This window comes from Scomber scombrus, chromosome 11, assembly GCF_963691925.1.
Source record: "Scomber scombrus chromosome 11, fScoSco1.1, whole genome shotgun sequence".
Classification (NCBI taxonomy): Eukaryota; Metazoa; Chordata; class Actinopteri; order Scombriformes; family Scombridae; genus Scomber; species Scomber scombrus.
In genome coordinates, this window is record NC_084980.1 from 22,427,986 (window position 1) to 22,572,164 (window position 144,179).

Sequence of the window (144,179 nt, forward strand, 5' to 3'; positions counted from 1 at the left end):
CATCATTACATTACATTACAAAAAAAGCAAAATAGAAATATCTTAAGTAGTGGTCTCAGACGTGTGTGTGTGTATCAACTGAAATGTATCAATGAAGTGCATGGCGCTTTGGGATTGGTACCTTATATTTTCAGGACCACAGTTATCAAATTCTTAAATGTTAATAGATTTTAATGAACTGTTCCGTCAGGTTGGGTACCAAATTTAACAAATGCTCTGCTTTAACACGCCCACACGATGAATGGATGAAATTAAGTGTTTGTTTAGATCATTTGTTATATAAGAAGAATGAGGTGCGATAGTGGACGGGCTCTGCTCTCTCCCACATGCTGTAGGTGGGCTGGTAATTAGCCGGACAAACTCTGCTATGTAATTACTCATCTGATTGGATCCAAACTCCAGTCACAAACATCTCCACAGCGCTCAGATTATAAACTGTAGGTGGGCTAGATAATTACCAGCAGCCTGCTATGAGAGAGGGGATCTTTTCCCTCCAGCAGAACATCACAACTAAACGTTGAGAGCTTCAACTTGAAGCAGAGAGATGTTTCACTGTTCGCCTGAGTGCTGTTTGACACAAGATCTTCGGTCACCCCACCAGAGTCCCCATCTCCCCTGACAAACAAAACAGGAAGTTAAATCCCATCTCAATGCAATGCAAGTGTGAGTTCCAGACCAATGAAGAAGGAGTTGCAATAATCAATACGAGACATGATGAAGACATGAACCAGAGTATCAGAGGTGGATAGGAATGGGTGGAGGCGTGCAATGTTACGGAGGTGAAAGAAAGATGTCTTTGAGAGGGACTTAATATGTGGATCAAAGGTGAGAGCTGGGTCAAAGAATATGCCAAGATTCCTATCTACAGTTGCAGGAGTGAATGATACACTGCCAATGGTTAGAGTGGAGATTGTTAATGTCAGCAAACCAACAATGAACGTATCCTACTTACTAGAGTTTTATTACAAAGTCAAGAGGTGGCGCTATGGAGAACAACAAGCTAATGGAGCTGTAAAAGGAAATGAATTCCAGCATATGTTCAGTCTGCCATACAAGAAACCTCTCTCTGGAGACTGAAAATGTGATCAATTATTAGTCTTTGGAGCCACTTCTGAACAAACTAACATGCTTAAACTCTTAGTGGCCTTAAGTCATTAAGCTAAGTCACGTATTCTACTCCGCCCTTCTGTGTGCTGATAATTAAGATTTTGAGGGTTTGTGTATTTATTTAGCTTAACTGTCTGGACTGAGCAGCAGATTACATTTAATTATTATTCTACAGTTTTAAAAATGCGCACTTTGTCCCCACATGTGCATCAGAAATAATCACAACCTATTATGACACTGTGGAACAGTGTAATCACAGCAATTTTGATGAAATGGTAATAGCTAGTTCTGGTGATAGCTGTAGAGAAAATAGACTGTAAATGAGGCAAATTATGACAATTTGAGTCTCGGCAGGACTCACAAATCAAAACGTGATTCCAATAAAGTCTGGGGTCTTTGAAATTAGTCACTGTACTGTCACTTACAAACCTGTCCTGTTCGTGTAATGCCAAGTGGAGTTGCTGTGAACAAAAAGAATGAAAATAGAAAGTTGCGGAAAGATGAGATAATATCAAATAATAATTTGTTCTGTTCACATGTTAACACTGGTGGCTCATTGTAGGTTTCCTTTAGTGCCACTTGGAAAATTGCTCTAAGACTGTTTAATAAAATTATGTTATTAGCACTTTAATTTAAAGTAAATGAAACCTATTCTACATGATCATAAGCCATATTCCACCACTGGCTCTATACAAATGTTGAAAATAATCATTTGTTCTGTTCATTTCCCTTCAAACACATTAAAAAAGCAGATCTTAATCTTTAAATTACTTTTTAAGGGAAATATGTGATACAGCACATTATTCATTTGAATTATTACAGAGCAATAACTGTTGGCTCTTTAAAATCACTCCTGTGTCACTGCGATCAGTTATTCAGTTTAATTCAAAATTATTCACTGTTTCCTTTCTCCAACTCAATGAATAAAATAACAGACGATTTTTAATCTCTAAATTACCTTCATTTTTAAAAATCATTTTTAAGCCCCATAAAGCAGGTTTGCAGAGCAGCTGCCCGTCAGCAGGAGACCTCTGGTATCCTCCTGTTTCCTCCATGAAGAGCTGCTGATAAGAGGCTTGACTTCCTCCTGCTGGATAAACAACATCTGCATCATCTGATGGTGCACAGAAGAGCCGCTGATCCAGATCAGATGGAGATAAAGGAACAGAGACAGAGGGAGGAGAGAGTCGTTCCAGCAGCTCTGCGGTGTTCAGATTTCTGTTACTCTGCTTCATTACCATTTAGCATCAACACAGCTGTTGCATTACATAATTGGATTGGAGTTGGAGCCGCTCTCGACGAAGAAGAAGAAATGAGAAATAGAGTAAATCTATCCATGTGTTTAAAACTGAAGGTTAAAATGTGACAGTTAGAAAATTTGAACTACCACTCAAAGGTGGCACATTTTCATAGAAAGAATGTCCATAGAAACTCCCTAAATACCTCATCATTCTCCTGTTCATTAATTCTGCTTAATGAAAATGAAAATGTTCCACAAGTAGCTCACTTGATGACAACAATGTTGTGGCTAAAATCCCTTGAAGAAGTCTAGTAAGTGGAACTTCCAATTAAAACTATTTGGTTAAAAAACAAACAAACTACAACAACAAAAGTGTCCTCAACGCTCCAGGGTCAGTATAGAGTTGCAGCGTGTGGATGGTGCCATTGAAATTTTGCGACATTAGTCCACCTCGGTGTAGGTCGCAGAGATGAGGATGTCAATCAAACTGTCAAAAAGCCTTCACAATGGAGCAATCATTTGTAAGAGTTGGTGAAAAAAAAAGATTTAGTATTTCTAGAGAGAAGTTGAGGCTTTTTGAATAGGATTTTTAAAAAATCAAACTGTTACAGTATGCAGTTCAAACATAAATGTCACCATTTGATGCTCAGTGCCAGATCACAGCTGCAGGCTAATTTGCATCTGTAGTCCGTTGGCAGGTCAAAGCAAGGAAAACTGCACGGTAACAAGCAATACAAAGTCAAAACAACATACGAAGTTATACACAAAATACTAAACTCCACTGATATGTGGCTGTTTTTACAGAGGAAGCTGATTGTCCAATGTGGTGAAATGTATGGTACAATGTTATAAAGGGGAGTGTCATTTCTGGATGACCTAATAGAATTTAGGAAAGAATCATAGCATGCATGAATACCTTGGCTTGGTCCATAGGGGACAGTTTCTCATATGTCTGAAATTCACTAAGTGGTACTTTATGGTTTTAACCATCTTTTTAAACATGTTTCTTAAATTTGTATCAGATACTACATGAATATACTCCAAATCAGTGACTATGTAAATCCTTTTCACCTAGATTTGAATATCAGCGATAGGTTTTGTTGTGACTTTAGAAAAAAACGTACCTTTTGTCTTGTTTACATTTATACTTAGAAGTGATGGATCAAGCTACTGTTGGATCCTTTCCAGTGCAGTTTCTAGCTAAGCAGCTGCTAGCTCAGCTATTTTTGCAGTTCTAAATCACGACACTGTTGAGGTATATCATTAATATGTATGCTGAATAACAGGGGACCTAACACTGACCCTTGTGGAGCACCCATTGTACACTTGATATTACTGGACAGTGCATCATGAATGTTTTTAGATAAATGTAAATGTAAAGACTTCCAATGACACTGTTCTAGATGTGAACTTAAATTTAGAGAGTCTCAATATTAGAACATCATTATTGATTGTACTTCAACTTTGACTTAAGCCCCAAGCTATAGTAGTTGCTGCTTAGTTAAGAGTTGTATATATTCACCAATATTTTTGATGGACATACAGTAAAAGATGTGGATTACGTGGGTGGGTTAGTTTGAGAAGTTTCTACTTTTACACTTTATACTTTATATGTCACAACTGGAGTCCATTGTAACCGATTTGAATTAATGCCAGCCTGTAGCTTTTTATGATGAATGATGAAATTACAAACTTTTCAAAGACACCTTAAGAGTACAAATGGTGAAACCAACTAAAATAACAGCATGATTCCTGCTTCCACACCTCAGTGCTTTACAACAGTCCTCAAACTAATCAGCTGACAGCAGAGTGAAAGGGTATTTATCATCCTAATCAAAGACTTTAATTGTATACTGCATTGCCAAAGATGAGGGTGCATTTATCACATTTATCATAGTTGGCAGGAGAGATTAGAAGATCCTCACATGTTTGAGGTTTCTTCACTGAGTCTTTGATATCACTAATGATGCAGAGGATGTCAGTCATCAAGCTTCACATCTCATCTACGATCACAACCAATAAAAGGAGATTTAAATGAATTGAGTAGGGTTCATTGATCAGAGGCAGTTGAATCAGCTTGCAACCTCCGGCGTGTGAATGTTTAAACAGGCAGAGAGGCTAAGTGGCTCTTCAGAGCAAATCACTTTGGCATCCTCTGCTCCTGGATGCTTCACCGCTTTACACATTTTCTTCATCTGTGGACTGCAGGATGTTAACAGGCATCAGAAATGCCATGTGCTCATGCTTAGCTGAGAGGGAGCAACAATGAAGTCAATTATGCTCGCTGTTGAGGGGTAAACGCTTGCTGTATGTCACTTTCATTCATCTGAGGAACCACAGAGCTTAATAATTTTGCAGATGCAAGACTTTTATTAAGAAAAAATAAATAAACCAAGAAAACTTGCAAGTTGGATATTTGTCAGATTGTTCTTATAACACACATACTACTGATCTCAACATTTTAATGAAGAGCAAATTATTGTACCAAAGAAAATTATTTGAAAATAGTGTATTAGTGTAACTATAATTTTGATGGTTTTAACTCTGTAATGCCAGGTGAATCATATTTGAAACATGAGTTTTAGAGGCCTCTAAATCATCAGTGTTATGTATACAATCAGATACATGTAGTAGACAAGAAAATAAATGCAATGTTGAATTAATACATATTTTGTATGGTAAATTATTATTTTATGGTAAATTCCTGTATTGAATGTGTGTATCAAATTAGATACAGCAGGGGTAGGGGGTAATTTATCTGTCAATTTTCATTTTATTGCATTTCATGCATTATGTATTATTATCATGCATAAAATGCAGGACCTTAAAAAATTTTGTATTCATATGTTTTTGTGTTTAAAAAACCATGCTATGAAAAATAAATTGCAAAAATTCAGTGCATCAAATATGATACAAAACTCATAGATGCAAAGTCTTATTCAATTTATTTTTAATTACTTGTCAGAAGGTCAAATAAATTCCAGTTTCAAAGAATTAGAATTTTCTGGCAATTATTTGACGGTTCATTAGAGAAATCTGTGTGACCGTGTGGATTTGGTAAGACTTTTCCAGTTGTTGTAGGATATATTTTCTTAAATATTTATTCACATACTGTGGGAGTAAGGGGGGGGGGGAAATCATACTCAATATCTGTAAAAACAATTGTTTTATTATCATCAAACAATATTTTGTCTGTAACCAAACAACCAGAATATGCTTCAAATCTTCTGGATGTTTTTTATGTCATGTCACTCAAACTCACTGACATCACTGTTATTCACCAATCACCAATACTACTGTAAGTACCATTACATTATAGTTACACTGAGAACCATTCAGCTTAACTACAAATCTTGTCACAAAAGAAACCAAACCACTGTCAGTGAAAATTGTATTCCTCAATTTTAGGTTGAATGTGGTTTAAAGTGCACAGATTGTATTCAAGCACACCCAAATATATAGCTGTAATGATGTTGTTTTCCTGTATAATGATAATGGTTTGAGAGGGATCGGTACTCTGTCATTATGGCTTAAGCCTGAAGATTTTACAATTTACAGTCATATTTTTTTGTTTTGTTTGTTTTATAATTTAATTTAATTTGAATGGTAATATAATTGAGTCAATTGACACATACTTTTACACTCTGCCTCACCAAGGTAAACAGCTGTCACATACTGTACAGTATATATTTCATGTATTTCAGAAGTGAAACACGCTTTTAATCAATGTTTTCTTGGTATCAAGCAGGCTTTTGTCAGGAGATGAGGAGGGTAAAGATAATGTGTCATCTCAGATTTGCTGAGTTAGTTACAAACCACCCACCTCCTTTTGTTAGGGCAGAAATTTGCTGACCCATACACACCTGCATCTGTTACCTGATCAGCTTTAGACTTCAGTGTCTCGGGAGTGAGCAGCTGCAGGATTGATGCACAGCGGTGGATGAGTACCTGTTAACACCAACAGAGACACAGCGGAGAACAATGCCCTCTGTCAGCTTTTCACTTGGTGTGATTGAGGTGGAAAAAAAATAAGAAAACACAAAGAGATAAAGTTTAAGGATGCACTTTGAAGTTTTGGCAACTTTTCTCATTAAAATCCCATCTGTGCTATGGGGTCCCGCTGAGAGACAGTGGTGTGTGTGTTTGATAAACAGCTGCTGTTGATCCTCTCTCTGCTTCTCATCTTCCCTCTATCAGCAGCACCCTTTACACATGAGCTGAATTAACACATGGAGGGATTTGCTTCATTTTCAAGCGTTAATATCAGATTTGTTTCCATTACAGCCATGTCTGCATGAAAACTGTCTCTCAAATTATCTTCCTCATTCTGATCATCTCCCTGCTTTCAAATGAGTCACAATCCACCTGTCAGACCAGAGCAAGATTAGCATTTCAAAAACACATTAACTGTCTCTGCATGCAGTGAACGAGATGACAGACAGCTTCAGTGTTATAGAGTCTGTCAGCGTTAAAAGCTTTACTGTTCATAGACATTGTAGAGAGCTGGTAGAGGAATCTCCCAGCAGGCGTCATATAGCGGGGAAGAAAAACCTTTTAAGTTTGAATGTAAAGGCTTTTGATGAAAACACACACCATAGAGGTTTAGAAAAGATCACAATTTGTGGATGGGTTCCAGTTTCTGTGCCTCCATGTGAAGAAAAGGATGAAAGAAATAAACAAACTGCCCACTGTCAGTCCACCACTGGCCTGATTATGGCTCAGAAAACAAGGAATCCTTCACCCAATTATTCACGTACAAAAGTTCTTACGAATGAAGCAAACTACAAACTAAGAAGCTAGTTTTACCAGAACAAAGTTGGGAAGAAGTCGCACCCTGGTGGCAGAGTTGAATTTAACAAGGAATTTTATCAAAAAAGGATTCCTATGCTTCATTGAACTTTTTGTGATGATTAGCATGACTATAGGAGTTCTCTCATAATACTCTCCTTCATAGCTTCATGCTGAACTTTCAAATATTTATAAACCTTGCTTGGTTTGGACATTACTTAATCGTACATGTAGATTGGCTGTTGGATGGGTATATACAGTTAATTGCTGCACACAACCCCTAAAAGTTGTATATCCATGTCGAAGCTCATATGAATTTGGGTAAAGTTTTGCAATATGGTGAAAGAAAATTCTATAAATCCACAGACAGAAGATGAAAAAACTGCAACTTAGCAGAGACCTGGAAGTTGACATTTAAATGTAAGACACTGACCTTGTAAAAATTGAGTGAAACCATGTGACAAAACCACTGACTGACCTTTCAGGGGGGGAAAAAAGTCAGTCTCTAGATACCCATCTCACTCAAGAAGAAACCCAACCACAAAAGGAGCGTAGCTTCACATTTTCCACTCTCATATTATTATGAAAAATACTGATACCTCCACTATTTTCAACATTTCAATATGACAAAGTAACGTTAGCCAGAAATTCTTACAAAGACATTAATTCAACATGTACATTTTTGAATATTTACAATTGAAACAAGAATATCAACACCTTTTTTTTTAAACTGCATGTCCAACACTGTTGCCTGTGTGTTTTTATCAGTATATTCACAATTTACAGTAATGCAACAGAAAGACAACACTATGTGAATTGTTCTTTTTTTTGCCTTCCACATGCTGCGGAGCCATTTCTGACAGGAAAGTCAGTGGCTCAGAGTGCAGTGTAAAGCCCTGAGGCACAGCAGGACGCTCCTTCTTGCCCCCTCAGATCCAAAAACAATCAGTTCATTAGATTGTCACGCCTCCAGTTAAATGAAATACTCCTTTGGATTTTCACTGGAGGCATTCTGGGAGTCAGTTTGGTTGTTAAAAGGGAAATCTTGGCTGTCCTCCTGTTTGACTTCCTTCACTTCCTGGTTTCGATACGTCTCTTTTCTCTGGTAGAGGAATCTGGCGGTTATTGCCAGGCTGGTCACAATCACAAAGATAACTACCGCTATTACACCTGCAAGGGAGACGAATTTCAAGATTTTAAAAGGCGAAGATCAAATAATCAAATGTTCAAATTTCAATATCCATGAATGCTTTAAAGGCTTAACAAAACTGCTCCAAAATCAGTTGTTTTCCTATTATAGTGCCATTTTATTTCATGATGTTTTGGTTATGTGACTAATGTAACTTTCAAGTACATTAAACAACAATCTTTTGAATCTATTGGGCTCCTCTGCTCTGTTGAGCACATTTGGGAATATGAGAGCAGGGTGAATTGAAATTAGACTCTAATAAAATGCTGAAATCTATTTAACACTACATTATAAAGTGAGCATGGATTTTAAGATAACAGCGAAAAAAGTTTTCCCATCAGAAAGCCATTTCTGCATAGGTTTAATTGGGTGAACTGCCCTCCATGCACTGAACAGAGTCAGGCCAGTTTAATGGACAGTTTCAAATGACTTTTATCCGAGTCTCACCTTTTTCGATCTACACGATTATAGATTGAACCTTTTCAGTCTTCACTTTAAATCAATCTGTGCTGGCGGCGCAACAAAGTTTTAAATGAGTTTTAAATGGACTCTTTACTGGCACATCACTTTACTCTTGAAACTCAACTGCCCACAACTTTGTTCCCCTAAACTCAGTTGCTGTGTAACCTTTTAAACTTTGTCTTTGGCACATTGTTTTTCTAAAAAAGCTTACAGTAATTATTAATAATTATATTAAGATTATAAATGATTGACTTGAAAAACCCAAAGATCATGTTTTTCTGTCGGTGAAACAAGGTGAAATGTTCCAGTGAAGTGAAATAAGTTGAAGAAGTTCAGTACCTCCAATCAGAGCAGAGTCAGTCCTGATGGCATTGACTAAAGGTTGACCTGAACCCGACTGGTCTACAGCAGAGAAAGAAGGGTGATGGAGGTAATGTGGAAGGTAGAAGGGGGGGATGATGCAATAAAAAGCCCAAATGAAAAACCCCAAAAGGCACCAAAAAGTAAAGACATGTTGACGACAAGTTAAAAAAAAAGCGGAGATCATGTACAGGAAATGTGGGGAGTACAGTAGTAGAGGGTGATTGGGAGGAAAATGAGAAAAGAGGAGAAATTATATAAAAAAACAAATCAGACAGGAGAGAAATCCAGAGACAAGATCAAAATAGCATTCAGAGCAGGCAGGATATACAACAGCACAAGGAAATACAGCAGCAGCTCTCTTAAAGACTCTAATAAAGCAGCAGTTACTGGATAAGAACGAGCCCAGAGGAAGAAATCCCAGAGGAAACTCCCTTTTGTGTTCCAAATTAATTAAAGCACTGATCACACTGTCATTAGTCTAAAAACAAGGAGCATCATGTATGTGAATAATGAGCCTCTTAAGAGCAGCAAGAACAGAGCTTCATCCACACAGAAATGGAGAAACAACAAGAGATGCATGCAACCCTACACATATAGTACTGATAGGAGCAGATAACATTTGGAATATCTTGTGGTAGCTTTGTGTGGCTTTGTGTGGATGTTAACCAACTTAAAATATATAGTTTTCTCACTGATAATTAGGCAGTGTAATCAAAAACGCTCTTGCTGCGTGGGCTTCAATGTGTGACTGTATGTTTCATTAACCACAGCGAGTTTTAACATCTGTCCTAAGAAACAAACATTCTTCTTCTATCATTATTAGGTGCTGGTGGAGGCAACAATATCAGCCTATTATATTGCAAAATGTTTTTGTCATTGCTCACTTTGTTTAGTTAGTAAAGTATTGGCAGGTGGAAAAAAAAAGCACTGCTCGGTTGTCATCTCTGTTTGTCTCGAGTTTTTTCAGTTCTGAGCATTCATTAATTCTTTAAAGATGCTTCTTAAAAGGATATGGCAAGAACATATTCTATATTTTTTTCTTATTGTCAACAAATTTCATGAACAGAGCCAGGCCAACAATGAATTGATCTGCTAACAAGTATTGTGTGTGTGTGTGTGTGTGTGTGTGTGTGTGTGTGTGTGTGTGTGTGTGTGTGTGTGTGTGTGTGGTGTGTGTGTGTGCTTGTGTGTGTGTATCCAAAGCCTGATATGTATTATTCTTCTGTGCTGTCGATCTCTGTTGTTGTTCAAAAACTATAAAAAACATGTCAGTGAACCACACTATTGCACTGGGTGACATGTTTCTTCAACATACAGAGTTTGGGTGCAGTAGTTTGTTTAGGAATGGCTTCAAAAACTAATACCAGCGTTTTCAGTGGAAAGCAGCATCAGGCAGACACCACTGAGCTTCCATTTAAAGAGCTTTGCTTGCTTGTTGTATTACAGTATACATTGCAAATAACTTCAGTACAAACTGAAGAGGCTGTGACGTTAAATACACAAGACTTTGAAAATCGGCAACCTCATCCTTGAACTGTGTTTTGCTTGATGTCCAGAAGTGTCTGCATATAGTGTTGTACCTCTGATTTTTTAAGGTGCTTTTTAAAATTTAATGTGTGATTATGTGATGTGTGTTAGAGTGTGTATTTGGTTTGCTTGGTGATTTATATGTTTCTATGCATGTACAGCTATTCAGAAGAGTCTCTATGCTACAAATAAACTGGGCCTCACTTTTAAAATATCATATGACATTTACTCCTTGTTCGTGTCTGGCTAAACTGCACACTTAACTCTGGTTAGTGTACACTCACACAACTGAACTTGGGGTTTGGTGTCTTACTCAAGTACACTTGTGGGCATAAAGAGCTAAGGATAAAACCCCTAACGCTGTTTAAAACTTGTAGCATAACATTACAAGTTTATAGAATTTCTTTGACAAAATGGACTTCTCCCTTCTTACCTGACAGGTGGTGTGTGTTCTCAGCTGCGTAGGGATTGGCTGAGGCTGAGGAGCCACAGTTGGATTGGACCAGTGGTCCGGTGATGACGACAGGGCTGGTGTCTGGGTGGAGCAGAGCAGCTTTCAAAGGGCTGATGGAGTTAAAGTGGACCACCGACAGACAGCCGATAAAACCCAGAGATGCCAACCTGGCCAGGTCTGGATCCAACTCATCAGAATCTGGAGAGAAAGAGAGAGAGACTTTATAACAACATTTTACACCACAGACAGAGATACAATAGTATAGTATATTCAAATACTACCATGCATTTTTTCCTGCTCTCTAATTTCATTATTTCATCACATTCTTCTCAGCATGATACAAACTTGTAGCTTGTTGGTGATAACTTTATTTTAACCTCTTAATATTTATAACTTTTAATAATTCGGAATTTATGTTCTGATTATGTATTGTTAATTTTAATCTGCAAAGTAACTAGTAACTAAAGCTTTTAAATAAATGTAATGGAGTAAAAGTGCAATATTTCCCTTTTCTCAAAGTTCAATGACCTTTAAATTATACTACAAATATACCTAGTTGCTGTCCACCAATGCAAACCAATAAAGATTAAATGAAACTGAACTATACTGAGAAACACTGAAATTAAAAAGACATTGGAACATTGTTTTAATTATAGGTTTAATCCTCATGGTACATTTATTAGGGTAAATGGTTTTATTACAGTGTATTTGTTCCTGAATAGAGCCTTGCTACCTTCCTAGTAGAGATTATTATGATGCGAAATAGCATCACAACAGCACAGAGAAACTGAATGCATTTAATAATACATTATATTTAAATATTACTGCCATTTAATTTGTCAGACTTAATAAATAGATAAATACAATAAAGTATACAAAAAATAAATCCATTACAGATGTTTGCAGGCTTGCCGTGACAGTGTTTAGGCAGTTGTAACTGTTTCTACGGCAACTGTCACACACTGGATGGAAGCATACGCTTGCAGATGCAGCGCTATCTGATTATCATCTACACACGAGGATTGACGAGAACTGACAAAATCATCCAATTATTCATGTACTGGCAAGACTTACAGTTATCTAGAAGGAAGTACGCTCACTTTCTGCCTCTTGCTCACGGAAACTGGCAGCAAACTGTAAATCTTTGTGATATGTGTGATCTTTCTACTGTAACCGAAACATCCACCTGCCACCTTAGCTTAACTCAAAACATATTCATGACATACACAACCAGGTCCACTGATACGGTTGCAGATTCCCCTGTTTTCATTCATTGTTGGCCATTTGTAAGACTCTCACATGTGTGTTGATTATATTGAGTAAGGACACAAATTGGCATCAATTCAGCATCCATCAGAGGTGGAACTAAGTGTTGTGTATTTTTGGTTAATATGAGATCCTTTAACCTCAGGGTGTTGCTATAAGCTATGAAGTAGTGTTGCTGCGCTAATTAACAGTTAACATTACGTCGTAGTCCGGGTTATCCTTGTTATATTAAGTAACATGAAACAGTGAAAGATATAACATTAAGTCATTGTTTTGCAAGTCACAAGTAAGTCCTATGTCCTAAACTTTGAGTTTCAAGTCCTATTTAAGTCATAATGCACTCTTCACCAAATGTAATGCTATTTTAACTACAGAGCCATAATATATTGAATTTACACACATTATGAATGCTTTTTTTGATAAAACAAGTTTATTAAAACAAATAGTGAGCTGATAATGATCTTGTCCTCCTACTTCTCACTCAAGAAAAGAAGAGGATACAGAGTTATATCCATTCAATCCACAGCAACTCTGATGATGCGTCTATCAGCAGCACCTCCTGGGGAGCGGAGAGGAGAGCTGCCAGACAAACTGCCTTCACCAGGCTGACTGACAGCAGAAGGAGCTTTGGGCAAAGTCTTGTTTCTGTTGCAAATTCGAATCACTGCCAGTGTGAATAGTTTAGAATAAAGGACATATTCACATTGACGTTCTTACTGGTTTTAATCATGCATATCATTTACCAAATAACTATGTAAGATTTATAAATTTCAATTTCTAAATATGTATTTTACTTTTTAAGTGTAATTTATTAACACAAAATATAGTTTTTTTCCCTCTTTGCTTTTATTTAATTAGATGCACTTGATGAGCACTGGCAAGAATACAAGAGTTGGAGGAACTGGTATCGTGCCTTACTCTCTCTCTGGACCCCTACTGGATAGATGGTGTGTTTTTGATAAAGTCTTGAAGTATTTCACATGGTTCTCATCCAAATATGTCTTTTTTGGTTTTCTGGAGATCAGGTTGAGCTCTCTGCATCCAGGATTGTGAACTGGTCCAAAGCAAAGAGGATTAGAATTGCCACAGTAGAGAAGTTTTTAGTCTTCTGACCACTCAAAGCGCTGTTACACCACAAGCCACATTCACACATGCATATGCTGATAGGACAGCCTTTGGGAGCAATTTGGGATTCAGTATCTTGCCCAAGGACTCTTCAATATTTGGACCGGAGGAGCCTGGAATCAAAGCCAATCTTCCGATAAGTGTCCGCCCCACAATGGGTCAGGTTTTAATCACATGCTCAAATTGTGTGTGCCTTGTATTGGGATCCGTTCAAATCTGAATGACGTGGGAGCAGGTGAAACAAACATCTGTGAAATTCTAGCACTACAGATGTGAGAACCCAGAGGCAATTACCCTCCACTCTGTAATGTTCTCCTCCTATAGAGCTACAACACCTTAAAGGCTTTAATTGGAGCCACACGCTGTGGTGCAATCACTTTTGCTTCCACATTATTCACTGGCTCTGACAAGGAGTTGATAAGGCAGACAGGAATCTTGGAGTTACCAGACCCAGGGAATAAGATCATGGCAGACAAGGGCTTCCTCATTGCAAACCTATTGGAGCATGTTGGGGCCAAATTGATCATTCCACCTTTCAAGCACCAAAGCCAGTTCAGCAGAGGGGAAACGGAGAGGACCCAGGTCGTATCCAGACTCAGTGTTCTTGTTGAACAAGCAATTAGGCGGATAAAGGAGTACCACATTCGGGATTCACCAGTTCCCCTCATTTTGGAAGGCACTGTAAGTCAGATGTGGTACTGGATCTCTAGATCTTTAAGATGAGGGGAAATATTGGGTAGAGTACCAGACACCCAGCCTGCTTTTCTCACTTCAGGTGCTGTGGTTTAGAAGTCAGAGCACATTCTTGGACAATGAAAGTTCAAAAATGAACCTTTTGGGACCTTAAAATAAGATGTTTATGTCTCAATATATATGTTGTCACCTTCTGCGAAGATGTGATTTTATTAGTATTTGGTGATTAAAATGACCTCAGTATGCTTTATAAATGGTAAATGGACTGTACTTATAAACAGTTTTCTAGTCATTATAACCACTCAAAGCGCTTTTACACTACATGTCATTCACCCATTCACACACATTCATACACTGATGGCAGGAGCTACCACGCGGAGTGCCAACCTGCTCATCAGAGGGAAACTAGCCAGTCATACACATTCATACAGTGAACCCTCACGATGTCCTCATGATCGATAGCATCTGGTTCTAATTATCACTTTCCCTGCAATAATATTTGAGACTGGAAAACACACAAACACAAGTTGTTGTTTTTATTAAATTATTGCATACTTTGAAGATCTACTCTTGGGTCATACCACAGCTCAATCAAGATTATCCTTGTCATGTGCTTCATCTTCTTGCACACCATGAATGCTTTCTGCATGTTGGTGGCATTGTCACTAATAATATAATCCAATTTATCTTTAATGTTGTACTCATCACACATGACCTCAAACTGCTCACAGATTCCTTTTGGCTGTGTGTGAGCCTTTTGAAGCAGATATCCTATCCGTGTCTTACTCTGTAAAGTGCACCGTGACACCAAGGAAGATTTGATCTAATTGAGAGATGAGGGGCATCTCTCAATTAGATCAAATGTCAGTAGTGACTGAAACATGGTCTGTGTTGCTCAACTGAGTTTTCAATTTTGAACGTTTCTCTGCAGCAAGTTGCTCTGCTTTTGATGTCACACACTGGGCTTGTACTTACTGTCAACTACTGTCAGAAAGTGCCAAAAATTCTTGTTTTCCACAATAGACGGGGGGCAAGTTGCAATCAATAACCGAGTCGGACAGTATTTCATTGTTGATAGTTTTCTACTGTGGATGACTCGTGCTGTACTGCCCTACACAGGTGTCCATGAACTGTGAGATTGAAGGCTGTTATGGTTCATTTGTGATGCTTTTGTCGATCTGGTTTTCTTCAAATCTGTAAGATGTAAGGATATTGACTGGATGTCGGAAAACGTCTTATAGCCCTACTTTAAGACGAGGCTACTCTTCAGTGCTTATATTATTGATTTAATTTCCAACTTTTAATTATCAACTCTCTCTCTCTGGTTACAGTAACATTAACATATATATTTTCTTTAACAGGAGCAGCAGTAATGTTAGGCTACTGCTGGCCATTCATCAATGACAGTGAGCTAAAATTAGACATTTGTGGTTGTGATTTTGATATTTATTATCTAAGACAGGATTATGACTACCAACTGCTTAGCCAGCCATGTATCAATCTTAATTGCACTGAATGTGTCTAGGGCTCAGGCTCAAAACACACCATTGATGTAATATGGCCTAACCTGAGGCTCTGGTATAGAAAAACAAGTTGGGGGAGGTTGCTCTGTGGTGTATGCAATGTAACAGTGAGTTTTCAGACTAACTGATTTAACTAGCTAATTAGAAAAGTTACGTTAGCTAAGCATTAGCTAAGCATGAGCTTGCTATGTTAATATTAGCCTCGACTTACCGTTCTTTGTGCAACTTTAAATGCTGAATGAAATTGGAAGTTGTTGCGCCTCTGTCTCTAATTGTCAAACTGCATGTCTTGCATTATTAAATTAGTTTTTTTTCTGACCACTGCATACTTTTTGTATGCTAATTAAATTATCTTTGGTCATTTCATTAATTTTTTACCAACTGCCGCTGAGTAACTTCAACTTGATTGGATTTGTCAGATTGGATGAAACAAAGTAGATCTGAGAAATTAAGCGTTCACTTGCTGGGAATTAATTAATTAATGAAAGTCAACTGACTCAGGAAATGAAGGGAATTTAATTGAGTCACTTTTTAAATACTTTAAAATCTTTGGGCTTACAGGAAGGTATCAGGTATTTTCAAGTCAAAAGGTTCAAGTTCAAGTGAAGTCCTTGGTGTTAAAGTCCAAGTCAACTTGCAAGTCTTTTGATTTTTTTGAGTCTAAAATCATCAAATTTGTGACTTGAGTCTGACCTGAGTCCACACCTCTGGTATCCTTGATGCTCATTTATTTTCGAATTTGAAAGAATGCCAAACATACAGATGCGCACACCCTCATTACAGCAGGCAGACTGTCAGTGATTCAGCTCCCAGTCTGCATCCATCACTCCACAAGACAGATGTGCACCCTCATCCCTTATCTGCTCATTTTAATGACTTAAATCCCTTCATCATTCACCTCCACTCCTTCACAGCGGTGTAAACAGCAGCTGTGAAAGCCGACATTACCGCTGTAACCAGCTACATCAGTGTCTGCTCAGATGACTGAGAGGTGAGTGTGGTTTTAACCAGGATGCATCCGCAAGTTGATGAGAGCAGTCGAAACAGCGCACAGGTATCAGGAAACACCACAGCAGCCTGATAGCTCTGCTCAGCTAAAAACACGTCACTCCATCACCTTGCTCCCCTCCTCTCTGTCTCTCTGTATTCCTTCCGGGTCCATTAGTTAGGCTGATGAATGACAGGGGCGGCAGGGAATGACAGGAAATTCACTTTCCTGCTGTTTTTCTGATCCTGATCTGACTCTCTGCCTCTTTTAGTTTGACAGAGGTGAGGACTGGTCACATGCTGAAATGATGGGGTTAAAACACACTTCGCTACACTAAGCTCAGTTACAACATGCTGGAGCTTTACTTCCTAAAAAACAAAGGATCTTGGAGAAATTCTATTATTTACACTATAAGATATATAATGTTCATGTGACTTATAATTTAGATTTACTTTCATTATGAATATTTATTCCTTTAAGGAGTATGCCAAATTTGTTTTTTTTGACAGATATAAATGTTTTAAGGCCAAAACCAAAAAGTAATGGAGCAACTGACGACAATTTTGACCATTTTCATGCCTGAACATGCCAAGTAATTATAGTTTTCAAGTACTGATAGAGCAGGAAGGCATCCAAAGCTTCAATTACAACATCATTATCTCTTTTCAATTTAATCAAAAGAAAAACTAATATAAAAAAACAATCATGACACACATTCATGGTTGCTTGTGTGGAGTCCAATTAAAATTCTGTAAGGTTGGTTACTTTCCACAGACATAAACAAACTGCATCATATCCATGAAAATAGAATAATCAGTTTATCTTAAGTTCAAACTCAACACAACATACTGACTATTGCATTGACTATTGTAATGTTTCTATCTGAATATACAGAATTTTCAGAAGCACATGACAACAACACTTCTGCTTGTTGTCTTAAAATGCCACCTGATTAAAAACACTCCAGAGTGACAGGAACACTTTGCCTGGGTATATTAAATTACATGGTATTACATGAAATTGTGATGGATGCTACTGATGAAAGCTATTTAAAAAAGCTGATTCAAGTGTATGCCACTAATAAGGTGTTTTCATTTAAACTAGACCTTGCTGTTGCAGTGACACCTGCGGCCTGCAGCCCCTCATGTTATTAACAGCTTATATTTCAGTCTGTTTCTGAATAAGTCATGACTGAGCCAATTACTGTGTCACCCCAACTTTGTTACAGGTCCCTGTGCAAGACTGCACAGCTAACTGAATAAAGCATGGCAACACAACACTCAGAATTGGTGACAATTCGCAATAAAACATCCATTAAATCATCAGTCTGATTTCCTGAATCTAGACTAGACAGATGTTATGCTTGCAATTTAGTCCAGAAACTTTAATTGGTCATATTGTAATTAATAAGGATCGAGATAATACAAGTGAGAGTGCACTAAATTTACGTGTTGAGAAAGGTTGTGAATACATGCATATTATAAAGGGAAATTATCAACAATTTATTGTGATGCAGATATTGGGTCGTATATTGCAATCCTGTCCTGGATTTTAAATACGTCTGTTGTAGAATTACTATATTTTAAACTTTGTATGTTTACTCCTCTTTGTAGTCATCTCTCATTAGATTATGCAAAGTTTTAGTTTAAAGATCCCCTCCAGACATATTTTGAGACATATAAAAAATAATAAGCAATGAATAATAATGTGTCTTTTTTTAACAAGAAGTTTAATTACCTTATTAAAAAATATTTAATTGCATCTATTTATCACCCTCAAATTGCACATATGTATAGATTCTGGGAAAAAAATTTAAATGCAAAAAAAAAAAAGCTTTAATTTCTGGGCAAATAATATCTTCACTGTGAAGTTCACTCTCAGTGTAAGTGTAGTGGAGGCTTCAAGTTTCCAGATTGCATATTACATTGACCTTAGTTGACTTCCAATTCAAGATCGTAGGTACTTTCAGATTTAAGGTGAGCAGAGAGAATGATTATGACTACACATTTTTTTGGACTGCCTATGCCTTACTTGTTAAAGTGTTTCTGGCAGCTGGTGGATCAGTGTCTTAATAAGCCACTTCCTGTATTTATTGTCTTTAATCACCCATCTGTAATAACTGACAGCATGATTTCGGTGGTTAAAGAAAACCTTGACATATCCAATTTTGATGAACATGTACATGCGAGCCTGACTCATGAAACATGACACAAGTATGAACTGTGTGGATCCAACTTCACTTTGGGCTAAGTACTTTACTGTTTTCACCTCAGCTTACAGCAACTAAGCACTCTGTATGTTAAAATGAGACAATGTTTTCATTTCAAGACTAACAGCTTTGGCTACATTTATTTCTTCAGATTTTTTTCCAGAGGAAAGTGCAGTTTGAGTGTCAGATGAGGCCAAACATTTCAAAGCTGTTATTCAAATGAGTGTGTGTCTGAGTGCTCTTTAACTCAAGAGGCTTCGTCTCTGCTTTTAATGCCTCCTCACTTACCGTGCACTTTGCCCAACACCAGAGACTTGATGGCGTTGAATTCTCCATCAGATGTCAGGTTGAAGTCTTCTCTGGCATTTTGGTCGATCTGAAAGAACCAGTAAATTTCTCTTAATAATTGTGGGAAAAGTATTCTTGTTGCCTCACTAGAATAATGAACTAAAAACAGTTTTTAACTTTAAAATGACTCAGTTTTACTTGTGTGGCAGTCACTGTTTTATCAGGGCAGAAGTTAAAAACTGTGGATATCTGAATTTAGTACAGTATCCGTCTATAATTGAATTTCTGCCACACTTTTCAACTTTTCCCTTTATGTTTCATCTCACCAGCTCAGAGGGAGAAATGAGCGACAGGGTCCATACTTTCAGTGAAAAGCATTCAGTCATCTGGGGTGAAATTCTCCACTGGAGATTATTTTAATGAAGCCTGCTCTATAGAGAGTGCTTTACCATGTGGCTGTGGAGAGGAAAACTAGTCAAAGGCCCAAAAGTGAAGTTTTCAACTAAAATTCAGCATTTAAAGGCTATCTAACAATAATGCTTGAGGAGATACTTTATGTTGGGATAACAGCCATAAGTTTTAGTCCCATTTGACTTGAAAACCTTTTAAAATAACACTCAGGGGACCCAACTCTTAAAATTGACAAATTGCAAATATGATTTTGAGATTGTTTCCTGTTTTGATTATGTCAAAGTTACATTTTATGTCATGCAATTATGTGGCTTTGGAGTGATGAGTATTAAACAATAGATCCTGATTTTGTAGTCTCTCATCTTCTATAAAAAGTGCTGACCTGGTTATCAAGTTCATCATCTCACTTAAAGGGGCTTCAACATGTAGACAGGGAAAGCTGGGATTAATAGGTGATCCGCTTCTCCTCCTGAGCCGCAATCATCTCATACAACACCAGATGTGTCAAGAGTGAACTTAAAGTGGAACCAGTGGACTTGAATAAATGTGGGTTACTGTCAAGGTGGTCCAAACTGAGGCAAATACACGTCTGCACAATCATTATCAGATCCCTCTTCGTTCAAGTTGAAAATATTGCACTTAACCTGAAGGTATATGACTCCACTTCAAGAGCAAAGACAAGAGGGGAAACAAGAAGGTCTGGAGTATACAGTAGTAGAACTTGAGTTGGAAATTAGTCTGAGATACAAACATTAAAACAAAGTACAGCTGTTGCATGTTGGTAACTAACATATTGAAATAAATGAAATCTATGTGACTGAAGTGAGGTGATTTAAATTCTTTGAAGAGCAATTTAAAACCATCTGAAAATCTGTTGCAGCTGGTTATAGGTGCAACATGGCAAACTCCGGCCCACCTAGCACTTGATACTGGCATAGCGCCAAGATTTCTCTGTGTTAGTTAAGTTGTAGCAACTTGATAAAACCCAACTTTATCTTATTCACATGTACCACAAATGAATAAATCTGAAAAAATAATGGTTTTAAAACTGACTGGATTTTAAAACGGGGCCACATCATCTGGGATCAATGTAACATTAGATGCCACTGCTCTTTATTGATGCAAATTTGATAGCAATCAGCAATTAACCACATTCCCAAAATCAAAATAAATGGTTGAAAGCTAAAATAATGAGAAACTGTAGATGCTGCTGATAGTAAACTGCGTTGATAAATAAATGAGATAGAGCACAGTAGTGAATGATAAATGGTTGCAGGCGTATTCTGCTGATATTGAAGGATAAGCTCCAGGTCTGAAGATTTATTTGCCTCAAATTGATATGATTCATTTTATATCAGGAGTGTTGCTCCTCCAGAGTCTGAACAGAGTGGACTAACTGGAGCATGCTGTGAGATAAACAAGAAACCCTCAGAGGAAAACAGTGGACTCTGGCCTCTCTGATAACAGTACAGAGGACACAGTGTATTGGTAGCCTGGAGTGATTTTGGCCTCAGTGAGTCATTTTTCAATGGGACATCTGCTCAGGGGAGATGACATGATACTGTCCACTTCTGTGGCTAGTTTGTGGACTATAATATGTGGCTTTGAGACAGTGAGGCTGCTGGCCATCAGGAAACGGCACAGTGAAACTTTTGTTGAGGTTCACCTGATGTCCTCGGAGCATGTTGCTAACAATATAATGATTCAAGATGATGGAAACGGACAAGAGGAGATTCACCTCATATTTCACTGAAGCCTCACAACACAGTGAATCAGTAGGGTGCACCCATGCAAGACGAGGTCACCTTGTATTTCATCTCAAGGTGTTGATAATTATACAGACATTCAGGCTGCTGGGTCCTGGTTAGATGAATTTCACCTCATATATTATCTGAGGTTGTTGTTGTTGTTAACAAGATAAGAGATTCAGTAGATCCAGATAGGATTAAGATGCTTCATATTTCATCTAAAGCCCTCTTCTAATGTGTAGTTTGTCCCCACTGCCCTGCCGTAGCTCTTCTTTAATTACTGGGGTTTTATTATTGTTGAGAGAAACAACACAGTCCTGTCGAGGCAGGACTCTGTTTGCTCCTCTTTATTGATTAAAATTATTCACAAATGCACACAAGATCTACAATGAGTCTCAGAAGGTGAAAACAGGCGACTCATTATCTCAACAATGAGAAAACAATTCATTTTAAATGGCAGGTGCCCATAACTGTCAGTTTTTTTGTGTGAGATTGGTAGAATTGTGACAAAAATAGCTCACTGTTTTCATCTATTAAGAACTGTTTTTCACACAACGAGAGGGTAGCAACCGAAGGAAACCAGGTACAGCTATACAGCGGTTTGATTCCAGCCCTGGGGCAAGATACTGAACCCCAAATTGCTGCCAGCGGCTGCGCCAAGAATGTGTGAATGATTATCTCTCCCTGATGAGCAGGTTTGCACCAAGCCCCCAGGAATGAGCCAATTAAATATAGCGGTCAGACTTTGTAATTACATCATGTGATGCAATTTGGCCCAAAAAGATTTACCTCCAGACTTACATTGTAAAAGAGACGTCTGTCTAATAATCTAAAATGTTAATTCACAGACTATATTGTGCTCAGAATTAGTTTTGTGCTCTCTCACATATTTTTTTGTTTATATGCTGTCATACTTTTCAGGCAAATTTCCTGAAACATGGTACTGTGAATTCATCCAACTCTCTGTAGCTATAAGTTCATGGTGTAAAAAGTGACTAGTGACTACAGTGTACGTTGTATATGTGTTACCTGCAGAGACACAGAGTCCGTCAGTCTCCTGATGGTAACAGTGTGTAGCTGTCCGTTGGCCAGACTCCTCACTCTGCTCCTCAACACTTCAGCCTCTCTGCTGCTGTCCAGCTTGTATCGCACCTCCAGCTTATCTTCACCCACACAAAAAAACACACAAAGTTTTTCCAGTTGAAACTTTTTTTCTTGATTAAAAAAAAAACCCATACAGGTTCCTTCTTCTAATCCTCACTTCTCTTTTTTAAAAGATGTATTTTTCACTTCAGTGATGCATCTTAATGATGAGTATCTGAATTAATAAAGCTTTCCATATTAAGAGGATTAGAGCTAATTCCCAATCAATAACACAACCCAAAATCTAATTACTTTCCTAATATTAAGAGCTTTAAGTGCAGATTTAATGAAACCCAAGTGATGCCTTTGGGCATTAAAGATAAAAGAGAAGGATCAGAAATAGCACATCATCCTTCAAATGCACATCTAATAACATTTATTATAGTTCTTAATCCAATAAAGAACATTACATTATTATGATTCACTATTGTTTTTCAAACAAACATGTATATATACAAATAAGGAATTATTATTTGGCTTGACCTTTTTAGTAATAAATGTATGGAACTCAAGGCAAACATTTTTATGTAAAATATAAATGTAATATAAAATGTAAATATGAGCCGAACGAGAGGAATCTGAGACATTTAATTGGATGCTTTGGTGAAAATATAATTACCTGATGACTCCACAGTGAGCAAGAAACCTTAATGCCCTGCTGCCCAACATAATTAACATACTTATCAACAACATAATTAACCATAAAATTATGTGGTACAAAAGTTTATAAAAACAAATCAGCAAGTTTTTAGTAGCGCACTGACCTGTCACCCATAAACACCCGACCAAACTCTTATTCCCTCAGCATCACTCATCAGGTCTCAGTGATGAGACCGGTGAACTTTTTTTTTCCCCAGCTTGATATAAAACATAATAGCCGCCCCAGCTGGACAGATTAAAAAGCAGTCGAAGCTGACGGGGTGAATTCAGAGAAACGAATGATCTGACAGATCCTGATAGATCTGGTAAAGCTGAAGAGCAAAGGGTAAGAGAGGTGGGAGAGAGGGAGGGAACAGGAAAGAAGGAGAGGTCGATACTGGGAGAGGATGACAGGGGGGAGAATGAGAGGAAGAGGTAAGAGGTAAGATGAGAGGCTGGGATGAGACAAAAGGAGAGCCAAGTAATTGGAAAAAGTTGAGGGAGGAAGACAAAGAGCCAACAGGAAAATGTCTTGATAAGATCATCTCTGGTTTGAAGAGGTGGGAAAAAATACAACTTGGAAGGAAAAGAAGGAGAGGAAAAGACATGTAATTATCAGGTCAAGATGAGGGGCGTTAGAGTTGGAAAAAGATGTAAAGAAAATGAGTGAAGGCTTGAAGTGAATGGCAGGAAAGAAGGAAGAAAGGTTTATAAGAAGCTTTTCATGAATAATAGAGGACACTCAACCTATGAGTGGTCAGAATTACCTAAAGGAGAGCAGTAAAGAAAAGGATGACAAAATATTTTTTTAAATGAAAAGCAATACACAATATCAAGCATGTGTGATCTTATTAAACATGTATTTAAATAAATAAAAAAGCTGCAGGAAAGAAAAGTCAAGTTAGATAAGAGGATGTTAATGGAAATTAGACACATCACCTCAAGCTTGAACAACAGCCAAACAAACAAACTCCTTCAAATAAAGGAGAAAGTGTTGGCTCATCCTCCTCACCGTGCTTGTTGATGAGCAGAGCCAGGTATTCTCTGTAGTAGGAACTGACGTAAAGCAGCAGAGCGGGACTCTGGTTGGTCCTGAAGCTCAGGGAGATGTTCTCTCCTCTCAGAGTCATGTCAGAGTAGATGGAGGACGGCAGAGCGCTACTGTTCCTGCTTAACTCGTACGGCTCCTTGAAGGTGTAGCTGACAGATGTTTCCGACTTGAAGCTGGCAGACACCTCTGGAGGAAGGAAGACAGCCACAGAGATGCTTATTGCAGGATTTTACTTGCCAAATATCAGGAAAAGGAAAGCTGATTATGCAAGATGTATAAAAACAAGATGTTCTTTGATAACAGTGGGACCAATGATGGCCAAACCAACATTAAAGATATTAAGGCAACAATCACTACCAAAACATCCATCTTTGGCTATTGACTCATGCAAGACTACAAACATATCCAAACCTCTTGAACCTTTGATCCTCGAGAGATTAATGAAGGCTTTTTGATGTTGTCAGAGGAAGAGAACTGCCAGGGTTTTTTTAATAATCAAAAAACGTTGACCTGAGTATTTTTTCTTCCTTTTTTTTTTTTTTTTTTTTTTTTTACGTATCTTTACATCTACATTTTAGGGATTATACATTTCCTGTTGCTCTGCTGTACAACTATAAAATTATAGAGTACGATCTCAACCTGCTTTATGTGAAAAGTGCCTCCAGATAACTTTTGTTGTGATTTGGCGCTATATAAATAAAAACTGATAGACTGATTGATTGATACCAAATGATTACATATCATGATTATGGTTAACTGGACAGGATGATTAGCTGCTGACTAACACAGTGGCTGCTGGATGGACTGAATATGTAGACGACTGGTTAGAGAAAGATCTCTGTAACAGGCTAACCTGCCACTCATCAAATCTGAGCTCTGACTGGGAATCCAAATAAATGTACAAAAAGCCAAATCCAAAGAGTTACACACAAACATTACAACTGGAAAACAAAGAAGAACAGTTAAAGCCGCTTTTAAAATACTTTTGAAAGCTTAGTTTTGACATGGCAGCTTTACTTTGCTCTTTTCTTCAGGAAGGCCCTCAGACTCACATCTCTTAACCTCAGTGCGATCTCAGGAGAGAGATCGGTGACCTTTCTCCAAGTACACTTAACCTTCATTCGTGATGTATTCTGCTAGTCTGTGATTTAGGAGCAGAAGGTCAAGCCAGCAAACTTCCAGTCACAAGCTTCTCTAACATTTAGGCTATCACTGTCCCCTTTTCTCTTTGAGCCTTTATTTTCTATATATATATCTCTATATATATATATATATATATATATATATATATATATATATATATATATATATATATATCTCTATATATATATATATATATATATATATATATATATATATATATATATATATGTGTGTGTATATGTGTGTGTGTATGTGTGTGTGTGTGTGTGTGTGTGTGTGTGTGTGTGTGTGTAAATGGTATGAATGACACTAATTCACATGCTCGATGGGCCCAAAAAATTAACTTTTGGTTAATGTGCCCAGTGAGGAACTTTCTTAATACGTCCATATCTGATGTTTTCCTAGAAGATTCAGTTTTTATATCAGGTTATCAACCACAGAGCTTACTTAGTATTTATATGATGCTCTAATGTATTAATGGGCGTGGACACAATATTATGCATCTTTTATATCAATACAATCAAATAAAACAGACCTCTAACACTGGTTACATTTGTAGGGGAGGGGAGGGGGCAAAATGACATGAACACTGTTAATAATATTATTTTAATGCAATCCAAAACAACAGAATGAGACCCATCATCTTACCGTCCAGATGAATGAACACTGAAAGACTTAAGAGCTTCAAATCTGTACAAGGACGATAATTAGCACATCTACAGATTGAATATACTGTATGTATTGTATGTAATTGAATGTCTGTTTAGACCTTGTAATTTTAATGCTATCATGATTTACACCCCTAATAGCGACAAAGTCTTTTATTACCTCAAATGTGTTTTATTGATAGATTTCTTAGAAGTTGAATCCATTGAGTCTTCCACCTGTGCAAACACCATTTATTTCACTTTGCACCAGCTCTTTTGTTTTATCCTCCAATAGAATACTTGTTCCATATGAACAGGATGAGAATAATTGTTTCCCTGGTGGAGTTTAATTCATATATTCACAGCAACTTCCCACTCCGTGTCAATACCATAATAAATAGCTCAGGGTTATTTAAACTCAATAAAATATTTACATATGTCTCAACAACTTTGTGTTGCCTGACTACATTGCCAGAGAACACAGGGCTGTTAAAATATCAGCGTAGAAACAAGAAAAACATGAACCCTTTCTACTAATTATAGAAAGCAATGTTTAAAGTTGACAGAAAACAGAGCTGAACTTGTTAAACACAGATGGATTTTTTTACGCACTAGTTCACAAAAGCTTTACACTCTCTGCGCCTCAACCAGCTGACGTAGATGTGGATAACTACAGCAGGTACTGACAGTTGCTGGGAACAGGGCTTTTTAAATTTGCTGAGTTTGCTGAACCCAGACGTAAAGGTCAATCTGATGACGCATTTGTTACTGTAATGAATTTAACATCAAAGGAGGATGAATATAGACTCCAACACATCAAACAGACACTATTTGCATTAAACCTTTGATGTCACATGGTAGCTAAGTACTTCTTTATGAGTGTTAAGTGCAGTAAACGCAGCAAAAAGATCCCATATACCTTTAAACTGCACTAAATGTACTGCACATGGTCTTAACCCTCCTGTCGTTCTCCCGGGTCAAATTGACCCCATCTCTTTTCACTGTTCCTTCTTTCCTTCCTTCCTCCTCTTTCTTTAATTTTTCCTTCATTCTTTCCTTCCTTCCCTCTTTCTGTGCTCCCTCCTCCTTCCATACTTCTTTCCTCACTTCCTTCCATCCTTCCTTCCTCCCTCCTTACTCCTTTCCTTCCTTCCTTCCTTACTTCCTTCCTTCCTCCCCCCCTGCCTTCCTCCCTCCCTCCTTACTCCTTTCCTTCCTGCCTTCCTTCCTTCCTTCCTCCTTTCCTTCCTTCCTTCCATCCTCCTTTCATCCCTACCTTCCTCCTTAATCCTTTCCTTCCTTCATTCTTTCCTCCCTTCCTTGACCTGAGGACAACAGGAGGGTTAAATATTGTAAGAGCCTCTCTGCTTATCTCTACCTGTATGTTGATCTTCACTACTTTTTATTCACATCCTACATCCTACATCCAGGATTGATTTGCAGAGTGAAGGACACTCAGAATTTCCTGTGTTGACTCTTCTGTTCTCCTCTTAAAGGAACGGCAAAGCAGACATATAAAAAAAACAGCTCTAACCTTGGCTTGGTGAGATATACGAGTCAAGTACAATAAATGCAGAGCAGAGGGGAGGGGATGGAGACATAATGTGACACCGTGAGGCATGTTTTAAAGTGAGTAGACAGGTCTCCTAGCGAGAGGTCAAGGCAGATGGCACCATTCATTTTGAGTTAATGGGAAATATATGATAGAATAAATCCTTTAAATGGCCTCAGCTTTATTAACATAGAACTTAAAACCTCTCTGCAGCTGTGGTCTGTTTTACTGAGTGTGACATTCTGCACAAGCCTGACAGGAGAGGAAAGTCACAGATCATCCCTTCAAAATTCCAAATCTATTTAATATAAAACTACTTGCAAAATAACTTCCTAAGTGAGCAAAGACAACATTCATCAACATGCAAAAAATTCAATTGTATGACTTGCCTACCCTTATAGTACATACACTAAGGCTGGAACAAACAATTACTTTCATTATCAATTAATTATTCTGTCTATAAAATGTCAGAAAATAGTGATATATGCACATTATAGTTTTTTAGTCTGCATATATCTTGTCTTGAAAGATATTCAGTATTGTATAAGACACAAAAAGCATCAAATCGACAACTTTGAGAAGCTGAAACTACCAATTATGGGTGTTTTTGCTTAAAAAAATGACTAAAACAATTAGTCAATTATAAAAATATATAATTGATTTATCGACTAATCGTTGTGTTGTACCTGTGTGGCAGAAGACTCCAGTGAAGGCAGACAGTCCACAGTCACAGTGGAAGCCGCTGGCTCTCTCCACACAGCGACCCTGGTTCTGGCAGAGCGAGCCGTAGCTGCTGCAGTGACCTGGGCAGCCGGGTCGAACCCCTGGCGTGATCTTCGCTCTCTCCTCCAGGTCCAGGGTGACACCATTCAGCTGCAGAGAGCGAATACATCCCCGAAATCCCTTCTGCCTGGACGCTGTGCCTCCTGAAAACATAAAAACATTGCATGACGGCCTGTATGCTAACTCTAAGTGTTAAAACAAAATATTTATTTGGAAAACTGAGTGTAGCTGCTAGAAAAGCCATCACAAAGAAATGGCTTGAGTCAGACATCCAATCTGTAGACAACTGGTACGATATCAATGATGAAATATTTGTAATGGAAAGAATCACTTTCTCTATGAGGCTTCAACAATCCAAATTTGAGGATGTTTGGAAGGAATGGAAAATGTATATTTCCCTTAAACGCCCTTCTTTTGATTACGTTTTTTATTTCTTTCACCAATTATTGTCATATTAAGGTTTTTTTCTTTTATTACAATGGAAAATACCCCTTTTTCATATTCTACTTGCTCTATATGTGTTATTTTATAAATGCTTTGTCAAAAAAATAAATAAAAATGGATCACTGTGTAAGAATAAGTGAATACGTAATGTTGTTGACATGTGATTCCAAATAAAGGAAAATGTAAAACAAAACAAAACAAAAAACATTGCATGAAATGTATTAGTTTTCCATTTCTATATACAGATGTGAAAATGTTTTAATTTAAAGACCCCATCAATTCAAAAATGTGTTTTTCTTTCTTGTTCCTTTAATTAAATGTTTGAGCTTCACTATGCAGAACATTTTCATATTAATCTTCTGAAAGTGGAAAGTTTCTCTGTACACACTGAGCCAATGATAGCATTCTGGTCTAATATTCAACTTTATGGATTTTTTGTAATGAGGGAGAAGGAGCAGATGCCATTTTAAAGATTTTAACCAGACAATTCAACCTTTATGGTGGAAAAACTATCTTACACACAAAGTATTATTTCAAGTAGAACATTTTACATACATCTTAAAACATTTCTCGAGGGGATCTTTAAACTTCTTGTGTGTCATGAATCATCTTCACAGTTTAATATTACAAGCAATCAACATTAAAGCATGTAGGAATCAAGGTTAGCACAACTAGAACAAAGACTGAACAAATATTCCTGTGTATGGCAGTACACAGTCTGTTTTCTTTGTCTCAGCCTTTGTGTGTGTTGACAAGTCTTCTGTGTTTTCTTTATCTACAATTTTTCATTTCTTCTCTCGCTGTCATCCACGGCAGATCCGCATGTCTCCTTTGCTCCGCCAGAAGCTCGAAGCTGTCAACATTCTTCTTATGAAATGACACAGTGATGAAAGAGCACTGAGGCAACAAGCTGCAGGTGGAAAACTGATTCAGGTAAATAACTTTCGTCAGATGTCTATCTGTACAGCATCATTCTAGCTGTTGACTGGTTAACTAGACGGTGAGATGCTTTGCTGTATGTCTGAGTGGAGCAGGAAGGCAGATTTCCTTCCCCTTCCATCACTTATCCTTGCAACATCTCCAGCACCTCACTTGCAATTTGTCAGATTTCTATATATATATACACATTAACTATAAACCCGAGGACAGTGAAACATCAAAAATACATCTCAACCTTTAAACACACACACACACACACACACACACACACACACACACACACACACACACACACACACACACACACACACACACACACACACACACACACACACACACACACACACACACACACACACACACACACACACACCTACTGAGTTCAAGCCTGACAACCTGTCATTTCTGCAAAGATCACGGACTGAAATTGTTATTGTCCTTAGAGTTCAGACATGCCAGCACTTTGCTCTCAGCTTTGGAAGCTAACAACTTCCTGCTGTTCAGCAGCTGCAGTGTTTCACTCCTCTCTGAACTGTTGTGCCCGTCTCTTTGCTCTGAAGCAAGCTATATACAGTAAAATTACAAAAACAGGAAGACACTACAAAATGGAGTACAGAGGTGGAAATTCCCTCAAACCAAAAAAGACAAAATGGAGAAGAGTAGTTTAAAATAAGCTGACAAAAATGTGGATTTAAAGAGGTGAACATTACATTTAAAATGTCCTAACCCAGCTCTAAGGGAAAGGGGGAAAAAAATCCAATATTTCACCTGCAGACGATTTATGTCTATGTTGGTGTTTAGTACCAATGCTGGAAGAAGAGTGCCCTTCATATAGCATGGTGATTGATTTTTGGGGTAGCTAATGGTAATTCTGGACACTTTCATGCCCCAACCATCATCTTTTCTTAACCTTACTAATTACCTTAACTATACTGCAATCATACCTGTATATATTACAAATGCAGTATTTTTAAAAAGTTGAGATTGAACATTAAAACATTTTGTTAGGTATTGTAATCTGGGGTTTTGCAGAATTGTTTGTATTTTTGTCTGACAATGGCTGAACTAGTGAAAGGTTATTATTTACACGTCAATTTTTTAAACTTCAATTTCAGGTAAGTTTTCAATTCCAATCAAAATTGGAATACTTAAAGGGGGACGTATCCTGTCCTGTCTATATTTATAGAGCAATATTTGTAGCTGGTATATCTTTGCATGATTTAAAAAAAAAAAACCCACCTTATTTATGTTATACTGGTCCTTTATGCAGCCCCTCAGTTCAGCCTCTGTCTCAGCTGAGGGGTTAATTTCTGCCCCTCAGCAGACTTCTAGCAGTACCAGAAGCAATGTACATGTTCGAACCCAAATCCAGTCTTGAACATCTAAGTGTACAACATATACAACCCATGGAACAACCTTAGCTATGTAACGGACGGCCATTTGTGGGCATGTGTGAACAATCTGATGCAATAATGAGACAAGGTGTCACAGCAGGCTGAAGTCAGGTGCATTTCTAAATATGTTCACATCCACTTTTGGAATTTTGACCATGTTTCACACAAACATCTGAGATTATAACAGTATAAAAAGAAAAGAAAGTATAATATCTTTTTAAGAAATCTGTTCTCGTCATTCTGAAATGTGTAGACACTCGATTCTGTGAGCAGCCAATGAGAGTAAAGCCTTCACAATCTGGAAACTCTGAACAGGTAACACGGTGAGGCTACATCAGCTCATCTACAGCCTTACAACTTCAGCTCAAACAAAGATGACAGCTTCTCAACATCAAATGAAGACAGTGCTTACAAGAATCACTTCTGGGATGGTAAGACCATTTATATAAAGCATAATGAGGAATCTGTGGAGTAAAGATCAAAGCAAAGATCAAAGAAGCCAAATGCAGATAAACTTCACCTCGGACCAAAGGAGCAACGCTATCAGTGGGACCTTCGAGATCAGCGTGAATTTCAACCTCATACTGTATATAACCTTGGCCTTAACAAGATGATTACAGTCTCAATGATCTCAGCGATCAAAGCAATCATCAAAGGCAACGTACGTGGTTCAAAATACAAAGAACCTCAACCTGCAGGCTCAAAAAGCAAAGTGTAGAAAGAGTGACTAAACTCAAATCTGCAGCGGCAAGAGCTTCAACCACACTGCTCTGAGAGGAGAATTACAGTCACAACATGAAAGGTGATTATGCGATATACACACGCACAGAAAAGAGCCATCTGCCACATATTTGTGATGTACACACTGAATAAATTATCAAAAAGTGCAGATTGGCTGCAACTAATGATTATTTCTTTATCATCATGTAATTGTTTTTAGCCACACTAGCAAAGAACTCCAGGGATGACAATGTCACTCTGTCAGTCAGTTCAAAACTTTAAACAGTGACAAAACAAAGAGTGGAAATGCAAATTATTCATATCCAAACACAAATCAAGACTGTCAATTCAACCATAAAGATACAAAAACATCCATTGCCAATCATTCTGGTAAACGACACCAGCACATCCTTCATTATCATCATGTAATTGTTTTAGCCACACCAGCAAAGAGCTCTATGGATGAGAATGTCATTCATTTGGTTCAAAACGTTCAAAACTTGACTATGATATTCCCAAGAGGACTTTGGTGGTCCTCTGACTTTAGCTCTTGCACCACCATGAAGTTGTGATTTTGAAGAAAGTGTCTTTATTGGATGAATTACCATTACATTTGGTGCAGATATTCATGTCTCCCTCACACTTTACTGTAATAACTTGATCATCTGACTTTTCATTGAGTGCCATCAACAGGTTAAAATGTTTATTTGCACAATACTGATTACCAAATATCTGTGAATCTAAGCCTCAGTTGGACATTGAGCTATTTAGCATGCTAGATGATGAGCATGGTTAATATTATGCCTGGTAAACAACAGCACGTTCATATCATCAGTTTGAACATGTTAGCATGCCAGCATTAGATTTAGCTCAAAGCACTGCTGTGCCTAAGTAAAAAAAAGCCCCATAGAGATGGTTGTGTGGCTGCAGACTCTTGGTTTTGTTATAAATTAACTGACAAGTTTCTCCTAACCTTTAAAATACTGAAACGTCAAAGAGCATTTGGTTACATTTTTAAATATCCTGTTTTGTGCACAAAAAACTCAGTGACTCAATTTTAAATTATATAAAACTTGGAAAAGTAGGACATCTGCTTAAATTAGGAACTGGAACCAGATAATATTTTAATTTTTTGCTCATTAAATGATTGAAATGAAACTTAAACAAAATTGCTTCTGCTGATTTACTAATTGTTTCAGCAGTGTTGCAAAACCTTAAATAAATGTGCATAATAAGATGATTTGATTTTACCTGTGAGGTCACATTAAGGATTTGTGAAGCTGAAATCAACCTTGAAAGCAAGCTGATTACACCCTGTTTTCTTTTCAACAAAAAAAAAACACTCACAAGATGTAGCAAACAAATATCTGAATACAGCAGCCAACATGGACACAATGCAGCATCAATAAACCACGGCTTATCTATCCCAACCAGGCAATACAAGTGATGGGAGTTCTGTTTGCAATGAATGCAAATATATTTCACTTGAAACTGCTGCTGATGTGGATATTTTACACCTACAAATAGCAATATACAAACCAGAAAAAACAATCCTATGGTTTATAAATCCATGTAAGGCAATAACATGGGAATATAATTGACACAATGTAATCCACTGCCCTGTAAATCTGTACAAGGAATAATTAAGGCTCATAAATGTTTATAGAATTATTGCTTATGAATTCATAGCTGACACTATATCTTATTCATTCATACAACTAAGTAGACTTACTTATAAATCTGTGAAAGTCTCGTCAATGATAATATAGCTTAGTTATTCATAATGTAAACTAGGATTAGAAAACAAATATTTTTCCTTATGCATTTGTTGATGGCAGGATTATAGCTCATAAATATCCTGTACATAATCATACAGCTCGTAAAGTTACATTGTGGATTATGATTGCATAAAACCTGAACAAATAAATATGGCTTGTTTATACACATATACATACATTTACATTTCACCTCTGCACAGCTTCCTCAAAGACACTTTAGCAAAAAAAATTTGATAACGTTGTAACACTGACAGTTTTTTGACAAAAGAAAGAGTGGAAATGCAAATTTTTTCTATATCTGCACGTCAAATCAAGACGGTCGAAGTCAAACATTTTAATATAAACACATCCATTGCCAAACATTCTGGTGAATAACGCCAGCCCATTTCCATTTCAACACATAAATCCATTAGGCTTATTCCAGTGTAGTGTGCCAATAATTCAGAAGTAAACATATATGCGTTCAGACTGATGGTGGTGACTTGTCGGCTATTCAGAGTGGATTATCGGCTAAACACATTCAGCAAATCAATATTCACCTCGATTCCCTGCTGCTGCTGCTGCTGCTTTCAACCAATCTCACCAAAATCACTTTGTCGGCTTGTTTTTTCTTCCACAGTGTGTGTTTACTGATATGAAATGACGTACATAATATTTATAGAACGATAACACCTGATAACAAATGATGGATTTTCTTCTTTTTTTTTGTCACAGATGTACAGACGGGAGCGAGAGGTCAAATGGAGAATCTGAATTGTGGAATTGAACTGATGAGGTTGAGATAAACAGGGCTGCGGTATTGACGAAGATTGTATTGGAGATTCTCAGCTCGCCGATTGTTAATTACAAGACTGCTTAATAAATAATTTACTGCTTTCAGGTTCATTTAAAGTCTATTTAAAGACCCTCCCTGCAAGAAAATCATGACATCACAGGCTTTATATATCTATTTATATATATATTACTGCTGTGGGCTTTTTTAAAATGAAAGTGATGATTGTTTAGTGGTCAAAACCAACGATTCAGCACTTTAATATCCGATCGTGCTGAGCGGCTAAGGGCATTTAGCCGATAGCAGTTCCGCATTATTGAAGCAAAACATTTCTTGTAGAATAGATGTGCAACACTTTTCATATCTAACACTTTTGAGCAGACAACACGACTGAGCTAGCAGATTTAATGTTTTTTAGAAAAGTGAGTTTTTAAAAAGTCTTTTGAATGGATTGAGGATTCTGAGGATAATCTCACTCTGATGGCGTTACACAGCACTGTGTACTACCCGTTAGTAATCTCTAAACAATGATCTGATGTTGCACTTTTTTCTGCCAAGTTTAGCTGTGTTGGGATCTATGCAGTGCCAGACTTCCTATAAATAAATGTGTCAAATTGGTATCTTCCATATTCAGTGCCGCTTAATAGAAATGAGTCAAAAATCGACCAGTAATAAAACTGAGGAAAAACCAGGAAACTAGAGCCAGATTAGATCAGTTTGACAAACTATTACGCTTCTGAAGCCTAATTCATTGCAATGAATATTTATGATTGATGATTTGACTAAAGGTTTTGTAATCAACCTGCTGACAGAATGAACTATGGAGATCAAAAATGATAAAAGGACATTGGGAAAAGTGAATATGGAAGTTGTTGTTTGAGAGAGATGAAGAGAGAAAAACACTAATGTTGTTTTAGTCCCAAGCGATTTGTGAAAGGGCCTTGAACCCATCAACACTGAGACTAATGGTGTGAAAGCTCACTAAACCACAGAAAACTCCCACACACACACACACACACACACACACAGACACACACACAGACACACACACAGACACACACACACACAGACACACACACACACACACACACACACACACACACACACACACACACACACGCACGTACTATCATAAGAGGCTGTTTTATTATAATAAAGAATCCCATAAAGAAGCATAAATTTACAAAATATCCAGACTATGGAGAAAACTTTGGTCATTTGGTCCTCATGAATACACAATTAAAACAAACTTCTCACCTATGAACAGCTGGCTGTTGAGCTGTAGGTGAAAGTGTCCGTCAGCAGGAGCCTCCTGTGTGGCGGCAGGAAGCTCATCCAGTCGAAGAGACGCCTCCTTGACGTTCCGCTCGGCTCGAACTCGGTGCCACCGGTTGTCATTCAGCGGGATGTTGGACTCCACGTGAACCTCCAGCGGCCCGTTACCAACGTCGAAGGAGAAAACAACCTGAGTGGAGGCTGATAGGAGGGAGAAGAGGAGAGAATAAAGGCAACAAAAAAGAAAAGAGAATAGCAGAAGAGGCGTAGGGTGATGAATGAAGACAACAAAGAGGAGGAGGAAATGGGAAGCATCAAGAGAGGATAAAGAATATAGTTAGTGTACTGTGCGTGTATTTGACTGTAATAACATGTAATTTCGCCAGAGAAGCTACCATTTATTTGGCAAACCAATCTTAATAATAATGCATTGTATTTTTAAATTCTATATTTGAATTGTTTTGACAGAGCTTCACTTAAGCTGTCACAACAAATGTTTGTTTCTCCAGTAGAACACAAGTTTAATCAAGGAGATCATTTAAGGTTTGTGAATCAAAGTTCAAAACTTTATTTAGCAATACCTAATCCATTTTTTTTAAAACAATGGTTTTATCATTTAAACTGAAAACTTTACAAAAACAAAATACAGTGACTCCACAAGAAGGAAATAAAGAGCTGATATTGATGAGTCCAGCTTTTGTTTGTGCTGAGAGCTCATTTATTGCTGCTGCTGAGGAGACAAAGGTACCCACAAACACTGCTGTAACTCTAGGGAGCTGTTGTAATTTTTTTACTGAATGGGTTTAGTTTATCTCATGCATGTACATGATGACACACATGTAAAGATGTTCATGTTTGATACACAGTCCTGCTCCAAAAAAAGAAAAAGTCATTACTTACACACACTTATCATCTCTGCTTGGATTTATTAAAAATAATCAATGTTTTGGCCACAAGACAAGCAGGACAGTGATTGGTGTGTTAAGACTTAAGACTTGATGTCCTGAGAAAGGTCCTTGTGACCAAAATGTTGGCTCTTTTTAATAAATCAATGCAGAGGTGATAAATGTGAGGGAATTGACTTTTTTACTTTGGAATTAGATCTCTGGGGGCATTGATTGTCTGCAACACAGGAGAGACAAAGCAATTGGTGTGCATGTTGCCTTCTATCCTACACAGTCCTGTCAATAGTTAAACACTATTCCTGTGACTTACAGGTAGCTTTAATGCACCACAAAATGCAGCAACACACTGACAAAAATATAGGGAAGAAGACTGCAAGCTAGTAAACATAGATGTAAATAGAAAAAGCAGGATTTAAAATACTTTAAAGAAATCAGCTTTATCAAAGTTTTGGGAGGAGGGAAATGCGTTCAACACGTTCGTTAGACCTCAAAGATTCTGGTGAGTAACACTCAAAGTAAACATGACTTTTGTTTGTTTAATAGAAAACTCCAAAGGGCCCATTTATAAGATTTAGTTTTTACTAATCACTTCTGACAGGTGAAGAAAAGCATAAACACAAATCCAGCATTTAATTTCAAATGGGACACATCCGTATTATCTCAAATAATGGCTACGGGACACTAATCTCCCCTAAAGCCTCACTTTGTGATTTAGGCTGAGGGCACAGGTGCATCTTAACATAAAATCTTGCCAAATGCAGATGGAATGAATCTTTATAGCAGCATATTTATACATGGCTTCCACAGTCAACTATACCACCAAATGGCACAAATGGGAACTGAGACAGAGGCTTTATAACAAGCAGGTAGGTTGCACTCAAGTGTAGGGAGACCAAAGAGGCAGACTGGGGTAATATGGATCTCACTGGAGCAGAGTTTAATTACTCACACACAACAATACAACAAACATTAAAATGAATAGAGCTTCTAACTAAGCAGAGTGGGAACAGCTCTCACAGGATAACAAACAAAAGACAACTGGGTAAGAGGGTAAATACTGATTACATGGAAGAACTATGCAGTGAGTTGCTTCTCTCCAGATTGCTGAGTATAGTGTGATGACTTCAAATCAAACCTGAGAGGGACACACAATGTTCTGGACAGCATCTTGTATCCTCAACCAATAGTAGAAAGAAACTAAGTACAATTTGGTGTTAACATCTCCGGAAATAGGGTGGAGGTTAGTGGCACAACTTCACCTATTTCCAAGGTGCATGGAGAAGGGAAACAAACCTGAAGAAAGTCAAAATGTTATTTCAAGAAGGCATAAATGAGGACTTTTCAATCAGTTAATTTTTGTAGGTTTTTCTTTTTGAATTTTATTTTAATATCTCTTGTGTTTGTGATTACTTAATGGTTTTTATGATGTATTCTATTGTATTTTTTGCTTCTTTTTCTTTTTTATATTCAGCATATTTATATATGTATGTGTATGAGGGTAATTTTGTGTATGTATGTATGTGTATATATATATATATATACACATACATATATATGTGTGTGTGTTTATTTATGTAAGCCGTAAGCCGAAACGCGCTGGTCTATTAATAAAGTTCTCCTATACTACAAATGTTGCTAGAGCTTTGACTTTCTTCAGTGTTAACACCTCCAGACATCATTTTAAATTTGTTTTTACTATTATTTGTACTTATTTTGTAGTATTGTTGACAAGTTAAGGATTGGAATACTTTCCTCTGAGCCCCAGTATCTGATTCAGGACCACGGCCAGCGTCTCAGCCCTGTTGGTGCTGCCCTGGTTCAGCACCACGGACAGCACCTCAGCACAGCATGTCTGTATTTACTCCTCTCAAGCTGTCTGCTCGGCTCTCTCTGTTCTCTAAACAACCAGGAAAAGATTTAGGGGAGTGCAGGCGAAGCAAACCATTATCCTTCATGTTGTGCTGGTAGAATTTGAGGATGTATTACTATGGGAGTACACAACAAGATGAAACAATATCCCAGCATCCTACGGTAACTTCATTTAGAGATTGTTCTCAGCTGCAGCCACAGTGTTACAAAGTGATCTGAGGCAGCCGGAAACTGAGCAGCAGTATTCAGAGCTAGAACAACCACACTGACAATGATTTCCCTGAGGAGGGAGGCTGTTGCAGTGTCCCTGTATTAGGGGGCTGTTGCAGTGTCCCTGTATAGCAGTGTCCCTGTATTAGATTCTGTGTGTGTCCCTTCAAATCCCATTTCTAAAACGTCTTCCAAAATGCAGCACAACACAAAACTATGAAAACAAAAAAACTAAGGTAAAAAGGTAAAGTGAGGTGAAATAGCTTTAAAAAACAACAACATTAATTCAGTGCATGTACTATACAAAGCCCTGGAAATGACACACACCATCGCTGCCCATAAATGTGTACCTCATACTTTACTGCATATGCTGCACTCTCATAACCATACAATCACAAGGACACCTTGTTGGGTAATACAGCTATATTTTAAATGACACAGTCTATGGAAGGCTATAAACATACATCTCACCCAGGCACATTTCTATGGTAAACAAACTAAATAACACCCGGTTGGTTACTACTGTCATAATCTAAATGACACACTGTGGCACCCATAAATGTGTGCATTATAATAGAGACAGGAATTAATGGAGAATCAGGGTGGAAATACCTCTGAGGTCATAAAATGACAATGACGATAAAATGACACCAATGAAATGAAATTAAAAAGAAGGGTGCAAAAATCTGGGTGTAATTATGAGCTTCCTTTTTATGGATTTTATCTTACTGACATTTTATTTGTCGTGTTAAGCATGCAATTGCTGTGCCATATGAGTTTCATGGTCATTCGCCTCCACCAGCCCTGGACTAGTAACTTGGCATGCCAGGCATTTTCCAGGTGGGCTGATCCACCTTGAGGATGACGTAATTTAAATTTCAAATTTTTAAAATATTAAATATGTTTTATTGCTAACGACCAGCCAAATAGGCAGGGGCAGCGGCCCATTGATTCATACCCTATAATAACAGTAAGCTGGCCCAATCACATCTCTCACTGGGCCCCACTCCTCCCCCCTCTGTCCTCTCTGTTTATCGTGTCAGATGCCGTGGCTCAGAGCCAAACATCTGTGGACAAAGGAGCACGTCTTTTTCAATTGTCAAGATCAAGAAGAACAAAAATGAAAAAAGGGGGGTGTGGAGAAGTTGCAGGCTAAAATAAGAGAGGAGAAGAATTTAAATGCAGATGCTGCCAAATATGCAAAAATACAGGGGCATGCAGCAGTAGCTTCAACATCTATGGGTGACAGCAGTACCCGCCATTATTCAGCAACAGGTCGAAGGAGGAGAGGTGGGCTGAAGAGGAGCAGGCAGAGGAGCATGAAGATGAGCAGGCGTGTGACAGGAAGCCAAGAAACAGAGTGAGGAGGAGTGTAGTTGAAGTGGTAAGCAGGGAGTAGCATGCAGGGACACAGGGACTCTCAGGGAAGGTGCAGGGAGGTAGTGTGTGTGTGTTATGCCATGATGAAGATGATGCATGATGATTAATTCAATTAATGAGGATGATTTAATTAATGACAATGATAGTAAAATAATTGTGAGACTGTTAGCGACTGCTGATACAAACTCACTCATTTAAATAGCGTCTAGCACAAACTATTGTTGTCCTGTGATTATTTTCAGGCATTTTGGTAACTATTAGGATATATGTGTGGTGCGCATCACTGTTATTACCATCTGTGGGGTGAAGTAAACCTACTCCAAACCTTTCTCCACCTACAATATGTCAGGCTGTTTGGTGTTGTTGTCCAGTAAGTATGCTTGTTCACATGGTAGGCGTGGGAGCACCAGAGCACCTGCCAGAGAGGTCGACTGTAGTTCAAACTCCCCAAACAAACAAGCACACCTGGATTTAATAATGACTAATAACTTTTACTTTTTGCATTTTAATAGATAGACTTTGTACAGTGGATTTAATGTTGTATACTTGTATACTTTAAATTTTATGAAATAATTTGAAATGGTACTTCTTTGACAGTTCTTTACCAGTAACACAGTCACTTCTGATCACCAGGGTGTCAAGAGTACACTGCTTCACTTGCACTGGTACGCATATTTAAGGGGACCATAAGGATGGTGTCCTGGTGGGTGGGGTTCAACCTAGCATCCATGGATAAAGTACATTTTCTGTGGATATATGGTCAACTGTTGTCTGCGGGGGAAGAGGATGGACCACTTTGATCAGAAAATTGCAGTTTGGTACTGAATATATGTTGGAAACATGTAAGCAACACTAGAAAAAAACATAAACTCCACAGAAACAAGCAAGTCAATAAAAACATGTAACAACCAATATCTTTCAACTCCAATAATTTAAGTATAAACTGGTGGGAAAATGTTACCACCCTAGGCTGTAATGCCAGTGAGACATAATTTATTAATAGCACAGCAAAATCAATCAGATATACTGTAAAAATACAGGCGGAGAGGAGTGACATGTAAGTGGTCGAACATCCATAAAAATAGGCGTCAAAGACTAAAGAGTTACTTTAAAAATTCACATCAAGAAAGTGAACAATATCACCTAAAAGCAGTTTTGCTGTCTTATTAGGAAGGGATGCATGCGCCATAAAAGGCTGTAAGTACATATACCATCCACCAAGACACCGCTGTGCAGTAAAACATCTCTTGGTTACTGCAGTCATCCTTTAAAGATGCACACTGTGAGCACCTACTGAGTTCTTCCACACCCTGAGCATGTTTGATTTGATTTAAGTATTTATCCTCGAGGGGTTACTCACAGCTCAGCTCTATCCGGATGAAGTCTTTGATGCCGAGGTTTTCCAGGAAAACACCAGAGGAGGCCGTGGTTTTGAACAGGAAGGAAATCTCTGCGCTCAGCTCTCCGTGGAAGGTAGGAAAGTGGAGGTACGACGTTTCCTTGTCGAAAAACGCAGCGTTCCAAAAGTTTTCTGAGAAACAAAAAAAATGAGAGAACACCGTCAAGATCACAGCGTAGCAAATGTTATGTAGCAAACAAATCAGGCAATTTGCTGTAAAGTGTGAAGTAATTCTGTCTATGCTTTGAGATTTGAGTAATTTAAATAAGAAGAGCAAGAATGGTTACTTTGATCAGTTTTGATAGAATACAACAGAAGAAATAATGTTTAGCTAAGTTACCAAAAAACATAATAATGTAATGTTGCTCTGTGATAAACGTAACAAAACCTCAACTCCTGAGATTTTAAATGTATTTGATTTTTGAGAATCAAATTCAATCAGGCAACTAGGACACTGGGCTCCACTTACTATCTCCATGACAACGGAGCGGTCCCACCCTGTAGGTGGCTTCTGACCCCGGCCTCTGGATGTCTCCCAGCACCAGAGACCTGATGGGGAGGCTCTCCTTATGGGTCAGCAGGCCAGAGTCTTCAGTCCTGGAAGAGAAAGAAAAAGAAGATAAAGATGAAGATAAGAGAAAAAGCAAAAGGAATAAAACATCAGAAGGCCATGAAGAAGAATATCGTCAGAGAAGATGAAGATGAGCAAGACTACATGGATGAATAAAAAAAGCAGGATGAATAGAATAAACAAACACACGCACCAATATTGAATCCCAAACTACTTACTGAACATTTACTTGGATAGATTTATTGCTATGTATATGAGTAATGTTACATCACTCTTTTGAAAATGCTGCATTTTGAACCTAGCTGATGCAAGCATTGCAGTGTGTAGGTGCGATCTCTTGGGGACCTATTTATGCTAAAACCAAACCATCACCGTCCTGACACTCGGCGCTCTATCCATGGCAGGTTTTGGATCTACTTCCAATACGAGACACTTCCTGTCCATTTACGCCCACATTCAGCCTCATCCAGTTTAGATTATCTGCCTGTAGTCTTGTAACGGAGGACAGTTCTGTATAAAAATACATCCAGGACTGGAAGGACTGGAAGAGTAGTCGTGTATACAGCACTTTGTGAGCACTGATGAAATATTGAGGAGCAGAAGCGGCTGCGGTTTGTAAAAATAGAGTTGTCGTTGCACAAACAGTTTGGTCTGGGAAATGATAGAAGGAAGGAAGTGAGGCATGGCAGGATTGCTTACAACATGAAGAAAGGTTAAAACTGTTTTGTTCTTTCCTCTGCTCGATTTATCCCTGGTGCTTTGCTAACACGACAAAGTTGCCAAAGTCAAACAGGGACAACATACTTCCAGAAAGTTTTTTATTAGAATTAGTTAAATGAGTTTAATCAGGGAAACTACTCACTAATCTTTTTTTTCCTATACATGTACATTTAATAGTCAGATTGATTATGAGTGTTCATTTCTTCAGTTTTGCTAACCAACCACCACATTTTTGGAGCAGGTTTCAGATGTCAGAAGCCTGTTAGGTCACCAAACGTTTTCTCATATACAGTATTCATCAACACTGTCTAAACTCCATCAGGGAAAATTCCTTTTCTAGCATCAAGGGCTAACCACTTGATGAATATAACATCTTCACAATGAGAGCTAAATGCCAGAAATGTCTCATCTCTTCAGTAAGTTATTTGATGTATTCTAACAAATACAATAATTTCAATCATAATTTCTCTAGAAAAGCATCCTGGCTGTGTTTACACATTACTATAATTTTCATGTTAAATTACATCACAGCAAACTGAAATACTATTTTAACTTAATTGTCGTCATTACTACTAGTAACTCCCTAAAAGCTCATCAAACTGAACAAACCTGTTTATAAACTTTTACTTTTATGTCAAATTCCATTACTTTGAATTCTTTGGGAGCATTATATTTTTAAAAGCTGACCCTAATCATTACCATGATTTGCCTAACCCAAACTCTTATCCTTACCTTAACTCAACCCTAACCCCCTAATGTGACTGTGTGAACGCAGATTTAAAAAAAAAAAAAATCTATTAAGTGTCTTTTGTTTCTTCTACCAAATTCGTAAGTGGAAACATTGTGCAACCGAAGAATATAGAAGCTTTCCAGCTTTTATACCCTTTTACAACCAATTCTTCTTTTCCTATGCTACAACAAAAATAATAATGTGTGTTTGTATCTATAAAGTTTAGTACCACTCCAGGCGGTCGGCGTCACAGTTGCAGTAGTGTTGTGGATCCACGCAGTCGCCCTGCAGGCCGCAGGCGCACTGCTGGCTGCTTGGCTGAGCTCCACCCCAATAATTCTGGATACGACCGGGACCGGGACCACCGAGCCACCAGCTGAATGGAGAGCCCTCTGAAACACCCACATTACAACAAGTGACAAATGAGAAAACATTTTGTTCAATCAGGCGCAGCCCTTCTTACTATTACTTATTCTGCTAAAAAAGTATGAGCTTTGTGTTTTTAGGAGAAAGTAATATTTTTTTTATTTGGAAACAAAATAAGAAGAGAGAAAATAGTAGACTGTTCCCTGAGAGAATATTTTGCTGCATAAAACCAAGGAAATAAACCCATTTACTTCCGTCACTAGTGCTAGACATGGATTAATTATACACAAAACATCAATGTTATTCATGCAGCAACTAGCTGACCTCAAAGACCTGTGAAACCTGTTATTCATATGACCTCATACTTGAACAACAAATACAAATTAAACATTCAACGACACATACAAATTAAATTTCTAAAACTTATTTTGTGCTGTGTGTTTTCTTGACTTGCTTTAAAAAAGGCTGCCATGTATAATTGAAGCAGTAAAAACAAGATGTTTCAAGGCTCTTTCAACCAAACTGAAAACTAGCTTTTTTTTCAGGCAAAACAACGAGACCATAAAATAATGATTGTGAGTTGTTAGCATCATTAACGTGAGTCAGTGATAGAGAAGGATATCACTTCCTCTCTCCTTAAACCACTTTTGCTTTCTCTATCTATTTTCTCATCAAAATGTCTCTATTTTATGCTTTTCACTGGAAACCACTCTTCTGCACTTGACCATGAATATTGCCTGGTCACTACATCATTTACTATTAATTTCTTCTTATAATGATGTACAGAGTAAAGGCTTTACAACAATTACACTCTAGTATGAGCCACTCTTAGACTATAATCGAAATGTCAAGAAAGTAAATTATGTCATCCATACATCTCCTTTTCTTTTCTTTTCTTTTCTTTTCCCTAGCTACTCTCTGCCCTTTACTGTTTCAATCTTTTCCTGCTTCCTGTCTTAAGTGCAACCTGACAGAACATGGAGAGAAGATTATAATGCATTAAGAGATTAAATATCATCTAATACTCTGGTGGTCACTTACTACAGTTTTCTCTTGAGTTCTCTGCTTCTAATTAATGGACCTGGGGTCAATTAATGACTTTTCAACTTTTTAACATTTGAAGAAAAGAGACAAATAAATTGGACTCTATGCACAAAGAAGGAGACATTTAAACAAATCCTACACGATCAATTTGTCTGGCTCATTTTGAAATACAAAGATGCTTGGAGGTTGATTAAATTTGCAGCACTGAGCAAAACAATCATTTTGTTTTGTCTGGTGGAGTGAGAAAGATGTGTGAAGATGCACCGACTTTGACTGCCCCCCCCCCCTCCTTATACATGATATACACCTCATAACTCACTCAGTAACAGAACAAAATGTAAAACACATATCAATAAAGTTCAGTGATTAACAACAGAAGTAAATCCTTGAAAAAAACAACCAAATTTGTCATTTGTTTAGTCATTTAGTCTGATTTAATCTCTTTTTTTATCCAGTGGAGGTAAATGGAGCAGAGAGGAATGGAGAGCCAGTATATCTCAATAAGGCAGCAAATTAGACAAAATTTCTTCCTATGTTTTCTGGTTTGAATCAACAGGCAACTACCAAAGCTGGAGGCTACAACCAATGCAGAATTACTTCAAAGTGCAATTCTGCCCATAGCTGCTAGATGCTGGCTCCAACTGATTCCCATTCACTATGGGAGTCACTGTGGTCTCACTCTCTAAATTCAGGCCCTCTAATAAGTGTGCTGAAGTAGCTAATGTTAGCCTGGCTCAAAATGTAAAAGGTGGTGCCGACCATATGCAGCAAATCTGGGCTTTAAACCTAATGCAAACCAATGGGTGATGTCACACTTTGCTACATCCGTCTTTATATAGTGTCGATGATTTGAATCTGTACTGTTGAACTCTGAAAAGTAAATCAGTCACACTCTCCATTTCTTTTTTCTGTTGTGGATAAACAAACAAGGCCTCACCTGGGGTGTTGAGGAGGCGGGACTTCTTGCAATGGTAGGACAGCTCCTGTTCGCAGTGCTCTGATTGGCTAATGACGGCCAATAGCTGCTCCTCCTCAGTCGAATAGTCAAAGTGGACTGAGTGCTGGTTCACACCTGGAGACGGTCTGAGTCTGGTCAGCTCTGTGTTGTTGTGGTGGATCCCCATCCATGTGTTCTCTTCTGGTCAGTAGATAGATAGAGAGACAGACACAAGAAAACACAGCCATCATTATAATGAAAATTACATCATATGACTATAAAAAGACTGAAATTAAATAAATAAAAAAAGCTGCGAAGAACTGTAGGAGCTGTTGGCAATTTTCAGTGTAAGATCAGATCATTATGTGCATTAAAACGAGCAGGAAGTTCTCACCTGTCACCTCAAAACAAAAAAAACTCACCAATGTACCTCATGTGTGAATTCAGTCTACGTGGAAACTTTAATGGAAGCTAGCTGAAAGTGTGAACACAGGAAACTGAGCACCATAGTGGGGTGTTAACTGGCTCAATGTGAAGTAATTATTCCTTTTCCTTGACTTTTCTCTTTGGGTGAATCATGTTGAGAGGCTGTTGCTCTGTTCTTGTACTTTTAGTACTTTTGATATACGGCTGTTTTTAAGGTTTGGACTACACCCCTTATTTCCAATTATGGGAAATCTTATAAAGAACTGTGATATTTTACAGAATAGTGTAGGTCTAACTTTATGGTAAAACTGAGTGTGGCCCTTTTATTAATATATATATATATATTTGACACAAACAACCACTATACTTTTTTTGCCTGGTTTTGCTCCTCCTCAACATCATCCTTGTTAAATACAAATCAACATAACACATAACCAAAATCCACAATGTCAACGACTCAAACACAAAGCAGCTCCCTTAATAGAAGACAAGACAGGACAATCAATTAACAGACAAATCAAACAAAGTGAGTAAAAGAAGCTCTGTACAGTATTAAATAAGACATAAGTAATAATCAGCTTGGTAATAATCCAAGTAAACACAATTAGGGGATTTGCTTGAGTGCATTCCTAACATTTTATTTGATAAATACACAATCACTTGTTCAACATCACACAAAACCAGGTCCATAAAGGAATATCTTTGGAAGTTGGCTGGTTGGCTCAAAACCCTGGCATCAACCTCATCCAACACCTTCGGGGTGAATTGAAACGCCGACTGCCAGCCAGGCTTCATCATCCAGTGGGCAACCTAACTTCTGGTTTTGTGGCTGAGCAAAATTCCTGCAAAGGTTCCAAAATCTTGTACAGCTTTCCCAGGAGAGTGTTATAGCAGCAGATTAATACCCGTCATGGTTTTTATGGGATGAGATTTTCAACAACATAATGTTTTCAGGCGTCCACATAGTGTTGGCCATGTGTCGTATGTAATGAGCAAACACAGAAGGAGAGAGACAGAAAAACAGCAGAGAAAATCAAAACGATTATTCACATTCATCCAATTATGTAAATCAGGTACAACACTGACACAGTCTGGGAGAAATATATATACTGTATGTTGTATGGAGAAAGGACAAGGAAAATAAAAAAGAACAAACTTCTTTATCACCATGATACAAATTAAATGAAGCAGCAAGATGAATGGACGGAGCAGGTAGATAGATGAATGGGAGTAATTGAAGTAGATAAGGGAATGGAAAGAGAGAGCAACTTGTAGGAAAGGGTGGTGCAAAGATTAAGTAGATCAAAGCGTGATGAGAATCATTATTTACAATTATGTTAATGTTAATCATACAAAACACAGAGTTGTGATGGGATGATGTGTGGGAATTAAAGTGTGTGTGTGTGTGTGTGTGTGTGTGTGTGTGTGTGTGTGTGTGTGTGTGTGTGTGTGTGTCACCTGTCATGTTGCAGTAGACCAGCTGTGGTTTGATTGGTCCGCTGCCGTCCACGTCGATATAGAAATGTCCCGATGCATTGCCGTTGTGTTTGTACGCCTCGCAGGACTGTTCGTACACAGCTGGGAGGAGAATAATGAGATCAGCTCCGACAGTCGAATCGACATGAATCACACCAACATCAGCTCTGACTGTGGAGGATTATGGGTGCTGCTTCATACGTATGTATCACCACTGAATCACAGTCTCAAAAACCAGAGTGAAGAAATTCATCTGAGGTTTTTATTTCTGTAGCAGCTTCACATAAAGTAAAGATGAGTCCAACTGGAGAGGACAGTGATGACAGATGGGAAAACAAAGACTCAGTAAATAAAAGAAAGACCTTTATCATCCCTGACTCTTCCTCTCCCTCTCAATAGGTATTTCTCACCTCTGTCTCTCATCTCACACACATCAGTGCAGAGTCTAAAAATCAAGCACTTCAAGTCAAATCCATATCTAAAGGTTCCCACACTCTTCTTCTCGCCTGTTTATCTCTCTCTTTTGTTCACCATGTTCCCTTAGTGTGGTTAGAAAAAAAAGTTTTCACAGAAACATCAGCAATAAAAATGAGACCAGAGGTGAACTGTGTGGGAAACTCTCTCTTTTTGGTCTCAAGGATTTTACTTCAGGAAGAACTAGCAAATCCAGCCTGTCCTTACAAGAAAAATGTCAGTATAGGTTGAAAATTCAGCTAGAAAAATTGACCTACAATTACGTGTTAGTGACAGACATCATCTATCAACCATAGTAATTATGATGATGATGTCAATGTAAGGGGACAAAATTATAGGAGGAGATGGGCTGGTTGGATGGATGTCCAGATACATGCAGGAGACCACTTCAGTGTTCACTCTCAATTTCTAACCGCAATTTGAGACTGTTTTTACTGTTGCCATGACGATTAAGGTTGCATAACTTTAGAGAAAGAAGTAGTCATCTATCATTTAACCCTTACATAGTTTTTAGGTAGGTTTACATTTGAGAGCTGTAAAAACACCCAATACACATTCCTGCAATGTGGACTTTGACTAATGTGACCCTGAATATACAAAAATGGAAATAAAATGCATAATTTTGGGTTCATTTTTGATTTCCTCTGATGAGGAATTTATGAATGTGAATTGGTGTAGAGACTAATTATGAGTCAGAATATGAACAGTATGTGAGGGTAAAACCCAAACCCTGATCTTTCCCCAACCCTCACTGTGTTTTTTTTTAGCCCAAGCCTAACCTGACCTTCATCACAGTGTTGTCACACCATAAAACATCTTTTTTTTTTCACAATTACAGCCTACATACCGTCCTATGGGTCGTTTGGTGGCATATTAGAAAATGCTCCTGTGGGTCATTCTGGAGTACAGGTACAATCGATCTATGTGGTCATTTCATTATGAGGATCACCTGTAAACTCGCCCTCCACAGCTGCAGGCTCATTTATTCTTTCAGTATGGTCATTAACCTCAATCATATCACTCACCTACAAAATAGGTTTTATAAATATTCTGCAGTGGGGAGAAACATGCCGTGCAGGCATCACATAAAGCTCACAAAGGGGCCACCTTATTGTAAAAACTGTTCCCATAGTGCAGCCACAACAAGATACAAACCTATTTATTATTTTTACTGTATTGTATCACCTACTGTACACCACAAGGGAAGAAGCTGCTGACTGCACTGCACAATATCAATGGAAAGTGCATCCGTGATTGGTAATCCCAGCAGCATTATGGGTTTTTCTGGGTATTTTATTTCAAACTGTAAACTAAGCCCTCTTTCCAATTGGAGATGTCATATTGAAAAATCTCTCAGTGTATCTTTATATACAGTATAATAAAGTCATAATAATGTAGACCACTGACATATATATATATATACAAACTGTATCACCTACACAGAACATTAATAGCGGTCTCCAGGCTGCTTTATTCATTCATTTTAATCCCTTTGTTGTTTCACTGTGTGCTCGATTTTCCACTACATATACAGTAAGTCATATTTGTTGATACTTCAGTTTGCCTCTACACTGAAATTGCTGCATGTATAAATTACTGTATGTAAAAGGAAATTTATTCATTCATTATATGCCTTTATTGCTCGGTTTCTCTCACAGTTGAATATAATGACCATTTTATCCGCTGCATAGCTCTCTTTCTTTCTCACTACCTGGTTAAAACCCTTTATCACAGAAATAGTGTTTATGTACTTCTAATTCACAACAGCAAACACATTTTTTGGGAAAACGTAATGATGCATAAATTAATGTTTATGTCACTACTATTAGGAAATGTGTTTTTTAATTAATTTTGGTCTTGTTTAAATAATAAAAGATTACATACTTACATACTGTTCATGTTTTGACTCATAATTTGTCTCTACACCAATTCACATTCATAAAATTCATAACTCATTAATAAATGGTTTATTAATCCTTAATGAAGCTGTCAGAGAGCAAAAAAATACATTCAGAGTCACTATATTGTGGTCCAGGAGAACATTTTATAGAATATGAAGAATACAAGAAAACATTTTTGAATGGTGATTTTTGAATTTTGAAATAAACACAGGTTCAATTTGGTTATATGCATGTATAAAAATGTGTATACTCTGCATAAAAAAACATGAATTTTCCATTTTTGTATATTTGAACTCACACCAGTAAAGGCCACCTAGGAGAAATTTGTATAGGGTGAGTTTACGGCTTTCAAATTTTAACAATGGGTCAAATTTGACCCTGAACAGTATGTAAGCGTTAATCCTAGCCACACTCAAGACTTAGGATGTCAAAGTCCTCTGCTCTTTTACATTTCCTTTCATAACAAGTTGGCATCTACATAATTTTAGCCATCCGACTCACATGGAATAGATCATTCGTTATAAATATATACATATATTTTATGCCTTTATTAGATTGTGACAGTTGAGAGATGACAGGAAACAAAGGGCGAGAGAGACACGCAACAAATGTCTGCTGTCAGAATCAAACCAAAGACACTGCAGTTGTGTGCCTTGCGTCTTAACCAGTAGTCTACTGGGACGCAATGGAATAGAGTTTTATGTCAATGCACGCTGTTAACGTTTGACATCTACACTCTGATAAGGATGCTGACTTTCTCCTAGGAGAAGTCAGTCTACAGGTGGATTCTGGGCTTAAGTTGGGATTTTTGAAAAGCAGTGTGCCACGTGAAAGTAGCTGCTTGCTTGCAGACTCGAGTCATTTCTAAGAGTCGGGTTAGGTCAATGGGGGTCAACAGGTCTCTAGTGGCTTAACTAAGACCTGCTGTCCAGGGACCATGTGGTGGTGATGTTGTGTGATTGACAGGTGACTTACAGCTGTGGCAGGTCGCTCCGCTGTAGCCACTGTCAGAGCAGTTACAGTGAAAGATGGTCCAGGATTGACTGCAGCGGCCGCCATGTTCACAACGATTGGGAGAACACCTGAGAGAGAGAGAGAGAGAGAGAGAGAGAGAGAGAGAGAGAGAGAGAGAGAGAATAAGTTCAGTCTCAAACAACACTCTGATAGACATGTGTGTAGGGGGAACTTGAAGGTATTGCTACAGCATTCTTTTATAAATAAAGAAGCAGCGGGTTTGAAAAATCCATTTGCTTGTTTTGGGCAGCTTGAATATTTGGAGGCAATTCTCCAGGTTTTACTGCCAAAAATCGTTCAAAAAGGAGAAGAGGCACTCGCTGCCAAAAAAAACACCTTTCATCTGTTATCATCAGGAGGACCTTTTTATTGTTTGAAAAAGCAGTTGAAGCATCTTTTATGGTTTAGCTGAGTCATTTATCTTGCCATGAATGAGCAGTGTCAGTCTGTTTGTGAACAGTTTGCCAGGAAAAACTGGCCATCAGCATCAAATCTTTGGCCTTTTAGGGTTGCTTTATAGATCATACTAGATACTGATGGCTGGCAAAAAAAAAAAAGGTTTCAATCCTCTAAAAAGTGTTAGCTTGAAATACATTTCAAAACTAGTCTGTTACATAAAGCTTTTTCATTAAATGGACAGAAAGCATTTTAAATTATGTTTACTAAAGCATGAAGTTCATTTCATGGCCAAATGTGTGGAGGAGGGTCAGGAATAATGTAACTAGTGCAAAGAGAAAGTATTTCATTGTAATATTTGGTAGGGGTCATATTTTCCATTTAGGGAACATGTTGTGGGTGGTTGCTGAATTAATAAAACATCTTTGCTTCAAATAATGACTAGATAGACAGTTCAGCTGAACCACTTTCCTCCAGGAGATTAAAAATCCTTTCATTTCTTCAGAGCTTACTTTGATTGCATCTTTTTTCATCAGTGGCCGTACAATATTTAAATGAAAACTTTCCCCCTGACAGAAAATGTGTGTTGGCTTTCTTGAGAATTATAATACGTAACATGAGTTCAAATCAATTAACATCAAAATGTCTTGTTTGTCCAGAGCTCCCCTGTGAAACTCAACATGTGGAACATCAGCATATCTATATAAGGATGGCTGTTTATTCCCAAGTTTGGGACTTTGCCTTCATGTTGCATAATAGTCAGAAATACACAGAGAAAGAAATTCACATTAAATTACAGTTAAAATGTATTCTAAGTGAGCAGAGCTGTTGAAGAAAGTATTGACCATTTATCTGGATTTGAGCTTGGATGTAAATAAGTGCTCCAATTCATTATTCTTCACCGCTTTTTTTGTGCTTTGATTTATCAAAATATCTGTCCAGCTGACAACACAAACATCTGCTTACACAAAATCTTGTAGACCTGACATGGTTGGTACCAACAAAAGACTATGCTGTTAAACTCTGTTATATAGCTCTAATAATACTGAGAGGCAATGTTTTATTTTTGGCTGTTAGGTAAGACAGAAGAGATAAATGTGTTGTGACAGTACATATTCTTTTATAAATTCAGAGACAAAAAAATTTGAAAAATCAATTTTCTTGTTCTGGCAGCTTGAACATTTGGAAACAATTATCAAGGTTTTACTGCTTAAAAATTTTAGGAGAAAAAGCACTTCTTTGAAAAAGATGTCAAAATTGACAAGACAAAGCCCATTTCATTCACTTAAGAAGACCTGAGATCTGGTTAAGTGCTATAAAAACCTGTTGGTAGATGTTTGAACTAAACTATTTTATTCCACGCTCAAATAATCAATAATTAATTATTGTACAATAGCAGCATGATCACATTTAAAAAAACAACTGAATTGAAAACTTGAATGATGGACCTTTACTGGTTAAACTTGTTTTGAGATAATGATAAATTGTATTTTAACGTCATTATAGGGATGTTTTTTCTCCAGATTTTTCTCCAGGTTTTGTTCTGATTAGACTGACACAGTTCAGCCTCCAATCTACAGTGATACTGAAAAGATACATGAAAACATATTTTGACTTACTTCTACTAAAAATTGTAAAAAAGAGAGAACAGACAGACAGGAGGTGGGCTGGTGGCTTTTAGTTTCCCACTGCGCCCCTGATGTTAAGTATACCAAATGAAATAATAAAAAAAGGTATCGAATGAAAAACTCCATTGGTATCAGTTTATTGGTAGTGGTATTTTAATTTTTATTGATGATACCCAGCCCTGGTTGTTCCTGTCTGGACCTTTCTATGCCCTTCCAGTCTGCTGCATCTGACTTATTTAACTGATCTCATCCACACAGGTTGCTCTCCATCTGTTCTGGCTGCTTTCACACACACACACACACACACACACACACACACACACACACACACACACACACACACACACACACACACACACACACACACACACACACACACACACACACACACACACACACACACACACACACACACACACACATAATATAATAAAAAAACACTTTATCCCAAATCGATCTAATCATTTTCCAATTCTGCATTTGAATGTGTGTACTGTAAAGTGTGTTTTTTGTGGTGGGATTTTGCACAGTTCTGATTATATCATGAGATTAATAACTTGCATGTTTTGAATCTTAAATGTAAAATGTACAGTATGTGACTGTGTGTTTGTGTGTTTGTGTGCTCAGGCAGGGATACTGAAGAGAAAACAGATGACTGTACAGAATCTGCCACCTGCCCTTTACTGAGATAAAAGTGATGACTCAGCAGCCTGTCAGCCAGCTACAGTCAGATTGTTTATTTATTTATGTTTTACCATCATTTATCTTTTTACTGCTCTGATCCAAAGTGAGCTAGTAGTTAGCATTCACTTTAAATTCACAGTATCCGACCACTGCCACTGCCTTGTTATATGGCTCTGCAGCAGAGTTTGGGTGGAGTGTGCTGGGGTCTGTTGTGTTGAAATATGATTGCTGGTGTCGTCCATCTATTGACTGCTGATGAGATTTACAGTCAGTCAAACTCTCTCATTCATCTGAGTAAACTTTAAATAAAAAAGGCTCTGGATTTTTGGATTGTGCTTAGTCTACGAATAACTTGGTAGTAGGCCTCTGATTCAATAAACACTTGGTCAATAATGCAAATAAGTCTGGTATGGTGCTGATTTGTAGTTGTTTCTCCCTGGTCAGAGAAAAAAATTGATCAATCTGAGATTTTGAAGTGAGGTTAAAATTTAGGGACATCGTCTCCCTACATAGCTACAGCTACCTGCGTACATTCAGGACAAACAGCAGCACAGCTTGTTGAAAGCTGGTTTACAGAAATAACAACTTATGAATTGACATAATCTATTGATCAGTGTGAGAAACGTGAAGTTACATATTTACCAATCCCAGCACAGTGTTGATGGGAGAATGCGGGGACAGATATATCACTTTATAAGAATTGGTTAGGACAAAACAAAATCAGATAATCGAGCCCACCCAACAAGAAATGGGAACATGAACACAATGGATGAATGAAGCAAAACAAATTGCTTCTATTAAAAGAAGCACAAGCTGAATCACTGTGTTTTTCTATTAACAGATTGAATGATACATCTTGTGTGAAAATCTACAAATAAAAGGAAAAATAAAGTACAAGTGGAAGAAGAAGAACTACAGTGATGTGATAGATCAGTGGAAGAAAAAGGAACATATCAGTATCGTATTATACAAGAGTATAATGGTAACAGCAATGAAACATAAGCACACACATGCTCTTAACTGTGTTTGTGTTAAGCTAAACGTAAAATAACCAGGCAGATGTTGTATAATTTGCTGTTGTAATATTGAGCTCCTTCTGGGTTTGAGTTCCAGTTTGTGCTGTTTTTTCATGGGCTAATAATAGACTTTGCTACAAGCAGCGACGCTAAAGCACGCGCACACATACACACACACACACACAACTGTAGATCTAATAACCTCCTCTGAAGTATGACCACCACGCTAAAGCTGTGCCGGTAAGTCCATTTTCCACCTGACTTTTACAGTACTACATATCCCATAGGCCCAAAATTCAATCAGCAGGATTACAATGTGAGAGCATATGGGACACTTTTTTTTGTTGTTTTTTTTTTTTTTACTGTCGTCACCGGGAACCAGAATTTTTAGTAGGTTTGTTCCAGTGAGTGGTTGTATCTGTGCAGGCACTGCATTCTGCTGAATAATAATATGATTAATGCAGACACAGTGAGACATTTAATTAAAACCACTGGAGCAAATTCCCTTAATCTGGCAGGGTATGTGGATATTTCAAAATTAGTGTTCATGTTTGGTGCTAACACTCAATTCACTGTATATGTGTGTTTGTATATGTGTGTTACTGTGTGTGCTGCTTATGCCCACGAGAAAGGATTATAATTGCTGTAATTGTCACATTAATTGTGCTGCAATTTGGCATGATTGGTTCTGCTCTCTTTCCTCTCACTCATCTACTGAGGTTGAAATTACAGCTCTGATCCTGAATTGTCATCGTTGACATACAATAATCATCTTGTCACCCATAAATTACTTTAGAAATATTTATCAGGACCTCTAAAGTCTTTTTATTTCTTGGGTCATTTAAATTCAGTTACAGCTGTTGCAGTTGTATCAAATAATATGAAGTACCTAATGAAGGGTTCTTAATCATTTTTAATGCTGTACTTTCATGTTAATTATGGATCAAAAGTATAATTTGTATGACAAACCCACAGAGAAATATCATTCAGCAAAATGTTTTGGTTTTACAGCCTGCAACTTCTTTTGGTTCATTCTCAGCTGTTTTCAGCTCTAAAGTCAGTTTAGTTTAGTTTAGTTTAGTTTAGTTTAGTTCAGTTTATGGATCCCCATTAGCAGTCCAGTTTCTCAAACAGAGATTAAGACTAGTCCTAGACTAGATTATGTGAAAATATCCATTGAGAAACAAGTTTAGTCTTGGATTAGACTCAATCCCTGTCCGCGAAATCAGCCCTATTATGTGGCATAGTTGTGGATGTTGTGATTACATGGCCAGCTTCCTAAACCTATTGGCCACCAAGACGACCAAATTCCAGTGAGAACTGAGTGAAGTTAAATACAAATACAATAAACATACTAGTCATAGTTCCTATATTACACCTCTGGTTTCCACTGAACAATAATTGTATATTTCACAAGGGAGATGCTGTGAGTGTGTGTGTGCATTGCTTATGATTATTTGTGTGTCTCTCATTAAAATACAGCGCCACTTCAACACAAATAAATTGGTCTACCAAGAAAGGAAAGGAAAGAAAAGTCATGTTTCAAAACAACACAAAAGTTGCCTCTCAAAAAAAAGAAAAGAAAAAAAGTGGTATAACAAAACAAAGAAGGACAGAAGAAACAGTTCTGCTGAAGAATCAACAAATCACACCGCTGCTTGACAGAATAACAATGCAGCAGTTGCTCTCTGTCAAATCTTCAAATCTTTTTGTGTTTAGCACTTGAAAAACACTGTTCACTAAATTCTCTTTATAAACCAGGAGAAATAATTATGTCTAACTGAGATATCAGAATATACAAGAGACAAAAATATCTTTGAAAATGGTTGACTCTATACAACGAAACAATAATTATTATAAAATAAGTTCTTTGAAAAGCTACATGAAGAGCAAGAGTGACACTTGAACCCACAAGAATTTCTATTCCTAAGTAAATATCAGTCACCTTAAAAAAATCTTCATGAAACCTTTCTCTAACAGTATGCATATGTTTGACTAGGACACGTTATTATGATTTATTCAAAACTGGCTAATATTAATGAAAACTATGATTAAATATATTTCTCAGCTACTTTATTACCGTTATGAATATGAGAAGATGACAACACAGCACTTGCGTCATTAACAGTGACAAAATGCAATATTGTTGATGACAAAAAGACGAGACTAAAATGTAGTTTAGAAAATTAAACTTGTGGTGGTTGAGTGGTTAGCGCGTATGCCATATAATCGCAGCGTCCCTGATTCAAATCTGGCAAGGGACCTCTGCTGCAGGTCATTCCCCTCTCTCTCTTTTCCTGTTTCCTGTTGGCCTCTCTTCCAGCTACTGTCTAAATAAAGGGAAAAAAGCCCAAAATAAAAGAGGAGACAAAATATTGTAGACTCACTGGAGGTGTAGCTAGAGCAGCAAGTGGATCCATGTAAAATGCAGTAATTTGACACCATATCTAATGACAGGATGGCTGTGTGGTTAAGGTAGTTGCAATGCAGTTTTCCTGCCATGCAAGTGCTTGTGAGTCCAAATCCAACTCCTGGTATGGGTTGTTTGAAAAGTTCTAGATTTTCTATAAAACACAATACAGAGATGTCCTTTGTTGCATGTCACACCCCCCTCTCTCTCCCATGTTTCCTGTCGGTCTACTGATAAATAAAGGCGTCTATGCCAACAAAATCTTTAAAAAAATAAAGAGATGTTCATAATTCATAATAAAAATATTGTTTACTATACAAACACTCTTGTATTCAGTGTGAAGTGTTGATGAAAGTACTCCAGTCAAAAGAAGTGGTCATGTCTTCTTATTAGTGTTTGTTATAAGACAAATGAAACCTATTGAAAACATTTCCATATGGAGACATCCCAGGCAAACTTGATGAGCTCATCATCCTTTATTGACTGTTATCAGGATAACAGTCATGAACAACTATATTTAAATGCTCTTGATTAATCTTTGACAATTACAGGATATCTTAACATTATTGGAGTTTTTCCTGTTATAAACAACAAGTAATCATCACCAGGATGGCCGAGTGGTTAAGGCGTTGGACTTAAGATCCAATGGGCAATAGCCCTCGTGGGTTCAAACCCCACTCCTGGTAGTTCAGTGTGCTCATTGATATCCAACCAAGGATATCTGTACAATGAAACACACATTGTTTAAATTTAAAATTGAGCTCGTAAGTGGCTCCTTGTATTCCCGAAAAATATTCATTTTGGGTTTTCAACAGAGATATCAGTAACTACCTACAACAGCTGAGCTCTAAATTTCTGCACGGTTAATTTCAGCCTTTGGAAAAACATATTTATCATATGTCATCAGGATGGCTGAGTGGTTATGGCATTGCACTCAAGATGCAAAAGACACACATCCCACTCCTGGTACTGTAGGCGTTTTTTGTGGATTTCATATTATTTCTTATTGCAGTATAGTGCAATAGTTTAACAAAATACACACACTATGTCCCAAACCCATACGCACTTGATCTCTGTGTAGTTGAGGCACTAGACCTAAAATCCAAAGAAATACTGACTTGTTGATCCAAATATTTGTTTACCAGTCTTTATCTTTCACAAGGTTGATTTTTGACCGGAAAAGATATTTGCTTGTCTCACCAGGATGGCCGAGTGGTTAAGGCGTTGCACTCAAGATGCAATGGATATAAGTCCTCGTGGGTTCAAATCCCACTCCTGGTATGTGATTTTTGATTCTAAGAAATAAGGCTACTATTTAAAACAGTCAAATTATTTCCAGGCAATCCAACCAGGAGGTAGCACAGTGAAATACATACACACATCCCCACAAAATATGTTCTGCGGGAAGCATTATGACTCTTTGTTACACTGTACTCTGGTCAAGCAGGGCTCTATTAAATTAGATGGTGCAACAGAGCTAATATAATAGCTTCCTCTATGTTCATCTCTGGAAGTCTCTGGTCCCTTAAAGTTCGGCACTGGCAAGACAGCCAAAGCTCCATACATACCCCAACTCTGTGAGAGAATATACTGATCAAAGCAATTTAATTTAGTCCACAATATCAGTCTTAAGTTTGGTGTGATAAAGCTGTATGACCTGTGCAGAATATCAGGTGAAGAATAATTTGTCAGATTTTTGAAAACTGACCTGTCGATGATTCCACACATGTCGATCTGCAGGTTGCTATAGTTTCCCAGCTGCTTTTGCTGCACCATGATCAGGTCCACGTTTCGGTTGTCCAGAGTCAGGAGACGCATGCACCCTTGGAAGATGTTAAAGGGGTTTCTGCATTCATGCCTGTCGTCTTCAGCAGGACAACCTGAGCAGGAGAGATTGGGAACCAGTTAACCAGTGAAATAATATAAACTAAAATACACTGATTAAATTTACATCAACTTCTGCATGGCTGTTTGAAGCTTAACAGTGCTTAACAGGTATGAGATGATCTGTTCCACTCTTACCACCAAAGAAGAGGTGACGTTCAATGGCAACAGGGAATGATGGGCTGGCATGAGCGGTGCCTCCTTCTTCTTTATCCACAGTGATGGTCAGACGTCCTTGTCTGGAGTTCAGCTCTACAGAATGCCACTGACCGTCATTCAGACCAGAACCTGGGAACCAAAAACCCATTAAAACACACTGCTGAACGTACATTTGTTAAAGTATACATACTTGCCCCTTGTTTTTTTTTTTCTTCCAAGGTGAAGGACAGGCATGAGCCGCCATGTTTTAATGACCAAATTTAGATAAATTGTAGCATCATAGTATGTGACACATGCACCAAATTGCTATTTAAAAGAAAGCAAAAACAAAAACTAGTACATTTTTGTCACATTTAAACAGTGCTTAAATTTGGGGAAATGATTCATGTGCAGACATGGTACAAAATGTAAAGGTGGTGTAGAACGTCATGCATTTGCCCTGTGAAAACAAGCAGGCACAGGCCACACAGTCATATGCATTACTTCCTGCATCCTGTGTGTGATTGAACTGCTCCAAGGAACCAGCAGGGCTCTGTAAGTTGTTAGGAGTTAAGTGAATAGATCGATATCCCATTATCTCCTCTATTTTTCTTACAGACAATGCTTTGCTTGAGAATACACCCTTCTTGTCCTACAGTAGTGTCTGCATACAATCGTCAGCCAGCATGATATGCATGAGCTATGGATGAGTGCTCTGGCAATAAACATAATGAAGTAGATAATAAGAAAAGTTAGACTTCTGGATTAAGTGTAAGCATTTACTAGAGAGGAGAGGTACGTTAATGTCCTTGTTGGTTCAAATCCCAGCCACAATTTGCTAGAGAAATTAGTGGAAATGATCATTGGATTATTCCCTTCCCCTGACCAGCAATTATCCAATCATAGCTTGGCAACTGTAACTAGGCACAGCAGGCCTGTCAAGGGTCTGTAGGAAAATTAAAATAAAAATAAAAAATGCATTAAAAAGTGTTTATCTGTTCCAAAATAAGCTGCAGTCATTAGTATGTCCAGCTAACAAGCTTACTGGACATTATGCCCCAAGCCAAAGAGGGCATCATTAACTAATGTTAACATTCGTTTGTGAGATTAGATTAATTTAAAAAAAAAACAAAAAAAAAAACACAACCACATGACCAACACAGTTTAGCAGCAGCTCTGTCCTGCTCTTAATTGGATTTAGCCTCAGTCTTTTAGCATTATGAATGTAGACAGTAATGCATATTAAGGCTCCTTTTACAGGATTATAGTTTTAATAAGTCAGTAATCAGCTGGAGTCAGTGGAGAGATGGTATTTTTAAACCAACTCATGGAACTAACATTAACGTAATTACTTTGCCTAGCTTTTTAATTTGCCTGTCTGTGACATCATAATGTAACCACACAAATGTATAGTCTATGCAAGATTTATAAAGGCGGATGTAAATACAATTGAATCAAATTGAACAAAAAAACCCACACTGGAATAACTTTTGCAAATTCTTACTCTTTGCTTTGTTAAATCATATAGAATAAAAACATAGGAGAAGGAGTCAGCTTTAGTCATACAATGTGGATCAGTGATTGGTCGTTAAGTGCACACATTCTCAGTTCATTCACGTCTCCGTCTTGCTGATAATTGGTCAAATGAAAGTGCTGCTGCTCTATCCCATTCACTGAGCACAGTCAGTCCAGAGAGCCACAGCCACAGTAATAGACATTCACTAAGAAATATTGGCATGTTCTTTCAAAGATGGTATTTAAGATATGCCAAAAAGTTGTGCACAAAAGTTGATACATTTGTTGCTAGGCACTTTTTTTGGACAAATGGTGCAACAGTAACTAAGGGAGCCGGGGCTTAGATAAAGGTTAATTGTTACAGAAGTTTTGTACTTGCTGTTTGTAAAAAACAAATCTGCCATTTCATACTTTTCATTGACCTGATTTATGGCTTAATTAATTCATATGTTTGGGATGAGAATTCCAGGGAACAGTGGGGACTAACTGAGTCTGAAGATTTAATTTATTTTTGGTTTAGACTGACCTGTGCTGAGCTCCAGCAGCGCCCTGCCAGCTTTATGGATCTGTAGGCGGAGTCTGGCCTCACTCAGGTACAGCCAGACCACGCCCCCTTTCTGAGCGAGGTCAAAGGTGAGCAGAAGCCCCCCCTTGTTCCACGTCCTGAACTGAAACCCCACGGTCACGACCCCAGAGGCGGACGCTGTCGCCCCCGGCAACTGGAGAAAGCTCAGGGGGCCTGGGAACGTCACGGCAACGGAAACTGGCTCAGCACAAGAAAAGGTCACATTGCCCTGAGACAGAGAGATGCAGAGAGGAGAGGTGGGACAGGAAAAATGATTACAAAAGAGATTAAAAAAACAAAAACAAAAAAAACCATGAATATTAATTAGTTGCATAGGGCGTGTCGCTGTGACCTCATGTCGCAGGGATCTCATCAGCAAGTCTCCTTAAAGAGGACACCGATATTACCATAATGATAACAGCGAGGCTTAGAATAAGATTAGGAGAGCAAACTGAAAAGTCACCTACTATAGAGGTAAAAGAGATAAAGAACAATCATGAAAAAGCGTAGTATGTAGCATGCTCACTGCTACAGTATCTTAACATCTCTCTTACAGTCCACTGATGTAAGTAATGACACTGGGTTCATTGCTAAGGCTGCAGCAGTAATATATTACAGTCCCAGTTCCAGTCCTGGCTCCTGACTGGGAATAAAAGTCTGCTTTCTTTAAAACACTCAGATGACATCTAAAAGCCCTTTCAATGCAGTTAAAGTGATATACAATAATTAATATTGGCATACCACTGCACAACACAAAGAAGAAAAGTTACCTTAAAAGACCTTATAAAGCCTTAAGACTCCTGCACTGACACACCACCTCTCCTCCACCCACAGTCACACATTTTCTTCATACTAATCACTCCTTCACTGAGCCATATGAACCACCATCTACTCGTTGTATTAAATTTGTGGCTTAAACCTAAGAGCCTTTAGCAGAGCTTCAGCCATGCATGTACATTTCTGAACCTCTTTACCATTCATGTTGTTTTTTTTCCCTCCTGTCTGGACCTTTACTGTAATGAGAGAACCAGATATTACTCCCGACGGAAACGCTTCACGGCCTCTTCCCAATTTACTCATTGTGAATGTAGAAACATCTGAAGGTCCTAATAGCCGAGATGAGGCGGCATTAGTAAGAGGCTAATCACACCATCTACACTTCTTTGTCTTGGCTTCATTAACCAGTGAGCAGCTCATTTAGCAGCACCAGCATCCAGATCAACCAACAGTGTCCGATACTTCTCCTCTTAAATTAAATCCCTGCAGGAGACAAACGGAATCTATAACACATACACTGTGCAAGAGATTTTTTTTAAAAAAGGTTCTTAAAAACAAACTAAATTTAACCCACAAGAAACTCTGAGACAAAATTATACATGCTGGTCTGTGGTTCCTAGAGCACTGTGTTGAATAATTGGTTAGTATTTAATATTCACAATTCACAAAAAAACCACACCAAGCAGAATATTTTATCAGAATTTCATGGAGGGCCACAATCAGAGGCAGCCATAGCAGATGGGCTTCAGTGGCCTTTCTAAAAAAATGATGCTCTACAGGCTGAACTTTAAAATGACAAAGCTGTTCTCTACCTGCTGTAAAAGAAGACATTACTATAACTACTTTATAGTGTGTTGTAAACCATTCATTATATACTGCCTGTAAATATGAACTGGGGAGACCTTAAGTAAAGTGTTACCAACACTTTAACACACAGTGTGTTAAAAAATAGATTCATAGATACAGTCCATAGTTTTCCATTTCCTTCACTGTCATTACAATTGTTTTCCGCTCAGCACTGTTTTTTTAAAATTTATGATATTCATAAACTACATTTTATTTTCGAACCATATCATCTAATGCTGCACTTTTATTTCTTCTGGGATATACATTTACTCCTTTACGACTACTGATTCCTTGTACTGATGGTTCATCTAAGAAGTGAAGATACTGAGTTGGACATAAAATTGATCACAACAATATAACATTACAAGTCCCAGAGTAACTGATAGCACAGTGTGGTCATAAAGACACCAAACGCTTCTTTAAGCTTCTGTAAGTTCAATATAAACACACTGCAACTGTCCTTACATAACTAACCTATAGACTAATTTATCTTGGAATTATTTAGCATCTTAAAATAATGTACATACTATTAACATCACTGTATTAATTTCAGTACATTATAAGTCTTAAGTGATATTTGGTGTCAATGTAGAAATATTGCATCATTGAACCAGGTCTTTTGAGTTAGCTTAAGATACCAGCAAGTACACTTTAAGTGGTTTCAGACTACACAACCACTCTGTGTGAGGTAGCCTGGTGCACAGAATGAAGAGCAATGGCTAATTCTGATTACACAGTTTACATCAATATGTAAATATACACAATATACATTTTCAAACTTTATCTATTCAAGCTATATTTTTGCAATGCTTGGGAATTTATACTCAAGTCTTTATGATCACTGAGTAGTTTGAGAGGGTTTTAACGCAGAGAGATGCACAATATTCGGATCAAGGACGTTTTTTTGTGTCCATGTGGTTTAGTCAAATTTAAATGGGTTAAAATGTGAAAAAAAGTATGATTACCTAGCACACATTCTTTTTTTGTGGACCCAGCATAACATTTCAGCTTTTAATACATTTTGAGAGAATATATTAGAGGATTATGGCAAAAATGTCTAAGTGGTGTAACTTTGTACCAAATAATTCAACTTGCTTAATAACACTAAATTCTCAATAAAACACCACATCAACTAGTTTGGCATAATCTTACATTATAACTTTTTATAATAAATAAAAGTAATGGAATACAATTGTTCTAAATATTAAATTTAATCTGGGAAATTAATTTGTATTATTTATCATTTAGTTATTATTTGTATAAGTACACTTAAATACACTATATGTGGATAAAATATTTAATATTTATAATTATTTTGTGGTTACACCATTGATGTTTTCAGGAGAGCATTCAGTCTTTTGGTTAAAAACAATGTTTGAATTGCTCATCTTGCAAACCCTTATTTGTCACTGACCCATTAATACCCAACATCATTCTTGGTTGCAACCAAGACTGCCGCCAGGTTAATTCTCCCTTCTGATAACAATATTTAACTACTTCTAAACATCTCTGTTCAATATCAGATGCAGTGAAGTTAGTTGTGTTTAGCCACCTTAACTCACCATCACAGTAACTTGGTTGTCTTTGTTTTTCGCTAGTTCTATCAGGTTGAGGTCGTTGTACAGCAGGTTTTCCAGGCAGCCTTGGAAGTTCCTCTTGGACATGGCTGGTTTCTGAGAGTGAACAGCCCCAATACTCAGCTGTATGGGAACAAAAACATAAAGAGACACACACAGACAGTTACATGCACATGGAATAATCAAAATATGTACTGTTTGCGTGTGTAGCTGTGCGTCTGTACATTTCACCACACCTGCTCAATTTCCCAGTGGTTGAACTCTGCAGGAATCTGAACCCTTCTTATGTTTTTGTCCACAGTGAGGTTGAGGTGAGAGCTGCGCCACTCCACTGCTACATGGTGCCAGTGCTGATCATCTAACAGGCTGCCGAGGGAGGCGAGACGCCGAGGTTCAGAGGATGAAGTCCTACCTAGAATAATGGAGAGTGAGGAAGACGATGAGAGTAATTAGCAGGGGGGAGATGCCAAGAGGAAACATTGATAGATATCTCTATTTAAAGATTGCTTTCCCATAGCTATCTGAACTGGTGTTAAGAGACATGAACACTAGCCCAGTAAGTTCTTTATTGTGATTCATATTTTAATTTTCTCAGCATACCACAGAGAGGAGCATGCCTAGGTCAGTCTATCTAATCTCATTAGGGACGACTGGATATCTGCATACTAGAATTCGAGAACTGAAACCAAATATGTGATAAGGCATAATTTGAAAAACTGCAGAGGAAACATTGTGAGACATCATTAATGATAGATGAGCCGCAGTACTGTAGGTCCAAATTAGTGGATCCATTTCTGCATCCCCCCCAAAGTACTAGAGGAGAAACTTTGTGTTTCTGCTGAGAAGAAGGAACTGTAGAAAGAGCTGAATACAGTCTGGCATTAAAAATGTATTAGATATTCTTTAGGGAGAGACAATTTCAACTTCAGAGAGAGAGAAACCGAGACAGACTTGATGGACAAATGTATCTTTGATGTTTCAGCCTATTTTGTGTGGGAAAAAAACATTCATCTAAAGAGAGGAAGTATCATACAGAGGAAGTCTATCCTGTCAAAACGACTACTGTGATAAGTTATTGTTTACAGTCTAGACAAGTGGAAAGAGATGGTTCAATCAATATTCGAGGAAGGATAGCACTTAAAAACTAATAAGATCACCTTATTGGCATTGATTGATGGGACAATTATTATGTTGTAGCAGGTGGAGAAGAGAGGGAGAGGACCTTATGATTGAGTGTTTCTTTGGGTGGGTGATCTGATTACTAGTTGAATGACTGGAAAGAGAAAGCAGGAATCAATATGAGGGATTAGAGGGCAAATAAAAAGACAATCACTCTTGATTTTAATAGATAGACACTTGTGTCTCTATCCTTTTTGTTTTTGCTTTTTTGTGTTGGTGTATTTCTTTTTTTTACATCAGTTTTGCCCTCTTGAAACAGTACTGAGGTCATCAGGAAAGAAAATCAATCATACTTAAAAAAAAAGTGTCAGCAATGACTGCACAGAAAGTAGTTTGATTCTTTGGACCAGTTTAAAAAATATGTTAATATGAAATATGAAAAAGCAACGTTGTGTAGAGACAGCTGTCAGTGAAGGCTGTTATATGAAATGTTACGGGTCACCAAAAATCAATAGGTTACTTCTTGCTGGAAGCATGAATGTGCAAAAATATGTCACGGGTCAACACATATGAAATATTTAAAGATTAGTGTGATATTGGCAGAAAAAGAAAGGTCACGGAGGCTCAACAATCAAAACATTGTTCATCTTTGGAGCAGAAAAATTCAATGCAGCGATTTGTTTTCAAGATAAGTCAGTCATGTTATTACAAAGAGCTCTGCAGAAGCCTGGGACTTTTGAATACAGTGAATACGTACATGTGAAGCTGTGCGAGACAAAGTAGTACTTAACAAGAGCGAGCATGCTCAGCAAAATCTTCAGATAACGGATAAAAACTGCAAATGGCTACATTTTTTATTAATGTCCAGGAGGGTCAAACTGGATGTTGTTTACTTCATTCTTGCAGCCTCTGCTGAACATTTGGAGAGTTTTTTTGAGATTTTTTTTTTTACTCCAAAGTAACCCTGTATCATATCTAGTCTGCAATTTCCACTGCAGCTGTTCAGTGTGACTATAAATGTGATTACACAGGAAGATAACAGCTCTTATCAGGAACTTCTGTCATTGTAATCAACTCCAAACATAATGTTTAAACTCTAAATTATTTCACAAAGTCACATACTGATGCCTATAGCCAAAACATTTTGTACAAGCAAATATTTAAATATTTACTGATTGTCTATAAAGATATGATATCATTCAATACGAAATCTTCTGGATCAGGCCTTGTAGTTGTTCACGCGGTAAAGCAGATTTAGTTTTCTGTGGTCCCAGCTATAGAAATACCTTGTTAGGTTGTGTTAAATTTGCTCCAACATTAACAGTATTTAAAATCAAACCAAATTTCCTGTTTTCCTATGCTTTTGATTCATTTTATTGTGTTTAAAGTGTTGGATTGTGCTACTTGGTTGCCTACATTCATCTGTGGATGTACATGCTTTATATGCATGTTTTTGTTCTGTTTTGTTTTTTCAATGTGTTATATAAAGTTGACCTTGCCCTGCCTTCTCTCTCTGCCTTCACAAAGAAGGAGAGATGAGGTAACTTTTCAAATATATGTAGATTTTTAGCTTGTCGTTATGAGATACTGTGAAAATGGTCTGAATACTCTGCTGTCAGTATTTGTGGAGGTTATTGAGAAGATTCTGCTTGTTCAAGATTTTTATGGATCCTTTAAAATGATGTGTGTGTTTCATAATGTTGTGGGTGCACTGAAGGAGGTTTTAGACATCAGAGTCAGACACTTCAAGGCTTCTTGAGGGTTGTTTCAGGTACTGAGTTTAAATATCTGGCATGGCATGTTGAATTGATTTAGATGTATGATTTCCAAATGGCCCAGAAGTTCCAGACCAGTGGTTCCCATCTTTTTTCAGCTTGTGGGCCCTTCAAATGAAACAATGTCTACTTACATACCCTCAACACCAGTTTCACTACACCTCTATACCCAAGAGTAATTTTTCTCTCCAAACTTTTCAGATTGTTTCCTTTGAATAATTATCAGATGGCATAAGAGAACTGTCCTGCATATCAAGAAACAGCAAAGATTATAAAAAAGTGTACGGCAGGAAAAATGTCCTTTATTTTCTATCCTTAGGCATTGTTGTAGATGCCCTAAAAATTTGCGTATTGACTAATAAACAGAAATCTAAAATCAGTAATACTCAGAACCCCTCTGCCTTCATGTTGGGCTGGAGTAAGACTAACCAACCCTTGGCATGTTAGTTTCTCAAAGTGACTTAATTGACAGGAAACGACTGTGCTGAATTATGATCCAACAAAGATACAAGTGCTGTTTTTATGGAGGTAGAGCAGAGAGGAAACACAATAGTTTAGGAATCTTAATTAAGTGGCATGTTTATTCCAGCTGTTAGGAGCTTCTGTAAACTACAGAACAAAGAATGAACTAAGGATGATCTAGATTTAGGTTTGGTGTGCGGACACAAAACTAAAACAAATGGAGAAAAACAAGAAAATCCTTTGAAAGGCCCTTATTCTGAGACTCTAGGGCCCTTCAAAAATGTTCATAGGCTAAAGTATAGATGTTGAACTAAGTCTGACCAAACTCAACTTAAATTCACCTAAGCAGTTTAGTTTAGCAATAACTAAAAACAATTTCTAAGGTTTCCATCTAGTGCTCCGGTTCCTCTGTTATCCTGCACTGCATTACTGTTTCTCAGAGTTGCCTCATAAAGCTTGAGGTCAGACCTGGATATGTAAGTGTTGTTACAGCAGAGCAGACTGTGCATGAGCTCAGGGTCAATGCACACGGCATATGATGTACATTACACAATCTGTAACCTAAAAAGTCAGTGTAGACTGTAGAGAGGAGGAGGTAAAATAGAGAGGAAGAAAATGCAGGAGAAGGTAGAGACAGATATAATGAGACGCAGACAGATGAAGGGCATCCAACTGAAGAAAAGGGCTCAAGAATTACAAAAGCATATCCAAAAGACCAAAATATACATCAGTGTCAAGAAAAAAATGGAAAGATGAAAGTTTATAGCTGGAAAAACTGCAAATGGTCTCTTCTGATGTGACAAATAAAGGAATTGAAGATCTCAGGAGACAAACCAAGACAAACAACAATAATTGAGAAAATGAGGAAAACATAACAGAGTTCAGGGTGGGACAGAAGCAGGCAAAGATGAAAGAAAAGAAAAGACTGCTTATTGTTTTCAGAGTTAGTCTGTCGCAGCAGAAGCGGAAGCTGCTCCCAATCTCTCTTCTCATTTCAATGGATGGCTTTAATTTCCTCTCGCTGAGCTGAAGTGTCTCTTTATGGTGAGACAGTCTTTAAAGGGGAGCTGTCTTCCTATAAAATGGCACAGATTTAGTTTAAGGAGAGACAGTTTCTCTCTTTTTCTTTAAAGTCCTACACTGACTTCAAGGTGATGTAGCATTTAATGTGACATAGTGTGTAGGAAACTTTCTTTACAGTGACACATTCTTCACTCTCTATTTAATGTATTGCCCTCTTTAGGGGACTTAGCGCTTCCATAATAGACAGAGGAAAGTACAGAGGAGAGTAGAATAAAGGGAAGCGAAGGGAAATGGGGCTGAGAGCCCGAGAAACAGGTGACAGAGAGGAGCTGTGGAAAGAAACACGAGGAAGAAAAAGGATAGAAAGTGTTTCAATAGATGAAAATGGGGTGAGAAAGAATGGAGGAGAATTAGAGATCAAGAAAAAAAGTGGTTGAGCGGAATAAAGAGGGGATGAATGGATGGATGGATGATTGAATGGATGGATGTAGAAAGTATGTCAGCAGCCAGATGGGATTCTTGATGAGAGGTGAGCCATATGGTGATGATTCAGCATGGAAGCATGACAACCCCTGGTTTAACACATGCACGCACAAACACACTCATGCACACATTTACACACAAACACACACACACACACACGCACACACACACGCACACACACACACACACACACACACACACACACACACACACACACACACACACACACACACACACACACACACACACACACACACACACACACACACACACACACACACACACAACTGTAACTGTACACCATGCATCAAGTCTTGCAGAGTCCAGCCCTAACACATGCTACAGTGAACAGGTACCATCCATCATGGCAGTAACTAGAAAAAGATGCAGCAGCAGAGCGTGAGCCAAGATTTAAACCAATCAGGTGGCAGCGTTCCTGTGGACCATCTCACCCAACCTAAATTGACCTAAAGTTATTTCAGAGAGGTTTATATTGTCCTCAACCTTTATACAAATGTTCTGTACCAACACAACCATAAAGTGATTTACAGAGGAAAAAAAGTGTATAAAAGCTTATAAAAAGTGTTCTGCACTTTTCGAGTTACCTTTTAACCTTTTTGCAGATCATGTAGCTGCTCAAATGTATCAGATTTCTCAGTAGCAGTCAGTATCTGCCAGTAGATATCAATCAGTGGTGAGTTGTACTGTACCTTGTCTGAGCAGCAGCAGAAGCTTTCCTCTCTCCAGCTCCAGACTGAGGCTGAGTCCTGCCTGTCCCTCTGCGTGCATCAGTGTCCCACAATTCCTCAGGGTTTTAAACTTCAGAGAGACGACCTCTCTGGACATCTTCGGTCCGGGACTCAATCTGTACACCAGACTGCTGCTGCTGCCGCCGTCCAAACTCACCACATCAGAGGCTGAAAAAGAAAACAGGGAGACATAGCAGTCAGGGAAGATGTTACATTTACTGTCAAACAGAAATTAAGCATTTAAAGCAATACTTTTACCAAGACAGCATTTTATTATGAACATGTTTTCACCTGACCAGGTAAACATGTACTCAAGTGTCACTGTTAATCATCTTTCACTGTGGAGGAAGGTAGTCTTCAGAGTAGCACAACAAATAACCCATGTTTCAGAGTTGTTAAGTTCATGTAGGCTAATTTTGTTTGTTTGTGTTTTCTTTTAGCAGCGTCTGTGTGCATCAGACAGTGAAGAGAAACCTCTCAGGGAGTTCTGAAACTGAATCTGTTAGGCACATTTGATAAAAAAAACGTAGCACCATTGCTCTCAAGTTTGGGTTGAGTTGAGGTGAGATGAGGGTTAGGGTTAGGGTTAGGGTTAGGGTTAGGGTTAGGGTTAGGGTTAGGGTTAACTCCCAAATGAACATCAAACCTCACACACTGAAACACACACGCACACCATTTCAGAATGTTAGTGTAGTGTTAGGTACAGTTTTTTCCACATAAATACCAATGAGGACAAAACAATAAACAGGAAAACAGAGCCCAACAGCAGCCATAGACAAATACTGTCCTGTAGACTAAATCTACCCGCCCACCCGAACAAAAATTTAGCCCCCTCTTTAAAACTGACAAGCAGATGCTTACATGAACGTGAAGCTGCACCTTTGCTGGCACTGTGCATTTAACCTACAGCCAATATAGGCTAATCTCTGTGGATTTTATTTCCATAGACTACAATCATTTAATCAGACCAACAGGCCTTTTACAATCTGCCCTGTCCACTGACACATCTATGTGCCATAATGGTCATAAATTGTATGTCAAATGCATCTACCAACATGTGTTCACTGCCATTTGGTCTGTTTTGTGGAGTGAAACTTTGTTGACATGAAAGTTACTAGTGTCAGCTCTATTTTTAAATGATTTATTTGTGACACACTCTATATGAAAGACCTTTAATCTTTACTCAGCAATTTAAAGTGACAGCATATATTTATATGTCTAAAGTTTAAAAAAAAAAAAAAAAAAAAGAAAGAAGCTGTGACAGCCAAAGGTGTGACATGTGCTTATTTTCATTTTAAAAGCAAAGGGTGGGTTGACACAAGTGAGAAACTATTATTTTTTTGCAGTGGGAGTCAGCTGTGATATTAAGAACGTACTGTGAAAAACATAAGGTGAATGAGATAAACATCTATTTTTAAAAGTGCAACAGTGCAATATGTTTATTTTCACTGTGCTGATGGCAAATTTGATACTGCAAATCTGTTGTGAAATATCCTAAATGGAAACAGAACCAATTAAACTGTTAACACAATATGTTTGCGAGCTACGGGGAAATGTGAAACATGGTTGTTGTCACTGTTGATAAAAGAGGTGAGAAAAAAAATACAGCAGGAGATACAGCTGGTGGTAAGCCTTTGTGTCACTTGGTGTGCGTGTTGTGTTATTAAAAAAATGAAAAACACAGGATAAAATTAAACCAATAAGAAAAGGTGTGATGGGTGATATGTTAATGATGTACAAAGATATATACAAAGTAAAGCGATAACACTACATGGTGTCCAGTACTTCAAATAATAAGGTAGCAGAGGATGTTAAAAAGACATTATAAAAAGTATTCAGGGGATACAGTACATCATACTTAGAGTGGTGGTGAAAACTATCTGGAAACCACAAGATAAAGTCCTGGACACAAATACACACACATGCACACATACAATCCAGCCTCACAGCATCAACACTATAGGATATCTTCAATTTAGTAGCTATTATAAAACAAAACAATGTTTTTGTATGAAATTCTGCTATATAGCTGTTCAATATTTATATATATAATATACAACCAGCCTATAATCTGAGATTAAGGCGCGTACCAACAAGCAAGATTTGTGACATCCCAACTAGTTTGGAGCCAGTCCTGGTCCAACATGCAACTCACACAAGTGTAATATGGAAACTTGAAGCCTCCAGTGCACATATAGTGAAAATGGACTTGTTAGTGAAGAAGGAAACATCTTGTGTCTACTAGTTGAACTTTTGATGTAAGTGACATTAGCATATTCATAGATTCTGGATTTTTAATAAGGGAAAAAGGAGTAAATGGCATTTTTAGGATTTTAATGAGATAATTTAACTTCTTTGTGATATTGGCAGAGTATTCTTTATATTCCTTAAATAAACCTGGAGGGGTTCTTTAAAGTTAAATGCAGATAGCATAATGTCAAAAAAATGTGTTTCTTTGCTGCACAGAAACATTACAAACTTGTATTATATCACTAATCCCATAACTCTCATGTAATAACTTGTAGTGTTTCCCTGAAAACATCCTTCTTACTGCATTAATTCAGCTGTTCCCTCCTGTACACTTCATTTTATTACTTGACTAATTCATCTGATGCTCATATTTGATTTTGTAAACTAGATTATTGGAGTAAATGTTCCTCTAAGAATGCTTCATCCACTTTTCTACAAATCTTACCATAAAGTGAATTTGTTTCCAATAACCAGAGCAGCTTAAGTGCACAGTCAAGCTGGTGAAGAAGACAGGACTTACTGTAGGGACATCCGTAGGTCTCCAGTCGGAGTCCGATCCGCCCGCTGGGATTCCAGTCCAGAGGAATGAGGCGGAGGAAACGAGCGATCGCTGGCTGCTGCAGCTTGTACTGAACCACGCTGTCTGCATTACTGTTACCTGGAAAAGACTGAAAACACACAAATTCTATCAGAACACGTTGAATCAAGATTTAACGTTAATGTTCTTTTTCACATGGGTCAGAAATCTGCTCGCTAAAAGTCAGTTTTTAGTTCCCCCCCATATACAAGTTGTTTTATTTATTAGCGACCATCAAATAACAAAGACTAAAGTTAATTGTCATGTTTAATCTTTATTCAAGTAAATGAAACAGAACATGTATAACGAAACATTCTTGCATAATGAAAATGGTGAAACCAATCCGTGATATTTCACTGAACGCTAAATTCTTTTGAGAAGCCCAGTTTCTTCCAAAGAGTGGATCTGACTCCCTAAACCGATGGCCCTCTTTAATCTTTCTCGTTCTCAGGAGTATTTATGGCAGTGAAAAATTTCATGCTCCACTGATTCCTCTATATTTGACAGTGCTCAAATAATCCTGAGGGATGTTTGTTTCATACATAACACTATTAGACTACTCAATTCTTGATGGGCGAACGGCGCATGCCTGTATTCTCCAATTCGTACAAGGAGGAGGGGGCTACGCTGTGTGTCAGACAACGAGAACATGATTGATAAAAATGATTGAAACATTTTATATATGATTATTTTTTAAATGTTTTTTTCACCACTTGCCCAGGCATGTTGCTAGATTTACTAGCTCGATGTGGCATTTAACTTGCCCCAGGCAATCGGGAAAGAGTTATTGTGGAACCATGTAAAGTGACTAACTACATTTTACATTTAAACACACACACAAAAAAGTGATTTTATTTATTTTTCTTCCTCCTGTTTTCACCTTCAAACCAGTGAATAATCAATCTTCTGTTACATATTTGTAGAACTGGATATCATAAAAAATACCTGGCAGCTATCTTGATAATTAAGTTAGCATTTCTATCATTTTTCTTACAAAAATACCAACATATTTCTTAGTTCCAGCTCAGGATTAGGGTCAATAATGAGGAGCTGCTGTCTTTCTCTGTTTTATATCGCCATAACTGAAAATCTCTGGGACAAAACAATTATGATACATTTGATGACATCTTACAGGGATCTAGGAAATTATCATAAGGATTTTCTCATTATGTTCTAACATTTAATTCAAATGATTAATTGAGAAAAAAATCATCTGCACTACGAATTTGACATGCATCATTTGCAGCATCTGCCACCACTATTTATCGGCCTGCTCACTTACAACCCAAAACCACTTTGCTGTGCTGGCATTTTTTAAAAATATGGATATTGAAGGTTCATATTTTCATGATCTCTCTGCCAGATATGGAATATGAACAGTGAACTGCCCCTATTTCTGACTCCGGGCCGACTGCCTGATGGATCTCTTCCATCTGGCCATCTCTCCTAATTACATCCCTCCCTTGAAGTTGACATGCAGGTTAACTGGCTCCCCCACTGCTGAATAAAAGCTTACACATAATTAACGTATTAATTTCTCTGTAATCACAAGGCAGTGGAGTACAATCTCTTCACATGATGAAGAGGGACATGTCTGAAGAAGAAAGGAGTGTAGGTAACATAAAAGTGTCTATGTTGTATCTTCTTAATCTAGATTCTCTCTATTTGGATTAAAGACTTTCAGCTAAAACTAACTAATTCAAGTCACTGCTGGACACATTTAACACACATGAAACAGCAATACTCAGACAGCATCATATTACTAAAGTGTATATAGTGTACTATGTATGTATACTGTATGTTGGCAAAGACAAGTCTATCAAACTCTTTATGAAACAGAGAAGGAGCAACAGGAAAAATGTGTACACACAGTGCCAATTAACATATGCTAAATTTCAGGTGTTCCCACTGTTAATTACTATCATTAATACATGAGAAGAGGTTTGATGTTGCCTACATGCAATGGTAAACATATGTTAACAACAGCAGGTGAGAAGTCCCTGTGTTTATATCAGTGTGCATCTCATCCTCCACTCATGAGCGCCTTTATTTAAAAGTCTGTCAAATTCCCTGTCAGTTTCTTTATGCCAGTTATAGACAGACTGTATATTATTCCTCTTTTTAGTAGTTCCTCTTAAAGTTTAAAACAGAGAGAGATAGGAAGAAAAATACAAGAAGAAAAACTTCCCTCTGTTTCTTCAAGCCCAAAGCAGAAGCTCAGTATATATATGTCGTAGTTGATCCAACAGCTCTACCATCAATTTTCTAGTCTGACAGACTCTAAGCCTGACTGACTAGTACACCGAAATTCAGAAACACTTTGAAATGTGACTACAGTTTATGTAGAGTGTCAGATCAACATGTTTAAAGCTGGGGGAAGCTGCGAGAAGCTCTTCTTGGCACTCTCAGAGAAGATCCTCAGTGCTGAGATTAGCTGGATTCCCTCCATATGAGGAAATTGCTTTGCATGCACTTCTAATGAAACTCTCCTCTCTGCAGTACTGTAACAAATGTTGCTGTAGGCCTACTCTGCATGAGTGACCACACTCAAAGTGGAAAATATGGCATGTTTTTTTTGTTTTTTACGTCTGCAGCACTATTTGATTTGGTATTGGATTCATATGGAGCATGCAGTTAACAGACTAACATATACCAATATAATTTATATTTTGAACTGGCTCACTGTGATGACAGGATCAAAACTACTTTGTACTCCAGTGGCTGTATACCACCACCACTGTGGGACAGCTCTTATGAGATGGGAGAACACTGAAGGAAGGTGTTCACTGCCTGTGTTTTCCTCTGACTGATCTCTTCATTTATCAGTCCTACAGACACTTGCACAGTTTTTGGCATTAGTTGCATTTCTTACCAGACTTAACTACATCTACACCTGCCACTGTGAACAGTGTCCAATTTGTGACCAGTAAGGAGGCGCACGAAATCACCAGATGCAGCATCTGGTGAGAATGAAAACCTGTCAGCACATATTTGACCCATCCTGTGATACATCATTTGGTACTAAGATTGCTAAAGCTGGAAACCAGAAATGTCTGTATCTTGGGTGTCAGAGTTAATTGAAATGATGTTTCAACTACAGCAAAAATTGTAGACAGCTTTTCCAGCTACAGTGAGGTCACTGCAGTAGCATGACAGGATGTACATTTTATCATTATAAAAGTAATATCACACTATGTTTAACACACTTGTTGTGTGCCAACTCTGGTTTGAATTGTCAAACCAACATCAGGATTCAATATCAGTCCAGTCAAAATAAATATGGCTATCTTAATATTAACACCATACAGATGACAAGCAATTATGATATTTTCACAAAAAGTTTTGCTATTTGGTGCATATAACACACAATATGAGCAGAATTAAAGCCCCTAAAGCTAGGTTGATACTCCGTCTGAACTGCTTGCCAAGACACACATTTTTGACATTGAGTTTAGGGGGCTATGTCCGACCATTTCTGCAAATTTCTGAAACTGACAACTTGATATTGCCATGCACTTCACACAGGCCCGCCGACGACAAAAATCACTATGTGAAGTCTTCACATAGTGATTAGCTAGCTGTGTGGAGTTGGGAAAAGAGCCAAGGTGAACAACAAAGATCAACACCAAGAATGCCGAACTACTACTGATCAGGCACAAGTCGATCCTTAATTATTATTCATTAAGAGTTTAACGCTAAAAACTTAACTGACCCGCACCATCAGAACTGTGTGGGTAGGTTGATCAGCCTTGATTGAAAGTTATCTGGCAACATAAGCAAACAACCTCCTTTTCTTTCATCAGATATGTCTAAATCCTGATTTGTGTGAGGAGGCACATTTAACATCATCTTTTATCCAGCTGAGTCCTGTCCACTTCAAACCAGTAACAAAAGCATGAACGCAGAAAGCTCTCATGTGAAATTACAAAAGTTCCTCTAATGTTGACAGAAAATTGTGAATCCCCATAACTCACAGTCAGTAGCTTTTTGTGAAAAAAGGTCTTCGTGGCATGATGCATATGTTTGTCTCTGATGTTTGTCTCTTAAAAAAGAGCTTCCAGCATCATACAAACATGGCATCCATTAGTTGTCCTGTTTTTCTTATTATTTTCCACTCCATTCTAACAATAAAAGGGATACACCATCAAAGGTAATCTTGACATTTTTAAAAAATATAAAGAAAATGGAACATTGTGAAGTAAAAGCACTGCACAACACTGCTGAATTTTCATCGGGCAGACACACACGGTCTTTTCCTTCATTGATTTTACTTTCCAGCCGTGCTGCAGACTGCACCGCATGGTCTCAGCCAGGAAAGTGATGACGCTCGGCTGCCTCTCTGTCCTGTTCTGCGCCCATCAACAGCAGCTTAAGTGTTCTGGCAACAGGTCCGCACAGTCAGCAGCGCTCTTTCATTGGTTCATCCATTATTAATGAAAAGTCAAAGGCTCCTGATGACTGAGATTATCTCTGCAGGTTGGACGGATCCCTGCAGGCCAGATCGGCTAAACACCATGTCCACTGTAAATATGACTGTAGTGGTGCTCGGAAATGAGTTAGTAATTACCCTGATGGATGTTCATTACCTTATACCTACTGTTTGTGCACTTGTGTGGCAGTAAATAAGGTGATACTGTTCTAACACATAGTAGTAGAGCCTTTTTAAAAAACTTTTTCCAGGCAAGTCATGGTTATATTTACATTGGCTTCATGTCTACACTGCTTTAATTGCACTGTTGTGGTACTGTATATTGTACTTTGACAACTCCAATATACATGTATATGTTCAAATGTTCAAATGTTCAGACATTAATCCTTATATACGCTCATCAGTGAACCATCTTCCTGCTGCTGCTGTTTTGTTGTTTTTTTGTGATTAAAATAAAGTTTTTATACAGTTTAACCCAGTATGGACTCACCCCTATACTGTCCTCCTGCCTGTACTGTTTCCAGTTGTGTCCCGGGTCGCTGAACATCAGCAGGTAGGACGTCAGCCAATCGGAGCTGCCGTAACGACCCTGCGTAGCGACAGCGGTAATCTTGGTCCGCTCACCCAGGTCGACCTCCAACCACTGATACCTGTCTGAGGTGTGAGGAGACCAACCTCCAGCTCCTGTAGAGAGAAGATGATTTATTACATTTCAGTCTACAACGTATGAGATGATGTGATTTTGAGTCGTGTGGTTGTGTGTGCGTGTGTGTGTGTGTGTCTGTGTGTGTGCGTGTGTGTGTGTGTGTGTGTGTGTGTGTGTGTGTGTGTGTGTGTGTGTGTGTGTGTGTGTGTGTTTGTGTGTGTGTGTTTGTGTGTGTGTGAGGATTGAATAGCTTGACCTTTAATTCTTTACCAACAACACATTCTGTTGTTACAAAGCCAGAATGAAACCCATTTTAGTCACACTTTATTTTATGGTGCACTTAAATTTTTTTTTTTTCCCAACTTTATTAATCAAAATCTGGCATTACATTGAAAGGATTCCATGAAAAAATACTATTTCCAGACTGAGCATTTACAGCACATTATGTATAGAACGTCACATATATCACAAAATAAAATAAAATAAAATAAGTAACTAAAATAAAAGTCAGAGGTCTAATCAGAAATCAATACATTGGTGCACTAAGATGTAATAAGCTGAACTTTGTATCAAATTAGACAAAAACTAGAAATGATATGTTGTTTATTAGACAGTTAACAAACACAGTTGTAATCTAGATGCCATATACCTAAATTAAGCTGTAATTGAAAATCGCATATAATTCCTTATTAGACTGTAAATATACAATACTTAGACACTATTATTATATTGTATATTTAAGTGGAGACAGCCCCCGTATTGTGAGAGTACGCATATTTCACCAAGAGAGCTGAAGCAGAGAGGCGGTTGGCAACACCAGACTGAATGGAAGATGGTAGAGGAAAGTGACGGATCAGGAAGTGACTGAGGAGAGATGGAAGTAGGTGGTGGAAGTTAGGAAGAATAAGATATAGTTATAGCTGCGTCTCCTTTTTGGACTGCTTCAAGTTGGGTTATTGTGCCATTTTGAGCTGCTCTAGTTAAGTATCTGTCTCGTTTTTGTGTGAGTTTATTTATAAAGTTTATAAAAAAATTAATTTGTTATGTATATTTGAAAATTTCAAAAGGAAAAGAATAAATCGGATGATAGTGATTGCTATGGGTGAGCCACTATAGTTAAAAAAAAAAAAAGGTAATAGTTAAACGTGTGCAAGAAGGGCTTCTTTCGAAAACTGGAATCCAATAAAGCTACATACATCTATAAATAAGGAAATCAGCAAGGTAAGAAGTGTTAAAATATTGAGAATTGGATCACTGCTGATTAAATGTAAGGCTCAATGACAACATGAGGGAGCAGTAAGAATGAATAAAATAAATGGCAGGAAGTACAATGTTCTCTGACTAGTGAAAGAAAATTGGTCAGGGGAGTTGTCACAGGGATTCCAGTGAATGTATTAACAGATGATGGGAAAGGAAGTGTAACAAATGTAAGTGAGGTCAAAAGCCTGTAGGCAAACAGAAGTGTGATTAAATGTGATAGTCTCGGGGTTCTGATCAGCTTTGCTGAAGAAAGACTCCCTAAAACGATCTTTAGTGGAAATACGTTATGATGTGAGGCTTTATGTTCCCCATACCACTCAGATGTTTCAAGTGTCTGAGATTTAGACACATAGCAGCAGTGTGCAAGAGAAAGAAAAGCTGTAGTACCGCAGATGTGTTGAAGACCATGAGTATGGCGAGTGTGCAGAGGGGGCAAAGCTGAAATGTTGCAAATCAAGGTTTTCTGGGGTATCAGCTATGCAGATGTGGTAAAGATGGTTTCAGGAGGCAAGAATAACAGTAGGAGCAAAGACATAGTCAACTGTTCGGCACAGACAAGAAGCCAAAATGATCAGATCAAATAATTGTCATATCAGCTGAGAAGTATCTTGACATGAAAGGGCTGCACTGGGAAACAGTTAAAGACATTCTTAATGAAGATACCCAATCCTCCCAGACACGGGCTGGATTCTCTTAACAGCGTTAATTCTGCTTCAGTGGAATGCAAGAAGCTTAATTGCAAATGGCCAAGAGTTTAAAGAGTATAATTTGGGAGAGAAACCATAATGTAATTTGTATACAGCAGACATATTTAAAACCACAGTTGGGTTTAGTTATAAAGGGATATGCTGCAGTTAGAAGAGAAAGGGAGTCTGGTAAAGGAGGAGGAGTTGCAACATTCATTCAATGCAATGAATTACATATAAGCACAGATCATGAATCAATTGTGATTAAATTATGGACTGACAAAGGTAATTTAGACATAATTAACTGTTATAATCCAGGTGGGAAACTAAGTCAAGATATATTGGACGTTGGGAGGGAGCAGTGCAAGATAGTGTAACATTGTGTGGGGATTTCAATTTGCCTAATTCATTATCAGGGAGCAATAACACAGAAACAAATTGTTTAGTTGTTGAAGAATTTATAAATGACCACTGTTTAGTGTGTATTAAGAATGAGGAAGGAACATAATATAATAATGTGCAAAACAGAAGCAGCACCCGACCTGACATTTGTATCTAATGCATAAGCAGGTGTAAGCACGTGGAGTGTACTAAATCATACTACAGTAGTTGGCATAAAGATTTATTATGTCAAGGGAAAGAAAATTCCCAGATGGAAATTGGGAAATGCTAGTTGGGCTGCTTTCCAAGAGGTCAGCACAAACAGGTGTATGAAACTTAGAGAGGAGAACTGGATGGATGTAAACTTATTCAACGGTGAACTAGTTAATGAAATAATTCAGTCTGCTGTGGAAAGATAAAACCCCAAGGGTCCAGGGAGCTGGACGTACTAAAAATGTACCCTGGTGGAATAGCAACTGTAACAAAGCAATAAAAGCCAGTTATAAAGTATTTAGTCAATAAGGAGAATAATGAGGACATCAAAACGCACATTTTGGAGGGAATATTGTAGAAGAACCGGAGGTGAAGCAGATGGGGCATGATCAGAAGAATGCGGGGGATCAGAAGAAATTATGAGTGATGAACAATGGAGACTTTCAATATATTTGTGCTTGAGACCACTCCCGGAAAAGATGGTGTATGTTATAAAATGTTGGCACACATGATATATAATATACTGGGCATAGTATTAAGACTGTTTTTGTGATACTGGCCCCCTTCAGTGCGAAAACAAGAAATAATAGCACCCATTCTAGAACCAGGGAAAGACCCATCAGATCCTTCTAGCTACAGACCTATTGCCTCAGCTTCCCATTTATATAAACTCATGAAACGAATGGTAACAGAAAGATTAACTTATTTCCTAGAAAGTAAAACTCCTTTGTGTGGATTCCTCAGGGTTCTGACTACAATGGATTTCTGTATTGTGATTAAAATCAGACATCAGAAAAGCACAGACCAACACGGACATCATTTCTTTGATGTGTAAAAGGAAAATGACATGCTCCGGAAAGAAAGGCTGCTTAATACGTTGAAGTCATTGGGAACTGGTGGTAGAGCTTATAATTGCGTTATGGATTTTTTGTTTGACAGGAAAAAGCAAGTAAGAGTAGGTGCAGAATACTCCAGTGTGTATGGTAGTCTGTTGTTATTAATCATAATGATCAATGACATCTTCTCTCAAAGTGTAGAAAAGTCTTTGTACGCAGATAATAGGGCTCTGCAATGTATCTTATGTCAATGAGAAAATGCAAGCTTCAGTAGCTGAAGTGGAAAAATGGAAAAGTAAATGGGGATTCAAACTGTCAGGGGCAAAAACACAAGTCATTTGTTACTGGAGATGGCATAAAATCTCATCCTACACCTCCTTAAAAGTGAATGAACAACATATTGAGCAAGTAAAAGCTGCTATTACATTTCTAGAGGTTTGGTTTGATGAAAAGCTTACATTGAAAGTTAATTTGGATCAAATTAATAACAAATATCATATACTTTGTTGTTTGTCAGGACACATTGACAACACTTTGAAATGAATAAGGATGATGAAGTCAAACTAACCAGGGCAGACAAACTACACCTTTCCACCAGCTGATGGGCAGCTCTCACAAACAAAAGCTTTTCTTAAAAATGAACTGGATAGTTACTAGTTAATGGGTGTTAGTCTATTGAAAGCAAAATTAACTGAAACTGACTAAGACCAAAGCTAAGATACTGAATGTGTTTGCTGCCTGTTTGGTTTTATATCATTTACTGTCAGGATTATCCTGAGAGTGACATATTAAATTGTCCAAGTCAATATAACCAACATTTTTTAGAACGTAAAGCAGATATGTGATTTCACTTGAGTTCACAGTCTTTTGTAATATGTTCCAAAATACCCGTGAAGAAAGTTTAATAAGGGTCTAATAGTGAGAAATAAAGATTCAACATCCTGGCAGCTTTCATAGCCTAATGTTACTGGGTTAAATAGTGACATGGCATTAAATGGTCTGATGTGACATTTAGGCTATGAGGGACCAGATGTGAAGTAGCGACTAGAAGTGATCTGATGTGGTTTGACTTTAGTTTAAAGTACAACAAATGACCCTGTAAGAAAGTGAAACTATGTCAAATAAAGTCAATTAATGTATTGTCCTCTGAGCTGTCTGTTTTGTCTAACTGTTATAAAGACTATACCCGATATAATATGGCATTTACATTCGTCTACATTACAGCCTGTGTTGTCTAAATAAGCCATCATAGGCCCATGTTGGTAGCAATAAATGTGGTGTGTAATTATAGCACAATTATGCACGATATGAAGGGTAGAATAGTGTCTATTTGTAAGATATTTTGGATTTTATATGACATTGTATTTGATTTCTAATTGGACTGTGATCTAAAAAAAATGGTGAATCAAGATCTTCTGTTTGGTTTCTAATTAGAATATGATTTTGTATAATAGTTTCTAAATATATATATTTTGGGTATAACACAGCATTAAATTGAGTTTCTAATTACAACATAATTTTAATTTATGGTTGTCTAATCAGAGTATGTGTTTGTTTACTGTCTAATAAAGAACATATTATTTCTAGTTTTTCTTTCATTTGATACACAATATAGCTTGTTACGTCTTATTAGTGTACCGTAAAATAAAGTGAAGCCCACATTGTGAAACAACAGCTCAAAACCAATTTCACTGCAATAATAGAACACAGTCTTATATATTTAGCTTGTTGTGCTGGAACAGATGATTGGTTCATTCCAAGACACCGCAGGAGTTTTTTAATGTAGAAAATTGAATTTTAAGAATGAAAGGCACTCAGATTGCTGCTGTGTAGTACACAGAACATTTTCAGATAGCAGTACATATTGAAGTCCATTTGTCTTCATAAAGCAAAAGGAGGCATTCAAAAGACTGCAAACCTCTGCCAATTCTGAACAAATGTCCAATTTACGAACCTGCAGCCTCTGCAGCTTTTTATGCTTATTTATCATTTGTCTTTGATTTTTCTGTGTTGTTTTTTCTTTGCAACACAATGCTATTCAACAGAATTTCTGGATGACAGACTTTCTTACTTTATAAGCACACATATGCACCATATTACATGATTCCTAAACTATAATCTTAACTGCAGGATTTAATTAAATTTGCATTAATACATTCTCACAGAATAATAAGAGCATCACTCTTCACACCTTCATACATGTTACACAGTTTATATTTAATAGGACTGTATATATTACATAAAGCATGCAAATGACTTAGATTGGAAAAAGACTATGGGCCCTATTTTCAAGGCAGAATAATGACAGAATAATTTTTAATTCGTTTTTTCCTATCTATGTGGTGTCCAGCACAGAGTGGACAGGGCACAGGTGAGGGGTCCAAGAAGGCAGAAGGTTCATTTAGACGAAGCAGCACAAAGTGAGTCTTTAGTATATTGGTGGAAGTCTTAGAAGTTGGGTCTCTTTTCTGGGGCAGCTTCACTCGTCTGGATATTTGGGGATTTTGTAAACAAGAGCAAACTAAATACTTGGTGCAAATGCAGACTAACAATTGAATAATGTCAAAAATTGCATTGTGAGTAGATATGTATGAACAAGCATTAAACATAACATTTGATGTGGTTAAAGCGGGAATGTCAATAAAGCTGGATTTATCTGTATTTTACTGGCTGTGTTGCTCTATGAGCCATGCTCACATCTCTGTATCATGGTATCATGAGCTTTTTTACCATCAAAATCATATAAGCATTTCCTAATTTTCACTAAAAGCAAAATACAGCTGAGGCTGATGGGAATGTCAGTTTTTTTTAGTTTTTTTTAGTTTTTTAGTTTAAGTTAAGGCATCACAAGTTGTGACGGGAGCATGAATGTTTGTGCCCAAATTACATGGTAATCCATCTGATAATTGTTGAGACATTTCACTCAAAACCACAAATGTGTACCTCATAGTGGTGATAAACTCAAATAATCAACAAAGTCAGTAGGACCCATGGTCTGGGAACCATGAAAGTCTGTACCACATTTTGTTTAAATCTATAGAGTAGTTCTTGAGATATTTAATTGGATATGTGAAAACTTTGACTTGCTGGTTAGACTATGAAAGGTATGATGATCATCAAAGTTGTAAACAATTCAGCCAGCAGTGGCCATGAATATCTGCATAATATTTCATGGAATTCAAATAGTAGTTAAGATATTTCAATTAAGACCAAAGTAGTGATTTATAGATCAACCAATTGACTTACATTGCCATCCAGCATGAGTGAAAACCCACCTTTGTACATCGATCTTGTTAAATATTATATTACAAGCTATTTTGCAATGAAGCAAGGCAGTTAGTTTTTTGGTGTACTTGGCCTTGGCCAGCCTTTTCTCAACATTGCTATGCTTCTCAGGGTGCCGTTGAACAGCCATAAGAGGAACAATGAACAGATGTTTGCCTCTTCTTTTGAAAATTGCAACAATAGCAGCTCAACAGGAGGTACTATTTTTTTTGTGATTTGATGTTTATGATTTCAACTACTGAAACATCTTCTGCTTTCAAATATTCTGACATCCTAATCGCAAGATGCTAAACTTGCATCTTCTTTGACCTCAGTTCTTATTGATGTTTCAGTAGATAATAAACAATAATACGTGACACATTATTGTGTAGCCAGTTATTACATTTCCCAAACTAAATGTCATCAATAAGAGGTTGCAGTGCCATGTATTGATTAGTTGCATTATAATGTCAAACTGGATCATTTCCCAAGTATAGCACTGCTTAGAGGCTTTGACATTATCTATTGATTAATTTGCTGGTGAGTCTGTATCACATGCAATCTTTTGATATATAAGGTATCATTAATAAGAGGTTGCGGTGCCAGGCATTGATTGGTTTTACAGTACTCCTGTAGGTTAATTTCCCGCATTACATATCACCAACAAAGAGCAGTATTGTAACATATTGATCAGTTGTATTTTGGGTCAGTAGGTTGACAAAATAAAAAAGAGGGTTTGGTGAAATATGTGCATTTTTTCAGTAGGTTGGTAGCCTTTCCTATGTATGGATTTGACCGGTTGCACATTTTGCCAGTAGCATTGTGCTTAACTAAAGGATTTGATGTTGGTTATTAGTTAAGTCGTTTACAAGTTCACTGCCATTAGATTTGTCTGCGTTTTCAGATGTAGAGACAACTGGTACAAGAGAGAAAGGAGACAGAATGTGTGTGTAGCAAAGTGCTTTGTCAGGACAAAGCAATGCCTCCGAGCTCAAACACCAGATGGACGGATTCTGAAGAAGGCTGCTGACCAATATCCCGCTGAGTGTGCCCGTTCACCACATTCACACATACAGATAGAGGGAGAGAGAGAAAGAGAGAGAGAGAGAGACAGAGAGAGAGAGAGAGAGAGAGAGAGAGAGAGAGAGAGAGAGAGAGAGAGAGAGAGAGAGAGAGAGAGAGAGAGAGAGAGAGAGAGAGAGAGCATAATCATTCACAACCATCCATACAGAAAAGGAGAGAGTAGGAGACGCTGTCCACAGCCAAGCTATTGGAAAGCCTTAAAAAAACAAATAGACAAACATTGTAAATATCACTTGTCCTCATGTTACCAAGCTGTTGTCTGCTCTTTGTTTCAGCAGCAAGAAGCCAACATTTTATTACAAAGCCACGAATGGTTTTTATCCCAGACCTCCTGGGTATGGTGCTGGGCTGTTCGATTTTGGTATAGGGGACAAAGTCACAGTCCATTTGATGCCCTCAGCCACGGAAAGCCTTTTTGCAACACAAATCCATCACAAAACAATGAAAACTATGAAATAACTGCATTGAGACATTTTTTCATTCATGTGTTCCAACAGTGAGCTGAACAGCTAATGTCATAAGGACCAAACAAGCAGTAAGCAACCAGGGAGTATACAAATCTTTTGTAGGAACCTTTTACCACAGAACATTGGTATGCACATTACTGTCAGCACCTGCCTTGATATCATACCCATATATTATAGTTGATATTAGACCTCAAGTTACCTGAACTTCCTCTCAGGGCAGCAAATTGCTGCCAAATGAAGTTGGCAAACAACCATTTTCCTACAGTGAATTATGGCATCAGACTTGGAGGTGATGACTCTCATCCCAACCACTTAGCACTTCCTTACTGCAAACTGCATGATGGTGGTCATAGTCCAGGTGATGACTCTCATCCCAACCAACATAACTACATAATCAGCAAACAGCATGGTCCATCTCAAGGTAAACAAACCAGACACTCCTGAAGTGCACCCAGAGCCCACAACACCCACAACAATGCATTGTTTAGGTTGGCACCCAATATTCCTGCAGACATAGTTGCCCTTCAAACTCCTGTAGACTGGATGGCCAAACTCACAAAAAACCCTCCAGAATTTTGGCAAATTCAGTTTTCCACAACCAAGCAAGATCTCCATAACTCCTCCTGAATTTGAGGTGTGACAATCATTGTATTTCTCAAGTTGGCTGAGTAGTGTAATCCTGCAATAACTGGACTTTCACAGATTTACTTAAAGAGGGACATCATAGTGACCCAGTGTTCTAAAGGCATTTTCCCACCAACAGTATTTAGGGCTTTTCAATCGAACCGCAGTTTGTTTGACCCCTTTTTTCGGTTTGTTCAACAATCACATTCAGGTCTGCGCCAAATTAATCGGTCTGAGACAACCAAAAAGGAGGTGGTCTTGATCTGCACCATCTGCTGAACTTTGGTTCTCTGTTCTGGTGGTGAGAAAGTAACCTGATCTTCAAGAGTATGTGTGGCTAAAGAGCAGGTACTCATTCATAGGAAGAGTGCACCTCTTCTTCATAAAGTGACATGCAATGCGTATTCGGCAACAACAGTGCATCAGCCACAACTTGTTTTCGAAATGTATCTTTTGCCAAAAATGACTAATGCAAACGATGTAGTATATTAGGACCAGAGCCAAGATCACCCTGCGAAGTTGTTGTTCCATTTTGCAAATCGAAAGTGGCACTTTAATTTATGAAGTTGAACACCAAAGTGACCTATGAGGAGTAGCCAACTCAACTATTACGTATTTTGGTTCATTTAGAAATATGCATAAGTGAAACCAAACCTTACCAAAGTCTGTATCCTACACTGTAATTTATTGCCTGCTGCGGAACAAAACAATTGAACTATAGGTCTGAAAATGCCCTAAAACACTGGGTCAATCCCTGGTTTGCTTCAAGTCATCTCCATCTTGCTTCCAATGTAATCTGTTGCACTTTTCTATTAAATGACTAATTAAAAAATGGAAACAAAGTAAATATATAAAACATTTAAGGAGAAAATATTTGGCCTGCAAGACCTATATATGACCTGATATTTGGTTTAGTGTAACTAGTGTTTCAATCTGAGCTCTTTATTTATACATTGAGGTAATACTAGTTCATTGGTCAGTTGGAAAAAAAAGAAAAGACAACTGGTGTCTGGTGACAGGCAGAGGAGAAAATCTCAACAGTGAAAATGAATCAGTGTCGGTCTGGTGGCTGGTATAGCATGATCTTTAAAGAGGTAAAGGCCAAAGCTAATAAGCGCTTGACTAACAGACGGGTCCAGTGACAGCAGAGTAAAAAAGTGCAGACACACCTGACCTTTACTCATGAATATTTGACTGGAAGGGTAAAAACAAAGACATCAGAGGGAAACGACTCTGAGAACAAGAGGCGTTACAAAGATTTACTGTGTCCACCCTGTCAGATATAATTGAAACAGAGGTGAACTGATGGCTGATGGTCTGAACACTTTCTGTCACAACTGTCACTTCAAATCAAAGAGATTGCTCCGGTTTCTCTCCCTCAGTCAGTGTCTGTCAAGGAACCGGCTCTAACCACCCACAGAAAAACCTAGATACAGTTAATAGCAGTCAGGAGTGTGAAATCACTGCTCTGCTAGCCAATTACAAGACACAACTTTCCTTCTGCCTATACCAATCATGGAACACTGAAACAGTTGCTGGTGGCAACATGAAACTCATTATCTAGCATTTCTCGGCATAAAATAAAAGCATTTCAGCTGTTTTTCATTTGTCAATTTTGTCCTTCATGGCTTGGTCAGCAAATCTTGACCACTTTAATACTTAAGTGAAAGTAAAGTAAGTTAATGCTCTATTTTAGTCTAACTTTTTAGTTTCATTCTTTCTATTATTCTTTACTTTGTTTTATTTGTATTACAATTGGGTTCTTTTTTATAATTGTGTGTTTTAATGTTTCCAATTTTTACTGTTCAATTACGTATTTTTTTTCTTTTTTATTATAATTGGGTTTTATTTATTTATTTTTTGTTGTGTGTTTATTGTAATTGTATGTTTTAATGCTTCCAATTCTTACTGTTAAATGGTCTGATATTTAGTTTTTATATAAAGCACATTGAGTTGTATGAAATGTATGTGTGCCCACCTATACTTATGTTTGAGTGACAGATGCCATCTAGCCATAATTATGACCTGGAGCAATGGCACAGTCCAGATGACATCTATAAATATAGACAATTTTCTTCATTCAAAGGAGGAAGGATGGATGGAGGCTTTAATCCAACACTTCCAATTGTGTGTCGGCACAGTTTTAAAAAAAAAAAACCCTAAGTACTATTGTTTTCCTAACCTTAACCCTATGGTTATTTTTGTGGGTATGATTTTGTGCCTACACCTACCTCGACCTTACAGCATCACATCATAAAACATAAACATTTTTTAACAGTGACAGTTTTGGAAAGCACAGACAAGTGCCGATTACTGCCAATACGGGCGCCAGAATAGTTGAACAATGTCTTTGTTTTCCCTACAATCACTTTATGACCTATAATCACCAATTATGAAGAGTTTTCCTTTTTTTGAGCTGTTTCCTTTTAAAAGTCATTTCCTCACATATCTGATGTTAGAAGGGCGATATTTTGTAGGACATAGTATATATTTTCAGTTTTATCTTACAAACATTAAAGGCAATTTCAGATCTTTACAATTAAAAATATATATGATGGGTTTAGCCTCTGACATCCTTGATACTTCATTAATCCAACTCGACTGTAAGGACAGTGACACCTGAAACCAGCTCAATTTGTCTCTCTGTGTTATTAGAGCAGTGCAGATAGTGTATGTGACAGGTGAGGAGGAAAGTCAGTCAGGCTGCACGGCTCTCTTTCTGCTTTACTGTTGAAGGGAGACCAAGCCTGACATGAGGCTGCTGTGGACGACAGCTTTACTATAAGGAGCAGATGGTTGGATAAGTAAAGAAAGGACTGCTGAATCATTAATAATGCACTGATATTCCACCTGACAGGGGCCAACTGGAACATACAAAGAGAAACCAAAGTAAAATGAAGAGTCAAGCGGAAAGGAAAATGCCAGACATGCAGAGGAAGAGGCGAGCCGCACAGTAAGAGACAAGTAGACAAGTGAGCAGGTAGTGCTACAGACAGACAGGTAGCTGAAAGGAATAGGAAAGGAAGACGGGTATCGGACTGTTATGAAGGCCTGGAGTGAAGGCTCATAATTTGCATGAGAATGGCAGGACAGGGTGGTAATTTCAGCAGGCTGATAACATGCCAGACGGACAGAGAGCCTAATAGGCTCATTGCAGCAGGAAGAGCAGGCTGGAAAACATTGGATATCTCCTGCAGGCAAAGCACATTTCAACACGTTTCCACTCAAGTGTCAAGTGTGTTTTCTGTGGAGCAGTTTAACACTTGAACTTTGTAGAAATAATAAAGACCTGAACACACATAAATCAATACTTGATTGGTTGGCAATCCATACACAAAATCAGAACAGGTTCAAATTAAAGTTTAATTTCACTTTTACATCTAAGTAATTCAGTAAGTGATTACTGTTGCAGAATAAGTCTATTATAGCACAATTTGCAGAGGCATCAAAGGTAATTGTCACTGTTGCCAGAGAAAAGAAAACATCTAGACATGAAGACTGCTATTAACATGTGGCAAGAAGACAGAACCGACTAAATTAGTCCTCACAGATGAAAATGTGACTGTAGATGCCTTAACACTAATGATTACAGTAGAAAACAGTCAGTTAAAGTTAAAGTTAAAACATGGGAATGTCAAGCAGGGAAGAGCGGAGGTGGAGAGAGGAAATAAGAGCAAGGCGGACAGATGGAAAACGGAAAGAAAAGAGAGGAATACTGAGATGATAGAAAGAGGTTGAAGGAGAAGCAAAAAATGGAAAATGAAAATGAAGAATAAGACCGCCCTGCAGATCCCAGCAGAACGGCAGGGAGCCCAAAATAGTGAGTCATTCATCCTGCAGGTTCTTGGTGAAAGAGACATTCATCTCCAATCAGCTGCCTGTTAGTGCTTTTCAGCCCAGACTTCAAAGCCCAGATGTAAAACTGATGTTCAAAAATGTTTTGTGTGCGACCTCTTAAAAATAAACTGCTATGTACAAAAAAGAATATGTGTATCTCCATGCATGGTTTACACCAGAAATATACAAATTTATCACTGCTGAGCTGAGCTGTGTTATAAAACAACGTGTATGGAATTAAATTAGTCTCACAATCTGTGCACATAAACATGATAGACTTTGTAGCAAAAGCCTAAAGAATGTCTAAACCCACTTTCAGATTTGTGAAACCTTTATTTGCGTATGAAATCAGATAAGAGGGCGATTTCACTAATATTTCCCCATCTAGACCACATTAAACCAGGTTTAGATCAAAAACCACTATACTTAGACCTGTCAAACCTGGACTAGATTACCAAGTAGACTCCAGAGACTTATTAAAACACATTTTCAGGTTTGTGAAACCTTTATTCTATTTGTGAAGAATGAAAAAAATAGGGAAACTACACTGCTTTTCCCCATCCAGACCACATTGGACAGATTAGAAAACTGACTCTATAAGGATAAAAGACTCTGTAAAGAGTTTGTATTTAAAGAGTTAAAAATAACTTGTCTGCCTTTGTGTTGAAGAAGAGAAAGAAAAGATCTAAAGGGCCACAACCAAAGAAATGAAGAGATGTGGATTGTGTTGTGAATTTCAAGCCACAAGATCAATGACATTACCCTTTTTTTGGGTTTTCACAAATAGAATAAAGGTTTCTGAAACTGAAAACTGTGTTTTAATGACTCTCTGGAGTCTACTTTTGTAATCTAATCCAGATTTAACAAATTGGCTTTTAGTTTGGACCTGGTTTAATGTGGTCTGGATGGAGAAATATCAGTGATTTTGTTCTGTTTTCATTATCAACACTTTTTCAAAAACATAGTGAAAAAAAAAACAAAGTCAAAATTCGATGTCTATTCGATCCCCGCCTCCAAAATGTCTAAAATCAACTTGATGAGCAAGTGACTGTTGAGCAGTTGCAAGTGTGTAAGAAGAATCCAGCTCATGCTCCTCACAGCCCCATACTTGTGGGGCAGATCGTGTTTTTGCGTGCCAGTCTCACATGCACATACTGTTTTTTTTATGTGGGTGTGTTTTGAAACGAATTAATCATAAACATGACAAAACAGAACTTCATGGGGGGGGGATTTGTGAACATAACAGTGCAAGCCCTTATCTGCACATTATAATCTGTTCAGCACATTGTAGGTATCAACCAATTATGTGTACTACATCCACACCTGCCAACATGTTTCGGTTGGGAGGGAGTGGGTAGGTGGATGAGGTGACAGATACACTCATCACTGATGCTCATTACCAAACCGTCGTGAGTAAAAAGCCATTAAGTACTTTATCAAACCACCTCTTCAACAAGCATAAACGTGAAGAAAAGCAATATTTTCAATTTTGTCCCATCCACCACCAATGTTTTACACGACCACATCATGCTGGTTATTTAGTGAACTGTTCATGAGTTTACCATTTATCTTAAAATTTGGAAAAAGTGAGCTGCTGGCTGAGACAAACCAGCCCCTCCTCTCTGCCAGCGGTACCTGCAGGCAGTGAATCGCATCAGCAGCAGAAGGAGGAGGACAGAGGACAGGAGGAGGAAAGACTTCCTGCGCAGAGAACAGCTGTGCACACGCCCCTTGAAATTGGGTTGCGGTGACAGATGGGTGGAAATTGTACGTTGTGTGTGTGTAGATTGTGTTTCATAGACGATATGGCGACTTGGGTAAACGTCAGACAGCAACATACAAAATTTATAGATCTGTGTTTGACGATTATTCATAATAAAGTTTGAGGGCCATGCAAATTATGAGAGTTTCCCAGGAGAAACAACTATACGGGAGCACAGCACAGGGGAGGAGGTGAAAACACGGGAGAAACTGCAGGAAAAATGGGAGTGTTGACAGGTCTGTACATCACAATGACTTTGGTGCTTGTAGAGGATGCTACTGTTGCCACACCAAGGCAATTTTGTTTATGTTCAAAACAAGATTGAGCCCAAGTGTGGAAAGAAGTGAGCATTGGTCTCATGCAATTGCAAACCTACATACTGTAGAAATGATCAGTGACTCTGCAGCTCACCTTGGCCTTACAAGCTTTAACGTGAGTTTCAGCTATTTTTTTTAGCTATCTGGCTGCAGCTTTACTGTTTCGGTTCACTCTCAGTGTTCTCATTGAGTCTCTTTTTGGATGCAGAAGGAAGCAGTTTCCAGAAAAAAAGCTCTAAAAACTAACTAACCACGACCTGCTTAGCATCAAATGACAAACAGACACAGTTAGCAACTAGCTGGTGAACATAGTGGAGCATTTAGCAGCCAAAGAGCCAAATGTTTCCTGCAGGAGTTGGGAGGGCATACAAACAGAACTAAAAGAGAGTGAATATTGGACTTGCATTCACCAATTGGTAAGAAAAACAACTTTCCAAAGTTCAACACATGACAGTGTTGCAGTTGTAACTTGTTTCTGCTGTTACTAAAGTGGCCAAAAAAAATTGCTAACACCCGACAAATGATCTTCAGTACACAGTACATAATAAGAAAAACCAGAAAAACAATACCACTGGCTGTTTGTTCCTTTTAAAAAAACTTTAAATTACATTGATTCACATTTCCCTGAAAGGTTACCACTTGTGACAGTAATGGCTGGTCTCTTTCAGAAGCAAATGTAGAAGCAGCAAAATATAGCACCACACAACCTCTAAAGGAGGAGGTTGGGCATGTTAAATGTCAGACATTGACACCAGAGACCCATCTAGTAGAAACAGTAAATGTTGGTTTCATTTCAGCATCTTTCAACATCTTTTTCTATCTCAAACCGAAGTAGTTTTACAGTCGTTGGCTAAACTTAAACTTTAACATTTGGCAGCTCAGCTCACATGAACAGTTTTCATAACAGAAATAAATATGGATAATTTTTGTTAGGCACTGACAAACTACTTACTTCCTCCTTTAGGTGTGAGAACTTGCTGAAAGAATAATATACGTTTACTGCTCGCTAGCCTTTGAAAGAAATTATTTTTGCGTTATTGGTGTAATATAAGATATCATAAAGAAAATAATAAGCAAAGCCTTCTTCTTTGGTGTTGCTGCAGATAAACATCAAAGTTTAGCATAAGTCTAAGTGAAGGTCTTCAGACTGAAGCCACCTCAGTTATTTCAATGAGACCACAGCGTTGGTCCGTGTCAACTACAGTGAAGTCAATAATAAAATTAATAGCAGTCAATTCTTATGACAGGAAATCTATGATGATAAAGCTTCTAGTTAAAGTACCTGCATTTATTTTGTGGGTGGTATTCCAGGGCTTAGATAATCTCTGTTCATTTAGCAAGTAAATGAACTGAATGCGAAGCTGCTCCTCTGAGAACAACTGCAGGAGGCAGAGTGATAGCAACGGCATCAGCAGGAGATGGAAATGAGATGGAGACCTTCATTTATTCATCGATTCCCTCGGCAAACAGCTGCGATCGTGTGGGCTTTGTACCGTTAATACAGCCGGGGAGGAGATGTGACACAAACAGACCTCCTAATCTATCAACTGCTAGCGCTAGATTTGAAGAATGCAGGGAGTGAAATGACGAGTGCAACCGTATTATGATGCTGTCAGCAGTAAGACGGTCATTCATTACACTTCCACTCCTAATACCTGCATTTTCTCATCTTGACATAATTATTATTACTGGAGGGAGGCCTAGTGAGCATTCTGAGGCATGTGGATCCAATTTCCTTTCTATTGCAGGTCTGAAAAATACGGTAGCGCACATCTGCTTACAAGAGTGAATTCATATTACAGTATGGTGATAACGAAATAATCTGAGGCTCTCTGTGGAGAATTTAATGCAGCATTAAGTGATCACTCAAAGACCTGTGACCTCAGTCATTTGTTTCATTGTTAATATGAAAACTGTTTCTAATGCCATTTGAACATCATAACTCAGAAGAATACGTATGAAAAAAAGAAGTTTTTAATGGCATAATGTTTTATAGTCACACTTCTAACCCCACACCCTTGAGCATTGAGTCATTCAAAGCACTGCTGTTTGTTAATAAAGAAGAGCAAGGAGTCACAATGGTTGTTAATGACTGTCACTAACCTAATCCCACAATTACTACAATGGAAACAGGATTAGGTTTGCTTGCATCCTTAAATACACAATGTCAAACAAGCAGTTTTTTGTCTTTGGAAAAGATGTCAAACAACACATTAAACAGCATCCAGCAGCTTCTGAGCTCACGGTTGTTCATGTGTAGATCAGCCAACAAAGAGCAGGTCACAGCACTTAGCCACAAAAAGGCTGTTTGCTCGACCATATAAACAAACTGAAGACTGAGCGATGTTCTGCAGACTCAGCTTTCTTTAGTTTCCCAGGCGGTGAAAGTCATTCAGATCCAGATTAAACTCATCTCACCCTCCCAGCTGATTCTGGGCTTTGATGTCGGGATAAAGCAGTAAAGCCCGTTCCCTGCAGAAAGCTCCACAACAAACCATGATCTTCATTTTGTCCAATCCTCTCATCAACATTCAGCACGGGACTCCCCGCTGGCTTTTTATGTCGGACGAACAAACACAACTCCTTCTAGTATAAACCGTCAATACAAACAGCACCTATGGAGAATAAAAACGGGACAAAGCAACTATTGGCTGCACTGTCTCGTCTTTCATAAATGATTCTGATCCTGTCTGCCTCTCAGTCACCAGTGAGTTATTTGTTGTGAATCCAGTAAAAACTTTCCTGTTTGTGATGTTTTGTGCTCTGTGTCCTGAGCTTAACGAAAGTCTCTGCGGCGCTGCTGCAGAGCAACTTGTTAGTAACAGAAGAGTGCCCCTCTCCTCATAAAAAAACATCACATACTGTACAGGCAAAAACTGTCCAAAAAATAATTTAGATCGCTCTTAATCCACATTTTGTTGCATGAACAATTCTCTGAAGCAGTAGCAAAATTCCCTGCCAGCTTTCAGTTCCTAGGCTAAAGACTGCAACACACAAAAAGGGAACATATCTATCTTTTTTAAAAGTTGTACTTAAAAGTGCATACATTATTTTAAAAGCTAAAAAAAAAAAGGATATTTTATGTTCAAAACTGACATATATCAGCAGCAAGAGAAATCTTGTTTAGCTTGTTGTCAGACAGCAACAATTTTCCAAGACCAAATTCTTTTAGCCTGCACTGTGTTAAAAGGTTGTTATGTGCATTGACAAAGCCTTAGAATCAAAAATCAATGTGTTTTGGGTTCATACTCTTTGTTACAGATACAGACAAATGCTGTTTTTAGTGATATTTAAAGTATGGTCTAATCTGATACAAGTATTCATGTGTTTTTTTGTCCTGATATTGAAAGTGCCAGCAACAGACACAATGGCACATTATTATAAATGACACCAGTCAGTCAGCTGCATTCGTCCATTTCTACTACAAAATCTTGCAGTAATCATGTGACGTAGCACTACTCATTTATTATTATTATATCAATTCCAGTCAAATCCAATGCTTTACATCCTGACTCATCAGACACAACACGTCACAGTTTATTAATTATCAGCGGCAGAAACTCATCCTCACCTTCTCTCCTGTTGAGTTTGGCAAAACCCGGCGCATGGCTGCTGGACAGCTGTGAGGAGCTTCTGAAGGCTGATGGCGGCAGATTGGACACCAGTGCACTGTCACACACTTCTGTCAGTCAAAAGAGAAGAAAAAAAGCATGAATGTTGTGGCAACAGTTAGGACTTACAATTATTTTAATGTTTAAAATACAAGCTTCTGGTAAAACAAAATTCACATGAGGAACACTTGTGGGGGCTCTTAATGATAATCAATGTATTTCATGCCTATTTTAGGTTTAAGGGTAATTTCTCACATGGTTCCTTATATCATTATAGGTACTGTTTTGTTAAAAAAAATGCTGATGTGAATGTTCCGGGTATTTTGTCCAACTCAATCAGCAAATAACAACATGTATTATAGTAGAAAAGAAATAGTGTGGTTATATTTTGCAGCATTTTGTTTTCATAATGTGAAATGCTTGTGACTCATGTTTAGGTGACCTCATTGAAGATTGTGGATTACATGCAGCTCTGTGGCGTAGAAGAAAACGTACAACCTGTCAGCGTTTTATAAACACTGTGGAAAGGTTGGTACATGCATGTATAATGGTGTTCATTTTTCACCTGTGATATGTTTTAGTAAGCTTCAAAGGGTCCTTCTTTTGGTTTTTTATTCCACATGACAACATTCATTAAACATATGAGCTGGACACATTTTATAGCGTTGTTGGCAAAATGTCCCATATGAGAAAACATCCAGCGAAAACAGAACATCCATTCCAGAAACAAAATAAGGAGTTCAGAAAAGCAGAGAACAAAAAGGAAGTGGGCAGAAGCATCATATGTTTAAGCAACGATAAACACCAGAGAGGAGGAGTTGAGTTTTATCACTTGGCTGCAGGTGTAATGTCAGCTTGGTAAAAAAACAGGACTTATGTTACGCTCCAGTGTCTCAGTGAACGGTAAGTAGTTCTCAACAGTAAGTTGATACAGGAATTTCTCCACTCTTAGCTGGAGTAGAAACAATTTTTGTGCTTCAAAATAATAAAAGTAGTCGCACAGAGGCATGCAAACACAGTTGAGTGATTCAGAGAGCAGAGATAAACAGTAAAAAAAAAAAAAAAACATGCTGAGGATTTTACAATATCAGACGCAGCTGGAAACTGATTATTCTACATCTCTAAGCCTGACTTAAAAAACTGTTGAATTGTTATGAACAACGGGATGGGTGCTCACTGATGCTGTGAGGTGGAAGTCTGGTATATCCAAATGTTCAGCGTTTCAGGATAAAAACAAAAGTTTTTTCAACTTGACCACCGAATATTTGAGAATTCATCCTTTGGAATTTGTAAAACATTTCATGAGATAATATCAACACACAGAGAGGTTAAGTTAAAAACATCAATATCAGAGTTATGAGTTTTTCACATTACAGCAGCTTCATCATCATCATCATCATCATCATCATCATCATCATCATCATCCCTTTTAAGTCTCTGAACATTAACATGAATGGCAGAGAGTCCACTCATTCAGAAGCAGGTTTAATATCCCTCAGGTGAAAACAGGTCTATCAGCTGTAATGGCTCCATATTAGGCAAATGAACAGTGTAATAATGTCCACTTGGATGACTGAATTGTGTAATACTGCCGAGACGGAAAAATGAATGTTGTAATCATGACATGTTGTGCAGATGAAAAGCGTCCTGACTGGCTCATTAAGACTGGATATTGATGGAGACAAATCAATGTTGCCAGAAGAAACCTTTAATGTTCCAAACACTTTAATGCTTTATGGATGATTGACTGCAATAAAAACATCATACATTATACATAATGTACAATAATTACGCTTTTCATTGAGGTTTTACCTTGCATACAAACTAATGGATAAGCTGTAAACAATGATGCATAAACCAAGCATACGCCATTTCCTGCTCATACTATTACTACTACTACTACTGCTAATAATAATAATAATAATACTAATAATCATAATGATAATAGCTTTGTTTATATAGCACCTTTCATACATAAAATACAGCGCAAAGTGCTTTACATTTAAAGCAGTAAAACAAGAGCAAACAAGTAGAGCAAGTTAAAATAAACAGCATGTGTTAAAATAAAAAAATAAAAAATAATCATAATAATAAATAAAGTTAAAAATAAACAGATAAGAAGAGATAAAAGTTAAAATAGATTTAAAAGGGGAATATAAACTGGTTTATTAACCCAGAACGTGCACACCTCAGGCATTCACCCCAGGCGTTCATGTTTTTCTAAAGCAATCTGAGGTTGATGTGATGAGGTGGAAATCTAAGCACTAATTGTGTGATTTGTTTTAATTTTTTCTTCTTTTTTTGCATTCACACAAAGATTTGTAAAATGCCAATCAATGCCACATTTATACACGTAGCAGTGATTACTTATTTTTGTGTAGTTCATTTTTATCATTCTTTTAATTCACATAGGAGTCATTTTATTTTGCTCTTAATATTCTATTCTATTGTTCTTTCACACTTTGTAAAGTCAGGTTAGATATGAGAATTACAAACTAATCATTTATTATATTTCTGGAATATCACTGCTGACGAAGGTTTACAGTTCAATGTGATGAATTAATGAAATGGACAGTCTAAGGAGGTGTTTAATGGTCGCACCTGATGAAAGCTATTCTGCTGTTAGCAAACCTTGCTGGTGCGACACCATCAGTGAAACGGCTCTTCTATTTTCTTGTTTGTTTCATTGACAGCTGTACAGACTGGTGGAGTAGGTGGAGAACTGAACAAAAAACAAATAGGCTGCTTCACAGGGCGTCTTCATCCATTCATGGCTAATTGGAAGAGTATAAATGAGGCTCATGCATGTGCACCCACTTCCTCAATGACTGAGATTTATAAAACAAAACCATGTAAATGCATGGCTTTATAAATCGGACAAAAAGAACCTGTATACATATTTCTAGTTTTGTGCGTAGACAGTTTCAGTCATGAATCTAGTCATGAATTGATTTTATGCATACGGCCCCAGATGTGTGGATTCTATCATCTTTCTTTGAGGAACTGCTCTTTAGTTACAGAAACAAAGAATGAAAATAAACAAATTGACATCATTGGCTGCAAGAAGGGATAACTAGGGTCTAGGATCTGATGAAAAAAGGAATAATGCTTGGAGATGCTTTTTTTAAAAGTTAATGATAATATTCAGCCCTGCTCTTCAACCCAGTCCCTTAACTTCCTTTAAATATATATTCAGACTAAAATGCAGAACCTTCAAGAAATTTAGGCTAACACTAGGGTAAAAATATTGTATAAGGAGGCAATGCGGCTGTATTTACACTGCTATATAATTCCTCATTTGTTTCACGAGGAATAATGCTAAACAGTGAATAGATGCAGAGTAAAATTGTAGTCTGAAAACTATAATTGTTTCCCACACACATTGATGAACACGCACTCAATTAATATTCATAGTTTTTCCTCTCGAGCTCCACACTGCAGGCTAAAGCCAAACTGATGCCGCCTCCATCTAAAGCTTCTCTGTTAATGGATGATGTTCTCCAAACGCTGAGACAAGAGCCAATAACTATGATTCACGCTGCAGTCCGATCCCGGCCCACAACTCTAACGAGGCTTTAGCTTCGATTACTCTGTCAACATTAGTGTACTTCATCTCAACAGCACAAGGTCTTCATCTGCCTCTCGATTTCCACCACGGCCTGATGTTTTCCCTTTTTAAAAGAGAGGGTACCACTCCACTTTAACAAGTAAAAGACAAAGTTTCCACAACATCACGGGATCATTTATCTTCAATATTTAAATTATTTGGCATCCAGAGAAAACTGTGACACTTCTGGTAAATGTCAGTAACCATGAGACACTGGTTGAGCTGACTGAGCTTTTCTCACATTAGTGTCAGTATTACTGCAGGTATAAAAAAAGAGAGAGAAAGAGAGACATGATGGATTCATAGCCATATATAGTCAAGAATCTGGCTCTTAAGATTATATCTGTATGAATAAATATGCTTGAATTGGACTTCTAAACCTAGATAAATTGATTTTTGGGCACATGTCCCCATATAAAACTGTTGGCAAACATGTTAGCAAAGATTTGCCAATTTTAATGAGTTCAGTTTTTGCTTTTCACAAACCCCTGAGTGAAATTTTGGAATTTGGGCCCTATTGTCATTAATGCTCCATTGTGTTCACCACCTAGTTGCTAACAGTGTCTACCTGTTATTGAGTGCTGTTAGGAAGCATACAGTGGGGGGTTTTAGAGCTTTTTCGCAGCTGGAAAACTAAACTGGTGAGAGTGGACCAAACAGTAATGTTGAAAGCAACTGTGAGCTAAAACATGTTAAATTCTTTGTAGAGCTGAGGAGAACTGCAGAGTGATAATTTTACACATAGTGATTTTATCCATTGTTAATATGGAAGTATTCCTTAGTTCTGCTTTAATTCAGTGTCTTGTTCTTTTTAACATCTGACCAAAATGAGAACGCTTTTTTGCTTCTCTTGCTAAGTGCCAAGACGCCTGCTAAATCTAACTTGCTAGTCAACCTCGTCCCATATAAATAACTTTCTTGTACAACTAAATTAAAAGAGCAAACGTAATTCTGAACTCTTCTTGCTTGCTTGCTTTGCTGTTTTTTTAAATAAACTAATTAGTATTCCTTGCACATCTATAATTTAAACATCAATTACATCAAATAAAATTCTCTTTATAATGTGTCCCACTGTAGTTAATGATTTATTGGTGCCTTCGTAGGTCTCAGATGTGCATATGAAGAGTTTTGCAGTCTACATAAATATACATAAATATAAAGTTAGTTTCTTGATAACATCAGAAAAGCCTCCAGCTCAGCCTCAGTGACACTGTAGCTCTGACTAGTTTCTCTTGATGGTGTAACTATCTGGCTCTAATGGAGCCTGAGCTCAGTTTGTTACGTAAGTTATCATTAAGCAACACCATGTACAGTCATTTTATACAGCCACCAGCACTTTAGTCAATCTTTATTAATTCTATTGGTAGTAGTAGAGTGGTTTTGAGCTTCATGCATATTTAATTCCTCTGTTTGACAGTCAAGTGGTTTTAAATGCAGTCCAGCTACTCAACAATCATCAGTGGGCCTCCAGCTCTTTGTTCCTCTGAAGTCTGTCCTGATAGTCTTCATTCCAGCCAGCTTTGGCCTGACGCACTTGTTACTGTGGGTGGTGGGGGAGCCCTCAGCGTGAAAAACAGGTGAATTACAGTAGTCTGAGGATGTGAAATGAGAGAGAAGGCTCTTCAATGCCGAGTGCTGTAATCCCTGAGGATATAACGTGGGGTGAGAGCACAGCCTTGCTGAGGTATCACTTGAGAGAGAGAGAAACAGTTTGAAAACACTGGGCCGGTTTTCTTCGGCAGTGCTTTGGCATTTAAAAGTCGACGACCAGGCAATGTGACCAGTGGAGCAAAAACACAGCCTGCTCAGAAGAAAATGCAGCTAAATGTTCAATACCTGCTGGACTCTGCAGCCACTGAAACTTGACACTGACCCTGGCTGTGTTGGGCAACGAGCTACCTGGAATATTAAACTACTGCACCTTCCTCCCACGACACAAACTAATACTGCTAGAAAACTAATGTACCTCCTTTCTCTTTCTGTCAGCCTCAATATCTAATAGAGGGTAAACATACACACACACAAAAAACAAAACATTTTCTCCTGGCATTTAGAAAAAAGCTGACATTTCTGACTCAGAGAGTAGTTGCACCCAACATTAGGGAGTTCACGGTGTGAAGAGACATAACAGAAGATAAGACAAAACATTTCTATGATATTTGAATGCCTATTATAAAGAATAAAATCAGGGAAATGTGTGCTGTTAAGAGTGTTGGCTGCAAGATAAGAGCTCTTCAGGGTAAGCACAGGTGAAGGATATGGAAGATGTGGTGATCATGGACAAAGGGACAGCTGAGGTATTTCTTGACAAGATAACTTCTCAGCCTATCACAGAATATAGCAATTGACTTTGCAGGCTTTATTCTACTTTGGTGCAGAGTTAACAGCATTAACGTAGTTAATACTGACCCTAAAACACTTTGCTGTTTTTGCCTCAGGTGAAAAAATAAAGGAAGTCTCAGATAATGCAGCACTCCACTCACAAGTCCAGACAACTGTTATTTTGACATTGGAGTAAAAGGATATGGCTTGTCATCTCAATAAAAATATCCTCCCATTGAATATATCTTTAATCGTTTTTTGGTACCTGAGAGGGACAAAAGAGTCAAACCTCTCTTCCAACCCTCATTCATCCAATCCCTACGTGGTGTCAGTTTTATCATTTAGGGTGAATAAACTGTGAATCTGACAGCAGTAAAAAAAAAAATGTTAAAAGTCTCAAAAGAATACAAAAAATCTGGAGTGCTGCGGCCTTGGCACTGTCAAGCACAATTAATCACCACTGACATGATAGGCAGACTAATACTTGGCACAGGAGAGACTGAGAGGGAGGCCACAGCTCATTCACCTGCATTGTTCACTTCCTTACTGTTTTGCTGAATAACAAAGAGCCCACAGAGTCCGTGACAGAGCCAGAGACCCTGAATACCGATGAGCTCCATCCATCACCTCAACAAACAGCAGCGAACAGAAGGTCCTGCACTTCAGAGCTTGAGGCCTGTAAGACCAACAAACCCAGAGTTCAGTACCTCTCAGTATGAGCCCAGCTGACTTATTCAGCCATTCAGAGTGTGTAGCTGTAAGCAGGATAATGAGGCTCCAGCGATGGTTGTTTTTGCTCCAGAGCGCTAACAATCATCCTCAAGCAGAAAACGTCAATTCTCATTTTACTAATCTGCACAACTTCTACCTCCAGAGTTTGACCCAAAGAGATGCAGCTAGTGGTGGAGAAATAAAAAATAGTGTTTTTTGTAGATTTTCAATTTTTGAGTCAAAAAGCTGCGTTAAGCAAGAATAATTTGCATTAAATGACAACATGGATCTGTGCAGAGAGCATCCATCAACATAACTAGGGTGGCCTACTGGCCTATGTCAGATTTCCATCTATTTATTATCTTGTTTGATGAATACTGACAAAATGTCTTCATTGTACGAAAGAAATTACAAATTGCAAAGATACATGAAAAATGTATAAATGTCTTCCTAACAAGAACTGATGTTATGAGCCTTAAAGACACAGTGGCATTAAACCAAAATAAGCCAAATAAATGTTAAAATATAATAATTTAGGAGTATTTTTACTGTTTTTTCCACTTCTTGTAAAGCATATTTATATCATAAGGGCAGGTTTGTGTTTGGATATCATCCCTTATTCTCCTCCTCCTAAAAGCTTTGGTAAGGGAGGCGTGTGTGTGTGTGTGTGTTTGTAGGCCACCTGTTTCTCTCTACTGTACTGTACAGCTCTGTATATCACACAGTTTTCACTTAGCTATGTTTCACTGGGAAATACATCACAGTACATAAGGTAAAGACAGCCTAGCTTTCACTGTGAGTAATAGTCTGGTCACATCAGAGAGAGGTGCAGCAAAGTTCATCCATACGTCCTCACGAATCGCTGCAGGTGATGGCTAACATACTACCCAGCTGTAAACATGGTAGTGCTCCAAAGCCACAAAAAAGATGTATGTGCTTTTGTCTACTTTCTCTTTATTGGGTAATATTGATTATTGATTGGTCAATAAAAGTGGATGGTGGATCACAATGAGAAGCATGCCAAAGTTCACCAATGTAGAGCTACAGATGCAGTGCAGTGCAAGTTTGTTGTGTTATATTGGAGTTTACATCTTATTTTTCCAAACATATTCCAGAGCAGTTAATCCACAATAAATCCAGTTTACTATATAAAACAACGAGCTGTCACTACTGTGGTCGCTAAAATAAAAAGAAATTTAAAAAGATAAAAATGAAAGAATATGTTACAATATGCATCAGCTTCAGAGATATGCAGCCATCCTAAAATAACAGCTGTACTTTTTTGGTGGCATATTTATTTTTTATATATATATATATATATATATATATATATATTTTACACACAATGTTGGATTTATATTCTGGCCATTATAGACAGGACAAGCTGATTAAAACTTCTGCGTTATTCAACATGAGCCAGTATCTGTTCTGAAGCCGCCCGTGGCCCGACTTTTTAATTGATTAATTGAAATGCAGAGCGGTGTACTGTGCTAATACCCCAAAGGTAAGGACATGGCAGGAGCTCTCCTCTCCTGGTTTAATTAGCATTGCTTTGACACATAATTAATAGCACAGGATGAAAGAATCTGATGGGGCTTCAGACCAGCATATGGCACTTACTATCTACAGCCACACAGCAAGTTAAATCCAGTCTGTTCTCATATATACAGTATAAATGGAGATAACTGGAATTATTTTATGTATCTTAAGTTTTTTAAGATACTGCTGTACATTGTGAACACAATTCATGTCATTTCCAACAACTTATTTCTCTGAAACTGGGAACACACATTGGGATTAGTGAACCAACAGAGTGGCACACTTTGTGAGTGTTTATGTGTTATTATAGTGTATGAGTGTGTCTATGTGTTTGTGAGTGAACATATAGATATATACATTATTTTATTTTTTTCAATTCATTTAATTTTTTTTTTCTTTCGGCCTTGAGGGGGGGGGGGGGGGGGGGGGGTGTCAAATTGTTCTTAATTGTTCTGTAATCTGAAAAAAGATAACGTTTATGTAAAAAATGTATGTTCAGATTAGCATGTTGGCTTTATTATGGATAGGACAGTGTTGAGTTTTGTCTTTTACTTAATTTTACTAATTGCTTTTGCTATCAAAAATGTTGTGAATTGTTAAAAGGGTGTGTCTAGTGAACTGAAGATCCAGCCTATACCTTTTCAGTCTATAGAGAATCTTTGTTATGTTGTATTACTTTCTACTATGCTGTTAGTTGCCATGCTGCCATTCTTTTGTTGTATTATTTATTTTTTGTCTTTTTTTGTTCCAAATTGTTTGCATAGTTATCTTAAACATCTATTAATATCACTTAGCAAACCCTTAAATCCCGGAAGAAAACTCTTGCATACTCCTGTACCAAAACAGGAGTTAAGGAGTTAATTTTCCCTGCTGATTTGCTGCAATTTTCATGTGAAAGGCAACAAAATACATTTTAAAAAATTGTCAATTTTGGGGAGAGAGTGTATGGAATAACTAAAACAGCAAGGACTGAAGAGAGAAGCGAGCTTTAAGATAATGAACTTCATTAGGTTAACTTAAAACCTGCATTAACTGTTTCTTTGGGAACTATTTATGAGCATAACACTGACATATCACAGCTGAAGTTAATTAATTAAAAATATAAATTATAGCTACTTTAAGATGAGCTATGGTTCGTCACTGACACCAAAATGATTTTAATTATAGATTAAAATTAATTTACGGCACTCAGCCTTTAGTTTGTCATATTTGTCAGTTAATTCCAGTCATTAATGTGTTTAAAAAAATCTTAATGTGAATCACACTGACACACATGGCTGATTTTGTCTCTTGACTGCTAAGATGACAGTAATTTTTCTGAAGCAGACACCCAGTCCTTTAGAGAGATAAAGACTAATGACAGCTTTTTTTCTTTTGGTCTCAAAGGACCATCAGGTGGTTCATAAACGCACATTAATGCATATACAGTGAGCAGCCCACACAAACAGCATCTTAATGTATACACAGCCCCGCATAACACCATTCAACCACTGCCTATGAAAGGATAAAACAATCATCCCTCTCATTGGGGTTCGTCACAGTTAACAGCGATGTGGGTGGCTGTGTGGGAGACAGACATCAAGCAAACGAAGTGATCAAAACAGCATTTAAAATCTCTTTATCTTTAAACGTACAGGTCTAACGCACATAAACACAGACGGAGAATTGAAAGAAGCTGCTGAGAAACAAAACTTTCACCGGAGTTAAGATCAAAACCTTTGCTGTAAATTATAATATTATGCAGATTTAGAGGGAATGCTGTAGGCTACATCAATTGTACTAATGGCTCGATGGGGACATATCATAAAATATCTGCTAGTACATAAATGATTTGAATATACAGTATTTTTTCCTCTTAATTAAAAACATCAACACATCTTTCATTCAGGCAAAAAAACAGAGATATTCATTTCATGCAGGCAGCCTGGCAAAATGTATTTATTTCTAAAGCGAGACATTAAATTGAATGGGACACTGGGGACTCATAAAACTGAAAAAATAGCACTGTTTCTGTTGAATTATAATGTAGAAAATACTGATGCCAGACCAGCATATTAAATCATATCACTATTTCACAGCACAGTCCAGTGAAGTGCAGTGATCTATGTGTATGGTTTTCTATATTGAGACAGAGGGACAGTCGAGTGTTCAACAAGTGAGGGCTTTTTATGACTTGGCTCCTCTATGGGTGATGTAAGATTGTGCTCATGGTTAAAAGTAACTAGTGTTTACTGTTCGTACACCGGATGCAAACCCAGTTTTCTGGTGTCAACCTCCCAAAACCTCCCCAGATGTTTAGTGCTGCTTCCTATTTCCATAAAAAACAATAATAGGTTATTTAAACAACAGTCAGGTCTCCAAAGTCTCAATGTGTCAATGAGAAAGCTTTACCCACAGACAGTTTTGAACTAATAGACGATTTTCAGATATTTCAACTTGTCAAAGAAGGGAAAGTTACAGGTGTAACTGATTACATTAAAGATGACTCCATTCTGTTTAAATGAGCCAGATGTGGCACTCTGGGATTGTTCATGCTCACTCACTGACATGGCTTACCGGGATAATTAATAGAATAGAGCCATTGTTAATGTTATCAGTTACACCTGTGCTTTTCCTGCTTCAACAAGTAAAATATCTGCCATGAAAATTGTCTCTGATGGAGAAATATCTTGAGGTACTCAAAGGAAGTGCTTGAGCTTGAGAGAAGACTCACATTTTACACCACAAGGGCCGGTGTTACATGGTGCACGTTTCATTACTCATGAACAGAGTAATTGTAGCACTTCAGTAATTACTCAACAAAGCAAAAGGGATTAATTACATTATTCATTACATTACTCAGCTCTGTTCTATTAAAAGGTGCTGTGAAATAACCCCAACGCCTCCACACCCACGTTACATGTAGATACATATATGTAGAAATAGAAAATGAGATGTTGTTAAACAGTGTGGTGGCGTGTACTGACCACGGCTAGCTTAGCAACCCTAACCCTGACTACACACAGCACTCAACAGGTTGCATCTTCACAGTGAAGTTAACTCTGAACTTGATTCCTAAATGTAAGCTTACCTGTTGCTAATGTTAGCAAACCAACTGAGGTTACCTTACATGTTAATAAAACAAGTTTAGAGTTGAGCCACCTCTCCAACTCATGTCTCTAGACACTGAATACACAGAGATCACTGGGATTTGCACGTGTAATGTGATTAGGGCTGCAAAAAACAATCAAATTCATTATCAACTCAATTATCACTTCAATTATTTTCTCGATTACACAATTAGTTGTTTGGTCTTTAAAATGGTGACAACTGTCAATCACTGATTCCCAAAGCCCAAGATGCAACCTAAAATGCCTTGTTTTGTCCCGACCAACAGTCCACAATTAAAAGATATTTAATTAACTATATAGAAGGCTAAATAGACAAGAAAATATTCACATTTGAGAAGCTGGAATCAGACAATTTTTTTTTCTCAAAAAACAAGCAAGTAATCGATTACCAAAATAGAACTATTTAATTAATTGACTAATTATTGCAGCTCTATGTCAAATTGTAAAGTCTTACATTTCTTGTTATGGAAAAGTGTATAATGCATAATACTGTAACATGCTATTGTGTTACTCCCTAACACTACGAAAGAGACAAAGAAACCTCTATATATACCTACAAATCCTACTGCTGCTTCTGCAATAACAACTTAGTCTCCATATAACTGCCTCTGGTGGAGAGCAGAGTCTCAGTGAGCACGCTTGAACAGCCTCTTCACATCTTTTCTACATCCCAATAGGAGCTTCAGTCACAGCATCTACTTAGTTTTACTTTACAGCCACCGTCCCTCAGGAGAAATTAGAAGATAAGTGCTCCTTAAAAACTTCTCTGCAGATAATTCGGTGTCCTCCATCTTTCCCTGCCGCCCCCACAGACTCAAAGCTTCGCTTTCCTGAGGGTGGAAAAACAAGACTATTGAGATTTCTTTAACTTTAGCTTTAACTAAGAGAGGCGTTTCTGTCCTTTCCTAAAGCTGCCGATACAAGTGTTAATGCAGAGATTTTATGCTAAACTAAACCTTCACAGGGCAGTGTAATGCCAGACCCAGTACAGGTTGAAAATTCTGCCTATAATTACAGTTGAGTGACAGACGCTATCTAGCAGCGATAGTAATTATGACCCAGGGAAGCGACACAGTTCAGATGACATCAATATAAGGAGGAGGAGGAGGGTTGGGTCGATGGCCACACAGACAGATGGCAAAAAGTGGATCTAGATGCAGGAGACGGTGACCGACGTTTGCTTCCCATTTCCAAACTGTAACTGTGATTGTTGTGCTGTTGCATAACTTTAAGGGAGGTAACTTTAACCTACACCACGTTTCAAGAGATAATTTTCAACCAATGCATGATAAAAGATAATTATTTTTTTTTAAATTACTTCTGATAGAGGCAGCATATTAGAAAGCGTTCCTATGGGTCGTTCTAGAGTGCAGCTACAATCAACCTATGAGGTCATTTCATTATGTGAACGTATTGGCCAGACCCCAATTATGACCCCAATTGTCGGGAATATCTCCTGTCATAGCTTGATGGTCGCATACTTATCTGATAGACTGATCTGGAAATGTCTGCCAAAATGAAACCATTAGTTAAAAAAGATGATAGTTTCTGGTTTGCTCTTTGTCCTGAATCAACCAAGCTGTAGATTGTAGATAAACTGGAGGTCTTTTACCTCAAAGGAATTTAAAAAAAAAAAGAAAAAGAAAAGAATACACTGATGAACCACACTCTTCAAACCAAAGAGACTCTCCACTTTCCACTTCCTGTTTATAAAGATACAGGTGACGTTGGTTAGGGAGCCAAAGGATTGTATGTGGCATCACTCCAGACCAGTATTACCCACATTTGTTCTCAGCCTGCCTCAAATGTAATCTTTTGCTGCAGCTTGAAGCATTTTATCTGTTGGGTGATAATGCACTTCACAGACATTCTTCTTTTTTTTCTCTTTTTTTTTTTTGCTGTGATAAAACTTATCACAGTATTGTGATATGAATAGACCTGAGAACCTCCTGCAGCTACTCTCCCCTCTCTGCTTCCCGGCAGTGAGCAACACTCTGCTCCCAGAGTGCAGCAACATCTGTTCATATAAGAGTTGCTTTTATATTTATGACAATAAATAAATCGCTGTGTGAACATTACTTTTTAATCTTGGTCTTTGCTAGAGGAAGCTCAGGGGTAAGTACAGAATGTATGGTGGGATTTAGTGCCATTAGAGAATGGATGAACCCTTTTAAGGATGACCTCTTTAAGCCCTGCAGTGTTGCCCTGTGTAGGATGTAATGTATGGAAATGTATCATGATGCCATCTCATAGTCTAATCTTCGGTCGCAGATTATATAACTACATGATATGGCTCACTCTTAAGTGTGTAACAATTGACAATAGGGTCATGGTTGGATCTACCATACAGTCAATCTGGGCAAGTGCTCAGGGGGCCCCTGAGAAGAAAGGGCAACCAAGATGGGAGAAAAATTATATTCATTTTTTTCCAGGCTCCAGAAATATGACACAAAGCTTGACCCCATTCTTTTGAACCTAATATGTCCAAAACAAAATATGGAGTTGCAACGTTTCCACCTGACAGCAATGCAATTATCCAATTGGATTAAGATAAAAGTTATTGTCAAGAAAATTAAGCCTCATGATTGACTCTTTGTGTAAAGGTTTTATCAACAAGTGTGTGTGAAAAATTATGAAGTAGTGGATATTGGACAACGCTGGCAGTAAAAAGTCAAGCACATGAGTTTAAGTACCCAGGGGTCCCTAGGGGTTATACTGCCCTCGCAAGGAGAAGTCCTATTCCACTGCTAGACAGTTAGCTAACAGATTATTGTAGTCCTCCAATAACCACAAGGCGTAACTTTTCTTGGTTGGTTTATTAAGGAGCCACACTTATTTCTAACTGTAAAACTGTAAAAACACAAAATACAAACATAAATCAATATTTAAGCAGTACTATCACACTATCACACAACACAGTGTACATAACATAAAACATGCTGCATCACAGTGAGCTAGCTACTACTACTACAGCTATGCTAGCAATCAATTAAGCCATTACTTAAACAAAACATAGATAAAACGAATGCAAAGCAAATATATAATAACTATACCATTGAACAATGCATAAATGAATAATACTTACGGACAAATAGTGTGCAAGGCAACAATTAAAAAAATGATAACAACAGGAGTAGCAGCAGGCACATGTGCTCTCTGTCTTAGCTTGTTATAAACTAAAGGAAATTCCCTGCTCTGCAACTGCTGCCACCAAAACAACCAAAAGGGGGCACTGAAGCGCATGAAAATATGCCAATACCCAAACAAAAGGCAGAACAGGGGTACTAATCCAGCCTTGAATACGGTAAACAAAATTGTGCATTGCTACTAAAAGAATGAGTGAGCAACGAATCAGGAACGATGTGATAATTGTTGAATCATTAACAAGCACTTCCCTAATTATTCCTAATGAAGGACTTTTACATCCAGGACCAGACTTTAGCAAACACTCTCCTGGTGTGGTAGGACTTTAGTAGCCTGTAGTAGTTCTGATGTGACAAACATCATTATAATGCCAGTGTACTGTTTCTGTATAAGTCAAAACACCTTTTAAAGTGATAATAATTTTGCTGGATGTTTTTAAAAAAATATGTAAATACTCAATACAGTTTTTATGAAAGCAGTTTGCTGGTTGTTATTGCCTTTCCACGCAGCCTAATTAAGCGGTTACACACTCAGTTTAATATATTTATTTAAGGCATCAGCATAACCAATGCTACAGATGGATGTGAATATTAATGTATATGTGGTCTGAATGAATGATACACACAATAATCCTGCTGTCTCTGATTTTTTTTTACTGAGGAATTTATGGTAAAGATAATGATGATGTAATGAGGGACTGCCTAATACCTACTCAGTATTATGTACCACTATCTTTGGGACGTTCACAAAAAGGGTAAGTAAGATCATGATGAAGTTCTGACGGACTACTTATTAATGACACAGTATTATGTACCACTTTACACGAGGTGCACAAAAACAGTAACTAATGTTTAAGTATATAGTAATGAATGAGTTGTTACTAGTTTTGTGTTGCTCAGCAGCTGGCTGAGTTAATCAGGGATGAATCTTGAGGTAAGTGGTCTATTTGATTCACAGATAGACATACACACATCCCATACAGTACATAGAGGGAGGGATGTGGGTATTGTCCCACATCACTTACATAGAAAGTGCTTTATGAGGGAATTTCTTAGACAGTAATAACAGGAGGAATGATAACAGCAAGAAATGCAAGTGTCAGTGTTCATTTTGGGCCCCTGACTATTGTTTTCAGACAACTGAAATATTGTGAACCTATCTTTTAATAGAGCCTGGCAGTTATTTATGTAATCTTGCATAACAAGGCATAGTTAGTGTTAATGTAGCAGAGAAAAAAGAAGGCATGAGCCTAGCTAAATTTGATGTAGCCTAGCTAGGTTTGACACACACGACATAGTCTTGCCTGTCTTATCCCGAACCTTTCTCTTTGAAGTTAATTTAATACACTACTAAACTGCGACAGCAACCTTCTACTGATACAATTACTGCAACAAAGCTGGAGAGGACATTTATCCTGTGGCGCTGTACTGTAATCTTTGCTTTAAAACTTTTATTCTGTTGTTTAATTAATTGACTTGGAAGTAGCATGTGAGGAACACAGCGGGACAGAAGAAATCCCAGATTGGGAGAAGCTGTCACTAGAATCGCTTTTTTTGGCCAGACATTAATATTAATATCAGTGCAGTCTTGCAAAAAAACACAACTTGCAGGGCTCTGCGAAACTCGAAGCTGAACATGAACACACACGAACACACACACACACACACACACACACACACACACACACACACCAAAGCCAGTGGGGGATGAAATTGTAGAGGCAGTTGAGAGTGTCAGCGCAGGGAAACTCTGAGCAAAACTATCTCCTCATCCCTCCTATATCTCCTTTTTCACAGTACTTGTTCCTTCCTTCACCTCTGTTGACCCGTCTACTCCCCCAGCTAACCTCATCTTGAACCTTTACCAGCTTTTTCTCAACTTGTCTCCTCTTTCTATCCATATTCCTTCCACCTCACAACTTCCTTCCTTCTTTCCTTCCTGCTGTCCTTACTGTCACCCTTTCCCACCTCCTCCTCTTCTGCCTCCTGCTTTAGCTCATGAAGTCAAATCATCTCAAAAGATGTGAGGCGGTGCATCCAGAAAGCAGATGGTGGCCCATACATACACACATACAGCAAAGTCAGTGAGGGATAAAATGGGAAAGGCAGTAGAAAATGTCAATGCAGTTGTGAGAAACACAACGGGAACACTGCTACCAGACAGCCTGCAGACTCTGACCCATAAAGTGTATCCTGTCGCACTTTACTTTAACTTTATCCTCATTTCTCTCATTCTCCTGTGTCTTCCTCTTCTCAGCTGCTGTCCAGACTCATCCTCCCTCCCTCTTCTTCCTCTGTTTCTCCCCTCAAAGAGCTAAACTCTGGTTTAGCCCTGTCTCAATGTGTTGAAATTCAGCCTTGTCCTCACGTCTTTAATCGCCACTGACTCAGCTCTGGCTTCCTCTAATAAAAACTGACCGGTGCTGCATCTTGTCATCAGTAGTCATCACACAGAGCGGCAGGCGGCTGCAGAGCAGAGTAACGCGGTAATGCCTTCATGAAAAAAAATACACAGCAGTTACAACATTAAGCTGTGATCAGCATCTATTTTAGTCTATAACAAGATCACATTAGAGTCTGGACTGAGGCGTATTAAATGATATGCAGTCGATGCAATAATGTTGAAGAAAGCCAATTAGCCTCGTGCCATTTTAGGCAATAATGCACAGCTCACATGTAAATTGTTTAACAGCCACTTTGCAGATTTTCAAGGTGAATATTATTATTCGTATGCAGGGAGGACATGCAGTTCGTGTCTCCAGAGCTCAGCTCAACACTATCTATCTCTGTGAGGTTCAAGGTGACTCCAAAATGTGGGAACAATAGAAACAGTTTCATCGTATTGTTTGCTTTTGTGGTACTGCGGCTTCCTCCCACAGACCAAAAACATGCAGGTTAGGTTAATTGGAGACTCTAAATTGCCTTTAGATGTTAATGTGAGTGTGAATGGCTGTCTGTCTACTCTATGTTAGCCCTGTGATGGACTGGCAACCTGTCCAGGGCGTACCCTGCCATTCACCCAATGACAGCTGGGATTGCCTCCAGCCCCCCTACAGCCCTACAGTATGTAGGATAAGTGATTTGGAAAATGGATGGTTTTCTTTTGTAGTTGAGGAAGCTAACATAACACATGGCAATGGCCAAGAGGAAAATCATAGCATATCAGCTTAAATGTCATCTATGAATGGTGAGCTGAGGACTTATTGTGTCACGATGTCTTTGATTAGTCTAAAAGTCTAATAGTGATATTCAGTGGCTATAGAAGTAGTTATGAACAGCAACAGATCATGATAAATGACTTGTGAGCAGACTGCTACATGCTATATTAATGAACCAGTGTCTAATGATAAGTTCTTGTTGTTTTGAATCTGGCATCTGTGAATCTTTAAACGAACGTCAAATGAATTAATTATTCCCAATTAACCTGGAATCAGGAGCTTAATGAATCAGGAGTGTGTGATCTTTACTTACTAATTATTTGGCGTGTTACTTCATGATCACCTCATCATTACTTTTCATTTTTGTTTCATTTAAGTAAATCAATGCATCACGCCACCCATACAAAAATGGAGGGGGTGATGCGCTAATTTATTTGGCTTGTTTTTTAAAAACTATTATTATTATTATTGGGCATGTATCTTAATTTCCTCTTCTGGGTAGAGCCAGAAGGCAATTAGCTTAACTTAGCATAAAGACTGTAAGCAAAGACTGACCAAAACCTTTAAAGCTCACTAATTAATGTGTTAACCAGTGTGTAAACTGAAATAACTAACGCAACAATGGACAGGAGACCACTGTTTGTTTCCTGTTTCCAACTGAGATGTCAGATTTCCAACTGCAAGTTGAGTCAATTTTTGCTCTTTTTTTTAAACGTAAAATGCATACGACCCTATAAAGACAAAGGTAGCTTTGACCTGCATCACATGTTTCTCTAACCTCACAAATGTCACAAATTGCAGAGCAGGTGGACCCAAACTCAGAGACTGCAGGCTGATAGAAGCTAAAAAAAGTACTTTATTCTGGGCTGAGAAGGCAAAACTAAAAGTGGCAGAGAAGCACAAAAGGTAGCAGGACAAGACTCGAAAAAACCAGGGTTAACTGAACCAAAACAGGACGAGAATTAACAAACCAACAGAGGGGCAAATATTCTCAGAGGGTCGAACAGAGACTGAACCGGCATGAAAATATGAACAAACACTGAAACTGGGAAAAAACAAACTGTAAAGTGAATTGTTAAGGAGGTCCGCCTCAGCAGCAGAATAACAGCAGAAGATTATCATGACCTCCGCTGATGGAGGCATATCCAGAATATGAAGTAACAACAAGTCATCTGAGATGATGACAATCCTAAATGATGCATGGCTTCATTTTTGGGGCGCTGTTCTTCTTCTGGGGATGGCCTTGAGCAAATATAGCAGTCCAGCAGGTCCTAATATCAAATAGGTGGTCTACAGTCCTCTGTCAGCTCCTCACTTAACTACCTGTTCCTGGCTTAATAAATCCAGATTCATGACTGGTGGCTTCTCGTTCGTTCTGTAACCTTGACTTCATCAGATCCCATTCATGGCTCCACTTTGCCTGCACACATTTCCATAAATGACACTAAAGAAGAAATATGAGGGGATTTATCCTCATCTACTTTCCTCCTCCCTCAGCCCGGCTCTGCCCTCTCATGAATCATAAAGGACCAGGAGGTTTGTAGGGAATTTCACCACATTCACACATCCAATAGTTTATATTCAAAGGTTTCTTCTCAGTGGAAACAACCAGCTCATTGAAAAGCAATACCTTCCCATGGGACAGGGCTGTGCCATACCTGAAATAAGCTGCTGAATTTACCACATCCTCAGCATTTTCTTGACCAGGGATACTTCATGAGCTCAGAGATTTAATCAAGCACTCCTAATATCCCCCTGGAGCATCCACAGCTTAAATAACCAACTATCTTAAAAGGCACCCAAACAGCATTTGGTGAGTAATAACACAGGCTGAATTTGCCATTCAGCCTGCAGCATTTCATTAATTCATTTTAGCATCAATTACTACACGTGCAAAACCAAACAATGCTGTCTTTTAATTTGATGTAATTATCGCTAATACCAAGACTAAGGCAACGAAATTATGACAGCTTCTCTGTGATTTCTACCCTTTTGTTGACTGGAGGGCAGGAAGAAAAAAGAAAAGAAAAAAAGAAACTGTCTGAATATAAAAGAAATTCAACTTGACTTTCCCCAATAGTATCTATCAATTAACAAAACATCTGACGCCCAAAAGGCTTTTCAAGTGACTTGCAGGCAGCACACACTTCTTTGTCACCACAGGCAGAAAGTAAACTGACTACTAATAACAGCTTTGGGTTTAAAACTTCTCTCCTTGAGGCCAAACTGGCAAACTGGTGACTCACAGGGAGGGACCATCATTGAAACACTCGGGACGAAGGTGAAAATGCAAATCACCATACACGCACTCACAGTTAGGAAGTGTAGCGGTATTATCTGTCATTAGGGTAGTATTAAAGTCATTTAGTGTTCTTCAGATTATCTGCCATTAGGCTATGATTATAACACACACTCCACTGGCTCTATATCAGCTTGGAGGGGAGATAAAAACCTCAAGAAATATGATGAGACTGAGAGAGAGAGAGAGAGAGAGAGAGAGAGAGAGAGAGAGAGAGAGAGAGAGAGAGAGAGAGAGAGAGAGAGAAGGAAAGAGCAAGGCAGAGAGCATACCTGAAGATGACAGCTGGGAAAGTGAGTGCAACCATCTATCCTGTCTGTGTGTGTGGATGATGAGTAATATGATTAATGACTAACTAGACAAAAAAATGTTTCATTCCATCCACCGCGAAGCGAGCTAGAGAAGATAACACTCTATGAATAAATGATAGGCTATATGTCATCAAAACTAAGTATTGATTGTAACTTGACCCCATTTTGCTCTCGGCTTTGGCCCACGACCGGTAACTAACATGTTTCAGGAGATGAAGAGAGAGAGGCAGCACCTGGCTGTAACTCCAACCTGCAGCTAGCTCAATCTGCTGAGGGGCTTAGAGGTTTTAGAGGGGAGAGTTTTTTGAGGGATGCTACAACATGTAAAGTGACTGATGGAGGTCACTGAGCTAGCACTAGAACTAGGGAGCTTAGTCTACATGCTTCAAGGGTAACATGAACACAATTTTTTCTACACTATACACACAATCATATGGATCTATGTTGGCTTATTATGTAAATACACATATGTTGTGCATTTTGTGTAAAAAAAAATAGCCTACCCTCTCTGTTTAAATTTAGCTTATTTCTGTCTGCTTGGATTTGGAAATTCAGTACAGGTGAGTTGTCTGGCCCTCCCTAATCATGACATAATAGGCGAGACTCTGAGGTAAATTTGGTATATCAGCTGCAGCACCAAGTATAAATATCAGAACACTGGCCAGCTGTAGCTTCAGTTTGTGCCTCTCACACAGAGCTGCTGGTAGCATTTGCAAACCTGAGCCGGCATCGTGCTACTGAGAGAACCGTGGTTATACTAATAACCCAAAGATTTATTCCCTTTCTATGGTAGTAAACACAACACATGGGCCCAACGATAATTAACTGTGCTACATTCAGAGCTCTGTAAGATATTCAGGGCTGATGACAGTCAGTAACAAAGATAAACAGCAGGGCTACATACCAACACTCCCCCCACAGACACACACCTCTGCTAGTAGAGTTGCTAGCTCAGCTACTGTATAATACAGGTAACACTCAGAAACGTTGGTCTTGAATGTGCTTCTAGTGACTGTCAAAGGTTCAACGGACTCTGCATTTCCAGTGTGGACATGGAGAGTCCAGATGTTTAGCTACTAAATACCAGCCCAGTGACCATACATGCTCTAGATCAATCACACTAGTTCCATAAAAACATTCACACATAAACTTATGTTTTGTCTTTAACAGTATTGATGTTAGCATTCACAACTTATTTTTACTGTGATGTTTTTTTTTAAAAACTTTTTATTGTCTTTCATTTCAGTCAGCATTGTAGATTTCAAGGATATTTTTGCTGTCCAATTTCCCACTGATTGTCTCTTTGTACAAGTAGCCAGTGCTAGCAAGGCTACTGAACAGGAGCTGCCTTTTATAGTCATGTTTCCCCACCGTGCACTTCAAAGCAATCCATTGAGTCTCATGATTTTACAGAAATACAAAGCTGCCACCATTTGAAGAAACTCCTTTTACAAGACTAGTAATACTAGATTTTAAGGATTTCATGCATAGGACTTCCATTTGATGCTTCGTAGAAAAGCACATCTGAAATTGCTTTATTAATAACACTGCAGTTGAGGATTTTTCCCCAAAAAATGTATATGTAGACTTGTGTAAAAGTGACAGTTCAAGTACTTTCCGTTGTAATAACTCAATAAATGTTACGCTAGTCATTAAAGTCTCCCTCCATTCAAAAGTGTTTTTTTGTTCCTGTACCTACAGTTGGATGAATGAACCATCTGTCTATCGGTATCTATCACCGTCTTACCTTGCAAGGCAGCTGGATTTTCAAGATCATGAGATCACGCAAGAATCCTCACAGGACGCTGATTGGTCCCAACCACTGGTGGTCCGAGCACATAACTTGAAGCCTCATAAAATAGATTTTTTCATTATCTTGCTAATCCAGCTGCCTTGCAAGGTATTTAACTTACACAAGCATGAAGTGAATACTTGAAACCTCTGGTAGACATTCCCTTTCAGACATTCATCTTGTGTCCAGCAGTTTAACTTCTAAAATGAAATATATTTGCATAGTCATAGATTCATTTTTTAATATATTTAAAAGGAGTAGTAATTACCATTTTCAGGATATTAAAGTGGTAATTATACCTTTTTTTGTAGAAAAATCATATTAGACACATTATTGTTCCAAGCAAAATATTTTCATACTTGTCTGGAGGGAGTCTTTATAGAAACAAGTTTACATGCTCAACAGACACTGAATTAATGTGAAGTCAGAAACTAAAACATGAAAACCTCTTAGGACATATTTATGCTCCTTCAATTTACCCTGATAAACAGCTTTAACCAGACCTTGCCACTGGCATTCACACAGCACTGAAACAATGACTTGTTGAGAGAAGTCATGGCTGATTATTAAGTGCATGATGTTACACTTTGGCTCTATGATTAATAAATTGCCGGAGGACAATTTATTGGTATAATTGAACTGTAGCTTATATTCCTATTACTCTTTGGGTCATGACTTTTAAATGCCAGATACTTAATCCACAACTATTTCCTTTGAGACAGCACATTCTTTAGTCTTTGGGTTTGTTTTAAACTTGTCTTATTTGAATTTTACTTTGCACATCCTCATGTTAACTGCATTTATATTTTTATCATAACTTTTATTCATGTTTTTAATCGTATCCAAATGTTCCATTTTGTTGAAGTTTCAACTAGTCTTATCTTTTTATTCCCTTTCCAAACAGCTACATTTGTCTTCTCTGTTTAAATTTTCCTCTCATATTTCTTTGAATACACACTGAGGAGTTTTAGTGTACAGTATATCTTATGTTTTTGATTTAAGCAAGCATCTAGACTGGGAATACTTTCTAGCCTTAGCCTGAAAGGAGCAGAAGTCTTCTTCTACACAGAGAAAATGTACTGTGTTCGGCAGTAGATCAGATGTGTCTCTTTTACTCCAGGCAGCTTCATCTTCATATTAATGTGCTTACATAAACTTTCACCTCATGTTTGCTTAAAACACCCAGGGCCAATCTAATTAATTTAAATCTACAGTGGGAAGAAGAACGTACATTAATTTCTTACACACACACACACACACACCCACTCACTAGAACACTTAGACACACATTCTCACACACACAAACACACACGCACACACACGTTCCTGTTCAACAGAAAGGCAGTGATAACCTTCAATTTAACATGGTTTTATAACTGAAAATCACAGCTTTTTAAAAAAAAGAAGAATCATAAAATGTTTTCATGTCCAAATCACTCTATTTGTCAGATATTTTACTTCATATTGATATTGGGATGTTTTGGGGTAGATATAACTACTGATGTAGCTACAACACAGTAAAGTTATACATAGCAACAACAACAATAGGAAATTGCAAAAAACAGCATGAATCCAAACTAAATCTGCCACATACGATGCCCCTTTTTAACAAGACAAAAGGCCAATTTCCACAAGAAATTGATTGTGCCTGCTAATATCATTGTCAATTACGCAGGATTTGCACCCGAAATCTGCCTCGTTTTAAGGTCCTGTTCACAAAAGATATTACACTAATGATATGCTATGAAGTTTTGCAGCTGAGTGGAATTTCCTCTTGTTTTGCATCTGGGTGAGTAAATGGAGCGGTTTCCAGTGTGTCAGGCTTTTCTCCACATTTCAGCACACAGATTGGTCCATAATGAAAACTGCAGAAATCACAAAAACCTCAAATTATGTGTCTTTAATTAACAGAAGTGTGCACACACAGAACTCTCCACAGTCACAAATTAACTTTCATGTATTTTGCTTTTTTTACTTCTCTAGTATTTTAAATCTATAACATAATCCACTAAAATGTTGGAATACAGCTATTAATGTGACTCATACAGGTTTGAAATGTTTCAGATTGTTTGAAACTTAAAATAATGTCATACAGGTGTCACTGAATGCATCTGGGATTTCTCGCAAACATCAGTTTGTTCTGTCCGTTGTTGACAGTTGGTTGTGTGTCACACTCTCTTCTCTCCAAACTGAGAAAGAGGCTGCGTGAATTTACACATCACAGCAGCGGTAACTTCATTAATACTGGATCAGTCAGGATCTGATGATACTTTCTGTTTTATGCTACACATCTACACATATCAGCTGTCAAACTCAGATTCTGGTTTATACGGTGAGATTGTTTGTAATGAAGCAGCTCCTCATGTCTGACTGTGGATTTCACCCTTAATATCATTCAGTATAAACTCAATATCATTCAAGCTTCACAAGCTTGAACATTTGGAGAGAGAGACATTGAGAGAGAGAGTGAGTGAGCGTGCACGCAGTTAACATCAACTAATTGAAGACGCCATTAACTCCACCCTAATTGTATGTGGCAATTAGTGCTGGTCTTTGTGAATTAGACTGTTTCGCAACAAGGCTTATTTGAATAGAAAGGGGCCAATTTTGCTCCAAATGTATAATTATCATCTAATTTACGTACACGTAAAAGTCACAGGCGCACCATGATGCTATTTGCTTGGCAGAGCAGTTTGCAGTGCATTGCACCCTCTGTGGTTGCTTTGTGCATTACATGCTATCTTTTTGTCTCATTTGCACAGGTTTAGCACACAAAAGCCACAAAATCATCTTGTGGATTTGGCTGAAAGTCTGCAGCTGTGCTGATAGCTCTGTGAGGCTGTATTTAGGCACAGCTACGCTTTGAGCTAAACGCTAAACTCAGCTGGATTAGCTACATACATCCAGTGACAATGTTAACATGCGGATGTTTAGCAGGTATTATGTTTACCACGTTCACCATCTTACATTAGCATTTTAGCATGCTAATATTTGCAAATGCTGCATATAATATGAAATGAGTTCTAGTTTGTTCTTTTGGGATTGTGAAAATCTTTGGGAAATGTAGGAAGTCACTAACAGACTGAAACTTATGAAACTTCATAATATAACAACCTTGAATGGATTGAACACACTGGTGTTGGAAGAGGGGGGACAACAACACATTATGTTCCCTGACTTTGAGGTGGTAATAAAGTTGTAATGCCTAAATCAGGTATCACAGTAAGTCTCCTCGAACATGTTGGACCTGATGACTTGGACACCAACCAAGTGTTAAATAGCTTTTGCTTCAGTAGTGATAGGCGCAGTCAGTACTTTGGGAAATAAGCCTAGGGGACTAAATCTCGCTCTACTGTGGTGCTGTCTGTATGTTAGCAGGCATATTGGATGTAAAGACATTTTTAAAGAAAATATATTGACTGGTTGGTTGGTTAAAGTGTAACAGCAAAAAACATAAAGGTCTGTATCACCAGGAGCCAGGATGCCACTTTGAACCAAACCTTTTTAACTGCTTTTTGGAAAACCACTGCACTAAAAGAAAAGAGGAAAAAGCAGCCACCATTTTGATCTGGTAGCATCCTGATGAAATGCATTTCTTGCCATATTTTACAAAAATTGTAGGCTTGATTAAGATTGAGAGACAGTTGACATGAAAAACGCCCTCTAGACTATTATGTCATTCGAAGCTGAATGTCGCCCCACTTCAAAACGTATTCCGGCGACGCTGACCAAACCTTGCACACTAAAGACTATCTGAGCGCGTTACATATCTTGTTTAATTAAATCTTACTTGTATCTGTTGAAATCAAATGCACTTTTGAATAATACAAGCTTTTGTGTTTTATTATGAGTACACAAAGTCATGATAGTTAGTTATTAAACTTTGCACATTGGAACAAAATTGGCCTTCATGTATTCTTACATAGCAATTAACAATTAACAAGAGTGTAGAATAAAATAACCCATTGTGATACATCGTGAACGCACTGAACTCATGCTTTAAGAAACAGTTAAATTATCCAGGAGTAGAACTAGTCTGATAATCAGGAAGATTTCTGAAGGCCGCAGAGGAAAAACAACTGGCTAACTTCACTGCAAAACTAATTAAATAATCCACTAATTAATGTAGAAATTGAGGGCCGTGTTCTACCTACTAACATTATGCTTGGGGAAACAGCAAAATAAAGCAGAACAAGATAGCTCGGGAGATAAAAACTTTCTGAGGGCACAATTAGAGACACAGCAGACTACTAATAAACAATACAGTAGTACAGCAGTGTGGTTTGTGTGAAGGATAGCGGAGCAAGCTTTATTGTTATCGATACCATAGTTGTTCAGGGAAGGCCTGTAAAAGTTTGTATTCTCCAGCTTCTGATTTTTCCAGGATAAACATGCTCATTATCAAGCTGGCAACTTTACACTCATTAGTTCTGACAGGCCAAGTGTGTAAACCCTTCCCAAACATGGGGAAAACATAATTCTGCAATTTCTCCATCAAGTTGTGGAAGGTGAAGGTTTTTCAGCTGCTTCTACAAGAATAACTTTTACACAAGCATTAGAGAGCATGTGGGAGTCGGCTCACTTCTTGCTGTCTCACAGATTTACAGTCAAATCTCTTGAAGTCTTCCCTCTTCGGCTGCAGGTAGTTGCTGGGAAACAACTACAAACTCTCAGCAGAATGTCAGAAGTCAAGGCCTGTGAGATTCTCTGAATGAAGCTGCTAGATTTTGACAGTCAAAATGTTGTAATTGTGTAAAATGTAATTTTCTTTGTCACAATAGCCAGACGTGGACTAATAATGTGTTGTTTTCAATCACAGAGTGAAGTGTATGGACATACTAACAAGTTTAGGCTGGCTGACTTGTTTGTGGGACATATTTATGATGACAACCACATGCTTTATTCAGAACACAACATGGCCTAAGGCTGCATTGGATTCTGTTCCTCATTTTCTGCAGCTCTGGCTACACAAATTGGTCTCTCTTGGTCCCTGCGATGGGTTTCTTACTGTGTGATTCTTGAACATAAGTGCAAAATTGTTACAATTGACAGAAGCCTTTGTTTTTTACACCAAGGAACTGACAGACAAACTTAATTTTAATGTTGATGGTTGAAAATCCTAAATATTCGCTGTTTACGTCGCTGGAGTTGCTGTTTTATGATTTTCTCCAAATCTAAAAAAAACACAAAAAAACATGGCTGACATCTGTCTATGGGAATAAAACGTGGCTTTTCATGTTGCTTTCACACCTAATAGTACAGGGGACAAACCCCTCTGCCTACTTCTTCACCTGTGTGAATCCCACAAGGTTTCCAGGTTTCTGGTTTCTGGTGTTACTGTTAAATAGATATTTCACAAGAAGACACTCGATATATGAGCAGTGGACAAGGAAGGGAGCTGTTGAGCTTTTCATTCTTCAAATGAGACAAGTGAGACAGCATAGAAGGAGAAGGTGAGCCCTGATGAGCGTTCTTGTTACACAGAGGAAGAGCGAGGTATTGGCATGCATTTAAAAGTTGCCAGTTTGGTCCAATTTGCTTTCACACCTCAAACAAACCACACCACCAGACCCACGTTTTCAAGCAGACCAGTATTTGCTTGTTTGGTCCACATCAGAGTTTGAATGAGCTCAGTTACAGGCTGATCCCTGCAAACACTGCTCAAAACCTGCCTTCATTTCACTACCTGTATGACAGAAGCTGTTTCTAAACTACACACTGACTCTATCATGCTTATAATATCAAAAGGCAATTAAACGCACAGTGACTTTACTACCTTGCGGGTAGCCGTTTCACACACTGACTTTCTTGTATGTCATCACATAAGCCCCAGCAATGCACTCCTTAAGCTAGCTAGTCATCAGTGCACCATCTGGGCCTGTTAAAATATGTATTTCTACTTTGTTGTCATTTAGTACCACCTCCATAACAAACAGTGAACCATCTGCAGGAGAAACAGAGATGTGATGCTCAGCCTGAAACCTGTGGCTGGGACTCCTTGTCTGCAGTCTTAACTTGTTATGCTGCTGTGGTTTATGGTCTGTGCATGATGAGTGTGCTGCTCGGTCAGGCCAAGGGAGATAAACAGAGATAGACAGACAGAGAGAGATAGAGAAATAGAGAGAGAGAGAGTGAGAGAGAAAGCTTTCAACCTGCATCGTTTCAGGCCACTGGTAGTGGAGCATTTAGCAGCTAAAGAGACTGATATTTCCCTTGAGAGTTGGTGGAGACCAAATCAGAACTGAATATTGGACGTACATTCACCAGGTGGATATCTTAGAAGGTGATAAAATGTAAATTTTGTGTTTACAGCTTGTATCTGCCCCCCCCCCCTCCCATAACCCCTGAGTGGTTTACATATTCAGTTTTGATCAGTCAGTGTTGCCTGACTGTTATATTGGAGGTTCCTCTCTGACTGAAAATGCATGAGAGAGACTGTAAAACCTGCACAGAATCGTTGATTCTATTTCTCATTTTGCATGTGATTTTCTGGAAATAAATGGTCTACAAATATCAGGTGTCTTAAACATGGCTTAAAACAGCTGCAAATCCTGAAATATTAATCTGGGCTTCATAGGTGAATATTTTAGTGTTCTGTGATGGTTTAAATCTATTTCAGAGACTATTTATATACACTGACAAGAATGAAACCGGGAGAAACAAAGCATCGATATTGGATTGGGTTTTCAAAACCCCTTATGGGTTGAGCTCGAGTAAAAACAGCGGCAGAGATAAGGCACTGAGAGAATCAGAAATAACCTGTAGGTGCAGAGGACAGCAGGACAGAGAGAAGATACAAAGAGAGAAATGATGAGATGTGGAAAAACAGGTGGAGGAAGGTAAAAGAGGGAGCCAGAGAGACAGCAGCAGCTTTCTGATTCAGACACTATGGGAGGGCTGAGATCCAGGTAGAAGAGAAACCAAGAGGAGGGTGGGGGGGGGGGTCAAGATGCAGCAAAGAAAGAGAAATGTGTTGAGAGGAGGAGGAATGAAGCTGACAGAAATCATTTTCTTTATGATGTGAGAGAGACAGAGAGGACTAAAGACAAGCAAGAGATTGGAAGACATCAAGGGAGGAAAACAGATGAAGACAGGGATGATAATGATGATGGGAACATAAAGGATCCTAAAGACAATTTGTTAGATGACAGAAGATGGGGGTGGGACACAGAAGAGATTAAATTAAAAAAACAGAAAAGAAACTAAAACAGAATCAGGTGGCATCTCAAGTAGTTTTGGGGAATAAAACCCTGCAGGGATGGATAACTTTTACAGCCATCTGCTTCAATTACATACCAGCGTGTCTCATTACACACTGAGATTCATCTCGATTCATCTCCAACCCTCTGCTCGTTTCATCATGTTTGCCTCCGTTCTCTCTGCTTGGATTTCTCTCCTCACGCAGGACAACCAGAGTGCCTGCACATTCATCTGAGTTGAATGGCCCATTAGCGCTACAGTACATTGGTATGAACACTCAAAAAGGGGGAAAAATAGTTCCTCATTCATCACATCATCAGAAAAAGCACAGAATCAAATCTTAATTTTAGTCTCAAACTCATCTCTCCATTCTACACACAATATGTATCTCTCACACACACACACCTTTAAGCTCTGGCTGCTATGGAGTGTGTGAGCACATTGACAAATACACCATGGCTCATTTCCAAGGATGCTCATCATGCCGTTCTGAGCACCAAATTAACCAGAAACCAAAGAGATAATCTTGTTTATTCGCACGGTGGATTAACTGGAGTCTAACAGTGGCTGTGATAGGTTCCTTTTGGCTCAGGGGAGAGCGTCTTGGCGCATTTTTGTCCAGTGCAAAAGCTCCCCTGGAGAGAATCTGGTCATTCTAATCCAGTGAGTCAATAAACAGCTATTAAATAAAACTCGTCAAATAATAAAGTTAATAAAGGAGACATAGTGCAGAAAAGTTGCTTTCTATAAATGCCCGCTTTCAATGAGCCTATATGCATTCACAGCGCTATAAACCCCATCCTCTATTTAAAAAAGGACATAGTTATCGCACACACCTGAAAATAAAATCACCCTTTTTCACGTAAAACCACCTGAACTCTCCTCACGTATCCGCTACAATCGATGCGTAACAGAGGCGCACACAATCCAACATCCTTAAGAGAGCGATAAGTCATGTATTTCCCAAATAATATAACTGTTAAAAACAACTAAATATCCCTAAATGTATGTACTTGAACCCATGTCTTTTTCTCTATAGTATGAAGCCCCATTTAAAGCGGCTTCTCCGGGTCTGCATTGGTCCGGACTACGCGCTCCGTCTCCACCGGGAAAAGTAGAAAAAGCGCACAGCCGGCTCACCTTCTCCGGTTGTCCCATGGGAGCTGCAGAGAAGCAGGGCGACTTGAGCGATAATCCCGGCGACTATTTTAGTCCACAGATCCATGATGAAGCGAAAGGAAAACTGCTGGAGGAGAGAGACGGCCAACCTCTCTTCTCCAGCTCAGAGAGAGATCTCCCAAAACCCGACTGAAGGAAGAGAACAGGGATGGAGGGAGAGAGAAAAAGAGAGAGAGAGAGAGGTCAATGAAGTCTGCTTTGCAGTCAGTCTGTTGTTTTATCGGGCATTCAGCAGCTCTGTGGTTGGGAGTCACACTGAAAAAATCTCTCACTCAGACATTCACACGTGGAATACTCAGCTGCGGATAATCTGATGTCTGAAAAGAATAAAATGTGCCAAATCCATCTAGGAGAAATTGAGATATTAACACTGGATAACTGAAATAATTTGACGTGCTGCTGACCCTGAAATGAAAAGTCAGTGGAGCAGCAAAGTTAATAATAATAATAATAATAATAATAATGCATTTTATTTAAAGGCGCCTTTCAAAGCACTCAAGGACACCTTACAAGGCACATAAACACGACAACAGTACATCAAACAATAAAAATCAGGTAAATTTTAGTGCAAAGATAAAGAAATAAATATGAATGTGACTATAAAGTGCATCAGTGCAACAAATAAGCAAGAACATGATTGCATAGTTAGTGTGAGACAGAGTATGCCACTCTGAATAAGTGCGTTTTCAGGCGGGATTTAAAGGTGGAAACAGAGTCCGAAGTGCAAATGTCTGGTGGGAGAGAGTTCCAAAGGCGGGGGCAGATCGGCTGAAAGCTCTTGACCCCATGGTAGTTAAGTTGGCAGATGGGGCAAAGAGCTTGTTGGCGGAGGAGGATCGGAGAGTTCGGGAGGGTGTGTAGACGTGAATAAGTTCCGAGAGATATGATGGTGCCAGGTTATGAAGGATCTTGTAAGTGAGGAGTAGAATCTTAAAGTCAATGCGGGATTTGATAGGAAGCCAATGAAGTTGCTGCAGGGCAGGAGTGATGTGTTCAATAGAGGCGGTCCTGGTAATGATACGGGCGGCCGCATTCTGTACCAGCTGGAGTTTGTGAAGAGAATTCCGCGGAAGACCAAAGAGGAGAGCGTTACAGTAGTCCAGACGGGATGTGATCAGGGTGTTTACCAGGATAGCGGTGCAGGTTGGTGAAAGTGAGGGACGGAGACGGTTGATGTTCCGTAGATGGAAGTAGGCAGTCCGAGTAACGTTATTGATGTGGGCTTCGAAAGATAATGTGCTGTCCAGGATAACACCCAGGCTCTTTACCTGATGCGATGTAGGAACAATGGAATTGTCAATGGACATGGCGAAAGTGTTGAGTGTTGCTAGGGTAGATCTGGTACCAATGAGGAGGACCTCAGTTTTTTCGCCGTTGAGTTTAAGAAAGATGAGTGAGAGCCATGATTTAATTTCCAGTAAGCAATCCGATAGGGCGATGGGTGGCAGAGTGGAAGAAGGCTTAGTGGAAAGATAGAGTTGGGTATCATCAGCGTAACAATGGAATCGAATGTCAAATTTCCTGAGAATATGACCAAGAGGTAGAAGATAAATAATGAACAGGAGGGGGCCAAGGACAGAGCCCTAATAGGATTCATCATCCAGGGATCAAGAATGGATGTACAACATTTCATGGCGATCCTTTCAATAGTTGTGAGATATTTCAGTCTGGACCAAAGTGATGGACCAGACACACGGACATTGCCATCTGTAAAGCCATGCCACTAGTGTTAGCTATCAATTACAGATGTTTGAAACTGACTTTCTACAGGGGACCCAGCATTTTGTCAAGAGTGTCTTGAATGTTACAGGATAAAATCAGCTCTTTTGGTTAACCCAAGAAATAGAATTAGACAATGAGGGAAAAACGGTTCCACAGAGCACAATGCCAATAAGGAATAGAAGAAACATAATGAGGAAACAGTCAATTAAACAGACCCAATGTTTCAAAGTAGATTTGAGAAAAGTCTCACAATTAAATATCATACAGGGCTACACATACAGTCTCATTTAAGGCAATGAAGGCTGACTTTGATCAAATATGAAAAGGTTTCTAATTTTGAGAACACAGAGATGCAGAACAGTGTGAGCTTCAGTGCAAGTAAATCAAAATCAATTACCTTCCTGATGAAGGAATAACCAGCCGAAAACACGTTGGGTGATGGACACCTTTTGATAGAAAAAAGGTAACATGAATCAAACAGTCTCTTTTCAGGAACAGAATACATACAGTGGTGCAAAGCAGATATGAGAGACAGTAACATCTTTATAAAAGTAGATGTCCAGAGTGTTTCAACAGATAGCAGAGGAAGCACATTAAACACACATCGACTTTCTTACACCTGTTCAGCTGCTTGTTAACACAAATATCTAATTATCCAATTATTTGGCAGCAACTCAGTTCATTCTGGCATGTCGACATTGTCAAGGAGATTTTATGAAGTTCAAACCAAGCACCAGAATGGGGAAGAAAGGTGATTTAAGTTACTTCCAACGTAGCATTGATGTTGGTACTAGACAAGTTTGAGTACTTCAGAAACTGCTCATCTGGGATTTTCATGCACCACCATCACTACAGATGGAAGAAAGGAAGACAAACTTGTTTTCCTTTTTGCACGGATTTGCACAAAATCAAATACTGTGTCAAAACTCTTGCAAAAGCAGATACCTAACTAAAAGCAAAAGTTACTGATCATGTCCAATACTTTATGATCGCAGTGTACCTATCTTCTAATGGCTAATTTCACGGGAATATGACTGTTGGCATGTGACTCCATAGCAGGAACCACCCCTGAAGGACCATCTCAAGGAACTTTTACTGGGGCGAAACAAGTCCCTGCCTTGGGGTATGTACTGTGCGGCCCTGGGTGGGGCTAGAGGTTGACTCTGTGCTGTTTGGGTATACTTGCGTTGCCTCAGTGAAGTCACGTAAAAACTGTTGCACAACGATTACGCAACGATTGAAACAGAGAATGATTACGTCACCTCCAGTGGGCCCTTTTAAGGTCCTACTCTGCAATGGAGACAAAACAGCTGAGAGGACCGAGTGAGAGGACGTTCCTGTAAAGTTCCCACCTCTTAAATTTTACCCGGAACTTCCTTAATGGAAACAGGACTAGTATGGACCAAAATCTCTAAGTAATGTTTCCAATACCTTGTTAAATCTATGCCATGAAAAATTAAGGCATATCTGAAGGCAAAAGATGGCCCAACCCAGTAATAACAAGGTGTACTTGGTAGAGTGGCCAGTGAGTGTATATTTCTACAAAAATATTTTCTATAAAAATCATGTCAAGTACAGGATGTGAGCTTGACACTCAAACTGTCAAAATCAGCAGAGTGGAAGTTGACAAACAAGAATAAAAAATGAGTAGAAGGTAGACCACACTGAATAGATATGAGAAGTCCTACATAATCACATTCAAGACATGAAAGTCAGGTTGTCTTTTAGAAACTATGGGATGGTAAATCAAATGATAGGAAATCAGAATAAAATGGATATAAAATGAATGTCCAATGGCAACTAGCTTTGCAGTGACACGATTTATAGTGAGAGCACACAGGCACTGAAAATTTCTAACATCAAATAATTTCAGCAGCCAAGGAGGTGTCACGAAAACATTATAGGGGTTTTATTCTCTTCTTCAATCTGTCTTTGACTTTTCATCAACAAGAATCCTCCATCTGTTTCTTGAAAGATTAAAAACATGAAGGGTGAACAAACTGTTGCTGTCACTTTATATGATCTATCTTCACAGCATAGTACAGAGTTGAATTGGGTGGGGGAGGGGTTCATGGTCAGCAGCGGCAGAAATGTTCAGGAAACAACCATCATTAATCTAACATTACATCATTACTTATACAGATATCAGTGACCATATAATGCCTATTTTTGATTTGCTGGCAGGTGTCCATTACTATTTTTTATCAACTCACCTAGTTGCGGACAAAAGTTAACCTGTTTCAACTTGAAATTTGAGTACCATGCATTCATTCCCCTACCAGCTTGAGTAGAGTACCTCATAATCAGAGTAGAGTGGTAAAATGTCTGCTTACAGTTTTCACTGGGGTAAAAGGAATCAGTACGTCCAGATTATTCTCTAAACTGCTTCTCTGCTGTCTATGTGTATATGCTTTATATTCTGAACACTTACTGAACACACCAAAATATGGCTTAATATTCCTCCAATGGATCTTCAAAAACCGCTGTCACCAGCCACTTCTCAAGATAAATAGGTGGTAGGTATCTCATATTCATAATACAGGCTTTGCAGTTTTAAATCACAGTTTACAGCAATACTGATAGGCCGCACTTAAACTGAAAAAACAAACTAACAAACTTAAGATTTTAAAGATTCCCCCTTTTTCCTTTGATTTAAAACACGAGAATGCACTCTGAGCATTCCTGTTATAGAAAATAATGCACTCGATGGAAGGAATGCCACACCACCTTGCATCAAAGCTTCAATCTTTCTCTCTTATATGGGAACACATCCGTCTTGCAATTTCACTTACATAACTTATTCATGTGATGTAACCACATGTTCTATGCTTAATAAAATATGTTGGAGTTGTCTGTATTTGAGCAGCCTTCTCACACAGTTGTATCCTACACTCAGAATAAGTGAGAGGTGCATTTACCAGCGTCAGAAGCAATGCCAGTGGACATTTAGAGTAAAAATAGTGGAGCAGCAAAAAGAAGGCATGCAAAACGAAACCCATTTTTCATGCAGCTCACGCAGCTGGCCATGAAAACTCTGAATAAAACGGCTCTGTGTCAGCTCAGACGCACAGCCCTTTCAGTGGACAAGGGTTGGAACTGTGAACCCACATGGGAGAGGCGCTCTTGGTAGCATTCAGCAGGGTTTGTACGTTGTTAAAAAAAAAAAGCCCTGAAAACAGAGAAGAGAGGAGAAGGCGTGCAGAGAGAGTCAGCAGGGGAATCTGATAATGAAAACCTACTGAGAGTATAGACAGCAGGGGAATCCAATGATAAAAAAAACACTGTTGTGAACAAACACAGCAGTGGAATCAGATAACACTAAAGCCAGATTCTGTCAGAAACAAGTGATCACACCTTGCACTCACACACTAATCACGAACATCACACACCTGGGTGGCCTGCAGAGACACAAACAGAGACTAGCTCGGTGTTTAATGTTCAAATCAGACTCGTGAGAGGTTTTAAAACTAGGCAGACCTGAGAAGAGTAAATGGTTGCACTGAAGATTTGTCTGTCAACCAGCGTTTTTGTTGAAAATTCAGTGTATCCACTTTCCTCCAGAAAAACCACCACAGGGGCAAAAATCTTCTTAGTGGTTAAGTGAAAACAAAATGTCACATTTTGGTTACTGGCTTTTGTGCTTTCAACTGATGGAAAGATACTTTCACCATTCCCAATGTTTCCTCTTGTGAAAAACTAGAATGATTTCTGTTTTGTTAAGAGAAGATTAGCCGTTGCTTCCTCTCAAAGGTTTGATAAAAATCACCTTGCATGTGTGAGTGAAGCTGGACTACAATGGGAATGTCGAAAAAGCAATTTGTTTCATTTCAAAGAGAAATGTCCTTTAGCTCTTAGCTGACTGAATTGTGCTTTCACAGAAATAAAATGGCACCATGACCAGACTGTCATTCCAAAGGAGAGGAAGGACGTTGGAGCTATTACGCCTTGAGGTAATGGCTTTATAGATGAATTCCTGAAATTTGTTGTTGAGGTACTTACTTGTCTCAAGAAGACAACTTTTCTTTGCACCTCAAAGAGTGAAGCCATGACTCTCTGTTTGAAAAAGGTGCATTGTCTGTCAAGAACTAGTCTCTCACCTATGTGAAGGAGCTTAATTATCTTGTGGTTCAAATTCCAGAGAGAGCTTAGTATGATGCTTGACTTTGACAGGTAGATCAGCAACTCCAGTCACGCTGGACCTTCAGGGTCAAAAGGGAGCAAAGCCTGAGGGGGAAGCACCTGATTGCAAGTACCAGTTAAGGTCATAAGCTTTGAGCAGTGACTGAAAAGATAAAATCAGATACAGGCAGCTGAAATAAATTTCCTTCATAGAATGTCTGGGGTCAGAAATTGGGACATGGTGAGAAACTCAGATATGCAGGAGTAAAAAATAAAAGAGCCTGTGAGGTTGTTCATGGCTCCATGCAACTCTCCCTCCAATGCACTGTGTTCATATTACTTACTGCCATTTCCAATTTGTATTGACTAATATCTTCTGGGAGGAAATGTTCACTGGTAGTGGTTAAACAGTTCAGTGTCAGTATTGGACAATTCTGCAGCACACAATTTACATACAATACCTGCATTCAGTACATACACGAGAAGTAATATGCCCTTTATTTAGCAAGGTGGAAAGTGAGGGTGTGGAGGTCAAAGCAGTAACAAGACTGTGTTTAAACAGAATGCAAAGTGAATTTTCAACTCGTTTCTTTTTTTTTTCAACTTCATTTGCACAATTTCACCACTGGATAGTTGATTTATGTATAGTGTATATAACATTATGTTTGTTGTTAACAACCAAAATGCTGAAAAAAAAATGTTTATGAATCTGTCTCACAAATGTACAGAGTTGTGAGGGAAAGGAGAGACTGGAGGGAGATAACAGACAGAACCAGACTCTGGTGAGTTCTGAGTTCAATCAAAGGCTGAACTGAAAACAAACAAGCAGACACACTCCCACAGATACGTCAGCATGTTGGGATACGTGCAGTTTTTTCACTGAGGTTGAAATTGTTTCAACTCATGCAGGAACGTCTTTCTTTTGACGCCCCTGCCAAATATTCATTTAATCATACCTTTCTCTTCTCTTTGTATATGATCACGCTGCATCTAAAGTTTACTTTTCATTCTGTCTCAACTCATCATTAGGGCTGATTGAAAGGTTCATCAGGGTTGCAGGTATTTACAGTAGTAATAATCGAGTATTGTATTGGGCAATTGAAAAGTTTGACCTCATAATGGTGCCAGATCAGATTGAATCCAGACCTGGAAGAAAATTGAACTGCAAACCTGACCTGTACCGCTTTTGAGTGACACATCACTATTAGGTTCCCATCATTCAGCCACCACCTAGTTGCTGTTGTTAAGTCACTGAGTAACTCTGCCCAAGATGAAGAGTCAAGGGAAGCAAGTTATTTTAATTCTTATAGGGACATTGATGCGTTTCCCAAATTACATCCCAATCACTGTCCACTCGACTAAATGAACCAAACTAAATTAGTAAAGGACTTAGAGACTGAATTAACTTCCCCCTAACATCGATGTGATTTAGCAAATCCTCCTGACTTTTAAAGTAGAAAGTGCCACAGCAGGGTGCAGGAAGGAAATTTGAGCAAGTGTGATGGGTGGTGTGATGTGATGAAAGTGTGATCTGAACTGTTTTTCGTAATTACGGATTCATCTTTCATCTCTAGTTAGAATGTCTTCTTTGAGTCTGCTCTGTTAATTTATACACATAGCCATCTTTTTTTGTCCTGATGAATATTCATGTACGAACAGAGTCGATATTCAGGAAAACACTGACTCAGAATTTGTTTGTAATTCTGTCTGACTTTCTGGATAAATATTGATGAGAAACAGAAGCTTATCAGTTGAATCAGTACACTGTGTTCTTTCTGATCTGTGTTATGCCAATAATCATATCTGTCATCATGTTTGTGTCTAATAATGGAGATAACTAAGAGCTTTCTCTAACATATGTATACGCAGCATGGATCGAGCATGTGGTATGTACTGTAGAGGGGGGGTCAAAGCAGCAGTATGTTCTCAGTTATTAGTAGATAATGGATTAAACTGCCTCGCCATTTTGTCCACGCTCATCTTTATGTTGAATACCAGATGGAGCGAGATGGTGATCGATGCACTCTGACTGTGCTTTATATTCACAGCAGCAGCTTCAGGCTGTTGGAGGCCTGCTGCCCGACCAGCCGGCCAGTTGGCAGAAACAGAAAAGACCCTCAGAATTTCTTTGAGAGCGGAGCAGAGATCAAGCTGCTGGCTGCCAGACAAGAGGAAGAGAAATCAAGGAGTTTCACAGAGGAGTCAACTCTTCTGGGGACTGTACACTGATGTATTGCATTGTAGGCTGTGAGGACGGGAAGAAGAGGGTCACCTCTCTCTCCACTGTAAATTAAGTTGAATAAGGTTGTGCCATGTGGAGGAAATGGAGGCCTTGTTGTAAAGTGGTTTGTGCACTGTGGGTGGTTAAGTTTGAAAACAGATTGCTTGTTATCCTCCCGGGTGTTTTGTTCCCTCAGTCCAGCCTGGCAGTCAATACAGGCACTAACCTACCAGTAAAGAGCTGCCGTCTTGACCTCCTTTAGACGTTAGCCTCTGTTCAACTAACCTCCAAAACACAATAGATTTTCTCATAAAGGATTTCGTTCATCAGTTTTCTAAACAGTTCAAATACCATACAAGGGTTTTCTGTCCTTATTGTTATCCAATAATATTTGAAAATACTATTATATCTCAATGCAGTATTTTGTTAATATTCAATATCAATGATTTTTAGCAACCACAGAGCTGTCAAAGCTTCATGAGAGTTGTCATTGTTAAATACAAACAACATAATCCACTTTGTTTTTTCAATTAAAATGACAAGGTGCTTAAACTTGACAAAGACCGTGATAGCTTTAAAACAAAGTGCTAGTCTAATCGTTTGAAACCTCCGTATCCACACCTTAACAATGTCAGAATTTAATGAAGGGGTTGCAACCGAAAGTCTTTGCACCTTTCAAAATAGACAATCTGACAATTACACCCACTTCACACACACACACAGAGTGATTCACCGAGGTACAGAAGGCCACACAATGAAACATGTCTAACTGTTATTTAAGTTAATGAAATTAGTTTGAAATGATTTTGGTGTCAATGATCTGTACTTTAAAAACATACAACTCATTTTTTATTCATTTCCAATTTGATACAACTCATTTTCTCTTTCTTGTTAGAAGTGTGTTCATAAATCTTTTGACTCTCTTGTTCCAGTTTTATTTAGAGTTAATTCATTTATTCATGTAACAGATTTTATCTTGGCAGAAAGGCACAGAAAGTTCCCCACTGGGCTTCAGTGTCACAGAGTCATTTTGTTGGCTGCCAACGCACTTTGGTAAAATCACATTGTCATAAATTATGAATTTCTTTAATTTTTTTCCAATTTTTATGTATTTTTATATTCATTTATTCTTGTTAAAGTCAGTAGAGTCCTGTTATTGAGGACAAACCTGCAGACTTACAGGTACAGTTACGTGTCTCTAGCCCTCGTGTATCTTTTAGCATGTTCACACCAAATCTTGAACTTCCATAACGTACTTAACGTTACAAGCTTTTTATATGTGGTCTCCTAGATGCTAGAAATGAGACCGTGACTTAAGGGCAAGAGAGAAAGAACATTTATTTTGGGTCATATTGTCAAAAATAAAAAAATAAAAAAACAGTCCTTGATCTGAAAGGCAACGCATGCCAGCCCTGATTAGCACTCAAAATTAAACTCAAAGCTTTAGAACAATGAGAAATTTGCACCGCTTCATTGCACTTCACAACATGTATGTAATTAGCTTTACTCTACTGATATGATTAAGCCAGCACTCTTGTCCTTTTTAAGTACAAGGCTTGCAGAGACTAAGCGTGATTGAAGATTGAGAGATTAAATTATTTTGACTTTAAATTGGAAGTCCGCTGATTTTACACATGAAGTTCAGTTGAACCGTCATGATGAGTGCTATTCATCCTGTGAAAAACCGTTGTATAATGTATTCTGTGGCTCCAGTAGGAGCCTTCAAAAGTCTGGGAAAAATAACCCTGATGATGTCGTCAGGGTTGCATCAGCTCGGAGAATACAAATTTAGAACGGGAAGCATGCCTTATAAAATAGGGGGTGTAAAGTTTAAGAGATGTGGACGTTTACCAGGCAAGGAGTGTGTAATGAAAGATTTTATTTTTTTATTGAGCTGCCTTATGGGAAATGTAGAATCCAGCAATATTGGAGCTTGACCCAGAGTAGGCATTAAAAGTCAGGATATTTCAGACTCTTTGCTGCTTTGATTTTTGCTACCTGGTAACACCAAAGAGACCGATGATAATTCATGTCCTTTATACATCCTCCTAAAAGTTTGGGGATTGAACAAGGTTAAAACAATTAATTACAGTAAAATTTGCATTGTGCAGAATCTACCCACGATGAAAGACTGTCCAAACATCACTTCTGTTGCTCATTTGTACATTGTTTGAAGCAGGATTTATGTCTCTTTAAGCTCAAATTGCCTTAAAATATATGGTGATCAGTTAAAAATCTTTTTTAAAAAGTTGGATATAGGCACTTTAAGACCTGCAGTGTAAACACAGCTTTTAGATAAACGTGTAAAGAACCATGAACAACATGTGTCATATACACCAAACTAGCTTAATTAATATTATACTGTGATGCATCCAATGTTAAAACACTGTCTCACATTAGCTCCAATCCTTAACATATAAAATAAATCTCAGGATGAATAAATATGACACTATTTGACACATTCAAAACATTTTATTAATGAGGAAATTTCATATAATTTTAGTCTCTTTTTTTCTCTCCTGACAGATGTTGTGAAAAGCCTGAAGGTTGACCGTCAGATGATAAAGACAGCAACAGGTTTCTTTAGAGAGGCACTACAGGGGGGCAAGTCTTTATTTGATCTAATAAAAGGAGGGAAATTAGGTTTTTATGAGCTGAAGGTTTCCATTTTCTGTCACTTCTATATATTCATCACTGATGCTGAAAAGACTCTGAACTGTAATATGCAGGTTAATATTGCAACTGAAGATCATGTGAAATCACATTTGTATTATTATTCATATGTTTTTTGACAATGAACACACATATATTTAAGATATTTAAACTATATTTAATGACAACATGTTCTAAATCTGTCCTTTTTTGACCCCATAGGAAGCACATTTACACCACTGGTTACATTTATTTTACTACCTTTAGCTCCTTTACAATGTAATTTTCATCTGCTTATGTTTCTCTTCTGTTCTATTGTTTCTTAATATTTCTTAATATAATTCTGTTAACATACAAGCATTTGAAGTAATGGCAGAACACACTTCATTATTGACACTCATTAACATTTCTTGCTAGCATTAAATGATACTCTACCTTTGTTTTTCAGGGATCCAGTGAAACTTTAAGTGGTCAAAAATGCAGCACCAGTAAATATGGCTTCTTATACTGTGGCAAGCAGGAAGTGGAAGAGACCAACTGGAGTGTGCCAGGGGGGATTCTGCCTTTCGGGATCCAGTTAACTTAATTTTTTTTTTTTGCACTACTGACTTTTTTGTGTTGCTAACAGGGTTTGAAAGGCATAAACAGGCAATCCAAACATGATGAAAAATGGCGCCCTCTCTCCAACAACTGCTGATAGAAAACTAAGAGCAAAGACTTCCTGCTCCAGATTTTACCTTTCATGTAAGATGCAGAGCCTTAAAATGTTGTTTATTTACTTTGAAGTGTAAATAGCAAAGCAATAATGCCACCAATACCGCAGTGATTACAGTGCTGCTCTCATTCATATTTACCCACCAACAGGATTGCTTTCATTACATTCAAACTAAATGTCAGCTGTGACATTTTCCAAAAGCTGAAGTAGTTTTATTAGTTGTATTTTATAGAAATAAATTGTGATTATGTCACTTTCTGGGAGAAAAGAGCGCTACCATTCACACATCCCAGTGGTTCAGTTTGGTTTTGTTTGTCAGTCTGTGCTTCTTGCTTCTCATGTGATTGGAATTATAGGAATAAATCACTGTTTTCATGAATGATAAATAAATGCACATATACATACTATTACATCGTATTGCATTGCCTCTCCTTTAATGGTTTCATACCCTCCAAAAAAAGGAACATTTTACCCATTTCTCTATGGGATCGATTGATGTCAGCATAATTGAAAGAAGAACCAAAGAAGTGACAGTGAAAAAAAAAGTATTGAAACCATAAAAATACTTTTACAGGAGTGTTAAATTTCATTATAATAATCCCAGTTTTCTGATGAGGATTTCTCTCTTGTGGTCACTTTTTTTAGTTTCAAATTCAGCAGCTAAGTTCTTGGACAGGTTTATTTTAAGTTTTGCCCTTAAGGTATTTTTTTTGTTTCAATTAAATTTGACTCACTTTCAATAGTTTTGTTTTAATTCTTGGGAGATTTTATTACATTATTATGACACCACCTGAGTCTTATAATTCTCACAGCGCACCTCATTAGTTAAATGACCCACATAAAGTGAGATCATGATTGTGCTGGATCGAAGTGAGGCTGACCAGGTCTCTGGTTGTCAACGACAACTCTCTCACCTTTTCGTGACTCACTCTGTCTGATGCTATATATATGAATGTTGTTTTTAATCAACTCACCAGGTGCAATAACGGTTGAAACTATTCTCAAGATGTTTCTTTAGCCTGGATTTCTAAAACCAGGTCAGAGAAGGAAAGAGATCCAAATGGCATTAAAAGTGAGCTTGGTATAACTTTCCTTGACTGACTGATGTTACACAACTACAGATGGTGCCTTCACTAATCCCATTGGTTCCTCTTTCAGGGCAACTCAGGTTTCTGTTGTTTTAGAACAAAGCTGATCAGCCTGGCAGCAGCCTGCTGAAGCTTCAGACAGTTGTTGGTCAGGTTCACCGCAGCCCGTCTCTGCCAGGAATTAACACGCTTACTGCTGGATTACACAGCAACAGACAGCGGCTCTTACATCAACCTCACCCAATGTTGCACTAATCACCACACTCTCCACAAACCTCAAACAATTAGACATCAAATTATCAAAGCAGAAATAATTATCTTTGATCGTGACAATAAACAGAATGATATTTGTTTTCGTATGCATGACAAAGATGATATTGTTAATCCATTTGAATGTAATAATTAACAGGAGAAATTATACAACTCTTTTCTCTTCTTTCTTGTTTGTTTTGTTTCTCTACAACAAAGACCTCACATACCTTTTCTACGAAATCCCCTTTTTCATTGGACAAAAGCCAAATGTCTAAAATCAAATGTTTAATGTTGTCTTAGCAATAACACTGACAACAATAACAGCATGAACTTGGCTGAAATAAATTAGTATATGAAATATGCTAAATGTTGTCATAGGGTAGGTAAACATAACTAAGTACGTAAATAAGGATTTAGAGGTGTGTTTATGTGTGTGTGTGTGTGTGTGTGTGTGTGTGTGTGTGTGTGTGTGTGTGTGTGTGTGTGTGTGTGTGTGTGTGTGTGTGTGTGTGTATGTGTGCGTGCGTGCGCATTTGCGTGTGTCTAAATCTGGGTGATTTAGTAGTGATTATGGTTAAGGTAAATCTCCAGAAAGTGAATGTAAGTCTATGTAGTGTCCCCAAAAGTGACTTAAGTAAACATGTGTGTGTTTGTGTGTGTGTGTGTGTGTGTGTGTGTGTGTGTGTTTGTGTGTGTTTCTTTGTTTGTACATGTGTGAACTTGCATGTGTGTTTATTAGTCAAACCCACGCACTTAAAGATCGTCATCAAAATGTGTTTGTGTGTGTGTGTGTGTGTGTGTGTGTGTGTGTGTGTGTGTGTGTGTGTGTGTGTGTGTGTGTGTGTGTGAGTGTGTATATATATTTCTGTGTGTGTGTATGTTTTGTTTGCGTGGCTCAAATCAACCACGCAAACAAGCAGTTCAATATCACAAATCACAAATTTGCCTCAAGGGGCTTTACAGCTTTACAACATCCACTGACCTTAAACCCTTGACTTGAATAAAGAAAAAAACCAAACCCTAATCTGGGAAAAAATATGGAAGAAACCTCATAAAGAGCAACAGGACAGACAGGTATGCACTACATGTTGTGTCTACAGAACAGAACAAGAAAAACAAATGAGAGAAATGGGGCATGCTACAGGATAACAAAATTATAACAGATGTATAATATGGATGAAGAATGTGATGAAGAGGTAGTAAAGCATCCCCAAGGTGCCACCAGATCAGAACAGGAACTGAGCCAGGTCATGGAGACCTAGCAGGAGGACAGACTACACATGCACACAGGGGAGACTCACATTGCACTATTCAAATACACAGGAGAGGAGAGAAGAAAAGACCTTATTCACACAGGAGAGAAATAAAGACATCATTCAGACAGACAGAGAGAGAGAGAGGGAGACGAGAGGTTAGGCTGAACTCCTGCAGGGTGAGGAACCATATCCAAAACCTCGGGAAATTGCATCGTCAGCCAGAGAGAGCAGAGCAGTTCCAGGATGGGTGCTGGTCCAGCAAGAGATGCCTGAGAGACAAAATACACAAATCCATGTATTGGAGTCTCTGCTTCAGCCATGGACAGGGAAAACCAGATTTTAGCTACGTTATGTGAGTGTAAAAAAAAATGCAGTTATGGTGATTTCTTTAATGAGTTTATAAAAAGAGAGGCTAGGATTAAATGTTACACCAACATTCTTGGCTGCCACAATTTGTGAAATCACACAGTTGTTGAGTGTTACTGTTAATTTATCAATCTGGCATCTGTGTCTAGCAGGGGCAACAACCAGCATATCAGTTTTATCTGAATTTAGAAGCAGGACATTTAATGATATCCAGTTTTTCTTTAATGTAGTAATTTAAGTATAATCATCTGTGCTTACAGGCATACAGCTGAGTATCATCTGTGCAGCAATGTAAATGTATTTCATGACTACATATAATCTGGTCAAGAGGCAAAATATAAAGAGAGAAACGCAGGGGGCCAAGTACTGAGTCATGACATACTCCATAATTAATATTAGAGTTATTATATATAAGTTATATGTAGATAAATAGGTGAACTACATACACTTCTAATACAGACTGAAGACAACAAGTTTGTGAAGTTGTGAAAACAGTACTGGAAAACATATTAAATTACAGTGCATAAAAATCAGAAAAACATGCATAAACTGAACCTGGAGTCACAAGATAATAAACTAGTTGAACATGCACAGTTTAAACATAGACAGTAGGCGGTCCACAAGGGTGAAGAGTCTCATATATATCAGTTAGCCCTAAACTGTGTGTTCAGACAGAGTGCAAAGCAAATTATAGAGGTAGAGAGATATCAGATAAGGTCAATGGAAAGACTTGAGTGGATTCTGGGTTTTATGAATGTGCTTGATAAATGAACAGAGACCAGAGGAAACACGAAAAAGCCTGGAGGGAAATAAGAGAAAGAACTGGAGTGTCTGACCGTTTGGGGTGAATAATCATGAATTGTCCCATCACGGTCACACTTGCGTAAAAGACACAAGCCTAACATTTGCTTCGCTTCTGTCTGAACACACTTAACAGTTGACTGACAAAGACAACAATTTTAGTGTTAGTATATTAGCTAGGCTGATTAGATCTGAGTTAGTAAATCACAGACCAACAAACTCAAATCAGCTGTAATAAAAGCATATAATGTTGCAATAAAGATATCTGGTAAGAAGATAACACACAGATCTGACCAAAACAAAGGTTGGCCATAACACAATGTCCGTCGAACTGCTAAGAAACTGTGGCTGTAGTAGCTGAAACCAACTGCTGGTTGCAGAATATTTTCATTTACTTAAAATCCTATGTCATGCTTTGAAAAAGGTGTTATCGCCTCTTTTTAGACCAAAAAAAGAAAAAATGCATTACATGAAGTAGGGGAGAACAGGGTTGGTAGTCACACTTTTTACTTTCCTTTGATTTCCTCATAAATCGTATACTGAATAGATTCCCTTTTAATTTGTAATGGAAGCTTAAAGTGTCAGGTGGGAATAAAGTGGTCTTACTCTCCTTAAACTGACTCTGTGCAAAAGATGTGGACCATCAAATGTGTCTTGTCCCTGTGTTATTGTAACGGGGGGAAAAAATGTAGTCAATCTTAAAAAATAATTTCAAATGTTTAGTATCATTGAAATACAACAACCTAACACATCTCTGAAACTTGCAGTACCAACACTTTTTAACAGCGCCATCTAGGGACCAAAATCTTATTAATGTGACAACAAACCCAATCCTCCCCTACTGTTCTTCAGAGCTAGAGGAGCTGGCAACAGCTTGGTGAACACATAATCAGAAAAGGGTGTTTAGAGTGCACAATCAAACCATAAAAATTACTCAAGGATCTCTTATTATCACTGACAAGAGGGATACAGTTTGCTCAGCACTTCATCAGGCTCACATGGACAGTTATTGTTCATTAATTGTGATACCTCTTTCCCTGCCACGCTGACTTACAGTGAGTGCCGGAGGAGAGCACATTTACAAATCACCCTCAACAAGGAATAATAGTTTCAACAGTTATAGACTGCTCAAAGATAAAAAAGGATGTATGAATGGCTTAACCCTCACATATGTTCATATTCTGACCCGTTGATGAATACCTCATCAATCACAGATAAATGTGAGATTAATGCTTAATTAAGCTTTCAGAGAGCAGAAAGAGTTTGCTGTTAAATGTGTTTATGAGGAATAAACTATATAAAAACACTACAATGGTCCAATGTTTCATAAGACAGGAGAAACTATTTCAACAAATGATATTAAATGCAAAGAATTCATATTTTTGCCATTTTGGATGAATATGTGTCAAATATATTTCCTTCTTTGTATGTTAAGTTCAACAAATGTAAGGTTACTAATCTCAGATGTAAAAATGGGTCAAATTTGACCCTGAACAGTATATAAATGATCCTTGTTTAATTATTGATGTGAGAGTCTGATTTTAATGTTACCCTGCATTTACTGCAGTGAACTTTCAGTCACATACACAACATCCATTAACTTCAGTAAGACAATATCTTTCCTGCTAATCCATTGATCAGCAGTGTGCAGTTACTGGAACACGCACAGATTTCACCTTGACTGAAAAGTTATTGAAAGCTTTGTGTTGTTATTGTCAAAATTTCTCTTTGAAGGCAGTAACTATGGTTACTATAGCATTTCATCTTGGCTAATACGTTTTTTAGGCACATAAACACTCCAACAATCAATGTTTCTGAATACCACTAAGAATGAAGAATACTATTTAAAGGAAATCAATCATTGATCTGTGTAGATAACTGGGATGTGCATTGATTCCAGCTTCACTATTTTTATCCATTAATGACCTCATTTGAGGAAAAAAAGGAAATAGGTTTTCATTAAACCTGAAAATAGCATTTCAATTCACCTCCTTCATTAAAAATGTTGTTAAAGGAAAAATTAATCAGAGCCCAAATCATTCGTTATTGGAGAGCAGAAGCTCAACCATGGTGAGAAAATTAATCACGTAGATCATAATTACCACCCTGAATATTGGCTAGATGCATCAGTCTATGCATTTCTAACCATTCAGACCAGACAGAGAAAGTAGGGAGTTCTTATTTTTAATAATGCACACATTTAATATGGATTTACTGATAGATTTTTGTTGTAATGTGATGTT

The 144,179-nt window shown here is 38.1% G+C and overlaps 1 protein-coding gene and 2 non-coding genes across 3 annotated transcripts; 2 read left to right on the plus strand and 1 right to left on the minus strand.

Annotated features, from left to right (window-relative positions):
* Positions 1–8,108: 8,108 nt before the first annotated feature.
* On the minus strand, positions 8,109–98,291 carry LOC133990188 (contactin-associated protein-like 4). Its single transcript, XM_062428396.1, has 24 exons — positions 98,237–98,291; positions 96,334–96,441; positions 77,877–78,070; positions 72,901–73,048; positions 70,092–70,298; positions 64,756–64,931; positions 64,505–64,642; positions 61,281–61,548; positions 59,240–59,389; positions 58,926–59,097; positions 51,045–51,151; positions 47,677–47,796; positions 45,793–45,993; positions 43,675–43,837; positions 41,894–42,021; positions 41,386–41,556; positions 35,644–35,862; positions 28,243–28,482; positions 24,176–24,400; positions 22,411–22,544; positions 19,223–19,310; positions 11,096–11,328; positions 9,126–9,183; positions 8,109–8,305 (listed from the first exon to the last, which is right to left on the minus strand). The coding sequence occupies exons 3-24, from the start codon at positions 77,931–77,933 to the stop codon at positions 8,109–8,111; spliced, it is 3,600 nt and encodes a 1,199-aa protein (XP_062284380.1). The 5' UTR covers positions 77,934–78,070; positions 96,334–96,441; positions 98,237–98,291.
* Positions 57,821–57,903, plus strand: trnal-uaa (transfer RNA leucine (anticodon UAA)). Its single transcript has one exon. It is a non-coding gene; the product is annotated as a tRNA-Leu (tRNA).
* On the plus strand, positions 58,416–58,498 carry trnal-caa (transfer RNA leucine (anticodon CAA)). Its single transcript has one exon. It is a non-coding gene; the product is annotated as a tRNA-Leu (tRNA).
* Positions 98,292–144,179: the final 45,888 nt, after the last annotated feature.

Bases quoted from the DNA above. Each gene is read 5' to 3' on its own strand.
- LOC133990188 (XM_062428396.1), bottom strand. From the start codon at position 77,933: ATGTTCAGCGACCCGGGACACAACTGGAAACAGTACAGGCAGGAGGAC. The intron at 70,299-72,900 runs GTAAGTCCTGTC...TTTCTTTTTCAG, and splicing joins GACCTACGGATGTCCCTACA to CCTCTGATGTGGTGAGTTTG. The intron at 8,306-9,125 runs GTACTGAACTTC...TCTCCCTTGCAG, and splicing joins TGACTCTGCTCTGATTGGAG to GTGTAATAGCGGTAGTTATC.